Source organism: Arachis hypogaea, chromosome 6, assembly GCF_003086295.3.
Source record: "Arachis hypogaea cultivar Tifrunner chromosome 6, arahy.Tifrunner.gnm2.J5K5, whole genome shotgun sequence".
In the NCBI taxonomy this organism is placed as follows: Eukaryota; Viridiplantae; Streptophyta; class Magnoliopsida; order Fabales; family Fabaceae; genus Arachis; species Arachis hypogaea.
This window is the reverse complement of record NC_092041.1, coordinates 108114756-108258934: the sequence shown is the minus strand read 5'-3', so window position 1 is coordinate 108258934 and position 144179 is coordinate 108114756. Positions and strand designations below refer to the sequence as shown.

The window sequence follows — 144179 nt, the reverse complement described above, 5'->3', positions numbered from 1 at the left end:
AACTAACAATTTTTTTTCATCTTTAATGGGCCTAAGGCCCAAATAAACACAAACTACACCATACACATTCTAAAAGACTTGGTTCCAAAGACATCACTTCTAATGAATCACATTAAAGAAGCAGGAGGATTCTCGAAGCAAGTCACCCCTAAATCCAGATTTTGACCCCTTTTTTTTTAACAAAAGAAAACATCATTTAAAGGAAAGCCAAACAGTACTTATAGGTAAAGAGAAATGAATTAGATCTAAATTTAGAAAAGATGATTAGATAAATTTTATGCTAAACTATAAACTGAAAGTAAGTCTAATGTTCAATTATAAAAAATCTTAACCAATAAAAACATAGATAGATCTAAATCTCTATAATTTCTAACTCAATACTAAAAGTGATGCAACATGTTAAAAAATTTGTTCTTTTACATAAAACGGAATCCTCCTCTAATCTAAAGATATTTTCATAAATAACAAGTAAACTTCAGTGTGTACTTCAAGATCTGATAGATTTGTATTAAAATACTCACATTACCCATAAAAGAAGAATAATAAACTACCACAAAAGGAAAGAAAATACACCACATAAGAATATTAAAAACTGAAACTAAAATAAAATAAAAGATAAACAGAATAGGTGTAGGGGTAGGAAGCAATGGAGGTAAAGAAAGAGGGGTAGAAGATGAAGGAACAGAAAGAAAATGGAAAAGAAAAAAGGTGCGAAGAGAAAACAAAATTACAGAGAAAAAAAATAAAAGAACCAATAGAAGAAAGGAAAGAGAAATGAAAAAGGAGAAGGAGAGGGGAGAGGGGAGAGGGAGGCCACTACCTTACTTGGTTAGCGGCGTGGCAGCCTCCCTCCAAGACAACACAAAGATAAAAGAAGTTCAAATCCTAGTAGAGAGAAGAGAAAGAGTTTACAGCATTGATATGTATGAAGCAACTTAATTACAATATTAAAATGTCAGTTTCATATGGTGATTAAATCCAGATTTTGACTTTGCTTTGCCATCATATTTGCGTACTGGTTGGCTTCTCGAAATACATGGCGAATACTCATCCTTTTTGGTTTTGTCATCAACTCCTTGATGGAACGAATCAAAGAGGACCCAACATGAGAGTTGTTGGAAGCTTGTGCATTGAAGTTCACCGCGCACTTTAAATCGGATTCCACAGCCAAGTAAGGAATTCTCAATTTCACTACCAATTTGATTTCCATATACAACCCCTACAATTTTGCCATTGTTATAGTGTATTTGCCTAAATTTTGACTAAATCCTGCAATGAATCTTCCTCTACAGTCCCTAATCAATCTCCGGCTTGTGCCCTCACTACCCAATTGAAAAATAGACACGTCGACATTCAACTTAGCCCATCCCTCTTTTGGTGGCTCCTAACCAATGGAGTCCTCCCTGGTAAGACTCAAAGCTTTGCTGTTCTATTCAGTTATGCTCAAAATAAAATTGTAATTGTCTGCTAATGCATTTATCATGAATTAAAGTTGACTATTTTGGGGCAATGATTGTCAAAAATAAATGTTGAGTTAGTGAACAATAATAATATTTTTAGTGATAACAAACATAGCTTTGGTTAGGTTGATAATCGAAATGTGTTTTTGATGAATGGTTAAATGTTGCAAGCCCAAGTCAATAATCATTAGTGCAGTCCAATATAAAGAGCAAGGATCTCATTGTATGGAGATTTGGACAAAAGCATTAAATGCAAGCACTAGCCCAATGTCTTTATGGATAGAATAGCTTCTAACTGAAGGTGGTGTTATGATTAGAGTATATGGCACTAAAAAGGATGAGAAAATCACTTTTCTCTTAAGTACCAAAGAGGAAGAAAGAAAAAGCAATTTCTAATGGCTATGTCAAATCAAGATTGAAGTCGATAGCAAATGTTCAAGTCAAGAAGAAAAAGGTAAAATATTTCCATAAACATACAAGTAAATTACTTGTTGATCTCACCTTTTTCTCTTCACAACTATTTCGGGTAACATGAAGAAAGTGGATGTTACTTTAATCTGCTGTGAATCAAAGACTAATATTGAAATTTGGTGCCAAAACACTAGATTAATGGTTCTGATTTACTAAACCTATTGAGGATATGTTACCAATGAATTTGCTAATGTCAATCTACTCGCTACATTACTTAGCTCTGATTTTAAATTCCTGTTTTTGGGTCTAAGTAAAGAAAAAAAAGTGAAGACCTCGACTGGTTCAAGAATCAAGGAACTGACTTTGAAAAGCAAGCCCTAGCTTGGCAACCTCACTCCATACAAAAAGAAAATTCAACTTCAGTTGTGAACAAGGAGAAAAATCCAAAATCAAAATGGAGAGAAACCTCACAAATCAAAGCTTAAAGTCTTGGAAATATTACATTTACATAAAAGAGAGCACTCCACCAAGATGAATAGCAACGTTTGAGAGTTAAAAAACTGGATTAAGCGTATAGAGTTTGAGCTGTTTAACATCATCTTCTTCATAATTTATCATTGATTATTCTGTTTGTATGTTGTATCTTACTTTGTTTTCATTTAGTGGAAAAAAGGCATATAAGAGAGGTATTAAGAAAAAGTTATTGAGAGAAAAGACAAATAAAGGTACTTAGACAGAAAAGTCAAGATTTATGTCTTAATCTCTTTTGCTTGTATCTCTTGTTTTGTATCTTGTATATGAGATATCCCTTGCTAAGTTGAGTGAGCACTTAGTGTGTTGAGAGTTTAGGAGGTAACCTAGCCAAGTCAAGCTTATGTTAAAGATTGGTTTGTCCCTGATGGAATTAGGTTGAATCCTTGAAAATTAGTGTATGTAATACTTGAAAAGATAGTAAAAATTCTACTACTATTGTGGTAGAGACTGGATATAGGTTGCATTGCATAAGGCAGCTGAACCAGGATACATGATTGTATCATCTTCTTCTTTCCTATTTTAATCCTGTTTTTCACGATTTTTGAAACAAAATAAAATTGTCTCCTGCATAATTAATATTGCAAACTAAACAGAAGCAAAGTTTTATTTTTTGGTTTGAGAACTTATTATTCAAGATTAAAAGAAGGCCATAGATTCAATCCTTTTTCTCTAAGCCATCAAAAACCTTCAATTGGTATCAAAGTTTGGTCTTCAAGGATCAAACTTTAGCTTGGAGAAAAAGTTCAATGGCTAATAACTTGGGTGAAAACGCTGTGGCCTACACTCTAACAGAGGGTCAGTCAAATAACAACCATCTTTTCTTTAATGGAAAGAACTATACCTACTAGAAGAAATAGATGTGAATTTTTGTTCAATCCATTGACTACAATATATGAAAGATCATTGTGAATAATTTTCAAATTCCTACCGAGACAAGTGTTGAAGGAGTGGTGACTCTAAAGAAAGAAGTTGAATGAAATAATGAATACAAGAAGAAGGTGGAGTTAAATGCTAAAGCCATAAACTTGATACATTGTGCTATAAGTTTTGAGGAATATCAGAAGGTATCTAGATGCAAAATTGCAAAAAAGATTTGAGATAAACTCCAAGTCACACACGAAGGTATCAAACAAGTAAAAAAAATAAGGATTGATATGTTGCGAAAAGAGTATGAAATATTTTTCATGAAGGATGGAGTAACCATTGATGAGATGATTCTCAACCATCATAAATATCTTGGATGCTATGTGCATGACCCATACTAAATACATTCTTGTGAAGTAAGTCCTTATAATTCTTACAAAAGAGTGAAAAATAAATGCTACTGTTGTGGCCAAGAGTAACAATCTGAGTCTTTTAATTTATGATAAGTTGAGAGAAAAAATTTTTGCATATGAAACCATACACACTAGCCATGATACAAAAAAAAAAAGAGTGGTCCTAAAATCAAAAGTTGAGTCATTAGATGATTGAAAAGGCTAATGAAGAGTAGAGACAAGAGCAAATGCTCGAGTTCAAGGGAGCAAAAAAAGAATCTGAGCAAAGTTATATGTCATCAATGTAAGGAAGCAGGTCACTTCAAGTTCAACTATCCTAAACTCAAGAAAGAGGATAAAGCAAAGAAAGAAAAGAAGAAAGTACTTTTGGTTTCATGAGAGGATTTAGAAAATGATTCTGATGAAGATGGAGACTCCGAATATGAGCACAAATATGTCTAATGGCTGATCATGATCAATTAGATGAAGCAAATTACTTTGACTAGTCCATTGAAGACTTACATGTTACTATTGATGATTTGAGAAAATTACTGAATAAATATAATAAATGCAAGTATGGAAATAAAATTTTAAAAGTAGAAAATGATTTTTTGAAAGAAAAAGTGAAAAAAACTAAATGTGATATTGATTTTGTTGAAGAAAATAGATTTTTAAAATCTGAAATTGAAAAATTTAAAGGAAAGCGCTCATTTGACACTTCACAAGAATTCATTATCGAAAATGAAAGATTAAATGAAATGATTAAAGATTTAAATAATGACTTAGCAAAATTTGTCCATAATTCTAGCAACTTGGACAAATTACTTGTTAATCAAATATCGTTATTTAAAAAATCTGGTTTAGGTTATTTCACTAACAATAATATTGCTTTTGAAAAATTACATTTTGATAAAAGTGTTTCATCTTCAAGAACTAATTCAGTGACAAAAAATTCTGATTTAGGTTATATTGTTAAAGAGGATGCTGTTGCTAAAAATAAATTTATCAAAAGTGTTGTATCTTCCTCAAATACCAAAAAATTCAAAACCTTTAATCACTTTTAGCATTATGCAATCAAAAATCATTGTTCTACTTGTAATAAACATGGTCATTCTTTTTTTTAATGCTTTATTGTCAAAAGAATAGTAAAAAACAAAACATATAAGATTGTTTGTGATTTCAAAGTTTTTGGTCAACCAAAATGGATTAACTTCAAAATATTCAAATTAGTTTGGATACTTATGATTACATGAGAATGTGTGCATATTTGTCTAACATCCAAGAAGAAGAAATACATGTAGTACTTAGATAGCGAATGCTCTAGGCACATGACGGAAAAGTTAACATTCTTTATCAAACTCAATAAGTATGATGGAGGATTTGTGACTTTTAGAGATGATGGTAAAGAAAAAATCATTGCTATTGAAAAGTTGATAATGACTCTTTACTTTCATTGAAAATATTTTTTTGGTTAATGGGTTAAAACACAATCTTTTGAGTATTAGCAAATTATGTGATCTTAGTTATTTGGTGATTATAAAAAGATTAGAATGCATTGTTGTGAATGAAAAATATGATAAAATGTTGTTTGTGGCAAAACAGTGTGTGTTGTGCAATAAGGATATTAAAAATATGCACCACTTAGTTGTTGTTTGTGAGTTTTTCTGGTAAATATGGTGTACTTGGACATTTGATGCTAGATGTCCTTAAACGCTTCTAGAAATAATAAAAAGCATTTTAAAAGTTGGATTGTCGTGTCGTTAAGAGAAGAACATCGAAAAAAAGTGGTTGATTGTATTTTTTTCTACTATTGTATATATAGTTGGAAAAAAAATCAAAGGATATTTTAGAGTGTAAGGCTTTAGATATTGTCGTCTCTTTTGAACATTTTTTAAAGGAAAAGTATAGATAGACAATGAAAATATTAAATAATGTGAACAATGGATATATCGGATGTTCAATTTACTATATGTAGTGACGGATCCAAAAAAATTTTGAGTGGGAACAAAATATACATAATATAATAATAATTTTTATAATTATACTTTATTATTATAAAATATAATTGGTCTTTAAATTATCTAACTAACAAATTAAAATATTAAAATAATAATAAATAAATTAAAATTTTATGTTTTATATTTTATGTTTTAAAAAGATTAAATACAATCAAATCTAAAATTTTATTGTCAATATAATCAAATATATCTCTTTTTATATATGTCATTAATAATCATTTAAAAATTCATCTCTTATACGATTACGAAATCAATTCTTTATAATATTCATATTTAAAAAGATTTTCTCAACTAATGTTGTCCAAAAAAAACTAAAGTTAACTTAAAAAAAACACCGATGAATAGACATACAGTATTATTTTAATTTTGTTATTTTATTATTATTATTATTATTTATTTAACTATTTTTATTTAATAATCAATAATATAATATTAATATTTTTATTATTTATTTTTAATTTAATATTAAAATTAGTTTAATAAGATAATCTATTTAATTTGAAATTAATTTAACAGAATAATTTTATATATTTATAATCAAATCTAATAAAATATTGATTGATTATCAAATATTTTTATTATTGTTTTAAAATTAAGATGCTAACCTAACGGTAATTTATAGAAGAGAGAATAATATTTTAAAACATATTATTTTAAACGAGTAAACAATAAAAATATTATCGAAAAATTTATATCGCTAATAAAAAATAACTCTAAAAGTGTTAACAACAAATAAGTCCCAAAAAATTAGATATATATTAAATATATATTTTAAAAAAGACTTTAGATATCATATTTTGATGTAATTTTTTATAATTAATATTAAAAAATAAGATCTTTTTATTTTAAAAAATTTATAATTTTATGTCAACTGAATTTTTAAAAAAATTTTTAATTGTGAATGATTAAATTTTTTTGAAAAATAAAAAAAATCTAGAGATCAAATTTTACTCTAAATATTTTTGTGTATCTTCTAAGTATTTATTCAAACGATGACAAAATAATTTAGATTAAATGGATATGTCATTTATTAAATACAAAAATTTTTTTGTCACTTCTAAAAAATATAATATTTATTAATTATTTTTATTGTAATTTTTAAATTATTCAATGATTATTTTGTCGGAATCTTTTGGATATCAAATTGGTAGTTACTTCTGTTTTAAACAAATAATCAAATATATATAATATATATACACGGCACAATAATAATATTCACTAAGTATATAAACAGATTTTTTTAAATTTTAGGTTTATTTATTAGTTACAATTATAAAATAATAAATTTATAATTATTTCATTCCTTCTTTTTAAAGGTTATTATAACAAATTCATTTGAATCTTGAATTATATTATTATTTTTTTTTACATAATTAAAGTTAATGATGATTGAAATTCAATTATAATGGAGTTAAATTGAATTATATAATGGGAGCAAATAAATTTTATTATTATATTAGTTAAAAAAATCTTAAATTTTACTGGGGGTACTTACTCCCACTTGCTTGAACATGAATCTGTCCCTTTATGTGGATGATTATTCTAATATTAAGATTTAGATAGATAATTTAGAAGTGTAGTGTGTTTTTATTTTATTTGACCAATTTTAAAATTTATTGTTCATTTACAAAAACTATTGTCTATTTAACAAAGTTTTTATTTTGATTCCTTTTGTTATTGTGACAATGTTGGACAAAAAATTAAAATTGTATAGTTTTCTTTAGATTTTTGTTACTTTTTTAATTCCACCTTGTTGAGCTGAATTCTTTTGTTTAGGAAAAAAATTGATTTAGCAATTGATTTTTATGTAGATATAACATAATTAATTCATAGAAACATAATCTGTATTACTATCATTTAAATTAAAAAAATATTGATATTTTGAATTTAAATAAAAGCAAATACGGTATGTTCAAACGCATAACTTTAATTTTTAGTTGAAAAAGTATAGGGGTCAGCAATTTTATTATATTTTAACCAACATGTAATTAATAAAAAAAAGTAAACCATTAGATAAAATCTCACATCAATCTCACACCATCAAATCATTATTAATGACTAATTAATGGCTACCAATCACAAATATTGTTGGTCTCTAATATTGCTCTTTCTAGTTAGATTCAAATTATATCATCTGATCATCTCCTTGCAATTGCATTCAAGTTTTGAAATAATTTCCGTTGTTATTTTGTTTTCTTGCAGAGCCATCATTAATTTTCGCTTTAATTGTAAATTAACACCGCTTTAAGCCTATCAATTATCATCACAACACACAACGCAGGTTACAGGTTAGTAGCATTTCTTCCTCCCACAGTGCGCTTAAGAAGAAACAAGGGATCTCAAATTCTCATTTCATCACCGTGTAAATTGTCAAGTGACGTTGATTGCCTTTATCCACCGCATTTAGAAAACGAAGAAATGTTCAAAGTGGGGCCCACCACCGAAGGTTATAACGGTCATTCCTTACTGACGTTAAACAAAGAAAAACGCGCATTTCCTCGTGAATAAGAAGCGCCACAGGAGCCTCCACTGCCTAACCCACTTCACACGCTCTCATATTCTTCACCAATTTCTTTCACTCTCAAATACCCAAATTGCCCATAAAATTATACAACATGATAATTGTATCACTTTTTTAATATAACCTTTTGTTTTTTTATAATTAATTTTTAATACTAAAAATAAGAAATTTAAAAACATATGAACACAAATATAACACATATAATATTGCTAAACATATGTCATTTTGATCAAGGTTTCAAGTCGATACTTATTTTGTTTCTTCTCAACACACGCAAAAGTTATTTTATGGTATGTCATATTTTATTGAGTTAAAATAATTTCAAAATTATTTAGTTTTGATGCATATTCCATGTTATTTATATACATTAATTATGTATTACTAAAAATAATTAAATAATAACTATAAGTGTATTTATCCTTAAATTTTTGCTCACAGAAAATGAAATCCAATATTTGATGGATAAATTAGGCATAGAATTTCCTTTCCTATAAAAGTACACATACGACAGAAACACAAAGCAACACAACCAGTTTCACTAGCTCATCAAAAACATGGAGTCACATAACAAAAACAAAAGACTCAATCATGGATCACACACACCACCCAAGCTCTCCCTTGTGGCCACTTCACGGACAACTATGCCCCCAGATGCTCCGACACCGCCGCCACGGACGGTGCCAGTCTCCGTTCCGTTTCAGTGGGAGGAAGCACCGGGGAAGCCCAGACCGTGCCACGCATCATCTGAGTCAAACAACAAAGGTAGTGACGTGGCACGAGCCTTGGAGCTTCCTCCGAGGTTGTCAACAACCAACACAAAGGTTTCCAAGACCATGAGCATGCCTTCCCCAACAACGGTCTTGGAAGGGCCTTATGTTATGCGTGCCACATCTTTTACGACGCCGTTTAGGAACCAAAAGGAAAGTTGGAATGCCAATTTTGTGTCTAGCAGGTGGAGCGGCAATAACAAGAATAACGGTGTGGAGAGTGAGGGTACTTTTGACTTTTCAAGTTGGACTGAAGATGAAAATGGTACGGTCAAGATCACAAGGATTAGGAGAAAGGGGAGCTTCTCTCAGGCAAAATCGCAGTTATGGGTAACTATTATTTTCAACCAACCACCACATGAAAAATTTTCATTTCTTTATGTTATATATGATCTGATTTTTAGTTTTAGTATTCATCAACATTCACACACAATTATCTAATTAATTATGAAAATATATACACAACAATTAGATTATGCAAAATTTTCACAGAGGTGCGTAATCTATTATCTTAATTTGTTCTACTAATGCCAGACCCTGATTTTTTTTTTACCCTTCTTCTGTTTAGTTCAAAATTTTGGGGAAATTTATGCACAAGTGGAAGTGTTTGACAAGAACATTTAATCATTGATAAAATTAACCACAAGATTATTATATTTAATTTGAAAAGAATAACACTCAATTCTGGGGATTTTTGTGGTTCTTAATTTTGCGGATACTTATAAAGTTGAGAAGCTGTGAGATTTTATATGCGTAAATTTGGAAACTATGAACTATCTATTTGGAATAAACATAATCCTTTGAAAAATCAATAACATACTATTTATCAAACAATTTTAATTATTGTACAGTTTGTTACTAATTATGATAAATTTGATAATTGCAGAGTAGCATTTACCAAAGCGTTAAGCAAGTAGTTCCATGGAGACGCAGGCATGAAAGGCAAAGAAAATCAGACAACAAAATTTGAGATTGTTTGATTAACCAATCCAAATTCGAACGTCAGAGTGGTGTGTGCTGTGTATCATGAGTTCGGAGATATGCAAAGAGATAAAGTAAAGAAGGAATTATTATCCAACAATTTGGAAAAATTATAATAAAGGATATTTATCCGAACGTAATTCCTTTTTTCTTTTATGACTTTATATATTGATACATGTACCACCACTTCTATTATGTACAGGAAGATCAACAAACTTATATATATAGCTCTATTGAAATAATAATATATTAAATTTGGTTTCTGTTGGTAAAAAAAATAATTTCGAAGAAGAAAGTTATTCGAAGAGTAGTGAGTGAGTTTTCGTAAGGAAGTTGATATCGAAGAAGATCTTGTGTTTAAGGTTATCGAGTAAGAGCTTAATTAGCTTAACAAGTTAAGGAGCTGTTCGAAAAAGTGAATCAAAGATCTTGAGATTTGAAGGTTGTTTCCGGCCATTACAAGATCAAGCAAAAGGTTGTTTCCCAGCCGTTACAAGATCAAACAAAAGAGTGGATACAGTTATTCACGTTTTCCACACACGTGGAAGTTACACTTCAAATTAATTTGTTAGGAAATGGCTATAATAAGAGAGGGCTCGAAGATACAGGGATTAGAACTTTACTTCAAAAATTACTCACGCACACTCACATTCCAGGGACTTTTTGAGTCTGGTTCGAGTTAATTTTTTATAGGGTTCCTTCCACATGTCTTTATTTTCCATTAATTTTTTTGCAAACTTTATTTTTTCATACAAATTTATCTTTCAAGCAACATTTACTTTATTTGCTCAGTTTTATGTTTCGAAACCCTTTAATTTTCATGTCAAAAGTTCTTTGATTCAATCGAAGGCATTTTACTGCTTTGTTTAAATTCAATGAAAACCATTTTAATTCCAATCAATTTTATCTTCAAAGTCTTTATTTATATCTTTTTGATCTCTTCTTTAAAATTTCGTCTAATTCGAGGGTCTTTGATGCACTAGTAGAAAATTGGTACCCGCAAAAGAGGAGTAGGTTTCGTTCCAGACTATTAGAATTGAATCACCTTCGATTTGCTAAAAACAACTTAACAAATTGGCATGCCCAGTGGGACAGTTTAAAATTAAAGTGTGTCAAATGATTTTGGTGCCACTTAGTGCATGCAATTAAGGAGTGGAAGAATTATTCACATGGCTGACGAAGTTTCGAATGTGAATGGTGGTTCGGCTACAAATGATAGTGCACCAGTAAATGTACAATTTCGGATGTTATTTCACGTTCGGAAGGGGTGGTTGTAAATGAAAGTATGGCGACTACTAATATGCAGGCTGGAAATAATGGGCGTAATACTCCTCCACGTGGTAATCCACCACCGATTCAGTCCCAAGTAACTGCTGGTTGGCCTCCTTATGGCCTTCTTCCTAGTTATACTCCACCAGTAAGTGGTTTTATTCCTCTGATTCGATTTGGGGATACAAGTGGAGTAAACAATGTTCAAAATCCACATCAGCAATCCGAGTATTCTCGTGATTATAATGTGGGTTTTACATCAAATGCTTCTAATTCAATAGCAATATTTTGAGAACATGTAGAAGAAAGCCATCATGATTTAGTCAATTTATTGACTCAAAAAAGACCACAACTCTAAATCCTATGATGGATGATCACGAATCAAAGTTCAATCGTCTTGCAAAGCAAATCGAGCGAATTGCCCGAATCGTTGATTATGATGAAGGAGAAAGGCAAGATGCTAGAGGAAATAATGAGGGTTTTGAAAATTTATTTCAAAACGAAAATGATATTTTTAGAAACAGAGAAAATTCTCAATTAGTTCCTCGTGGTCAAAATGCAGATGATGTCCTGGGCAATTACGCGCTAATCAAGTCGGTGAACCTTATCAGGTTACCAGAATTGTGGAAGATGTTTTAAATAGAGTTGGATTCAATATAGGATTCATGAATTGACCCCACTTTGTGTCAGCTTTTTCTTATAATGTTCAAATGGCTGAAGTGCGAAGAGGAGTGAAAAATCCTAAGATAATCACAAAGTGTGCAGGAGAAGTTGGGGAATCGACTACTGAACATGTTGCTCGATATTTGATTGAGATTGGGAATTTGGCTAATGATAAAATTTTGAAAATGAAATTTTTTCCTTCTTCGTTGGTTTCTTCCTTCCCCTTATTAGGGCTGGGAGCGGTTAATATAAAAAGTTTGATTGCTCGTGAAAATTCCCTCCACTGGGCTGTCATCAATGTTAGCAGATCGGGTTTCTGATCGTACGAGTGGAGTGCGGAAATGGGTCAATTCAAAGGGGAGTGCCTCCCACGCTTTAATTGGAACCCAGTTCGCATTTCTCTGATTCGATAGCGCTTCCCAAAGAGTGTATTTTAGCTAGCTTATACTCTTTCTTTTGCACTTGTTTCCGGGCAATCGTACCTCTCCTTCCTTTAACAAGTAAGCTCTTTTCTCTATCCAGACTCTATCGAGTCAGTACTTCATGCCTTACAGTTCCATTTGAATCGCTGTTAGCTAACTGTTTTGGATAATTTTGTTCTTAGCAGCAAAAATCTTATTTTTCTCTAAAGGTAGTGAGTGGACACTTAGTCTAGTCTGCCAATCGCTGTTCTTCCGTCAGGAACGGTTAATATAGGAGCGAAATCTGAAATAGCTATCTTTCGTTCTCTTGTTCGCTAGAGGCTCTAAAAGGCCAATCTGCAATATGATGCCAGAAAAAGCAGTTTTCAACTATTGAGATCGATGTCCGCTCCTAGAAGTAGAGCTCAAACCTAACTCTATCAAGTCCGCCCCATTCCAAGGGGATGAATGGAATGGATTCCATGAGGATCAGATCAGAGAATGCTCCAAGGCTCGCTTCTTCCCTTCTATACGACAACCCTTGCGCTAAGGCGTAGTAGTTTTCTTGTATTCCATAGCTGTAAAAAAAAACCGGCTGGGAATCTCTGGCCAAGAAGCTGCTCAAGGTTGGAAGAGCTTCAATCTGATATACACGATAAATTGGGAGAGTTGATGACTAACAAGAGTGACCAAGACATTCTGAGTGCGGCCGAAGCTTTACATGGCGAAAGCAACAATATCCCTTTTCTGGAGCACCTGTTAGATGATTTGAACAAAAACGGAATAGAAGGTGAAGCCTATAAGGATGCCCTGGATCTATCGGGTATATTACCCGATAAAGCAGCTTTGTGTGATGCAGCGGAGCCATGGCAATTAGGATTTCAAGACGCAGCAAGTCCTATGATGCAAGGAATAATCGATTTACATCATGATATCTTTTTCTTCCTCATTCTGATTTTGGTTTTCGTATCACGGATCTTGGTTCGCGCTTTATGGCATTTCCACTATCAAAAAAACCCAATCCCGCAAAGGATTGTTCATGGAACTACTATCGAGATTCTTCGGACCATATTTCCTAGTATCATCCCGATGTTCATTGCTATACCATCATTTGCTCTGTTATACTCCATGGACGAGGTAGTAGTAATGTTTACTTGGTTCTCTAATCTTAGACCAAATTCGATAACAACATGGGCTCAGTTAGAAACTGCTTTTCATGCCCAATTTTATCTAGGAGACCTGAATGTGGCAGTTACTGACCTAGTGGTTTTGAAGCTTGGAGATGGTGAAACCATCGATGAAAGTCGTTGTTATCTGTCTCTTCCTGAAAGTGAAGTAGTAAAGATAGCGATTATGAGGTTAGGATTCTATATGCGTCAAAAATTACTCAATGTGCATATTTCTGATTTAGCCCATTTGGCTGAGAGAGTTCGTCAAGTAGAAATCCTGAAGAAAGAAAAAGAGAAATATAAGAACGAAATGAGGTTAAAAAGTATACCTTTCTCTCGTAAGGAGAAAGTTTCTTATGTGGCCATGGAATCTTCTATTAAGGAGTTCGATTTAGATGCAGAAGTTGATTTGGCTGAACTTAGGAAAGACCCTCCTTATGTCTATTCTTTACTTAAGAAAATCCCTAGCAATGATAAGTCGAATTATTCAAAACTAAAAAGTGGGAAAAGATATAGTTTTGATATTTCGAAATCTGAGTAGATTTTCTATGTGTTGCTTAAAGATAAACAATTAATTTTACCTAAAGGCAGAACTTTGCTTTCGATAAAAGATTTAAAAGGAAAACCTTACTATAAGTTTCACCAAGCAACTAGTCATTCGACTAATAATTGTATTAGTTTTAAGGATTTGATACAAGAAGCCATCATGGAAGGACGGTTAAAATTCGATGATGGTAAGAAAAAATGAAGCTTGATTCTGATCCTTTCGATAGTGAAGCCAGTTTTGCTAAACCGTATTTCGGGATGAATATGGTTGGGATGTCTTATGACTTTGACATGGCCCTGAGAAACTTTGAATCAGATGTTTGATATGTATACCCTAGCACAGGGATGGGTTGTTAGATTTCCTGGTGCAACAGAAATTAAAGGATCGGGATGTATCTCTGTGTCTTCGATGCAATACGGTTTTCGATGTTGAAGCTGCGGCAATTTTTGAGAAGGAAATGATGAAGAAGGAATTGGCTCGCAGAGAGGAACAGGCCCGTCAAAAATAGCCTATTCGACGAATAGAAGGGCAAAGTTCTAAATGTCCTCAGAAAGGCATTATTGCACTTATAAATCGTTCTCAAGTTATAGGTGTACAGTGGATTCGAAACTGCCAAGAGTTTCAAAACAGGGACGCTCATTATAAGCGTAACCCACAGTGGAGCATAGAGGTCCTCCTCGAGGTCGATATCCTTACTTCCATGGCTGAGCTAGAGGGTATCCAAGGGGTAGAGGACGGAAAGGACAACAGCCACCCAAGATATCTCCAGTTGATAAAGTCAAGGGGGCAACACCTTCCATGCATTCTCGAATAGTCTTCTCGACTGATGGAGAGACATATCCAAAGGGAGTTTCCTCCCCTATGAAGTTGGATAAAGGAAAAGCAGGGGTTACTATTTCTGATGGTGATAAGGACAAGGTTGTTGGTTTAGATGAAGAGTACTTCGAAGAAGAAGAAGATGAAATAGTCGGTACCATTTCGATTATCCCGACTGAGTATTTGGGAGAATATGACGGTAATCCAGTGGAGTATTATGATGTTGATGATGAGGAAGCCTTTTCATTCATTTGATATGAGGATGAACCTGGTTATTTTCAAAGGCCTTCCGAGAACAAAAAATCTCATTTGCGCCCATTACACATTACCGCAACCATGAGTGGGATCAAAATAAACAAAGTTCTAATTGATGGAGGATGTTGATGAAGGTCGGAAAACATCATGATGATTTAATCCTTACTAATATTTCAGTAACATACTTCAGTTGTACTTCGACCCCTGCTAAAGGTTTGGTTACTTTGGAAGTGAAAGTTGAATCCTCTTATCGAAACACCATTTTTGTAGTGTTGTCTTCAAAGGCTAGCTATAATTCCTTACTAGGACATGATTGGATCCATGGAATTGAGGTTGTGCTATCCACTTTGCATCAAAGCGTCCTCCTTTCGACAGATGATGGAAAACCTAAAGTAGTTAAGGCTAATTCGAATCTGTATGTCGAGCAGTTCACGTCAACTTCAGGGTGTATAATCCTAAACTAAAACCTTTGAATGTTGACAGGGTACTTAATTCTTTCAATTGTGAAGGGTGCTATCTGACTTCAGAGGGTTTAAGTGTGAAGCTTCGTCTTAGTATTTCTCTGACTGGGTGGGATTGTTCAACAAGATGTCTCAGATTATCTGGTAACTTTAAATAAATATTTAAGTAATTTCTTTTCAGTAGAGAATAAAAGTGATTCTTCTGATGAAGTTAAGTCATTTAGGAAAGTAGTTTCACCTTCTTCTTATAGTGTAGGTTCGATCCTTTTGGTCGAATTTAGTCATGGTTTAAATTCTTTCTGTTCCCGTAATTCTAGTAATGTTGTCAATCAAATTACTGCTAATATAGCAGAAGTACATTGTATTGAAAACAAAGTTGTTGTTAATCTAGTGAATGATCAGGTTTGTTTCAATCCTAATGAATTTGTTTATTTATCTTTTGTTTGTATCTATGATTTAGAACCGTTGGATTTTGAAAAGTATTCGGTAAAAGATGATGAAAATATGAGAGGTTTTGTGTCGCAAGATCCTTTAGAAGAGATCAATCTGGGATCTGTTGATGATGTTCAAATTACTTACATATGTAAGGACCTTACAGTCCCATTTCGAACTGAATTATATCATCTTTTGCATGAGTTTAAAGACTGTTTTGCTTGGGATTATCATGAGATGCCTGATCTTGATTGTTTTCTTATGGAACATTGACTAGCGTTAAAGCCGAATGTTCGACCCACAAAGAAAACACCTCGTTGATTTGCTCCTGAAATTAATCAAAAGATTAAAGAAGAGATTGAATGCTTGATTAAGGTAAAATTTATTCGAACCGCACATCATGTTGAATGGTATTCAAAGATTGTCCCTATAATGAAGAAGAATGGGAAATTGAGAGTGTGTATTGATTTTCGATATTTGAATAATGCCACTCGAAGGATGAATATTTTATGCCCAAAGCAGATATGTTAATTGTTTCTGCTACAGGTAATGAGATTTTAAGTTTTATGGATGGTTATTCAGGATATAACCAAATCTTCATTACAGAAGATGATGTGTCCAAAACTGCTTTTTGATGTCCTGGGACATTAGGTACATATGAATGGGTTTGTCATTCAGTTTGAAAAATGCTAGTGCAACGTATCAACGTGCCATGAATACTATTTTTCATGAGTATATTGAAAAATTTATGGAAGTATATATCGATGATGTTATGGTTAAGTCAAATTCTGTGACTCAACACATCGATCATTTGAAAAAAGCATTTATTACTATGGGAAAAATGGGACTAAAAATGAATCCTTTAAAAAGTGCATTCGGTGTATCAGCCCGAAATTATCTGGTGGGCTGTAGCCTGTGGCACGATCCTTATGACCTTACCACTACTACGTGTCAGGCATGCTTTCTCTCTCTTTTTGTCTTTTTCCCTCAACCCTTACACTTTCTTCTTTGACTAGCCCTCTCCACTCCTCTCTCTCTCTCTCTCACTACTTGTTCACATTTCTCAATTTTCCTTTGTCCCCCCATTCTCACTCTACATCAACATGAATGGGCATGGCAACTTTTGTGTTGCCAACGGCCATCCCAACTTTCCCAATGGCCATCCTAATGGGCACGTCGAAAACGGCCATCTCCACTTGCCGGCCGCCAACAGCCATTCCAACAGGCCCGTCAAAAATGGCTATTCTAATGGCAATATCAATGCCAATATTAGCAGCAGTGATAGTGAAGGAGGAAGCAGCAGCAGTGATTGAGGCACTAACGACAGCGACCGCAACGGGGCGATGTCGAGGATGATGACACGGACGTAGACATCGACGGCATTGACGATTCGGACAACAGCGACCGTGGCGGGGGCAACGTCGAGGACGACGACACGGATGTAGAGATCGTCGGCATTGACACCGACAGTGAAGCCGTCAATGGAGACATTGGCTGAGACGGCAACAGCAGCAATGTCAACGAGAAAAGTGAAGAGGCGATAAGGAAGGTTACAGCCAAGATGAAGAAGGCCACGGCGACCATGAGGAAATTGATGACCACGACGATTAACCTTAATCGTATCTATAATGGTCCAATCTTTCTTCTATATTATATGATTATGATTATATTCTGTTATTAGTAGGCATATGATAAACAGATTGATAGGCTAATCTATTGCTTAATTCTGTTGTTTTGGACGGGACATTATTTTATTTTGTTGCCTTTTATGGAATGAGAATATTCTAATTGGCTCTACTAAAAGGGCCTTAAAACTTAAAAGACTATTTTTTATACGGTTCAAGTGTGTTAAAGTTAAAAGTATAGCTTACGCGCAGCCGAAATGTTGATAATGTCAAAATTAATTAGCATGTATCAACATTAAAAGTTGCTATTTGTTATTATAATTATATATAATTGTATACAAGCAAATAACAAAATGTTGTTATAGCAACCTTACCACTCGTAACAAAAAAGAGGCATGTGGGCTATGGCTTGTTGCACGATCTTTACGACCTTACCACGACTACGTGTCAGGCTTGCTTTCTCGCTCTCATTTTGTCTTTCTCCCTCAACCCTCACACTCTCTTCTGCGACTAACCCTCTCCACTCCTCTCTCTCACTACTCGTTCACACTTCTCAATTCTTCTTTCTCCCACATTCTTACTATACATCGACATAAATGGGCACGCCAACTTTCCTGTTGCCAACGGCCATCCCAACTTGTCTAATGGTCATCCCAACGGGCTCGTCGAAAATGGCTATCCCAGCGGCCATCCCAACGGGCCGTCAAAAAAGACTATCCCAACGGCAATGCCAATGCCAATATTAGTAGCAGCGACTTCGATGACGATGACACGGACGTAGATATCAATGGTATTTACGATTCGGACAACAGCGACCACGGCGAGAGCAACGTCGAGGATGATGACACAGACATAGACATCGTCGGCATTGACACCGACAGCGAAGCCGTAAACGGAGACATTATTTGAGACGTAGCAACATGGAAAGTGACGAAGGCGATGAGGAAGGTGACAGCCAAGATGAAGAAAGTCAAGGCGACCATGAGGAAAGTGACGATCATGGCGATAAACATTAATTGTATCTATAATTGTTCACTATTTCTTCTATATTATATGATTATGATTATATTCTGTTATTTGTAGGCATATGATAAACAGATTGATAGGCTAGCCTACTGCTTATTTTTATTGTTTTGGACGGAACATTATTTTGTTTTGTTGCCTTTTGTTGAATGAGAATCTTCTAATTGTCTCTACTAAAGAGATCTTAAAACTTAAAAGACTTTTTTTGTGTGGTTCAAGTGTGTTAAAGTTAAAAGTAAAGCGTACGCGCAGCCCAAATGTTGATAATGTCAAAATTAATTAGCATATTTCGATATTAATAGTTGCTATTTGTTATTATAATTATATATACCTGTATACAAGTAAATAACAAAATGTTGTTATAGCAACCTTACCACTCGTCACAAAAAAGAGGCTTGTGGGCTATGGCCTATGACACGATCCTTACGACCTTACCACGACTACGTGTCAAGCGTGCTCTCTCTCTCTCTCTCATTTTGTCTTTCTCCTTCAACCCTCACACTCTCTTCTTCAACTAGCCATCTCCACTCTTCACTCTCTCCCTCACTACTCGTTCACACTTCTCATATTTTCTTTATCCCACATTCTCACTCTACATCAACATGAACGGGCACGCCAACTTCTCTATTGCCAACGGCCATCCCTACTTGTCCAACGGCCATCCCAACGGGCCCGTTGAAAATGGCTATCCCAACGGCAGCAACGACAACGACCGCAACGGGGAGACGTCGAGGATGATGACATGGACGGCATTTACGATTCAGACAACAGCGACTGCGGCGGGGGTAACGTCGAGGACAATGAGACAAACGTAGACATCGTCGGCATTGACACCGACAGCGAATCCGTAAACGGAAACATTGTTGGAGACGGCGATAGCAACAACATCAATGAGGAAAGTGACGGAGGCGATGAGGAAGGTGCCAGCCAAGATGAAGAATGCCACAGCGACCATAAGGAAAGTGACGACCACGGCAATAAACCTTAATCGTATCTATAATGGTCCACTCTTTCTTCTATATTATATGATTATGATTATATTCCGTTATTTGCAAGCTTATGATAAACAGATTGATAGGCTAATCTATTACTTAATTCTATTGTTTTGGATGGGACATTATTTTATTTTGTTGCCTTTTATTGAATGAGAATCTTCTAAATATCTTTACTAAAGGGATCTTAAAACGTAAAAGACTATTTTTTGTATGATTCAAATGTATTAAAGTTAAAAGGATAATATATGCACAACCCAAATGTTGATAATGTCAAAATTAATTAGCATATATCAATATTAATAGTTGCTATTTATTATTATAATTATATATATCTTTATACAAGTAAATTACAAAATGTTGTTATAGCAACCTTACCACTCGTCACCAAAAAATGATTCCCACTTTGTTGGAAGAGAAAGGCTTGTGGGCTGTGGCCTGTGGCACAATCCTTACGACCTTACCACTACTATGTGTGAGGCGTGCTCTCTCTCTCATTTTGTCTTTTTCTCTCAACCCTCACATTCTCTTCTTCTACTAGCCCTCTCCACTCCTCTCTCTCACTGCTTTATCACACTTCTTATTTTTCCTTTTTCCTCATTCTCACTCTACATCGACATGATCAGACATGCCAACGTCCCTATTGCCAATGACCATCCCCACTTGTCGGCCGCCAACTGCTGTCCCAACGAGCCCGTCGAAGATGGCTATCCCAACGGAAATGACAATGTCAATATTAGAAGGAAGCAGCAGCGATGGAGGCAATAGCGGCGATGATGGCAACAGCGGCGGCAGCGACCGTATCGGGGCAACGTCGAGGACGATGACATGGACATAGACATCGACAGCATTAACAATTCGGAAAATAGCAACCGCGGCAGGGGCGACGTCAAGGACGAGGACACGGACGTAGACATCATTGACATTGACATCGACAGTGAAGCCGTCAACGGAGACATTGTCGGAGACGGCGACAGCAGTAACGTCAACGAGTAAAGTGACAGAGGCGATGAGGAAAGCGACAGCAAAGATGAGGAAAGCTACAGCGATCATGAGGAAAGTGACGACCACGGTGATAAACCTTAATCGTATCTATAATGGTCTACTATTTCTTCTATATTATATGATTATGATTATATTCCCTTATTTGCAGGCATATGATAAAAAGATTGATAGGCTAATCTACTGCTTAATTCTGTTATTTTGGACAGGATATTATTTTATTTTGTTGCCTTTTATTGAATGAGAATCTTCTAATTGTCTCTACTAAAGGGATCTTAAAACTTAAAAGACTATTTTTTGTATGGTTCATGTGTGTTAAAGTTAAAAGTATAGTGTACGCGCAACCCAAATGTTGATAATGTCAAAATTAATTAGCATATATCTATGTTCATAGTTGCTATTTTTATGGGTTAATAGTCAAATTCGTCCTTAAAAGATAATTCATTATTCAAATTTGTCCTCAAATAATTTTTTTAGTCATATTAATTCTTGAAAGATAAAACGTAAGTCAAATTAGTCCTTTCGATAGTTAGATGATTATGTGTCACGTTAAGTGCCACATGTCACCAGATGATTAGTTGACGTGCTAGGTCAGTGACACCTAGCACGCCACGTGTCACTTGACATGTAAAAAAGTTATTTTTGGCGTGCTAGGTGTCACTGACCTGACACGTCAACCAATTATCTGGTGACACGTGGCACTTAACGTGACACGTCATTATCTAAGTAACGGAAGGACTAATTTGATTTATATTTTATCTTTCATGAACTAATATGACTAAAAAAAATTATTTGTGAACTAATTTAAAAAATGGATGATCTTTAGAAACGAATTTGACTATTAATCCTAATTTGGTATAACAATGACAAATATTATCACAAAATCATTTGATGATGTATTATTGATATGAGTATTTTATATATGGTCAAATTAGTCTCTAATTTTAATGTATAAATTATTATAGTATTTGAAAATTTTTTAAATAAATGAGTAAAATATAATTTTGTCTTTGGTAAAATTTAAAAAAATACCACTACTATTAATTTGATTTAATTTTTTTCTCAATGTTTGAAATAAATTTAAATCTTATCTTTATCCTTAATTTTTTTAGATCAATAATTAATCAATTTATTTTTTATAATTTTATTCCTCTATAATTATAAACCCAAATTTGAATTTGTAGTAACTAATCGGCCATATTCTTGTAGTGTTCATTTCGAATTACAACCTCTAACTTTAATTTTAATTTAATTCAACTCAATCTCATTTCTAAACTTAAATTTAAATTCAACCCTAATAAGTAATGTTTCTCGTTGTCATTGCCACCACTTCTATACTACAATTAGCACCACCTTTTTACCCACAAATAAGAGTGTTCAAGACTCACCTCGACTCGAAATTTGGTTCAGACTCAAAATATATTTTATCGGGTTTAAATTTTTATTTTTTGTCCAGTGTTATTTTTGGATCGAATTCAAATTTTATGTCGGGTCACTCGGTCCAGTTTAAAGTTGCTTTTTACAATAAAAAATACATATTTGAGTTAATTAGTAATGTTATATTATACTTTTATAATTTAATTAATATTTTTTATATTATACAGTATTTTTTGTTTTAAAATAATTTATTTTAATATAAATATGATATAATATTTGTTAAATTTATTTTTTAAAAATAAATTTTTATTATTTTAATATATAAAATTTACAAATTTGTATATAATAATGTTTCATCAGGTCGATCCTGATTTTTTTTTAGTCATTTTGGGTCAGGTCAAAATAGACATGCTGTTCTTTTAGGATCAGATCTGGATCTACTTAAACTCAATCCGATTCGACCCATAAACACTCTTACCTACAAATAGAGAGAGACGATGATTGGAACATATATAACAACAAAAAACAAAAGATTTTTTCAATAATATTTTGATTCTTGAGATTAATAAAATTATTTGTTTTGCTCTTTAAAATTTAAAATATTATTTTAATTTTTAATTTTAAAAACTAAAATAATTTATACGTTAAAATTTGAAGATTAATTTAATCAGATATAAAATAGTAACATGATAACATGTCATCAAAATATTTTGTGACATGAACAATTGGACATGGTCAAACAAAATCAGCATGCCACATATCAAACAAAAGGTGTAATAATAAGCACATAATTTACTTATAGTTTTTATATTAATTTACTACACGGAAGATGAAGGAATGACCCACGGAAAACTACTATACGTCTCAAGAGAGGACAAAGGGGAGTCCCTAGCTGCTTCACTATCACTATCACTGTTGCTATCTTTGGTGGATAACAAAATTATAGGGAAGCTTCTTGGCTAGTAGGGTCAAGATTTTGGGTTATGCTATGGTGCTGAAACAAAATTTTTTCAGCACCTACTGAAATGAGGTGGTGATAAAAAAAGTTAGACACGTGTTAATGTTGTTGTTGCAGGAGCAGACATAAACGCAGAATAGCGCAGTGGTACAGGAATTTTGTTAGAAGTATTAAACAGTTGTTAATAGTTTAACGAAGATAACTTTTTTATTAATTTTTATTATCATTAAACATGGACATGCTGTTATTATTATTATTATTATTATTATTATTATTATTATTATTATTATTATTATTAATAGTTGGACCCAGTTATTTGAAAAATGAATTGTTGATAAAAAATTATTTTGGACCAAAATAATAATAATAATAATAATAATAATAATAATAATAATAATAATAATAATAATATTTGGATATGACATGATATTTAGAGCATGTTGTAGTTATTTGTAGTTTTGTACATAAAAATCAAATGGGATCACGATAATGTTATCATAGTAATAATGAATTAAAATTATAAATCCCAGTAAAATAAATAATAATAATAATAATAATAATAATAATAATAATAATAATAATTAAATCTTAAATCCTTCTATTATTTTATCTTTTTTTACAAATTTATTAAACCTTAAAACATAATTTCTTAATTAAAAAATTATTTTTATTGTAAAAAATAAATTACATAATTTAAGCACATGTATGAAAGTATAAAATAAAATAAATAAAATTAATTAAAAAAATAATAAACAAATTGAGAAAAATATGTTCGAAAAATCATAAACCCTAGCTGCTAAATTCTAATCCCTAAATTCTCAACAACAAACTCTAAACCTTAATCCCCCATCCAAAATCCCTAAATTCTAACTCAAATCTTATACCATAAATTTTAAACTACAAATCTAAATAAAAAATACTAAATAAATAACCTTTAACCATAAATTGCTAATTCATAAATTCTAAAGCATAAATCACAAGTTCTATTCTATTAACAATAAATATTAATTTCTTAACTCTAAATCCTAAATAATATCATACATAATAAAATATTAATAAAAATTTTTGTATCACTTTTTTAATTAAAAATACTAAAACTTTAATATTTATTGTATATAATCTTTTAAATTAAAAAATTTCTAGAAATTTAAAAAAAAAAATTATTTTTGCTAGTATTTTGTGATTTGATAATTTTAATATTTTCTTTTTTTATAAAAAAATTGAAGAGCATAATAAATACAAAGTAATTAATGAGTCATTCAAAGTTTAAAAGAATAGTAAATTTTTAAGAAAATAAAACTAAAAGAAGAATATATATAGGATTTAAAAACAATGATAATTTATATTAATAAATTGATTGAAGGTTAAAATTATGTATATGTCCTGAATAAAAATTAGTTATATGTCTATTTTATGTTAATGTATGTTAGTCTATTCACATAATTTAACTTGTATGGCCAAAAAAAAAAAAGAATGCAATTTATGAAAATTATAGGTATACATCTATAAATAATTTTATGACTACTAGCTAAACAATAGAAAAAGATTTTAGATTAACTTTAATATTATTTAATAAATCCTTTGAAACAAAATTATCCTCACATAAAAATTAGAAAATCGTTTACTCATTACAATATTAGATTTGACATTTTGAAATATTAGGTTTTAGTAGAAATTTTTTAATTTAAAAGATTGTATACAATAAATATTAAAATTTTAGTATTTTTAATTAAAAAAGTGATACAAAATATCTTTATTAATATTTTACTATGTATGATATTATTTCGAATTTAGGGTTAAGAAATTAGTGTTTATTGTTGATAAAATAAAAAGTGTGATTTATAATTTTGAATTTATGAGCTAGCATTTATAGTTAAAGGTTATTTATTTAGTATTTTTTATTTAGGTTTGTAGTTTAGTGTTTATGGTATATGATTTAAGTTAGGATTTAGAGATTTTGAATTGAGGGTTAAGGTTTAGAGTTTGTTGTCGAGAATTTAGAGGATTTAGAATTTAGCAGCTAGAGTTTATAATTTTTCGAACACATTTTTTTTAATTTGTTTATTATTTTTTATTAACTTTCTTTATTTTATTTTAGACTTTTATATATATGCTTAAATTATGTGATTTATCTTTTATAATAAAGATAATTTCTTAATTAAAAATTTGTATTTTAAGGTTTAATGAATTTGTAAAAAAAAAAGATAAAATAATAGAAGAATTTAAGATTTTATTATTATTATTATTATTATTATTATTATTATTATTATTAATTTTTTTATTTATTTATTTTACTGGGATTTATAATTTTAATTCATTATTACTATGATAGCATTATCGTGGTCCTATTTAATTTTTATGTACAAAACTATAAATAATTACTACATGCTCTAAATATCATGCCATATCCAAATATTATTATTATTATTATTATTATTATTGATCGATGGTTCACTTTTGGAATAATTTGGTCCAACTACAAAATGAAAATAGCATATCCATGTTCAATGACAACAAAAACCAATAAAAAAGTTATCTTTATTTAATTATTAATAACTACTTAATATTTCCAATACAACTCCTGCTACTACTGCTGTTCTGTAATTTGTGTCTCCTCCTGCAATAATAATAGCAATACGTGTCCAACTCTTTTTGTCACCACCTCATTTCAGTAGGTATTGAAAAAATTTTGTTTAAGCACCGTAGCACTCGCCCAAGATTTTTGGTGCTGGTCTTAAAACTTATAATAATAAGTTAACAACTTCTATGTTTAGTTGAATGTTTTTTTACCAAGTACACTGAATTTTGGTTTGATCCTAAAGTTTTTTCTTTTCTAATTTTAGTCCAAACATTTTGTTTATGTCCCAATAATTATTTTGTTTGGATTTTGCCATAAAAAAATTTATAGAGATCAAAACCTGATACTTCGGAAACTAGGTAGAGGGAAAGTACAAAAATTATAGAAAAGAAAGTAAATATTTATCATATTTACAAGAATAGAAAAACTTACTAATGTCTTATTTCAGTTTTTGACTATTCCCAATAATCTAGAAGACAATCTTGGCATGGACAACGCGTATTGGCCCTATTTTTCCAAATGGTAACTCAAATCCGTGAGTTATTATTTAAGATAAATTTATGAATGTTCGTATGAAATTAACAAACAACAACAGTCCTATTTGATTAGGTGGGATCCACTGTATAAATTAGACAATATTATTGAATTTTATCATACATATTGTCTATAGTGAGATTATTTGCATATAAATTATAAAGATATTTTTTTATCATTTTATCTATGATTTTTTGAATTTTATATTATCTTTTATCTTTTTGTTTTTTTTTTTTTTTATCTTATCTATCATCCTAACTTATTTACAAATCTTCTTTTAACATATTAAATCATCTGAGACAAATTTTTAGGATCTTTCAATAATAGATATTGTTCCAATTTTTTCTTTTACATCTTCATTCTAAAATAAATAAAAAAACTTATTATTTCTTTATAATATTTTATTATCAAAAAGGCTAATTTAGTCATTTTTATTTTTTGAAAATAACTCATTAAAATTAATTTTTTATGTTTGATAAATCTAACTAAAAATAAATTTTAATAAGTATAAATAACAATAATTATATTTAGTAACACGAATTTAAAAATTTAGAAAGACCATAACAAACATAAATATAAAATTCCCTCTTATATTTATTGAGTATCCCACTGAATGAGAAAAGGATCTTTATCATGTTGAATCCGAAATTAAAAGGATATGATTTAGATTTAGGTTTAGTTTGGTAAAATTTTTATTTTTTAAAAATAGTTTATAAAAGTTAATTTTTAAAAAATAATTTTTTAAAAATTGTAACATTTATATTTGGTAAATCAAATTAAAAATAATTTTTAATAAACATAACCAACAACAATTGTGTTTGATAAAATAGCTTTTAAAATTTAAAAATAATATAATAGACATAAATACAAGCATTAAATTTGAAAATTAGTTAACATACGAGGTTATATTAGACTTTTAAATTTTGAAAAGTACAAATCAACTTTGAAAAGTTCTATCTTAAGTTCTTTCAAAAGTATCCCGATCTTTTAAAAGTTGCAAGTACAAGCACATGGTCTTTTTTATTTACCAAGCACAAAATGAGAAGCTTAAACTTTTAAAAGTACAAACACCTCTTCAAAAAGTTTTACCAAACTAAGCGTTAGTATTTTTTTTTGTGTCAAAGGATAAGAAGAAACAAAAGAAAACACACTAAACACTAGGGATGTAGTTCCGTTGCAACAACACTGTTAAATCTTTCTAAGGCTCATCCCATTCCAATTGCTGTGTGCAATTAGATGCTGTATATTTGGCCAAAGCATCAGCAATTTGGTTGGCATCTCTTTGAATTAGATTGATTTCTGCTCTCCAATTCCAACTTAAAACCTCTTTGATTTTAGTCACCAAATCATTATTAGAACTTTGCATTTGGTTGCTTCTATCATTAACTTGGATAAAATCATCCAAACAATCCGTCTCGAAAGTGACCTCTCTAAACCCAGCTTCCCATGCTAGAATTAGCCCTCTCCAAATTGCAAAAACCTCGCTTCAAAGAATAGTAGCAGGTGGTAAAGAACCAGCACAACCATGCAACCAAGAGCTATTATAGCCACGCAATACACACCCAAAACCAACAGATTCACCAAATTTACTAGCATCACAATTTACTTTAGCCAAAAATTAGATAGGAGAAGACCAAGAAAACAGCAAATAAGAAGGAGTAGACACATAATGCATAGATAAGAACTTATGAAGTTCAAATTGAGAAGCATGAATAAAAGCTATAACCTTACTCATTCTCCATGGATTCGACAGATTAAAAACATCATTGTTACGATCCCTTCAAATCCACCAAATAGTCACCGAGAAGAGAAAGGCATTAGAATCCATGTCTCTGCGCAACCAGCAATCTAATTGTTGACCGTGAACTTCCAAATTCAAATTATGCCAGATAGCTTTAGCTTTGGGGCACTCACGAAAACAGTAAAAAAATCGTTTCAGGTTCAGTATTACACCGAGTGCACAAATTAGAGCTGCCCAACCCTCTATGAAATCGAAAACCAGGCCTTAGTATCTTATAGCTCAATGATCCCTCCAAGAAGTGGTGTCGTCTGGACTAATAGGGTACCTCTGAGACCCAAATAGGATGCTAGATCGTAATATGATAAATGTCCAAATTTGTTATACTTAATTATACTTTTATATTTGTATAGATATTCAAATAAATTTAAATTTGTGAAGTCTCGAAGTGCTTTTTAAGATTGGTCGCTTGCACAGAAAAAGTTTACGAGATTTTAATTGCACCACATTAGTTCTTTATTTTTTTCATTGAGTTACTACTCCTCATGCCGTAAGTAAGGTGACACATTCTTTTTACAATGGACTAAATAAAACGATGTCGTTTTAGTTTTAGTGCTAAATTCTTAACGAAACGATATCGCTTAATCTTAATGGTCATATATTTTTTATGAGGATAAGACATTTTGTGGTTCAATAAGATTAAATAATGTCATTTTACCAAATATTTAGTGCGAAAACTAAAGCAACATTATTTCATCTCATCTAGCATGGAAGATTATGTGTCAGGTCACTCTCAACGTGATGAATATCTCGACAGAAAAAGTATGGAGACCAATATGATATAATTTTTTTAATCTCAAAAATTTTTATGGTGCAATTAGAATCTTGATAACATTTTTGATAAAAAAATAGTCAGTTTTAGAGTTTATAATTTATCTCAAATTTAAACTACTTCTACATATTTAAATAATGAAAAATTATATAGCTTTAAGAGTTTTGGATTAAAGTGATCCTGCATTACTATTGATAACTTCAACAACTAGATAATGAGCTCGTTAGATCTCTAACATAATTTTAAAGCCACTTTTTAAGTTTGGTCTCTATTGTATAGTTGTCATTTGCTATAATCCCCTAAATACGTTTGTCGGCGCTTTAAAAGCCAACGATTCACCAGATTTTACTAATTTATTTTTTGCGATAGTCTAAAATCGTCGTAAGTCCGTTTTAAAATTGCTATTATTTTACGTGTTTCTTGTAGTATACAATTATTTTTATTAATAAAACATGTACATTACATGATGGCCCCAAAAAATTAATTACTCAAGGGAAAAAAAACCGCAAACGTAACTCACACACAATATTTTGTGCTTCCAATTTAAGAAAGTTGTTTCTAGGCTTCGATTAGCTGAAATAGATGATTATTCTAGAAGATGGAAGCAAAGGAATGAACAACCCAAGAAAAGAAGGAAATTCGAAAAGGATAAAAAGAAAACGAAGAAAGTGTACAAAGAGAAGATCTGCACATACAAGGTGGCAACGGTGGTGAATGGAGAGTGGAGAGTGAAGAATTCAGATATGGCGATAAGGGAGAGAGGAAGAGGGATGTGAAATGGCTAAAGTGCAACAAGAAAGCGAGTTGAATCTTGCTTTAATGACTTTTTCAAAAGAATTTTTAAAGTTTATCAAGCCTTAAGAATTGTGATAAGCCAAAGAAATTAGTTCAAACATAGGTTGGATTTTAAATCTATTTCTAAGGATTAAGAGAGCATGAAATCTTAAGCTTTACACTACAAGAAAATGGAACATTTGTAACAAAAAATTTGTATCAAATTTAAAATTGTTACAAATTATGATTTTTTGGTAACAATAATTAGTTATTGTTACAAAATAAGAATATTTTGTAACAACAAGAAAATTTGTTACAAAACATTTCAATATTTTCTAACAACGTAATTTCTTTTGTTACAAATTATGTTGGCTTTCGTATCGAATTGTTATTTTGTTGCAAAAATTCAAAATATTTTGTAACAAAATATCTATTTGTTTTAAAAGGTCTAAATATTTTGTAACCAAAAATTAATTTGTCACAAAATACAATATTTTTGTAACAAATTATTAATTTGTCACAAAATTCAAAGATTTTTTTGCAACTAATAAAAAATTTTATTTTAACATATTAAATGTAAGACTTTGAATTTTTGAAAACTAACATAACGAGTTATTTATGATTTATTATATTATTTAAGATTTTATATTCAAAAATTTATTTTACTAAAAATATTTAAGTCAAATTAATGATATTTTGAGTTTAAAATTCTTTTAAAAATTAAATAATAAGTCATTTAAACAAAATATTTTTTTAGTTATAATTTAAAGTTTTAGTAGTTAAAAAATATAAAAAATTTATATGATTTGATTTAAATATTTAAAATTTTTAAATTCAATACTTTAAATTTTATGAAAAAATTAATTTAAGTATCTCTAATTTTATTTTAATTAGTGTTTATTTAAAAATAATGTATAAATTAATAATAAATAATATTATAAAAATAATTAAACTAACCCTAACCCTAATTCCTAATTTGATTTTACCTAAATTCCTAAATCATTTTTAAACAAACAAATCCTAACCCCTTTAACCTAACCCTAACCGCCTTGCAACCTCCCCCCACACCTCAACACTACCCTCACCTTTCCCCTTCAGCAGCACAACACACACACACACACTTTGAAACAGAAAAAAAAGGAGAAATGGAAATAAGCAAAGGGATGAGAGCAGAGGGGGATCCGAGAGAGAGGAAGAGAGCGTTGGGGGAGGAGCTGTCCACACCGCCATCACGCGTCACCGCCGCCGAGCCTCGTCGTCGCCACTGGGGCCACTGAGCCGTCAACGACACTATTGGGTCGCCATCGCCGTCAGTTCCATCGAGACAAGAGTTCGCGTGAGAGGAAGGTGACATCGAGAGAGAGAGAGCTGCGCGAGGAATGGGAGTTATGTCCAACCGTCGCCGCCACTGTCACGAGTTGGGGGTTGTGCCGCCGAAGCTCCGTCGCCATCCATGGAGTCGCAGGTGTGCATCACCATCGAGAGGAAGAGCGCCACGCTGAGAGAGAACCAACTAGAGAGAGGAAGAGGCGTCGCGTCTGCTGCGAGCCTGCCATCGTCACCCTCATCGCCACTTGTCACCGACGCTGTGAGCCTCTTCTCCTGCCATTCAAGGAGCTGTGCTCTGTCGCCGTTTTGCCACCGATGGAGCCGCCATCTCCATGGTAAGCTTTAGCCCTGTTCTTATTTTTTCTCATTGTCGGTCAAAATCCTGGTTACTATAAGAGTTGTTGCTGAGATTGTTTGTGCCAGGGATTGTTTATCGTGAGTTGCTCCGTCGTACGTCACCGTCGGAGCCATCATTCTGCTGCTGCCCCCTTGCTCTGAGCCGTTCCATTGTTGTAGCAAGTGTTGTTATTGTGGTTGCTCGATTTAGTCACACCTCTTTAGTATGGTAAGTTATTCCTTGATTCAGTTTTGAACTTTAGTATGGTAAGCTATTTGATGGATTGCTGCTGGTTGTTGACTTGTTTATTTCATTGTTGCTGCCTTGCTGGTTGTTCTGTTGAATTACTGAAACTGCTTCTGTTTTGTTTTGTTTTGTTTTGTTTTGTTGAATTACTGAAACTACTTCTGCTTGTGCTACTCCTCTGCTCCTCTGGTCCCTGGACCTTTGCCTCTACTGGTCTAGTTCATTTCAGCTGTTCTTCCTCCCCGGTAGTTCTCGGCATTGTCGTTCCCTAGTTGTTGTGCGTCGCTTGGTTGCTGGTTTCTAGTTTCTGGTTCATTTCGTCTGTTCTTCCTTTACAGCTATTCTTTTTTCTTGTTTTAATTCGTCTTATATTTTTCCTATAGCAGCTTTTTCATAGTGTTAGAAATAGTTAGAGCATAGCATCCATTGTTGGAAGCAAACAAAGAATTGGTGGAAGTGCACCCAGCTTAAGAAAAATCTGCGCCTCACTTACCCATGCAAAAAGGAGCCAACGCCAAGTAAGGTTTTCTCTGTCTTTTTGTGAGCCTGTGTTTTATTTTTTCCCACTATTGGTGAACTGATCATTGGAGACCTGATTTACTTAGCTATCTATATATGCTTGACAGTTGAGTAGTTGCTTCCTCATATATATGAAAGATGATAGTATAGAGGGAATATATGATACTTTGAAGGAGTGTGCTATCATTAGCAAATCAGCAGGGAGAATTGGTGTTTCTGTTCACAATATCTGTGCCACTGGTAGCTACATACAAGGAAATATTGCAATACTTATGTTTTATTGGGTAATATTGCAGTACTTATATTTTATTGGGTAAACTTTCAGTTTTTGCATTGTTGACGAGGAAATCTTAGGTTCATTTTAATTGTTCATCGCTTAGTCATGGTGATTCTTTTAATTATTGAATGCCAATGATATTTTTTCTTATAAATGATAATGAGTAATAGTTTAGGGTTTGGCTTGAAGCCTGAAACTTAATTAAACTGATTGTATTTGCCCACCTATCTGCAGTGGCTGAAGATGATGCTTCCTTGGTCAAGCAAATTGGCCAGATTTTCTAGTATTCTAAAATAGAGGTATATTCCTCTTCTTATATTCATGAATAGTCAGTTTTGTTCCTTGTTAACATACATGCATCATCTATGTATGGAAGACTAAACATAGATCGAATCCATTTTCTTATCAAGGCAAGAAGGGAGGAACAAATCCAAGCTGCTCATGACGAAGCTATGTTTGGTGCTTCAGCACTTCCACCTCCTACCAGTACTGACAGTGAGCCTGAAAGGGAGAATGAGAAAGAAGTTGATAAAAAAGCTGTTGATACAAGCCTCTTAAGTGAAACGGTAAGTGGTTTCACTGCAGACTTATGTGGATAAGCATGATGAGTCATTTAATGAGTCATTTAAGTAATCCTTGTATTTGTGTGTGCATTTGTTGTTGAATAATTTCTCACATTAAGTTGTTATTGCTGCTCTATACTTGCTGTTGGTTGCTGCTGATTTTTCCCCCTCATTGCTTGCTTATTGAATGATTGTTAAATTCAATGAGAAAGGAAATGATGCTGAGTTATTATTGTTTGTGTTGGAATAGATGATGGTTGCTGAACTGAGATTGGTTTATTGATAAATCTGTTGCTGAAATCATTTAGTTTGACTTGATTGATTTTCTGTTGAATTAATGGATAAACTGCTATGCCCCTGCTGCTTGCAAGTGTAATGGTTATTGACTTCAATGAATAGAATGCTGCCTAAATCCATTACCTTTGTTCATTTTACTGTTTTTGGGTGCTGTATGATGGGCCATTGATTGCTGTTCTGCTAAGTGCTGCTTTGCTTCTTGCTGGTTGGATTGGTTTTAATTGTTTCCTCATATTTTCTTGCTGGAATTGGCTTATTTACTTCCTTCCTATGAATTCATTATGATTTTTTGTGTTTTTAACTGTCAAAGAATTCATATGGAATTTGAATTGATTGATTGAAATTGTGAAATAGGCAAATTTACTGCAGAAATACGGCCGGAATTTATGTTAAGCTGTTTTCAATATTCATCTTTAATTTAATTAATTGATTGAGTTGGTATTTAATTGCTTTTGGTTTTCAACTATTGCTTAGCTCAATTGATTGATTATCCGGCTAAGTGCTTCACTGTTTTGGTTGTTGGAAGCTGGAAGCTTCGGGTTTTGTTATTCACTATTTGGTTGTTGTCCTATTTGGTTGCTCAATTAAACTGCATTGTGTTGTTTGAAAGGGTGAAAGTTGTGAATTGGTTGTGTTTGTTGGAACTGTAGACAGTGAAAATATCCAAGTTTTAGGGGAGGTTCTGCTGAAATTTTTCTAAACAGTTTGGATAAAACTTAGTGAAAAAATTATAGATATTGTTATATCTTGTTTCTAACTTTTTGGTTTCGGTTTTTCTTATTTACAGGAGTGCTGAAATGGTGACCATATGCTACCTTGAGGGCTCAAGAATGTTTTGATGCATAGAGACACTAATCTATGTTAGAACTTTTATGTTTTGGTTGAACTTTTATATTAGAACTTTTATGTTTTGGTTGAACTAATCAATGTACTCACTAGCTAATGTTATTTTGTTTCAAGACAATTTTTGCTAAAAGGATCTTGTTTGACTTATGTATGTTTTTGCATATTATATACATGTAAACTTGCTTATTAAAAGCGTTAATATATTAGTTAATTTAAAAAATAATTTAGTAAATTATGCATGTAATTTGTAATAAAAAAAAGTTGTTACAAAATAATTTATTTGCTTTCGTAACTGAAGAAAAAAAATGTTACCAAATCATGTTACATTTTGTAACAAATTTTTTTGATAGGAAAAAAATTGACTGTCACGAAAAATACCTTCAAGATCAAAATTTGTTACCACTTTTGTAACGACTTCTGGTTTTTTGTATCAGAAAAAATTGTTACAAAATATGGTATTGAATTGTAACAGTTCCATTTTTCGTTACAAAAACTTTTGTAACGGGACTTACTGCAATTGACCATTTTTTTGTTACAAAAAACTTTTGTGTCAAAATATCGACGTTTTGTAACAATATTTTTTGTTACAAATACGCCTTTTTCTTGTAGTGTTAGTTTTGAAATTAGTTTATGTGATCTTTAAATAGATATAACAATGGTGCTAGAGGAAAGAAGATTTCAAAAGGTGGTACACTAAGAAGTAAGAAATATACTGGTTCGACTAATATTTGCTTATGTTTAGTTATCCTAAAACATATCGAGAAAACTATCAAAAAAATGCTGAGTATTGTCGGATTTAATGTTGGAAAAATGAAAAAAATTGGACGGTAATTAACTTACCGTCGGACGAAATCAGATGGTATAAACTTCGTCAATAAATATTTATCATTAGAATATTTTTGTTCGACAGTAATTTAATGATAAAATATAGTTAGCATGAAAATAGAATATGTGGGGTGTTAACATCAAAAATTTTTCAATAGTAATATTGATGCAACATCACCTGTCTCCCCCGCCATATAATCGGTGGATTAAGTCGACGGAAATATTTTTAAATTTTTCTAAAAAAATTGACTGGGTTGTTTTCGTCGGTAATTCCGATGGTAGCATTTTTATTTTTTTATTTGTCTTTAATTTTCCGTCCATCTCTAATGTACCCTGATAATTAACAATTGAAATAGTGCTTTAAACCAAGGTTTTAAGAACCGGACTAATCATCGAACTGTTCTAGTTACTGGTTTACTGGTCTAATCGATTTAACCGTGGTTCAACCGAAAAAATTATTTTAGAATAAAATAATAAATATATTATAAATAAACATCCTAAAATATAATTATAGTCTAATATAAATCTTAAAATATCTTTTAAATTTAAAATACTACATAAAATGCCATCAACCAAAGTCATATGATTTTATCAAAATATAATCTTTGCCAAATGTTTCTTCATTCTGTGAATTCCTTCTCCATTAATATAAACATTGATATTGTGTTTTTTCATTTACTATTTGTAAAACAACATATTTTCAAACTAAATATGTTTTTCTCCGTAAATTAGAAGAACCTTGTGACTGACTATCATTAGAATTAGGAGGATTAGGATTAAAAAGATTAGGATTAACAGCATCATTCAAAATAGGAGGATTGACAGAAAAATTATTATTCACAGATGCATTATTATTAGCAATTATTGCTTGATTAATATTATCCTCTATAACTGAAATCAATAAATCATCCACAAAGTTAAAAACAGTAGCAGCACAAGCAGAAATCAAATAATCATCCATAACTGAAATTAATATGGCAACACTACAGTAAAAAACAACAGCTCTCATAAACCCAATCAAAAATACCATACCAACAGCATAACAGACTGAACAGAGCCAAAAATCAAGAACAATCAGCAACAAAAATTTAAAAATAACAATAAATAATCACCCTAAACCCTGAAATCAACAAATCTATCAACAAAAATTAAAAAATAGCAGCAACATAACAAATCCTTTTTTAGCAATAATTTTAACAACACAAAATCAATGATTTCACATTCAAAAATCACTAATCAAACATTTAGAATAGAGCATAAAAGAAAAAATTCAAAAACCTCCTGTAAGCAATGCCACTAACCTTCGACAGAGAGTAGGACGACGAAGAGATGACAGCGAGCAGCTCGAAGCCTCAGACAGAGAAGCCACGGGAGGATGGACGACGTGCCGAGTTAGAAGCAGAGGGTCTATGTTTGGGACAGGGGAAGGGGAAAACCACGGAGGTGCCAACAACCATAGACGGTGGCGGTGGCGGAAGTGTTGAAAAAGCTAGGGTTTTAGTTTGGTTCTTTTGAAGAAGGGCTTTGCTTTTCAATTTTCCCTTTCTTTGCTGTTGACACATGCACTCACGAAGGAGGGGGGTTAGGGGAAGCGGGCGTGAATGTTGAGTCACGCGTAGGGGTTCTTTTTTCTAAAAAAAATCTTATTAACCAAAACGGCGTCATTTAGAGTGAACCGACCGGTTTTTGGTCCGGTTCAGCGGTTTTTAGGCGGTTTTTAGCATTAGAACGGACCGTTTTCATCATCGGTTCCCAGTCCGACCGGCCGATCTGATCCGATTTTTAGAACCATGTTTAAACCTTAAGTGAAATACATAATGATGGTAACTAAAATATCTTAAACAATGCTAACTATATTAAATTCACAGAACTATGTTTACATTTACTGAAATATATAGTACAAATATGCAAAGTTTCTTAGACAAATACATATTATAGAACTATGTTTACATTAATTCTAATCAGATTTATCATATTCTTCCTCTAATTCACCATCCTCCTCTTCTGAAGTAGTTTTCTAATTATCTTTGAATTCGTTTTCCTCTTCTTCATCGCCATCGACCCCATTTTTTTTCATGAAGATCGTCGTCCTCTGGTGGAAGTGCGTCGGCATCTAGTTCAAGGTCAATGATGTCATCATCCATAACAGTAGACCTAAGGGTGATTAGCTCACCGGTATCAACCACCGTTTTCAAAGGAGTTTAGTCCTCAATTTGGTAAAGTTCCTGCCCTCTATCCTATCATCAGATTCAATGCAGCCTCTTGGCTTAGCCTTAACCACAACCACCCAACTAGACTTGCATGAACTCGGATAAAGCAATAGTATACTTGTCGTGCATTTTGAGGTAGTATAAAAGGATCGTAGTGCCTATGTTTCTTGGTTACATTAACTTCAGTGATATCGTCGTCCTTGTACTTTCATGTCCCTTGTCATGAACTTGGATTATACCATTCATATTTAGACACGTACACCTTGTACGTAGTGCGACAAAAATACTGTAATTCAATTATGTTGTGCAATACACCAAACCAATAAGAATGACCCCGCCTGAATCCCCACGAACCTAAACTCCAGTATTATCTATTTTCTTTCCAATTGACCACTGTAAGGTATGGAACCGATATTCATTAACATCGTGTATCAGGTAGCTAGTAACCTTATTCATTGGGCCATAACTAAGTGTCAGTTAGCTGGACGCTGACGTATTCTCTGAACCAACGTAAAAAATTATTCAATGGGGTCTCAAGATTTGCCTCTTGGAATAATCTACACGATAGAATAGGATAATGAAGTTTTAATTAGATTAAGAAGCTAGTATCTTACTAATTGTAATATTTACAAAGACTTTAAAAATTTGGTCACAGTTAAGCAACACATGCATATGTGCAATGTCAATTTCCTTCTACTCTAACCAGTAGTCACTGTTCGCACCCATTGGAAATGTTGTTCCACTTGACAAGGATTCTTCCCTCTCACCTTGCAACCCTTGTTCTACGTGACTCAACATGAGACTGAAAATAGAATGAGAAAAATACAGAGGTTTCCTTATCTAGGAATGCTACGCCGATGCTTGTAATACCCGGTCTAACCGAAATTAATTAAATAATGAGTTAAGTAGGAGCGAATATGGTTGGAATATTTGGCAATTGGAATTTGATGATTTAAATATGATTTTTGGATTCAGTGAATTTTTCCGAGTCGGAAGACATAGTTTTCTGCGTAAAAGCGCGCAGTGGAATTTTGACCGGCAGTACCGGCTGAGACCTGTCTGGTACTGCAGCTGAGAAAATTGATTATGAGTAAATAAGATTAAGAAATGAGGGATTATAATTAGGGGAGGTAGAAATATTTGAAGTGCGATTTAGAGCGCTAATCTTAAAGGTTTTGGTCCAAAATTGGGCCAACAGACAAAAATAAGTGAACCGGGCCTAAGTGGGCCCAAGACCCAACATATATAAACATTAGTTATGAGCATTTCAGCTCATTTTTACCCTAAAAGAGAGGTTGGGGCGCTGAAATAGTGAAGAGAGGAGAGAAGAGAGAAAACCTAACTCTCTTTGATCTTCAAATCACCATAACTTGAGCTACGGAGCTCCGATTGACGAGCCGTTTGCGGTCACGCATCGCTCTTCTCATCCTCTACAATTCTATCTAAGTTTGGTGGTGAGTATTCCATTCATCTCTGCCCAGTTTTCGAAATTCCCCACTGTTACACGTTTTTGGGAAGTTAGTGTTGAAATCTTGTGATTTTGGGTGTTTAGGGATACTCCAACATGGATTCTAAGTGGGTTCTATCCCTACTTCATATGGGCTGAGGTAAGAAGTGCTCAAACCCTTGTGATTTATCATCTTTATGAGCCCTAGGTTGATGTATGTATGTAATATTGGTTATGTTAGTGCATTTGATGGTTTTGGTGCACGATTGGGAGATTAGTGTTGCTTGAGGAGCTTTGGTGAGGCTTGGAGCTAAGGTTGGTGGAGACTCCCAAAGAAGAGGCTCAATTGATTTGGCTACAAGAGGTACGGTTTAAGTTTCATTTAAGTACCGTGTGGTGTGATGAGAATTCCTAGGCTAGATGCCCCTAGGATTAAGTTTGGATTGTGTAAATGGTTGGTGCTAATATGCATAGTTGGTATGTAATGTGAATTAATGATTGGGTTGAGAATTGTGTGGCCTTGTATGTTTGGTGTATTGAGAATTGAATGTATGGGGTAATGAGTATTGATTTGTGGTTTATGCTTTTAAATTGTGAAATTGGGCCGGAGGCCGTGAATTTTGGGCCGGAGGCCGAGAAGAGGTAAGGAAGGTAAGTTGATATGTGCATTGTATGATGACACAAGTGATTGGATGAGTTTTAAATAATGAATGTATGAATGATTGGGTTGGTTATTGAATAATAAGGTTTGAGGAGTTGAAGTGTGGAATTTGGTAATTTTGGGTGAAATTATGTAGATGAGGTATGATTGGTTTTGGTTGAGATATATTATGTGGTCATATATGTAATTACGATTATTGATGCCTTGAGGATATGATGATGCATGAGAGATATGTATGTTGTGATATATGATTGAGGAATGATTAAGGTTGATTTGTGGGTGAAACCACGTGATAGTGAGTATGATATTGATTATGTATAATGATGACCGATTGGAAATAGTATTGTTGGAAATTGGGATGGGGAAGGATGTATGACATGTTAATGTGTTGTAATTTCGCCATTTGTTGAAATGGGTAAAAACGGTCATATGGCGGTTCTGTGAATCGTGGTAAAGTATTAATGTATGAGTTGAGGAGGCTTGATGTTGATTTTGGTATATTTTGATTGATTTCAAAAAGGGTTAAAATTGGCATGTTTTGGTTGATTTTGAAAAGAGTTGAAAATGACTTGTTTTGAAAATGGCACTTTGTGGTTTTGTATGAAAAATATGGTTTCTGGGCATACTTTGACGGGACATAACTTGGACTACGGATCTCTGTTTTGTGCCAAATCTGTTTAGAAATGAAATTGGATCCGGGATGTCCATGTCGTTCGAAGAACGGGTGAAAAACAATTTAAAATGAGAGAGTTATGTCCGTCGGAAGATTGGGGGTTGAATTTGTAAATTCTGCAGCTTTTAACTTAGAAAATTTTTAGCAGAATGACCCTCCACGCGTAGGCGCACTTGGCGCGTACGCGTCGTTCTTCGAGAAGGCACCATCCACGCGTGTGCGTGGTGTGCGCGTGCGCGTCGATGCGCTGCACCCATTGCCCAGCCATTTTTCCGAGAGTTGTGCCAGAGTTGTGCCAGTCTTGTGCCTGGGGCGCAAGTGTACCCACGCGTACGCGTGGCTGACGCGTACGCGTCGTTATCTATTTTTCAATCCGCGCGTCCGCGTGAATGGCGCGTATGCGCCGATGAGTTTTGTGGCCATCCACGCGTGCGCATGGAGTACGCGTACGCGTGGCCCTGTTTTCATCCCAAAGTTGATTTTTGAGTATTAAAAGCCAAATCTCATACTTCTAAGCCTCCGATCTCACCCCTTATATATTAAATCATTATGATATGCCTAGCAATGAGAAAGGAGCTAGGGGATGTGGTAACTTGCGAGTGAAGCAAGGGGAAAAGTTATGATCAATGATGATCAACGATGATTATATGAGATATGGAGGATGACGGTGGGAGTACCGTGTATGCCATGAGCCGAAGGGCTATATTTATTGATAAATGGCTAGTTCTTGATTGGACCATGAGCCGGATGGCTGAGTTATTGCCAGGTCACGGCAAAGCCATTATTGATTATGGCTGAGAATAATTGCATATATGATTAATGAATGAATGTGTTAAATGGATAATAATGGAAGATGTTGAAATGTGATGTGTAACCCCGGGTAGTAGGCAGTGGCGTTGTCCACTTGCTCCGGGTGTGAGACGGAAATGGATGTTTATGATAAATGAGTTTAATTATGGAGTTTTGAATGAATGTAACTCTGATACCTGGGCAGTAGTAAGGGTTGGGGTTCGTCCCACTTACTCCAGGTTAATGTTTGAGATTTGATAACGATGAAGATTGATAATATGAATTGAGATTGAATGAATATATGTTTAAGATACCTGGGCAGTAGCAAGGGTTGTGGTTCGTCCCGCTTGCTCCGGGTTAATGCTTAAGATACCTGGGCAGTAGCAAGGGTTGTGGTTCGTCCCGCTTGCTCTGGGTTAATGCTTAAGATACCTGGGCAGTAGCAAGGGTTGTGGTTCGTCCCGCTTGCTCCGGGTTAATGCTTAAGATACCTGGGTAGTAGCAAGGGTTGTGGTTCGTCCCACTTGCTCCAGGTCAGAGATTGTGATGCCTGGGTAGTAGCGGCAGTAGTGGTGAATCCACTCGCTCCAGGTTGAGCTGTTAAACACCCGCCTGGGTAGTAGCCGCAGTAGTGGTTGTTCCATTGGCTCTGGGCTGAGCGGGTAGTAGCAAATGGGTTGTAGCTCAAACCTACTTGCTCCGCAAGGGGTGTTTCTGTCCAATGGTTAGCTACCAGGACATGTCGGGTTGGCTATATAACCGACAGATGATATCATCAGCCATAGGGCAGGCATACATCATTTGCATATGTTTGAATTGTTTGGGTTTGCCTATTTGTTTTGGATTTCTATATCATACATGCTATGTTACCTGATTACGTGCTACTTGTTCTACTTGTACCTTATTTGTGTATTACTTGTCTGTATTGCTTGTGTTTGTACAACTGAGAGATCCCTCATGTTGGTGTCGGTGGATGTTGGTGATTGTTCTTGATGAGATGAATTGATAATGCGATTGCATGATGATGATGACTTTTGAATGAGATAATTTGAGTCCCCTGGGTAGACGCAGTGATGTGATTTCACTAGCTCCAGACGAGGGTATGATGTATTGATATAGAGTTGCTGAGACAGAACAACTGGTGATGGTTTTGCTTATGATTCTGAGTCTGATTCGTGTAAGAATCAGCGAGTTGGGAAACATGTGTAACATGAACTAGATTTAGTATCCCCTTACGACAGATGCCTATTTATGGATTAGTGAGAATCTAGGCTGGATACTTGGTGAAAAGGAGTTTAGGATGCTTAGTGAGTTTTTATTGCAGTGCATTGTATTTATTTGGCACTTTTACCGTACTGGGAACCCATGGGCCCGGGGTTCTCATTCCGTATATATCTCTTATTTTTCAGATACAGGTCCAGGTGCTCAGAAGTGAGCTGTGGTTCGTCTGAGAGCCGGCGAAGATCTTTATTTTCTCTACTTTGTGTTTTGCTTAGAATCTCTCCACCTTTGTTTTGAAGATATTATATTATGTGTTGAACTCTTTTGGAACTTGCCTATAGAGGCTCTTATGTTTCCTTTGGGAGAGATTAGGATGTTCTGTTGTCAACTACTTTCATACTGTACCCTAGCCGGCCTAAACTTCGCAGGTCGCGACTAGTGGCTATTTACTTATGTTATATATATCTATCTGTTATCTATCTCTTAACCTCTTTTATGCCTTGTCCATATATCGCTTTCGGCTTCACATTTTATCTTTTCGTTGTCGAATCGTGAGTGATACATCTTCGCAATTTTATTTCTACTCTTTTCAGGCTTCTCGATTAATACTCCTTTCAAAATTACCTATGTTTATATATTAAAAATCCACCTGAGAGTCGTACCACCGTAATATCATTGACTTATGACTCGAGCATAAGGATTTGAATATTAGGGTGTTACATTATGGTATCAGAGCAGTTCGTCCTCGTGAGCCTGAGGGATGGAACTGCTTATGCTTCAATGCATACTCTGAGTTTGTGCCTGTGCTAGTTAGGGTATCTAACTGATACATCTAGCATGAAGTCCATGAGTGTACCTTTGGTACTTTGAAGCACTATACTTCTGATATTGAGACTGATCAACTTGATATCGATTTTTTGGTGTGTATAGGAACCAGATGGCGCCTCGTGGACCCGGTCGGGGACGTGAGAGAGATCGTACTAGTACACAGGAACCGGAAATCAACTCGAATAACCCGATAAACCTTATGGCGGCGTTGGAGAATATGGCTGCTGCTATGCAGGCCACTGCGGAGGCCCTTGGGCAACAGATAAACAATAATGGCAATGGCGGAAGGGAAGCTCAGTGCCCGATGACACTGGCAACTTTCTTAAAGGTTAACCCACCTAAGTTCAAGGGAACCACCAATCCGACTGAAGCTGATACTTGGTTTCAGGCCATGGAACGAGCACTGCAAGCGCAGTTGGTGCCTGAAGAGCAGCATGTTGAATTTGCTACCTATCTGCTCATGGGGGAAGCATCGCATTGGTGGCAAGGGGCTCGACGTCTCCTGAAACAGGGGAATGATCCTATCACTTGGGATGCCTTCCAGGTGGAATTCTATAAGAAGTACTTTCCAAATTCCGCCAGGACAGCCAAGGAATTGGAGTTACTACAGTTGAAGCAAGGTGCTATGTCCGTATCTGAGTATACAGACAAATTTGAGGAGCTATTCAGGTCTTCCCGCATGTGTCATGGAGCTCCGGAAGACTTCGAGGAATGGAAATGCATTAAGTATGAAGGAGGGCTTCGGAGCGACATCTTAAGTTCAGTGGGACCAATGGAGATCCGAACTTTTTCAGAGTTAGTGAATAAGAGCAGAATTACTGAAGAGTGTGTGAAAAGGAGGGTTGCAGAGGAAGGAAGTCATAGAGAGCACAACCAAGAATTCGCACCAAGGGGTCGAGAGTTTAAGGAGAGAGGATACATACAACACTTTCCCCAAGGACGGAATAACTTTGCGACGAGTGAGGAGTCCCAAAGGAATGGTAAGGGAAAACGGGCAGCGGCTGCTTCTAATGTTTTGAGCTGTCAGAGGTGTAGAAGTCATCACCCAAATAGGCCATGCCGATTGGGGTTAGGCGTATGTTACAAGTGCGGGTTACCAGGGCATGTATCAAGAAATTGCCAACAAGGAGAGAGTCAGGATGCGGGCCGATTGCGGCAGTAAGATTGAGGTAATTTCAATAATCGAGCTTAAATGGTAGTGTGTGATTTTATAATACCGCATGTACAGTAAAAACTCGGAATGCCGAGCTTAATATTAGACTGAGAAGCAAACCAGATGGTCCGAGTAAGGAATTGCCTTAATACAAATGGATAAATGCCTCTGATGTAAATGATTTTCTGTTAAGAATGATGTGTTGTATTTGTTATATAGTTGGTTAATTTTTGGATTTTTGGTGAAACGGATTGAACCCGTGACTTTTAGTTCCTTTAATTTAAATAGATAAGGAATGGTCCTAAATGATGGATTTGGAAACGTTGATTTGAAATACCAGTCATGCTAAGTTGTGGTTGGGTACTTGAGGAAATTATCATTGATGCATAGTCGGATTTAGATGATGATTGAGTGCAAGTTGTCGTGTTCGAGAGATGAGTGCTATGATGTCTGGTCATGGTGACCTTGGATTTAGATCAAGATTTGTAATGATCGGTTTCAGAGGAATCGTTTGGAAACCTTTAAATTGCAATACTGATGCGGTACTGAGATTGGTTTGAGGGAACTCATGACGGGTGGTAAACTCCAATTTTTGGGGAGGTGCTGTTGAATTTTTTTTCAAGAATTTGAAGGAGTGTTGGTTATATTTTTGAAAATGATTTTTGATCTGGGTGACTTCAACAAAAGAGATGTGTCTCGAAAGCTTTTATAGATTAGTAAAAGAAAGTGGATTCTTAAGAGTTTGTCAGCTTGTTAGTCCAAACTCATTGAATTCTAAAAACGAAGAAAGTTTTGATTGATTATAGTGATGTGGGATGATGGCTATGATTAACGAAGATGGCAATATTATTGATGACATGATTTGAGATTTAATAGGGTGTGGGTTGATGAGACGGTAAAAGTAAGGAACGAGGCTGTTAGTCGGCGTTGAATGAACGACCGAGACCCTTGGAGATAGAAAAATCAGAGCGCGGTAGTGGAAGCGCGCAGAGTAAAAGGATATTGGAACTGTTATGTGTTGGATATAAAGGCAGACTACGCGCGCGTACTCGTAATGATGGATGGAATTTTCGAGGGCGAAAATTTCTGTTAGGGGGGTAGAATGTAATACCCGGTCTAACCGAAATTAATTAAATAATGAGTTAAGTAGGAGCGAATATGGTTGGAATATTTGGCAATTGGAATTTGATGATTTAAATATGATTTTTGGATTCAGTGAATTTTTCCGAGTCGGAAGACATAGTTTTCTGCGTAAAAGCGCGCAGTGGAATTTTGACCGGCAGTACCGGCTGAGACCTGTCTAGTACTGCAGCTGAGAAAATTGATTATGAGTAAATAAGATTAAGAAATGAGGGATTATAATTAGGGGAGGTAGAAATATTTGAAGTGCGATTTAGAGCGCTAATCTTAAAGGTTTTGGTCCAAAATTGGGCCAACGGACAAAAATAAGTGAACCGGGCCTAAGTGGGCCCAAGACCCAACATATATAAACATTAGTTATGAGCATTTCAGCTCATTTTTACCCTAAAAGAGAGGTTGGGGTGCTGAAATAGTGAAGAGAGGAGAGAAGAGAGAAAACCTAACTCTCTTTGATCTTCAAATCACCATAACTTGAGCTACGGAGCTCCGATTGACGAGCCGTTTGCGGTCACGCATCGCTCTTCTCATCCTCTACAATTCTATCTAAGTTTGGTGGTGAGTATTCCATTCATCTCTGCCCAGTTTTCGAAATTCCCCACTGTTACACGTTTTTGGGAAGTTAGTGTTGAAATCTTGTGATTTTGGGTGTTTAGGGATACTCCAACATGGATTCTAAGTGGGTTCTATCCCTACTTCATATGGGCTGAGGTAAGAAGTGCTCAAACCCTTGTGATTTATCATCTTTATGAGCCCTAGGTTGATGTATGTATGTAATATTGGTTATGTTAGTGCATTTGATGGTTTTGGTGCACGATTGGGAGATTAGTGTTGCTTGAGGAGCTTTGGTGAGGCTTGGAGCTAAGGTTGGTGGAGACTCCCAAAGAAGAGGCTCAATTGATTTGGCTACAAGAGGTACGGTTTAAGTTTCATTTAAGTACCGTGTGGTGTGATGAGAATTCCTAGGCTAGATGCCCCTAGGATTAAGTTTGGATTGTGTAAATGGTTGGTGCTAATATGCATAGTTGGTATGTAATGTGAATTAATGATTGGGTTGAGAATTGTGTGGCCTTGTATGTTTGGTGTATTGAGAATTGAATGTATGGGGTAATGAGTATTGATTTGTGGTTTATGCTTTTAAATTGTGAAATTGGGCCGGAGGCCGTGAATTTTGGGCATGAGGCCGAGAAGAGATAAGGAAGGTAAGTTGATATGTGCATTGTATGATGACACAAGTGATTGGATGAGTTTTAAATAATGAATGTATGAATGATTGGGTTGGTTATTGAATAATAAGGTTTGAGGAGTTGAAGTGTGGAATTTGGTAATTTTGGGTGAAATTATGTAGATGAGGTATGATTGGTTTTGGTTGAGATATATTATGTGGTCATATATGTAATTACGATTATTGATGCCTTGAGGATATGATGATGCATGAGAGATATGTATGTTGTGATATATGCTTGAGGAATGATTAAGGTTGATTTGTGGGTGAAACCACGTGATAGTGAGTATGATATTGATTATGTATAATGATGACCGATTGGAAATAGTATTGTTGGAAATTGGGATGGGGAAGGATGTATGACATGTTAATGTGTTGTAATTTCGCCATTTGTTGAAATGGGTAAAAACGGTCATATGGCGGTTCTGTGAATCGTGGTAAAGTATTAATGTATGAGTTGAGGAGGCTTGATGTTGATTTTGGTATATTTTGATTGATTTCAAAAAGGGTTAAAATTGGCATGTTTTGGTTGATTTTGAAAAGAGTTGAAAATGACTTGTTTTGAAAATGGCACTGTGGTTTTGTATGAAAAATATGGTTTCTGGGCATACTTTGACGGGACATAACTTGGACTACGGATCTCTGTTTTGTGCCAAATCTGTTTAGAAATGAAATTGGATCCGGGATGTTCATGTCGTTCGAAGAACGGGTGAAAAACGATTTAAAATGAGAGAGTTATGTCCGTCGGAAGATTGGGGGTTGAATTTGTAAATTCTGCAGCTTTTAACTTAGAAAATTTTTAGCAGAATGACCCTCCACACGTAGGCGCACTTGGCGCGTACGCGTCGTTCTTCGAGAAGGCACCATCCACATGTGCGCGTGGTGTGCGCGTGCGCGTCGATGCGCTGCACCCATTGCCCAGCCATTTTTTCGAGAGTTGTGCCAGAGTTGTTCCAGTCTTGTGCCTGGGGCGCAAGTGTACCCACGCGTACGCGTGGCTGACGCGTACGCGTCGTTATCTATTTTTCAATCCGCGCGTCCGCGTGAATGGCGCGTATGCGCCGATGAGTTTTGTGGCCATCCACGCGTGCGCATGGAGTACGCGTACGCGTGGCCCTGTTTTCATGCCAAAGTTGATTTTTGAGTATTAAAAGCCAAATCTCATACTTCTAAGCCTCCGATCTCACCCCTTATGTATTAAATCATTATGATATGCCTAGCAATGAGAAAGGAGCTAGGGGATGTGGTAACTTGCGAGTGAAGCAAGGGGAAAAGTTATGATCAATGATGATCAACGATGATTATATGAGATATGGAGGATGACGGTGGGAGTACCGTGTATGCCATGAGCCGAAGGGCTATATTTATTGATAAATGGCTGGTTCTTGATTGGACCATGAGCCGGATGGCTGAGTTATTGCCAGGTCACGGCAAAGCCATTATTGATTATGGCTGAGAATAATTGCATATATGATTAATGAATGAATGTGTTAAATGGATAATAATGGAAGATGTTGAAATGTGATGTGTAACACCGGGTAGTAGGCAGTGGCGTTGTCCACTTGCTCCGGGTGTGAGACGGAAAAGGATGTTTATGATAAATGAGTTTAATTATGGAGTTTTGAATGAATGTAACTCTGATACCTGGGCAGTAGTAAGGGTTGGGGTTCGTCCCACTTGCTCCAGGTTAATGTTTGAGATTTGATAACGATGAAGATTGAAAATATGAATTGAGATTGAATGAATATATGTTTAAGATACCTGGGCAGTAGCAAGGGTTGTGGTTCGTCCCGCTTGCTCCGGGTTAATGCTTAAGATACCTGGGCAGTAGCAAGGGTTGTGGTTCGTCCCGCTTGCTCCGGGTTAATGCTTAAGATACCTGGGTAGTAGCAAGGGTTGTGGTTCGTCCCACTTGCTCCAGGTCAGAGATTGTGATGCCTGGGTAGTAGCGACAGTAGTGGTGAATCCACTCGCTCCAGGTTGAGCTGTTAAACACCCGCCTGGGTAGTAGCCGCAGTAGTGGTTATTCCACTGGCTCTGGGCTGAGCGGGTAGTAGCAAGGGGGTTGTAGCTCAAACCTACTTGCTCCGCAAGGGGTGTTTCTGTCCAATGGTTAGCTACCAGGACATGTCGGGTTGGCTATATAACCGACAGATGATATCATCAGCCATAGGGCAGGCATACATCATTTGCATATGTTTGAATTGTTTGGGTTTGCCTATTTGTTTTGGATTTCTATATCATACATGCTATGTTACCTGATTACGTGCTACTTGTTCTACTTGTACCTTATTTGTGTATTACTTGTCTGTATTGCTTGTGTTTGTACAACTGAGAGATCCCTCATGTTGGTGTCGGTGGATGTTGGTGGTTGTTCTTGATGAGATGAATTGATAATGCGATTGCATGATGATGATGACTTTTGAATGAGATAATTTGAGACCCCTGGGTAGACGCAGTGATGTGATTTCACTAGCTCCAGGCGAGGGTATGATGTATTGATATAGAGTTGCTGAGACAGAACAACTGGTGATGGTTTTGCTTATGATTCTGAGTCTGATTCGTGTAAGAATCAGCGAGTTGGGAAACATGTGTAACATGAACTAGATTTAGTATCCCCTTACGACAGATGCCTATTTATAGATTAGTGAGAATCTAGGCTGGATACTTGGTGAAAAGGAGTTTAGGATGCTTAGTGAGTTTTTATTGCAGTGCATTGTATTTATTTGGCACTTTTACCGTACTGGGAACCCATGGGCCCGGGGTTCTCATTCCGTATATATCTCTTGTTTTTCAGATACAGGTCCAGGTGCTCAGAAGTGAGCTGTGGTTTGTCTGAGAGCCGGCGAAGATCTTTATTTTCTCTACTTTGTGTTTTGCTTAGAATCTCTCCACCTTTGTTTTGAAGATATTATATTATGTGTTGAACTCTTTTGGAACTTGCCTATAGAGGCTCTTATGTTTCCTTTGGGAGAGATTAGGATGTTCTGTTGTCAACTACTTTCATACTGTACCCTAGCCGGCCTAAACTTCGCGGGTCGCGACTAGTGGCTATTTACTTATGTTATATATATCTATCTGTTATCTATCTCTTAACCTCCTTTATGCCTTGTCCATATATCGCTTTCGGCTTCACGTTTTATCTTTTCGTTGTCGAATCGTGAGTGATACGTCTTCGCAATTTTATTTCTACTCTTTTCAGGCTTCTCGATTAATACTCCTTTCGAAATTACCTATGTTTATATATTAAAAATCCACCTGAGAGTCGTACCACCGTAATATCATTGACTTATGACTCGAGCATAAGGATTTGAATATTCGGGTGTTACAATGCTTCCCTCAATCCAAGCTCTGTTCTTCACGGTGTGCTTGAATGATCCGATCATCCTCTCAAATAGGTACATCCAACAAAATTGGACTGGCCCACATAGTATTGTTTCGTACGGTAGGTGGACTACTATATATTCCATAACATTAAAAAATGATGGAGGAAATATCCTCTCTAGCTTACAAAGTATGATGAAAATGTTCTTTTTCATGAATGTGAGGTCATTAATGCCAAATTTTGTAGCACATAACTCCCTAAAGAACTCACTTATTTCGGTTAAGTGTTTTTAGATATTGGTTGGAAGTTCTTTGAACATGACAGAAAGTAAACGACCCCATGAAGATGTGACAATCATGACTCTTTAACACAGCAAGTCTACCTTGTGTCACGTTTGCACACCTGTCCAAGTTAGAGGTGTAACCACCACGAAATCTTAATCCTCTAATCCACTTACAAATATTTTGTCTCTGCTTCTTCATTAGAGGGAACACTGCCTTTGGTTTAGCCCACCGCCCGTTATCAAGTCTTTTTAAGTTCAAATCTGGCCACTGGTGCACGAAATTGCAATAACACTTTTTGCAATCCGCACAACTAACCAGCAAGTGCACTGGGTTGTCCAAGTAATACCTTACGTGAGTAAGGGTCGAATCCCACGGAGATTGTTGGTTTGAAGCAAGCTATGTTTATCTTATTATTCTTAGTCAGGATGCCAACAACAGTGTTTTTCAAGTTCAGTGAAGAAAGGGAAAAAGGCATAAAATAAATACTTGTTATGCAGTAATGGAGAATATGTTGGAGTTTTGGAGATGCTGTGTCTGATTTATTCCTGTAATGTAATATTCCATCCATGGAAAAGTGCAAAGTTTCCTCCATGGCAAGCTGTATGTAGGGTGTCACCGTTGTCAATGGCTACTTCCATCCTCTCAGTGAAAATGGTCTAAATGCTCTGTCACAGCACGGCTAATCATCTGTCGGTCCTCAATCAGGTTGGAATAGAATCCAATGATTCTTTTGCGTCTGTCACTAACGCCCAGCCTTCAGGAGTTTGAAGCTCGTCACAGTCATTCAATCCCGGAATCCTACTCAGAATACCACGGACAAGGTTTAGACTTTTCGGATTCTCATGAATGCCGCCATCAATCTAGCTTATACCACGAAGATTCTGATTAAAGAATCTAAGAGAAGCTCATTCAATCTGATGTAGAACAGAGGTGGTTGTCAGGCACACGTTCATGGATTGAGGAAGGTGATGAGTGTCACGGATCATCACCTTCTTCATAATTAAGCGCGAATGAACATCTTAGATAGGAACACACACGTTTGAATGGAGAAATAGAAACAATTGCATTAATTCATCGAGACGCTGCAGAGCTCCTCACCCCAACAATGGAGTTTAGAGACTCATGCCGTCAAAGTGTATAAAATTCAGATCTGAAAATGTCATGAGGTACAAGATAAGTCTCTAAAAGTTGTTTAAATAGTAAACTAGTAACCTAGGTTTACAGAATATGAGTAAACTAAGATAATTGGTGCAGAAATCCACTTCTGGGGCCCACATGGTGTGTGCTGGGGCTGAGACTAAAGCTTCTCACGTGCTTGGGCTATTTCTGGAGTTGAACGCCAGGTTGTGACGTGTTTTGGGCGCTGAACTCCAACTTGTAACCTGTTTCTAGCGCTGGATGCCAGACAGCAGCATGAAACTGGCATTGAACGCCAGTTTACGTCGTCTATCTTCGCGCAAAGTATAGACTATTATATATTGCTGGAAAGCCCTATATGTCTACTTTCCAACGCCATTGAGAGCGCGCCAATTGGACTTCTTTAGCTCCAAAAAATCCATTCCGAGTGCAGGGAGGTCAGGATCCAACAGCATCAGCAGTCCTTTTTCAGCCTAACTCAGATTTTTGCTCAGCTCCCTCAATTTCAGCCAGAAATTACCTGAAATCACAGAAAAACACACAAACTCATAGTAAAGTCCTGAAATATGATTTTTGCCTAAAAACTAATAATATTCTACTAAAAACTAATTAAAATATACTAACATCTACATGAAATTACCCCCAAAGCGTATAAAATATCCGCTCATCACAACACCAAACTTAAACTGTTGCTTGTCCTCAAGCAACTAGATAAATAAAATAGGATGAAAAGAAATTAAGAAGTAATAATATCTTAGAATTTTAAATGGAGCTCAGATTCTTATTAGATGAGCGGGGCTAGTAGCTTTTTGTTTCTGAATAGTTTTGGCATCTCACTTTCTCCTTTGAAATTCATAATGATTGGCATCCATAGGAACTCAGAATTCAGACAGTATTATTGATTTTCCTAGTTAAGTATGTTGATTCTTGAACACAACTATTTTTATGAGTCTTGGTCGTGGCCCTAAGCACTTTGTTTTCCAGTATTACCAGCGGATACACAAATGCCACAGACACATGACTGGGTGAACCTTTTCAGATTGTGACTCAGCTTTGCTAGAGTCCCCAGTTAGAGGTGTCCAGAGCTCTTAGGCACACTCTTTTTGCTTTAGATCACGACTTTAACCACTCAGTCTCAAGCTTTTCACTTGGACCTTCATGACACAAGCACATGGTTAGGGACAACTTGGTTTAGCCGCTTAGGCCTGGAACTATTTCCTTGGGCCCTCCTATCCACTGATGCTCAAAGCCTTGGATCCTTTTCTTAATCCAATGATTCCTTGTAAAAAAAATTTTCACTGCTTTTTCTTGCTTCAAGAATCAAATTCATGATTTTTCAGATCATCAATAATATTTCTCGTGTTCCTCATTATTTCAGGAGCCAACATTCTTCAAATTCAAGATAAAATATGCACTATTCAAGCATTCATTCAGAGAACAAAAAGTATTGCCACCACATGTAATGAATTATAATTTTTATTATTAAGAATTCGAAAAATATAAATTACTTCTTTATTCTAAAAATCTACTACTTTATTCATGTTTGATGATGATGAGAAAGATAAATTATAACTCAATTGGAAATAAGATCAAAATAGATATGCTAATTACTACTACTACTACTATATATCTTCTAAGGTAAATTTCTATAATAATACTATCATAGAGTTAAAGCTAAAATTAGAACTCAACAACCTGTGTTTTGGGAAGTAGATGTTCCTCTGATTTGTGGGGTGCTTGGTCCTTCAAGGATTAATTTCTGGCGCTTCAGCTCCCTTAAATCACGCCCTTGCTCTTCTTATTCCTTAAGCAGTTTGCAAAGCATGCTACTTTGATTATTCTGTTCTTCCTTTATTTGGTTCATAGCTTCTTGCAATTTGGAAATAGATGCTTCAAGATGTTCCCAATATTCGAATTAAGGAAGTTCTGGGAGGACTTCCTGTGCTCTCCTCTTGATTGGATCATCCTGTAGCTGTTGTCTTTCCATTGATATTTTAGTGATTGGCCTCTCAACTGAAATATATTCTGTTATTCCCATCTTCACTCCGGCATCTCTACAGAGCATAGAAATTAAGCTTGGATAGGCCAATCTAGCGTCCTTGGAATTCTTGTTTGCTATTTTGTATAATTCACACGAGATCAGTTGATGGACTTCTACTTCTTTTCCCAACATGATGCAGTAAATCATCACTGCTCTTTTAACAGTAACTTCAGAACGGTTGCTGGTGGGCAATACGAAACGCCCAATGAAATCTAGCCAGCCTCTGGCAGCTGGGTTGAGATCTTCTCTTTTGAGTTGATTTGGGATGCCAGTTGTGCTGGTGGTCCACCTGGCTTCAGGGATGCATATATCCTCTAGAATCTTGTCCAGACCTTTGTTTACCCTCATCATTCTCCTATTAAAGGAGTCTAGGTCATCCTTTAGTTGAGGAAGCTTAAAGATCTCCCTGATTTTGTCAGGATGGGTATGAACAATCTTTCCTCTGACTAAGGTCCGATGGTCATAGAGGACAGCTCCAATTATTCTTTGCCTGTCTGTCTGCCATAGATTAGCATAGAACTCCTGAACCATATTCCTTCCCACTTTCGTTTCAGGATTAGCTAGGATTTCCCAGTTCCTGTTTCGAATTTGTTCTTGGATCTCCGGATATTCATCTTCTTTTAGATCGAACTTGACTTCCGGGATCACTGATCTTAGACTCATTATTTTGTAGTAATGGTCTGAATGTTCTTTAGTTAAGAACTTCCCTTGATTCCAAAGTGGCTTTGGAATATTCTCTTTCTTGCCTCTTGGGTTGGGTTGTTTTCCTTTAGGAGCCATGATCAAAGTGAGAATGTTTTTGTGATCACGGATAAGTACACCAAACATAGAGGTTTGCTTGTCCTCAAGCAAAAGAAAAGAGAGAAGAGGGATAGGAGGAGAGCAAGTGTGGAATGGAGGATGAGGAGAGGGACGCCGAAAGGGAATATAAAGGGAGGGGGGTGGGTATTCGGAAATAAGAAAAAGATATAAGATAAGAGATATGATTTATAAAAGATAAATATGATAAGAAAAAGGATATAATTTAAAAAGATATGAATGATATAAATTTGAAATTTATAGTTTGAAAAAGATTTTAAGAGATAATGAAGTTTGAAAAGAAATTGGAAAAAGAGTTGGATTGGATTGAAAAAAGGTTTATGTTTATGTATGAAGCCATATTATAAAAAAGGGTTTTAGAAATTAGGGTTTTTAGAAAACTAATTTGATTTGAAGGATGACATTTTGAAACATGTTTATGCAAGAAATCATGAATTGAAACATAAAAAATTAGAAAATTTATAAAGAAAAACGAATTTTACCTCCTCCCCACCATCCTGGCGTTAAACGCCCAACTGCTGCATGTTTTGGGCGTTTAACGCCCAATTGTTGCTTCTCCTGGGCGTTCAATGCCCAGCTGTTGCTTCTTTCTGGCGTTGAACGCCAGGAAGTCCTTTGTCACTGGGTGTTTTTCTGAACGCCCAAGATGCTATCAATCTGGCGTTAAACGCCCAGAAGATGCTCCTTTCTGGCGTTTAACGCCCAGATGGCTACCCATACTGGCGTTGAACGCCCAGTGGGTGCTTCTTTTGGGCGTTCAACGCCCAAAACGTTTCTTACTGGTTTTTTTCATGCCAGTGAGCTTCCAAATTTCCCTGTAACTCTGTGAATTCAATCAATTGCTATTTTACCTTTTGAAGATACTCTGACATATATCTGTAAAAATCAATTAATTAGCAGAAACAAATAAAATTAAATTTTGTGAATGGCTGGGTTGCCTCCCAGCAAGCGCTTCTTTAATGTCGTTAGCTGGACCATTACTGAGCTTTTAATCAAGTCTCAGTTTTGAGCATTCTTGCTCAAAATTGCTTTCAAGATAATGTTTAACTCTCTGTCCATTTACAATGAACTTTTTGTTAGATTCATTATCCTGAAGCTCTACGTATCCATATGGTGATACACTTGTAATCACATATGGACCTCTCCACCGGGATTTTAATTTCCCGGGGAATAATTTGAGCCTATAATTAAATAGCAGAACTTTCTGCCCGGCTTAAAGACTCTGGATGACAATTTCTTATCATGCCATCTTTTTGCTTTTTCTTTGTAAATTTTTGCATTCTCGAAAGCATTGAGTCTAAATTCCTCTAGCTCATTTAACTGGAGCAATCATTTTTCTCCAGCTAACTTGGCATCAAGGTTTAGGAATCTGGTTGCCCAGTAGGCCTTGTGTTCCAGTTCCACTGGCAAGTGACATGCCTTTCCATACACAAGCTGGTATGGAGAGGTCCCTATAGGGGTTTTGAATGCTGTTCTGTATGCCCACAGAGCATCATCCAAGCTTCTTGCCCAATCCCTTCTACGGTTAATTACAGTCCGTTCCAGGATTCTTTTGACTTCTCTATTTGAGACTTCAGCTTGCCCATTAGTCTGTGGATGGTATGGAGTGGCTACCTTGTGGCTAACTCCATAACGAACCAAAGCAGAGTAAAGCTGTTTATTGCAGAAATGAGTGCCCCCATCACTGATTAATACTCTAAGGGTACCAAATCTGCTGAAGATGTGTTTCTGGAGGAATTTTAACACTGTTTTAGTGTCATTAGTGGGTGTTGCAATAGCCTCCACCCATTTGGATACATAATCCACTGCCACCAGAATATAAGTGTTTGAGTATGATGGTGGGAAAGATCCCATAAAGTCAATTCCCCATACATCAAACAACTCAATCTCCAAGATCCCTTGTTGAGGCATGGCACAACTGTGAGGCAAATTGCCAGATCTTTGGCAACTGTCACAATTAAGTACAAACACTCGGGAATCTTTATAGAGAGTAGGCCAATAGAAGCCACATTGGAGGACTCTTGTGGCTGTTCGCTCACTTCCAAAATGTCCTCCATAATGTGATCCATGGCAGTGCCATAGGATCTTCTGCGCTTCTTCCTTAGGCACACATCTATGGATTATTCCGTCTGCACATCTCTTGAAGAGATATGGTTCATCCCAAAGATAGTACTTTGCATCTGTGATCAATTTCTTTGATTGCTACCTACTGTACTCTTTGGGTATGAACCTCACTGCCTTGTAGTTTGCAATATCTGCAAACCATGGCACTTCCTGGATGGCAAAGAGTTGCTCATCCGAAAAGGTTTCAGAGATCTCAGTAAGAGGGAGGGACGCCCCTTCTACTGGTTCTATTCGGGACAGGTGATCTGCTACCTGATTCTCTGTCCCTTTTCTGTCTCTTATTTCTATCTCAAACTCTTGCAGAAGCAATACCCATCTTATAATTCTGGGTTTTGAATCTTGCTTTGTGAGTAGATATTTAAGAGCAGCATGATCAGTGTACACAATCACTTTTGATCCTACTAAATAGGATCTGAATTTGTCAATGGCATAAACCACTGCAAGTAGCTCTTTTTCTGTGGTTGTGTAGTTCTTCTGTGCGTCATTTAGAACACGGTTGGCATAGTAAATGACGTGCAGAAGCTTGTCATGCCTTTGTCCCAACACTGCACCAATGGCATGGTCACTGGCATCACACATCAGTTCAAATGGCAATGTCCAGTTTGGTGCAGAGATGATTGGTGCTGTGACCAATTTAGCTTTCAGAGTCTCAAATGCCTGCAGACACTCCTTATCAAAGACAAATGGCGTGTCAGCAGCTAGCAGGTTACTTAGAGGTTTGGCGATTTTTGAAAAATCCTTTATAAACCTCCTATAGAATCCTGCATGCCCCAGAAAGCTTCTGATTGCCTTAACATTGGCAGGTGGTGGTAATTTTTCAATTACCTCTACCTTAGATCCACCTCTATTCTTTTGTTCGAAATTTTGTGCCCAAGGACAATTCCTTCAGTTACCATAAAGTGACATTTTTCCCAGTTTAAAACCAGGTTAGTCTCTTGCATCTCTTTAGAACAAGTGCTAGATGGTCAAGACAGGAGCTGAATGAGTCTCCAAATACTGAAAAGTCATCCATGAAGACTTCCAGAAATTTTTCCACCATATCAGAGAAAATTGAGAGCATGCACCTCTGAAAGGTTGCAGGTGCATTGCACAAACCAAATGGCATCCTTCTGTATGCAAATATTCCAGATGGACATGTGAATGTCGTTTTCTCTTGATCCTGGGGATCCACTGCAATTTGATTATAACCTGAATATCCATCCAAGAAGCAGTAGTATTCATGACCTGCTAGTCTTTCTAGCATCTGGTCTATGAATGGTAAAGGAAAATGATCCTTTCTGGTGGCTGTATTGAGCCTTCTATAATCAATACACATACGCCACCCTGTAACTGTTCTTGTAGGAACCAGTTCATTTTTTTATTATGAACCACTGTCATGCCTCCCTTTTTAGGGACGACTTGGACAGGGCTTACCCAGGGGCTGTCAGAAATAGGATAAATAATCTCAGCCTCTAGTAATTTAGTGACTTCCTTCTGCACCACTTCCTTCATGGCTGGATTCAGCCGCCTTTGTGGTTGGACCACTGGCTTGGCGTCACCCTCCAATAGGATCTTGTGCATGCATCTGGCTGGGCTAATGCCCTTAAGATCACTGATGGACCACCCAAGAGCTGTCTTGTGTGTCCTTAGCACTTGAATTAGTGCTTCCTCTTCCTGTGGCTCTAAGGTAGAGCTTATGATTACAGGAAAGGTATCACCTTCTCCCAAAAATACATATTTCAGGGATGGTGGTAATGGTTTGAGCTCGGGTTTGGGAGGTTTCTCCTCTTTCTGAGGGATTTTCAGAGGTTCTATTATTCTCTCTGATTCCTCCAGATCAGGCTGAACATCTTTAAAGATGTTCTCTAGCTCTGATTCGAGACTCTCAGCCATATTGACCTCTCTTACCAGAGAGTCAATAATATCAACACTCATGCAGTCATTTGGGGTGTCTGGATGTTGCATGGCTTTGACAACATTCAACTTGAACTCCTCCTCATTGACTCTCAAGGTTACTTCCCCTTTTTGGACGTCAATGAGGGTTCGGCCAGTTGCTAGGAAAGGTCTTCCTAGAATGAGAGTTGCACTCTTGTGCTCCTCCATTTCCAGCACCACAAAGTTAGTAGGAAAGGCAAATGGCTCAACCTTGACAATCATGTCTTCAATCACGCCTGATGGGTATTTAATAGAGCCATCAGCAAGTTGAAGACATATCCTGGTTGGTTTGATTTCTTCAGTCAAACCAAGCTTTCTGATAGTAGATGTAGGTATTAGGTTGATACTTGCCCCAAGATCACATAAAGCTTGCTTGGTACAAGTACCCTCTAATGTACATGGTATTATAAAGCTCTCGGGATCTTTAAGCTTCTCAGGTAAGCTTTTCAGAATGGCTGCACTGCATTCTTCAGTGAGGTAAACTTTTTCAGTCTCCCTCCAATTCTTCTTATGACTTAAGATCTCTTTCATGAACTTAGCATAAGAGGGTATTTGCTCAAGTGCTTCTGCAAACGGAATCTTTATTTCAAGAGTCCTGAGATAGTCTGCAAAGCGAGCAAATTGCTTATCCTGTTCCGCTTGGCGGAGTTTTTGAGGATAAGGCATTTTGGCTTTATATTCCTCAACCTTAGTTGCTGCAGGTTTATTACCTACAGAAGTGGGTTGGGAAGCCTTTTTAGAAGGGTTGTTATCAGCACTTGTATGTGACTGATCCCCCACTGGCGTTTGAATGCCAGGGGTGGAAGCTGGAGTGGCGTTAGACGCCAACTCCTTATTTGTTACTGGCGTCTGAACGCCAGAACTGTGCTCCCTTTGGGCGTTCAACGCCGGATTCATGCTTATTTCTGGCGTTGAATGCCAGGAATGAGCATAGGCTGGGCGTTCAGCGCCAGCATTATTCCTCTCTGGGCTCTGATTGTACTCAGAGGGATTTTGAGTAGCCATTTGTTCATTTCTTGGCTTCCTGCTGCTTTGAAGTGAGGTATTTAATGTTTTTCCACTTCTTAATTGAACTGCTTGGCATTCTTCTGTTATTTATTTTGATAGTTGCTTTTCTATTTGCTTTAACTGTACTTCCATATTCCTGTTAGCCATTCTTGTTTCCTGTAGTATTTCCTTGAATTCGGCTAGCTGCTTGGTTAGAAAGTCTAATTGCTGATTGAATTCATTAGCCTGATCTACAGGACTGAGTTCAGCAGTTACTGTTTTAGCTTCCTCTTTCATGGAAGATTCACTGCTTAGGTACAGATGCTGATTTCTGGCAACTGTATCAATAAGCTCTTGAGCTTCTTCAATTATTTTTCTCATATGTATAGATCCACCAGCTGAGTGATCTAGAGAAATCTGAGCTTTTTCTGTAAGCCCATAGTAGAAGATGTCTAATTGCACCCACTCTGAAAATATTTCAGAGGGGCATTTTCTTAGCATCTCTCTGTATCTCTCCCAGGCATCATAAAGGGATTCATTATCTCCTTGTTTGAAGCCTTGGATGCTTAGCCTTAGCTGTGTCATCCGCTTTGGAGGAAAGTAGTGATTCAGGAATTTTTCTGACAGCTGTTTCCATGTCTTTATGCTGTTCTTAGGTTGGTTATTTAACCACCTCTTAGCTTGATCTTTTACAGCAAATGGAAACAGTAGTAATCTGTAGACATCCTGATCTACTTCCTTATCATGCACTGTGTCAGCAATTTATAAAAATTGTGCCAGAAACTCTGTAGGTTCTTCATGTGAAAAACCGGAATACTGGCAGCTTTGCTGCACCATGATAATGAGCTGAGGATTCAACTCAAAGCTACTAACTCCAATGGAGGGTATACAGATACTACTCCCATATGAAGCAGTAGTGGGGTTAGCATATGACCCCAGAGTCCTCCTGGACTGTTCATTTCCACTTAGTTCCATGATGGAGCAAGGGAGATGATATGGATGTTGATATTGTCTATTTTATTATAAAAATAATTTTTGAAATAATAAAATAAAACAAAAACCGAAATAAAAATATATATATATAAAAAAAATTTAAACGTAAAAGGATAAGAATTGAAAAATTTTGAAATTGAAATCTGAATTTTTATATAAAAATTTCGAAAATATAGTTTAAAATTAGTTAGAAAAGATATTTTTTTGAATTTTGAATTTTATGATGAAAGAGAAAAACACACAAAAGACACAAGACTTAAAATTTTTAGATCTAATGCTCCTTATTTTCGAAAATTTTGGAGGGAAAATACCAAGGAACACCAAACTTAAAAATTTTAAGATCAAAAAACAAGAAAGACTCAAGAACACCTTGAAGATTCACAAGAACACCAAGAACAAGAGAAAGAACACCAAACTTAAAATTTTTAGAAAACCAAGACAAATTTTCGAAAATTAAAGAAAAATTAACAAGAAAACACCAAACTTAGAGTTTGGCACAAGAGTCAATCAAAGAAAAATTATTTTTGAAAAATATTTTTAAAAGAAGATGCCCAATTGCCAAGAACATAAGCCAACGTTATAACCAACTGAGCTAAAAATGTAATGTATTTTAAAGATGTATTATTTTTGTAGATAAAAGTATAATTTTTTTGAAAGTTAATATTTTGAAAAAGCACAAGAAAAACAAGAAAATACACAAAACAAGAAGAACTCAAGATCAAACAAGAAAAATAAACAAGAACAACTTGAAGATCAATGAAGAACAAAGAACACAAGTTCGAAAATTTAAAGAAAAATATAAAATATGCAATTAACACCAAACTTAGAACAAGACACTAAACTCACGGAAAATTAACAATTAATTAAGAAAAATAATATTTTTGAAAAGAAATTTTTGAAAAGAAACTATCCTATCAGGATTTAATGACTCTATAACAATAAGAATAAATTATTCCTAATCTAAGAAATAAAATAAACCTTTAGTTGTTCAAACTCGAACAATCCCCGGCAACGGCGCCAAAAACTTGGTGCACGAAATTGCAATAACACTTTTTGCAATCCGCACAACTAACCAGCAAGTGCACTGGGTCGTCCAAGTAATACCTTACGTGAGTAAGGGTCGAATCCCACGGAGATTGTTGGTTTGAAGCAAGCTATGTTTATCTTATTATTCTTAGTCAGGATGCCAACAACAGTGTTTTTTAAGTTCAGTGAAGAAAGGGAAAATGGCATAAAATAAATACTTGTTATGCAGTAATGGAGAATATGTTGGAGTTTTGGAGATGATGTGTCTGATTTATTCCTATAATGTAATATTCCATCCATGGAAAAGTGCAAAGTTCCCTCCATGGCAAGCTGTATGTAGGGTGTCACCGTTGTCAATGGCTACTTCCCATCCTCTCAGTGAAAATGGTCCAAATGCTCTGTCACAGCATGGCTAATCATCTGTCGGTCCTCAGTCAGGTTGGAATAGAATCCAATGATTCTTTTGCGTCTGTCACTAACGCCCAGCCTTCAGGAGTTTGAAGCTCGTCACAGTCATTCAATCCCGGAATCCTACTCGGAATACCACGGACAAGATTTAGACTTTCCGGATTCTCATGAATGCCGCCATCAATCTAGCTTATACCACGAAGATTCTGATTAAAGAATCTAAGAGAAGCTCATTCAATCTGATGTAGAACGGAGGTGGTTGTCAGGCACACGTTCATGGATTGAGGAAGGTGATGAGTGTCACGGATCATCACCTTCTTCATAATTAAGCGCGAATGAACATCTTAGATAGGAACACACACGTTTGAATGGAGAAATAGAAACAATTGCATTAATTCATCGAGACGCTGCAGAGCTCCTCACCCCCAACAATGGAGTTTAGAGACTCATGCCGTCAAAGTGTATAAAATTCAGATCTGAAAATGTCATGAGGTACAAGATAAGTCTCTAAAAGTTGTTTAAATAGTAAACTAGTAACCTAGGTTTACAGAATATGAGTAAACTAAGATAATTGGTGCAGAAATCCACTTCTGGGGCCCACTTGGTGTGTGCTGGGGCTGAGACTAAAGCTTCTCACGTGCTTGGGCTGTTTCTGGAATTGAACGCCAGGTTGTGACGTGTTTTGGGCGCTAAACTCCAACTTGTAACCTGTTTCTGGCGCTGGACGCCAGACAGCAGCATGAAGCTAGCGTTGAACGCCAGTTTACGTCATCTATCTTCGCGTAAAATATGGACTATTATATATTGCTGGAAAGCCCTGGATGTCTACTTTCCAACGCCGTTGAGAGCGCTCCAATTGGACTCCTTTAGCTCCAAAAAATCCATTCCGAGTGCAGGGAGGTCAGGATCCAACAGCATCAGCAGTCCTTTTTCAGCCTAACTCAGATTTTTGCTCAGCTCCCTCAATTTCAGCCAGAAATTACCTGAAATCACAGAAAAACACACAAACTCATAGTAAAGTCCAGAAATATAATTTTTGCCTAAAAACTAATAATATTCTACTAAAAACTAATTAAAATATACTAACATCTACATGAAATTACCCCCAAAAAGCGTATAAAATATCCGCTCATCAGCCGCCTACCAATGTCCATCAAGTCAAACCTAACCTTATCATTGTCCTTTGTTCACTCATCGTCCATTATTGTGTGCATGATGTTATCAAACATGTTTTTTCAATATTCATCATATCAAGACAATTTTGAGAAGGCGTCACCACGCGACCTTCTCCTACTTCTGTCCTAAAACTCTATCCTAGGAAAAGTAAGTCCAACATAAAATTTAAACAATTCATTATATTCAAAGAAGGAAACTCCAATTTAGTTTAGATAAAATAGCACCATCCTAATAAAAAGGATTACTTATTAAATTCACAAGTTGAAACTAATTTTGAAAACTAATTTAAAAAAATAGTTAAAGCTCATTATTCCAATTAATTAAAACCTAATTTTTAATTCAACCAAACTAACATGAGGCATGACAAAGTCAATTTTTGCTTACATTAAATTAACACAATTACTCCTAATAATATACTTCATTAAACAAATTTAATCACAGAATTAAAAAATAACCCTAGCAAAATGTTAAACTCACAAAATAATATGAAAAATATAATAACCATACCAACAAATCAATCTGATGATAGTGACTACAGTCTCATATATATTTCGTGGTGATAGAGGCAGCATGGACAGCAATGTGAACAGTGCGACAGGGACAATAACTGGAGCAGATTCGACAAGCACATGCAGCGGCAGTGACAGTGGGTGCTCCATGCACGATGGTGACATCGACGGCAAGCTCCGTCGGTGGCCATGGTGAGCGCTGAACAACGGCAGTGTGTGTGTGTGTGTGTGTGTGTGTGTGTGTGTGTGTGTGAGAGAGAGAGAGAGAGAGAGAGAGAGAGAGAGAGAGAGAGAGAGAGAGAGAGAGCAGCGTCACACAAGTGAGGGGAAAGGGCTTTGCGTTTGAATTTAGCCCCAATTTTACCATCGGATTAATCCAATCCGACGATAACTCACCAAAATGAAGCATTTTATTAAACAAAGATACCGTCGGATTCTGTCGTCGCTAATCCGATGATAGAATTGGCGTGCGTGACTTCCGTCTTCACCCTAACAATCACCGTCGGATTTAGCAACGAAAAATCTGTTCCAAGGGTAATTTTTTATGGCGAAGAATTTTTTCTTTTTGTCAGAAAATCTGACACTAAATCCACCATTATATATTGATATTAATTCCGACGATAAGTCTGATGGTACTCAATATTTTTCTTGTAGTGAAATTCTATTATTTAAATAAATTTTATAAAATATCATTTTTTCGAGTCTTTTTAGACTAAGCTTGACTTAGATCACCATTGAATCTATAAATTTTATATATTATTACCTCAATAGTCTTCTCAAGCTAAGAATGATAACTATTAAATCAAAATACAAAAAATAAAAAAAAATAATGTGTATATGATAGATGTACAAATATTGTGATATCCTTTTATATACATGTCTTTTTCAAGGATTATATATATATTTTTTAGGAGTAAAACCCCTTTCCAGTCCCTAACCATTTATGAAATTGACCTGGCGCTCCCTCACCATTAGAAATTAACAACGCGGTCCTTAACCATTCTCTCTGTATGACCAAAAGGACCCTCTTATCGATACTTCCGGTTACTTTTTACCCGAAAATCGACAAGAGGATCCATTCTGTCACACGAGAGAATGGACAAGGACCGTGTTGTTATTTTCTAATGGTCAGGGGGCGCCAGGTCCTTTTCTAGATGGTTAGGGACAAAACACTATAAGAAAACAGCTCTATTGTCCCGCTTTTAAAGCGTGGCGAAAAGCTGAAAAAAGTGTGACGATAGCTTTTCGCCATGCTTTTTCAGCTATCGCCATGCTTTTGAAAGGGTAGCGTTTGCAAGCGTGGCGGTTGCTCTATCACCACGCTTTTGGTGACCTATCGCCACGCTTTTTACAAATGGCCACCCTTTAAAACGTGGCCGTATGTGGGAGATATGGCCACGCTTTTGAAGCGTGGCCATATGGGATATATGGCCACGCTTTTGAAGCGTGGCGATAGAGAGAGATATGGCCACGCTTTCAAAGCATGGCAATAGAGAGAGATATGGCCACGCTTTTGAAGCATGGCGATAACGAGACAGACCACGATTTTAAAGCGTGGCCATAGCCAGAGATACAACCACGCTTTAAAAATTTGAGGAAAAATATTTACGTTCACAACATACTACCAGAATCAGTGACCTTTCTTTCTTGTTGCATCAAGAAATTAATCTTAATTTCTTGATGCAACAAGAAAGAAATACCTCAATATAATTTGTTCACTGGTTTGGAAATTAAATCGAAGAAACTTACTCAACTTTAGGTTAAATAAAGAAAACTCTAAATTCTCTGACATAAAATTTAAATTAGTAACTAAATAAACAAAATTAAAATATGTAAAATTAAATTAAAATTAATTTGTCATATCACGAACATTTGGATGAAACAAATATCACTTCTAAAAATCTAAAAAGAATATTTACTCTTTACGTGTAACCCTACTTTTAAAATTATGGTTGATGAATTTAATTCTACTAATAAAAAAAGCAGTTTAATTCGTGCTATCTATTAAGTTTAACATTGTTTGCTCCCCGTCCACATGTAAAATATGACAGAATGTATTAGATACAAAACTTAAAACAATACTTTTTTTTATTTAATTTTCAATTTTAAGTAAAATCCCTCCCCGCTCTCCTCACCATTAGAAAATAACAACACGGTCCTTATCCATTCTCTCTGTGTGACCGAAAGGACCCTCTTAACCGGAAGTATCGATAAGAGGGTCCTTTTGGTCACACGGAGAGAATGGTTAAGGACCGCGTTGTTAATTTCCAATGATGAGGGGGCGCCAGGTCAATTTCATAAATGGTTAGGGACCGGAGAGAGGTTTTACTCTATTTTTTAGTTTGTCATAAATGACTTAGAAAAATTCACTAAGCAAACTGTTAAATGTTAATTAAATTTGCCTTGTTAATCATTAAATTCATTGTAAGATATGAAGCGTAGCATGGTGGAAAGGAAAGGGGAGAAGTGCAAACGGAGGGGGAGTGGTCACCCACCAAAGAGGAGAGCATATGGCGGGCCCATGGACAGCTCGATTCTATTTTTGAAGTGTTTTCCTGTATGGGCTTACTATTGCATATTGGGCTAGGCCCATTTTTATAGTACAAGGTCAAGAGCCCAAAAGCTGGTTGCATGGAGCCGCCTCCTGGTATTAACAACAACAACAACGAGTCAACGACTAATAATAATAATAATAATAATAATAATAATAATAATAATAAGGTGCAAATTCATTTACAGTCAATTTCACGTAATAATAATAATATTTGTTCCGAGGATTATTTAAAACTTTTGGACTTGAACGTCAGGTCCAAACTCCTTTTTAGCAAGAGTTCGACTTCTTCTGATATCGAAGTGCCACCGTCCGAGTTTCTCGTGAAGAAGTGGGAGTGGTACCTACAAGGAATTTCGATACTTAAGTTAGCAAGGGTTTAAGTAGATTTTTAGTAGATTGGATTTTGAATATATTTGAGAGTGTCAGTGTATTTATAGTAAAAAAAAATAACTACCTTTTAGAGAGTTCCATCTTTGATAGTGGATGACCATCCCCTTTTTCTAGAGAAATTGTTGAGATCTCCCTTTTAGATGAATGGAAGATATCTTAGGAGTTAGTTACTTGTTCAGATAAGTAGAGTTGAGTTGTTTGTCGTTGCGCGCCGACCTCTATGAGATCGAGTATGTGTAGATGAGGCCAGCTCTCTTAGACAGACTCTTATTCATTTTGGATATGGCTATATTTTTGGACTAGGGTATGAACAGTGCCCCTACTTGAGTCCAAGCTTTACGAGGTCGGACTCGAGCATTTGTAGGTTAGACTGGTTTCTTGTGGATTAGAACATCAGCTTAGGCAAAACGCCTTCCTTAGGGCTAGGTCGGGTACTTGATGTGTTTTAAAATTTGAGACGCTATATCTTTTCGTAGTTCTGCGCACGTTATTCTACGGTTACTTTAGTAATCGTGCTGCGATAAATGAGAGGTATGAAATTACTCTTTTGCCGCTAGTGTCTTATAAATACCCAAATTCTTTCTCTTTCTTCTTTTTTCGCTCTTTCTGAGACATTTTTGTTCATTCCTCTCCCTCTCTTCAGATTTTTCAACTTCTTTACTGTGACCATTCTTTCATTCAAAATTTTCTTATCTTTTGAAGGTTTTTCTTATGCTTTCTTTGAGAGGAACGTTCATGTTTTTACTTACCTGTGTGCGCTTTGTTTCGCTTTTCAATTAAGATTGGTCTTCCTTTTCTATATTTGCATTCTTAGTGATATACTTCTGTCTTGAATTTTCATTTCAGCAAAATTCTTTGTTTGTTTGATGTGTGTTTAAAAATTTGCTTTTCTTAAAATTTAATTGTTGTTGTTGCTATGAATCTGAGTGTGGAATTTTTCTCTGTGTTGTCTCCAAATTGTGCCATTTTATTTATTAAAGATGGCGCCGTTTCTATGTTTGGTAATGTTGTATATTTGTTTTGTGTACAAGAAATTGTAAGAAATATAACGTTATTTGGATTTGTTGAAGACTACCCAACCTCCTGCAGACTTTTCTGAATACTTGTGTTGTTGTATCTGACTTGTTATGATGATCTTCTTTTGTTGTATTGTACGTGTAGCTTTTATGTCTCATTCAGTAATTCTCAACATGTCATCTAAAGTCTCGTCTGACTTAACTTGGGTAGATGTATCTGTTCTTTTTGGCATTTTCATTATTGATAATGAGTATGTTGAGACCCTTCATAGGTATCATAGGTTGTGTAAAAATCAGGAGGATGAGCATAGATATGAGGTCATAGTTGTCGATCCTGAAGAAAGGATTTGTTTTTTTCGACTTGACAAGTCGAAACGTCATTTCATATATGTGTATAAATGTTTTTTTACAAAGTTGGGGGTTATCCTTTTTTTTCACCGACTTTGAATATGAGGTCCTTAGTCTCTGTAAAGTCGCTCCTTCCCAACTGCACCCCAACTCTTGGGTTTTCTAAAAATTTATAAACTTCTCTATCATGAACTCGATGTCCTTCCTTCTATTAAAGTTTTCTTTTACCTTTTTATACTTACTAAACCTTTTAGTTCTAGGAAGCAGGAATGTATCTCCTTCTGAGCTATTCAAGGGAGGAAGGTCTTTGCCATCTTTGATGACTCTTTCTACGACTTTAAAAATTACTTCTTTAAAGTCTGATCTGTTGAGGGTGTCCGACCTTTCTTTCTGGATGAGAGGGATGAGTCCCTTTTTAGCTTGTATTGAGAGAAAAATCCTGTAGTTATTAAGTACAACTTGGATAACTTGGATGAAGTTGAGGAGAGTGTAATCGCCTTATTCCAAGAGTGTTGGGGTCGAGTTCCTTATCTAGACACCAAGAAATATTCAGGAAATCCAAGCCAAATCCAATCCGAGCTAGATAGCATTTTTTCATTTTGTAGTTACAATTTAATTGATTATTTTGTTGGCTAATATGATCCGACTTTGATGTCATGCAGAAAAAATGACTGAAAAATCAGCTATCATAAAAACTCTTCATTCTGCTAGAAAGAATGTTATTGCTCGAACTATTCTAATTAAAAGAAGCTAGCGAGTCATGCAATCTTCTTTCTCCTTCCAAGTCAGAATCGGGTGCCTCTACCTCCCTTAAGGTTACTCCTGATCCAACTCATCCCCCTCTTACTCCTCCTTCTAACTCTGGCAATCAAGCAATTCTCCTTGCGCCTCCTTTTTTCCGAGCCTAAGCCTAAAAAATATAAAACTTCTGAGTTAGGAAGCGTCTATGAACCAGACTTTGATGGTATAGAATTTTGTGAGAAACACATTCTTTCATATAGCTTTGTTAGTATGGATGATATTTCTGTGAAGAACCCTCTTCAAGTACTTGCCCGATGGTGGAATTCAGACGGTCGGGGTGTGCTCTGCTTTGTTGAGAAAATTGGAGAAAACTCCTCTAGGTGCCACTCGACACTCTTTGGCTGACCTGCAAGCTAAAGTGGCATCTTTAGGGGAATCCAAAAACGAGATAGAGGGTAAAAAAAGGCGCTTATTTCTGACCTTGCGAAGGCTCGGGAGAGGGTGAAACAATTTGAAGCCGCTTGTGCCATGGCAGAGGGTTTAAAAAAAAGGATGAGGAGAGCAATACCACGGTCTTCGAGAAGAAGCTAGATTTGGTGGATGAGGTCGCTAAGTCAAGGGAGAGGTAAGCGGACTTGGAGGAGACTATAGCTTAGGAGATGGATGAACTAGTTCAGAACCTGAAGGCCTAATTCCGAGTTATAACTCTCGAGGTAGACCTCTCGGCCTCTCCCTTATCAGTCTTGATATAATCGTGGTTGATAGAAAGATCATCTTCGGTCCTGATGACGAAGAAGACACTTCCGTGCTCGACCCAAAGACTTCGGATGTCCGAGTTGAGGGAGCTTTTCAGAGCTTTCCGACTCGGATTGAATACAAGCTTGTTTCCTATCAGCCTGAAACTCTCCCCATCTTCTATAATACAGGCCAAAGACACCTCCAACTGTAGGATTACCATGTGTTCATAACACGCAGCGGAAGAAAAGAAAGTAATCCTTAAAGATCTATTTTGTGCTTAAACTTTATTCCAATAATAATATATAATAGATCAGATCTAAATACCTTTAGACGCTTTAGTAAAAACTTTATTCTTCGATTGTACGAAGACTCTATGCGTATCCACACCGAGACCAACATTTGCTGTCAAACCCTTGACAAATGGACATCTGATCTAAATTGAGAAACCTCTTGCAACTCTTTGCACACCATAAAATTCTTCTCTAAGAATTAGTCTCACATACATTTATGTGCATAGAGGTAAAAGAATAACAACCCTTGTTATTCTCTCTGTCTTTCTCCTGTTTACCTCTACTCTTGGCATACCTATATATAGTATGAGATTTGTTGTTGATTTTAAATTTGAATCTCAATTCAATTTTAAATCATATCTTACTATTTTAATTTGAATCTTTCAAATTTATGAATCATATCATAACTCAATTTGAAACAGAATCAATTAGGATCTCATCCAACTTTATAATTCAAATTTAGAAATAGAATAACTAATTATTCTCAAATCTCATTTAATATTCTCAATTATCATATTATTATTATATTTTTGGTGCTAGCAAAAAATATAATAATATTTCATTTGAATTAATATAATTATTTATTTGATCAAATCAAAATAATAATTAAATAATTCTATAGCAAATATTAGAACACTCGTTAGTGTGTGACCCCATAGGTTCAATACTAAGCAGGTAGTAAATTAGTCGTACTAAATTTACTAATCAAGGTTGGCGTCTAACAACACTCCTCAACGGCCCGATAGTATGAAGTAATATATTTTTACTAAGAACCTTAGAAGAACAAAGTATATTTCCTTCCATCTTTCCAGCTCTTGGTTAACCCTTAGAGTATGGTTTAATTGTCAAACTCTAACTTGTTACCATTATTATAATGAACTATGAATGACCTAAGAAACTCATTTCTTCATTCATTCAATCTCCTTGGCCAAGGTTTTATTCATCTCAGTCATTATAATCATAGAGTTCAAACTCTTTACCGAGAGTTGACGGATTCCTTATTGACTAATCATTAATTCTACCAGTATTTAAATCATACCCAATATCCATTCAACTAGCACCCTAGGGTATTAGGTGTCCGGAATCAAAGTATAATAAATACATTGTTAATTACTATGACAGTCGCAGGTCAAAGGAAACTCTATTACTATGTTCATCTTGAGAATATCCTATTAACAAATATGCGGTAATTATAACCATTAGGAATTCTCAAAGTGAGTCAATTCAATAGTCATATCTCTATATGCACCATCTATATATATAATTTAATAAATGAGATCTATTAATCTTCATCCAATGAAGACCATTATATATATATTGATCTTTCCGGATTATTAATGTCCTTTTTAATAATCCTATGACCAAGAACAATTTTGATTAAATTATAAAAGATTTATCTCTCAATATTATGATCACTATCACAATGATAAATCTCTAAATTTAATCAAGGACCTTATTATATTAACATTTTAATATAATAATAATAACAAATTATTTGACACATAATTGATTAGATTGTGGTCATACTCCTTATTTCCAACACCAACATGACTTCCAATGAGCAGTTTTCTCTATCTTAGTTTTACTTTGTGATATCTAATGGCTCGACTTGTGGGTCTTTTATGAACAACCTTTTATAATAATTGTAGTTTGGATATTTTATTTCTTTGCTTTAGTATGTTGCTTAAAAAATCTTTCCCAATATTATGTTTTGTGGTGATTTTTTGTATGAATGTCTTTTTTCTTGGATTGCCTTTAGTTGGCGTAGTTGTTTCCATAGTCTTTTGTGATTTAATAAAAATTTTCGTTAAGTCACTTGATAACTTTTGATATTAATGATGTCGGTCAATAATAGGTCGGTCACGATATTGATCTTTTTTGTAAGGTCGGGACTATATGTTTCCCTTAGCTGGTTTCGCTTTGACTTTAAGTAGTTAGTTTTAATAAGTTATTTTTGCGATTCATTTTGGACTCGTCTCTTTTTAAGTTTTAATGAGGTCGGACCACAATCTGTGTGTATAACTCCTTATACTAATTTGGATCTCGTCGCTTTATTTTGTCGACCATCTAAGTCGGACAATAATTTTTGTGATTTTTCGATGTTAAATTAATGCGTTTTTACGAAAACTTAATAGAAAAATGAACTATTATTAATGAAAAAATAATTTACATAAGTTACTTTAATACTAAAAGTTTTTTTTATGTGTAAATGAGGTCAGCTCCCTTAGATAAATTTTTATTCATTTTAGGATTGGGTATATTTTTTTATTTTGATAATAATAATAATAATAATAATAATAATAATAATAATAATAATAATAATAAACTGGAAAGAAACATAGTGGAAGGGGCAATCCAGGGACCCATCCACTTTGCCGCAAACAATGGCACTGATTATTATCAGATTTCATAATGGATACCGAGAACTTGGCAAGTGACATTGTTTAATTAGAAAAGGATTTAAATTTGTCAAGTCCAAAAATAAAGAACTATTTATCATTTGCCTATGCTCGGTATTATTGCATATCAACTGCTTTGCTAACCTTTCTATATCAACTGCATGATTCCTTATCCCCTCACTCACTTTTCAAATATAAAAAAAAACATCCAACGAATACACTAAAAATCATTCTAATCGATTATTCATATAATATATATATTAAAAATAAGTTAAATACAAAATAAATATGGTGAATAATTTGATAGTGACTTTTTGTGTATATGACAATTTTTTATCGAATTAGTATTCTATAATTTTTGTGTTGGACAATTTTATTTTTTATTATTTTTAATTTCGTATGAAAATTTTAAAAATAACATTCATTACTTACCATTAATTGTCCAAAACACAATTTTAAGAACATAATGAGAATTTGCTTTAAAAATAATTTACTTTGAAAAAATAGGGTCAGAAACCCCATAAAGGTAAAAGCAAAACACTAGTGTGTATAGTCATTGCCTTTTCACTTTTCAGATCTAATTACGTAACTCCCGAAATTGATGGAAGGAAAAAAAAAATGGAGCCCATAAGATGGCAATGATGAGAAGTGAGAAGTGGTTAGTGGTTACCACTACTCAGTTTCTGTTTCTCGAAGCAAAGAAATTGAGGGAATGAATGTTCTCTGCTAACCTTTTCTCATCATTAGTATCTATTTATGTCTATCTTCTATCTAATCTATTAGGCTCGGTTTTTTTATATAACACTGAGACATACACACACATATATATATATATATATATATATATATATATATATATATATATATTAGAAATATTAAATTAATATATTTTATATTTATTTTGATAAAAAGAATATATAAATATTAACAAAAAATATAATTTATATTTTATTTTTTAATATTTTTATTATTATATTATTTTCTAAACTTTTTTAATAAAAAAATTAAATTTTCATAATTTATTTTAGTTTATTAGTAAATAAAATACAAAAATATTGATTTTTATATTTCTATTATTTATATCTTATCTTATCTTATTTTTAAAATCAAATACAATTTTATAAAACAATAATTGAAAAAAATTTATTATTAAAATTCATACTTAATGTATAAAAGGATAGATTAATAGTATTTTTTTTATCAAAAATAAAAAGATTAGAATTTATAATCTTTTAGGTGAATATAGAAAGATTATATGATTTGAGTTATAACTTATAGACTAGATTAATAGTATGTTAGTTTTTTATAATGCATTAGTATCATATAAAGTCAATACTCAATACTCAATAGTAACTCTGTTAGTGCTAAGAACTTTAGATATAACTAGTGTGAGATATATAATTATTAAAAGTTCAAAGTGACACATTTGGATATGGTCATGCTAGTCTTTATGTGTTAAGTAAGACTTTATCTTTTCAGTGGTTTTAGTAAAGATTGACTCAAATTTAATCATGTTTATTAGCTGCATCTCTTGCACATTTTCAAAGATATTCTTTTTCTAAGATATTATATATATGTGTGTTATATTTCTAATATTATAATTCAAAATTATTTATTAATAATATATAAAATATTTATTATTTTAATAAATCTCATATTTTTTATTATATATTTAATAAAAATCATATATTAATAGGCGCAACGGTAAACATAATAGCCTTTTTAAATGCTTAAGAACTCCCAAAACATAAACTAACATTTTGGATTAAACTAGATCCACAAAATTAGCAAATTAGCATAGAAGAAGTATTATATATAATATAACAATAGCTAGTCACTATTATAAATATTAAAAATACATTATTTATATATAAATATATAATAACTTAAATAATTAATTTTGTTACGTACAAATAATATTTTTTTATATAATATTCCTGTAAATGAAATGGCTAATGAAAAAACAAAGCAAAGTTCCCATTCCTTGTTATCGAATTCCTCTACCTATGACAATGGCATTATGATTTATGTGCACTATTATATTCCTCCCTATGTTTCTGTCTCGATGACACTACTTTTCTCAATAACTCTCCAACTTTAGTGGTTGGCTTGTTAGAAACCTTGATGCGTCACTTTCTTTTGTTGATGCTTAGTCAAACACATCGAGTACCACCAAACCACTCTCCTTAGTGTTGGAGTGAATGAAGGGTTGGTCCACAACGTGCTCCTTTTGACTTTTCTTTTTTCTTCTTCCCTCTCACCACTTTGGTTCAAATTAATGTGTCGTCCTTGTATTCCATACCACTCATGAGTTGAAACAAACAACATCAAGAATCTCAACTGAAAAGAGATACAACAAAGGTTAGTTATTAGTTTCTGTATTTTGGGTTTGCATATAAACAATTTGATTCTCTAGTAATAAACCAATTAGTTAACATAATGAAGTTACCCTTTTGATTTAACTTTGCCTATGTTTATTGAAAATTTAAAAAGATTTGAAGTTGTTAAGGCTGTGAATTTTGGAAGATTTTTAAATAAAAAAAATTGCATGCATTATACTATAATATTAGTATATGTTAGTTGTTACCACGTTACATTCTGCTGATTTTCTTAAAATTAATGTTTATGCACGTTCACATCTACTATTTCAGAATTCAGATACATATTCCTTGATAATAATGTCTCATTATCTCTTTTAATATGCATTATATAATGATTTTTCTTGTGTCATAACCTTACTTTTTTGCCATTTTTTATAGATATATAAGAATCGGCCAAAACTTTTTCCATTGATTTTCATTCATGGGGAAATTTGCAACTTCTGTGCCGGCGGTGGTACCTCCGCCGCCGGCTCCGGTATATCGGGTGTCCTCTAATTATGATGAGGTTTTCATGCAGCAGAGCTTGCTTTTTGATGATAGTTTACAGGTAAAACTTTGATTATTATGTTCTAGCTTTTTGTAATTTTGTCCTCTACTTGATTCCCTGTTTTTCATTGTCATTAAATTTGTTGAACTATTGATTTTGATTTGAAATATGTAACTCTTAATTAAGTAAGTGGACTCTAGAAAATATTGGAATTTCAAGCGTGAAAATCTTGTTTTAATTTTCTTAGTTAAATTGGTATTAAATAAATAGTACATATTACATAAGTTCATTTTTTCACCTATATATATATTCTCAGGATTTGAAGAATCTGAGAACACAATTATACTCAGCAGCTGAATATTTTGAGCTCTCATACAACAATGATGAGCAGAAACAGACGTGAGTTGAATTAATTAATTAATTGAGTTGGTTGGTGTGTAAGCTAATTAATTATATGGTGATGTTTTCAGAGTGATAGAAACATTGAAGGATTATGCCATCAAAGCTCTTGTGAATACGGTGGACCATTTAGGATCTGTGACATTTAAGGTCAATGATTTGTTGGATGACAAGGTTTCTCAACTTTCTCAAGCAAATCTTCGTCTTTCTTGCATTCAACAGGTATATTTTTCCTCGGAAATTTTTGCTAACTAAAGAGTAAAATTTAATTTTGATGTATTATTAATATAAAATCATTTTATACAGACATTTAATCATATAACGTCATATTTATAAAAATAAATACAGTTTACATTAATTACATGAATAGTCGTCCAAAAAAACATTATGATTGAATGATTGTATTTTATATTATTAGTATATCAAAATTAAATTTTCAAAAATATTTGTTAAAAATAGTCAAATTTAAACTGTTTGTATTGATTATTTTTTATCTCTTTAACATTATGGATTTTTCCCTTAATTAATAATACAGAGAATAAGGACGTGTGAAGCATTTATGGATCACGAGGGACGAACCCAACAATCATTGGTGATTAGTGCTCCAAAATATCATAAGCGTTATATTTTGCCAGGCAAGTTTTTTTATTGGGTAAAGTACTAAATTGATCCTTATGTTTTGGTTTTTAAGATTTAAAGTATTTTATTTAAATCCAAAAAAGTTTTATTTAGCATCAATTTAGTCCTACAGTTAAAGTTAAATAATTAACGAATGTCTTACATAACAACAGTACAAGAACAAAATCGATAATTTGAAAAACAATACAGACTCCAGAGGCACAAAATCAACTATGGATACATCAATACATTTATTTATTATTTTTCTTACAATGTAAATAAAATATTTTCTATAAAACTAAAGAAAAGGATAAATAAATATATTGATGCATCAATGGTTGATTTTGTGTCTCTGGAGCTTGTACTTATTCTCTAAATTATCGATTTTGTTCTTGTACTGTTGTTATGTGGGACATTCCGTTAATTATTTAACTTTGATCTCACTGTGGGACTAAATTGATGCTAAATGAAACTTTTTTGGATTTAAATAAAACATTTTTAACCTTAAGGACTAAAACAGAATTACGCCCAAACATAGGAACCAATTTAGTACTTTACCCTTATTTATTTAAATATTTATATCACATTTTGTTTTCCAAAACCAAAAACTCTTTTATTATTCATCATAATTTCAGTTGGGGAGAGCATGAATGGTGCCAGCTTGAGAAGAATGAAATATTTAGGATGCAGCCTTGATGATGAAGATGATTGGCATCACTTCAGGAATGGTATCTATTTTCATCTTTATTGTTTTCATTCTATTTAAAAGGAGTGTTAGGAGACTAGACAAATTTTATAATTTGTAACCATCAATTAGTAATAGTTAATAAAAATGCTGATTTTCTAGACTTTCTCATTTAATTATGTTTTTAACTTGTTCTAATTTGTTTTGCAATTCAAAGCTGTTCGAGCTACAATAAGAGAAACGCCTTCATCCACAGTCAGGTAATTTGATATTCAACAACATGCCATTGCTAAATTCTGAATTTCTCAAACATTTCTAGTTGCTTTTGAATTTGTTTTCTAGATTCAAATACAAAACTACTAAACATAAAAATTCCTTTGGTTGTAAAAAAAGATTTGTAACAAACATTTATTTTTTTGGATTTCTAAAAAGTAAAGACAAAAAATATACAAATATATCTTATTTTCATTTCTTCTTCATCTTTATATTTTTCTATTAAGACTAATCTATAAACGTTTTTTTATTAAATAAAGAGTATTATACTTTAATTTTTTAAATAAATAAATTTTAATTTTATTTATTATATTTTATATTAACTATTTAGATTTATAATTTAAAATTTAAAATCTAAAATTTAAAATTTAAATTATTTTATTTTTTATAACAAGTTAACTTTTAATTTTTTTAATAGTGAGTCAAAATAAAAAACCAATCATGTTACATGTACATCAAAATGAATTATCAAAATTAATTATTAATATAAAATACATATTATAATATAAAAGACACATTAAAAATAAGTTAAATAGCACATATATTTATATATAAATATATAATGACTGATTTTGATAGATAATTTTAGTATAGAAATAATATTTTTGTAAAAACCAAAATAAGATGGCTAGAATTACGAATAAAATTCTTTCCATTTTTGCTTTTAATTTCTAAATAAAAATAGAAGACATGTTGTGACTCTTGACCATGATGTAGCAATAAAGGGCGTTCCCCTTCACCTTTACAAGTTGAGAGACCCGGAGCTTTTGCATTCACTTCAAGTTCAACCTTGCCTAAAAAAGATTTAGGTACATTCATAATTTCACTAATATTATAATAAATCTTACTCATTGTTCACTAATACGAGCTTTTGCAGAGAAGAACTCGGTTTCACCACACAGATTTCCACTGTTACGTACTGGATCTTTCTCAAGTAGACCTACAACACCAAACAAGACAAGCAGACCAACCACTCCAAATCAAAGGAGCACAGCAACCACACCAAGTCCCTCTAGTAATGCAAAATTAAGGGTAGGTGAACCCTATACAGTGCTAATTTGGATTGGCTTTTTGAGTGAAAAAAATATTTTTTTTAAAAAAAAAAATAAAGTACTTTTATTCCATTTAAAATTTATTTAAATATATTTTTAAAAAAATTATTAATTTTTTTTAAATTAGCAATATTTTGCTTTTATAAAAAAACAAAAACAAAAGATGTTTTTATTTTTTAAAAAGTTTATCTAAATATGAAAAAAAATTTGTCTATTATAAAAATATTTTTTTCAAAAATAAATCCAAACATGCTAGTTTAAATTGGTTTTTTTAGTAAAAAAAATTACTTTTTAAAAAAAATAAAATATTTTTATTCAATTTAAAATATATTTAGATATATTTTTTAAAAAAGTATTTTTATTAAAAAATAAAAAAAAATTTTAATAATTAAAAACTTTTTAAAAAATAAAAAATAAGTATTTTTTTAAAACCAATCTAAACTTACTCCTAATATAATGTATCCCTTTTATTCTTCTTAAAGAATGCACCTAACTAAAAAACTGTTACCAAATTAATTATCATGTATTTATATATAAATATACTATTAATATGTATTCTGTATGATTTATTTGGGAGCTGATTTTTAATGTACACTTATTGTAGTTATTCTTTGTTAATTATTTGACAGTTATTCTTTATTTTTTAATTATGTGTTTACCAGAATCCTTCGGAACCCAGGAAATCAGCTTCAATGAGGTTCACAGGAGAAAGAGAGGAAAACAGAGAAATGGAACCTTCTAGTAAAAGTAAACGCCTCTTGAAGGCATTACTTAGTAGGCGCAAATCTAAGAAGGACGAAATGCTATATACTTATTTGGATGAGTATTGATCTTAGTTTTACATCAGAGTTTATCAAAATTGATTTGGAGTGTGTATTTTAAATTGGCATCTCATCAGTTTTGTATTAGATAAAATAGTTTTTTTTAATTAAAAAAATATGGTTGTTGATGTTTTCATTACAATATATTTTTTTATTTTTTTATTTTACGAATGACTACCTTTTTTTCATTATAGACTAATTTGTCTGTGAAAAAAAATTAGAGATCAATTTAAAAGGTGACATATGGTCTTAAATATAGCTAATGTTAGTTACATCATTTCTAAAATACTCTTTTGTGAATATAGTTAATGTTAGTTACATCATTCAATTTACCTTTATATTACATTTCTAAACATAGCTAACTTAACCAACACAAAAGAGTCTCCAACTAAATATAGTTATTAGTATTACTAATTCTAGCCAAGCTTAACACCTGAATTTACCTAACTAACCTTTACATTTATCACTTTGATTGTTTTGCAATCTGAATTTATGAGGAAAAGAATTGAAAAATAAAAAGTAAAGTAAATGTGTGGGGACCAAAGCCCAATTGGAGCCCAGAATGACGCAGAGGCGGGCTATTTGGGCCCATTTGAGCTTTATTGGAGTTTTAACTTTTAACGTAACTCATGGCAAATAAAAAAGACTTTTTTAACGTGACTTGTGAGCATATAAGTATATTCCATAAGAACATTTCCCAAGTTTTCGTCCAAATCCAAGGCATATTATTGAGCATAACAAATATTCTCTGCATTCTCTTTTTTTTTTTCTTTTTATTTGAGCTGTGTGTTGTGTGTGTTGTGAACTCTCTTCTTCAATGCTTGCAAGCCAACATTGCCAGAATCATCATCTCTGTCTCAGTAACCAAAGTACCTGGTACGTTTTCTCTCTAATTTATGGTTTAGGATAATAGGATGAATAACAAATCATGCCAGTATATATCATATGGATTTACGTACAAAGTTTAGAAAACAAAAATTACTTTGGAGTAGTTACGTGCTAGAATGAGAAATTCATATTATGGATAAAACCTCTTTCGTTTGGCATAGGCTTTGTTTAGCACTTTAACTATTATGTTTTCTCTTCCCATGCATGAATTGTTTTTTTTTTTTTTTTGGTCTTGATGCATGAATTGTTTTAAGTTTGAATGATTATTATAGGCTTATTCTGATTTTGTTTCGTGTCCATGACAACGGCTTTTCGTACTAACATATTTTCACCCCCAAATTTAACATTTCTTACACTAGCTTAAAAGTCTCTTAGATTGATATAGCTATTTATAAGAATATGTTTGGAGTAAGAGACAAGTCTAAGATAGATAGTGTATTTAAAAATACAAATTTGTTGTAGTTTTTGTTCTTGTAAAAGGTGACATATGGTCTTAAATATTCTTAATGTTAGTTACATCATCTACTAAAAGGTATGGTGCTACACAAGTAAAATTATGAAATAGTTCAGCCTTAGAATGAGCTTCATGTTCTTACTCAGAACTTTTGATCTAACTAATTGCTTAATATTAAAATTAGTTTTAATTTATAAGGCTCAAGAATTTTTCAATCACTACTCTGTATCTTCATAAGTACCTCACTAATCTCCTTAAATTAAATGTTTGAGTTAAAACATTGCAAGAAAATATGTTACATAATTACTTAATTATATATCATTATTTATTAATTTATTTGTGACACATTTTGTTTCCAAAATAGCCTTAAGAAACAAACACTCAAATGATTCACAATCAGGTAAATTAAGAATTAAGAATTTATTAAAATTTAATTCTAAAGGTTTTCATTTCAAGGTATCTTAGGTTTGCTTTACGTTATCCAATATACAATTTTCACAGAAGTATTTGGTAATTGGTAGGGAGGAACTATACTTTCTCTCTCTCTCTCTCTCTCTGATTTTTTTTTTTGGGATAATTGTTATTGTTAATATAAAATTATAGTATACAAAATGAATGATAATCATCCATCATCTTCTCTGACTCTGAATTTAGCCAATGAAGGGAAATGTTAGGTCACGCTAGAATCCTCTGAACTTTTCCTAAGAAGAAACCCTTTACTCCTTTAGAAAACACAGAATCTACATTGCCGCAATACATGAGCCTCATCTTGCACAACGAGTGCTGAGATCTCTCACATTGAGGATATAAAAATTAAATATCAACCACCTGCAATGAGAGGGAGTTAAGAATTCTTTAGTCTGAATGCACTTATAATGTGTAAAAAGCTAAAAAAAAAAGTAATCATGTAAGGATTGTTGTGCAGAAAAACTAAATAATTACCAAAAAAGAAGAGGTTATGAACTATTAACATTAACATATGAAGGGGAACATCCAACTCGAACTGGCTTTAAGCTTCTTAGAAGCTTTCTTCCGTTCTCGAATGCTAAAACGAGGATACCAAACAAGTATAGTAGGCAAAGATAGAGTTTTTCTATTAGGGAAAATTTAAAGGAGACACTGCTTCCACCCTGAATTGTTCTGAGAAATAACATTCTGTTCTCTTTCAACCCTGCACAAAACCATTATGTAACATATCAGAATAAATTCGAGTAAATTAACATGTAAGCAAATTAAGAATGACATGTTAGTCTTCCATAATCATTGTAACTTTAGCCACATAAGCCTATAGTTGGATTGATGAAATATCTGAGTAGCCTAAAAATAGATCCTTTAGAGCACATTGCGCTCTTATTGACTAGTAGTTTATTTTTCAAATACGGATGAATGTGATATAAGACAGTATGCTCACTCACTGAAACTCACATGCCCAGAAAAGTTTTAGTGGCCTAGGGAGGGAAAACCTCTTGGTCAACCTTGTTAGTAATAATTTTTTTAATTTAAACATTTGTTTTGTTATTGTTAGTAAACTTCCAAAGGCAGGCAGTGATAATGTCAGTGCAAATATCGTCCTTCCTTCCGTGTGCACAGCAGCCAGTTAGTTCATGTCATAGGAATTCACCCGTGAATCAATCTGGGACAAGGCATGCACTGAAAAATGGCTCTTTGCTGTGTATATGTGGAGGCTCAGGCTGTTAGGTGCTAATTAAGTCATCTAGCCAAGTAGAAAACAATTAATTCAGTGAAATGGGTTTGTGACTGGGAAGAGAAGGATTAGCTATGGTTAGTTAGAATTGGAATTTACTCGATCAACCTTGTTATGGGGAAAAGCTTCTTAGGTCGACTCGGCAAATTAGCAATTGATGCACAAAAATGGGAAAATGTGAATATAGCAATATAGTATTGAGTCGGAAAATGTGCCCCAACACCCACCAATGTGGGTCCATCTCCGCTTGGAGCTTAACGAGCTACAGGAAACATTGATGGCACTTATGTGAGCTCATGCCAAATAGCATAGTGCAAGAGAAAGAATTCCTTTCAATATGGAATACTTACAAGATTGGTTCGTCGACAAATTAGTCCAATCATGTGGGCTCTTATTCTCTCCTGCTGCCTTGATCAAGTCAAACAGTGCTTGATTAACCTGAATTTTAAATTCTTTTAAGTTCATTTCCAGTATCAAACATTGCAAATACTACAAATGCCAATCTGAACAGGCAAAGTACGACATGCTACTTTTACAGAACTCAAGTAATCAGGTATTTATCACATCTTTTACATGCATAATATACCTCTTCAGGCCGCTCATGACTCACTAAATGACCTCCATGAAGATCAACCATTCTGGCTATCGGGTGAAGCCTCTCAGCAAGTCTCTTTGCATGATCAATCTGAGCAATTATGTCATGCCTGAATGTGAAGGAAATGTATAATCAGAATCTATAGGATAAAAACTATGTCAAAGATGAATTCTCCGTGCATGTGTACGCCTATTCATGCCTAATTCTGTGTATGTTTCGTGCATAATTTTAATTTCGCTTCTGTGTAAGGATAATATTGCAGACTAGGTGACAAGCAATATTACATAACAGTGCAGTTATGATCATATGAATCACGGTAAGATTTTCGTGATTCAATCTGGTTCCAGAAGCCAGCAATGTATTAGTGAAATTCTGGGTTTGGAGGTATGTATTGCAATATGCTTCATGATTCTCGTGATTCGATCTGATTACTAAAGCCAGCAGTGTAAATCGCATGAACTCTGTGTGAATGTAGAGCTCATGCATTATTTGGCCTGTCAGAGTAATCTTAACATGACCAAGTGTCAAAACAGTATTACATTACATATTACATAAATGTCTGCAGTTATTCACCTTCCATGAATGACTGAAACAAGAAAACCTCCAGATTTCATTGCATCAATATCTGGTTGAGTCACACTATGTGTCCAACATGCATGCATTTGGCCATCAAAACCACTGCTAGATTGCATTCCAGATGATGATATACATTTGACATATTGCTGAGAGAAACAGTGAAATTGAATTAGGATACCTTAGGAAAACAATTTCTGAATGCTTAAACAGGCATTGCATGATGATTAGTAATATGTGATCCATGTAAGGGGGAAAAAACAGAAAGGAATGTCTACATGATTATTTTTCAATATAGGGCAAGGAAATGGAGGATTGCATAAAAGCTAATGTTTTATTGTAAAATATTTGCAAAGTTAAACTTTTGTTAATTAAATATTTAAATTATGTTTCAAAAGTTGAAGTTAGAAAGAAACTAAATACATAGGTTTCCACAACAACTGCTTAGCTTAAAAGCTTATTTAATATATCATACCTGATATAATATTGCTCTCCTCTTTTCGGTTCCAACATATTCATCAAGATATTCCTGCATTTTTTAAATAAAATGTTCATGAACATAGATCTATAGTTTGTGTACAGCCTAAGTAATTCAATTTATCAATTCTCCTTCCACACTTTCATAAAGATTGGGCCTTTTCAACTATACTTTATGGCGACAGATTATCAAGAGGATATAATCAACTAATACAAGAAATGTTTTACCTGTGAGTAATGGGTGTCCAAGTCAACAGCAGCCCGTTGCTCAGGAGTCTTTGCTTTCAAGAAACGGAAAGCGACAGAGAATGTTCGTCGGTCAAGCTGATGAAAAGAAGGGGAGAAAAAGGAAAGATAATGAGGATTTTAGCTATTCTAACTACATTCGTGGACATAAATTGAAAATCATGGTAAAAGCCTATAAAACTTATATGCCATGGATCAGATTGGATATATCATAACTCAACGTCAAATACAGATTTGTGAACAAATAAACAATTGATGAGTCTACAAATTACCCATTTTCCCCCATAGCTAAGATTTCTGTACTTTTCTTTTCTCTTTCTTCCCTTTGCCCCAGTTGTAAAGAAAATTATTATAGTTCATAAACCTGTTTCTTTCAACCCAGCAAATGGGGAAGTTTATAGAATTTTTAATGCCATAAAAAATTTCTCTGGCAAGTTTGGTCAGTGAATTGTCTACCTACACAGCAGCATGGAGTGTGAGTGCCTGCATAGTTGCATGAGGTTCCAAAATACCCAAAAAACAAAACATAAAAAGGAAGAAGGAAAAAAAGAATCTTTACAATGTGCTATAAGCCTGAAACTGTATCGTGATTGGCATGTGCTATAAGCCTATGGCACACACTCAATGGGGCTTTTTCCTTAGTCAAAATTTTTGTGCCTTGGTGATAGTTAGAAAGGTCTTTTTAATAATAACAATGGAAAGCAAGAATCTAAGGAAGAAGGAATAATACGGATGCACTAGGATCATGTATAAATGCACTTTCTTCTTCCTTTTTTTTTTCCTCATTTAACACCCCTTGTTTTATGGAAAGAGACGTTTTCAACATGTCTCCTAAAAGAATTGCCTTATTGTGCTCAAAATTCGAATTAAAAACAAGAATAGGGTATAAACAAATTTATGGTATGCGAGTTCACACATGCCACATCCTGATCCGAGCTGGTTTGATAGTTAGAAGGGAGTACAAAAATTCATGATATTTGTTCCCTTAAATCACTGACGGGCAGAGAATGAGTGAGAAATTAAACTTTGTAATATAAATTGTACATAACACTGTCTAAAATGTTGACTGGAAAAAAAAAATGAAATCCTTCAGCTAAAAACAAATCAAATTACTTTTTAGATTTGACCAAGTGTTGAAAGATATAGTTATACAAAAATACCTTTGGAAAACATTGAAAACCTCCCCCTGTTGCATTGAGCAATGCCAAGGAGAGAACTCTATCAGGAACCAATGCTGCTACTTTACAAGCTATCATAGCTCCTGTTATGATAGGGAAAAGTAATTAAAATTGTATACATATAAACAAAACCAGAAAGCAGATTTTTCTATAATACAAAATAGAATCACAACCAAATCTAAGGAAAGGATAGTCACTCCTATTTCCATTGACTATTACATGAATATGTTTAAAAAAATCATGTAAAAGTGTCATTAATAAAGAGTGTCATGATCAAAATAAGAGTGGCAATATAAATTCTCCCAAATCTAAATCATAAGCAAAAGATGCTGTTGTCAGCAGCATGTTAATCTTCCAAAGCACCGATTCAATTTTCAAGAAACCATCTCAGGAGTATATATATTAGCTACATTTTGGAATCGTCTTAATCAACATAAAGTTTATATTAGGGATTAATTTATTAATGCAGAAACCTACTCCAAAATTCCCCAAATGAAAATTTCACTATCCAAGACTAGTACTTACCCATTGAGTGACCAAAAACATGGGCTTTCTTCCAACCTAGATGATCTAACAATGCAATTGCATCCTTCGCCATGATCGTGGTTCTGCAGCCAATAATAATCACCAATCAAGACAAGCCAAAATCCATAACCTTCAACAAAACTTCCATTCGACTTTTTTCATTTCAAAATTGACAAAGATGTTGGAGAACATAAATAAAGAAAGAGTTTAGCTAATATGTGTCCTTTGATAAACTTATTATTAGTGGAAGGTTTTAATTTTTTTTTATTTAATAAATGTAAAATAAAAGTATTGAAAACTTAAATTTTTTGTATTTCCAATAAAAATGTTCTCAATTTGTAATCCTAACTTGTGCTGGACACAAGATAGATAAATCTATAAAGAAAACAAAAATTGTTGCATTGTTAAAAACAAAGGATAACTAGAACCTTTCCGAAAGTAGAGAATGGTGGAGACCACTTCTTCATCCAATGGTGGGACTCACAACAATTTCATCTCATTATCACAACAAAATTCTAGCAAAAAATCTAATTGTCTACGATTTTCCCATTTAATGAAACTCAAGCGTGGCTCATAGTACAACCACTCAACAAAAGAACAAAATAAGAAATCGAATCAGTGGAATCACCTTCAAAATTAAAAAGACAAAAAAAAGAGGTGCCAAATTCAATCCAAAATGCGGAATCAAATGAAAATTGTAACGGAATGAAACTCGGAACTCACGAGTATTCGGATTTTTGGACTGGCACGGAGCTCCTACCCACGCCCCGATTATCAAACGCGCAAACCTCGATACCCTCACCGCATTCATTGTCATCTCCGCTCGAAACGTCGTCGTTAGGGATGGTGGTTCCGGTGAAGGCATCTATCTGTGGGCCCCACGCCTCGTGCGTGGCAGCCAATCCTGACCGTTCATCTCCACAAAATCAGTAAAATCCAATAAAAAAAGGAAAAAGTAAATTATAATTGTTAAAAAATAAAATAAAATAGAAGAATGGAAGACCTATGATGAGGAGAACTTTAGTAGGGCCGCGACCGTAGGTTTGATAGAATAGCTTTATCTCATTGTTGATGGGACTATCGACGGGAACGACGGCGGAGGATGCAGCCGCGGAGGGGGCGGATTGGTGGACTCCGACCTCGCAATACGGCATCTTTGCGTCGGCGCGTGAGGGAGCGAGGGGATTGGGAATTGAATAAGAGAGAGAGAGAGGAGCAGGAACAGGAGCAGGAGGAGGAGAATGGAGGGCGCATTTTGGGGGAGGTAATATAGGGTAGCGGTGGAAGTTGGGCGGGGACACGTGGCGGATAATGAATGGGTGGATTCCACGTAGGATGGACGGTTCGGCGCGACGCGGAAATGGGTTTGTTTAAATGTCAAAGACTCAAAGTGGCAACGCCAACATTGAATTGAACCGAGTCAGACAGATCCGGGAAAAGTTTTATAAAACGTGCTTAGTTTAGTTAAGCGATTTGTTAATAAAATAAGAGAGGTTAATTAAGATGTTATAAGTTATAACGGATTATATTAAGTCATTTAATCAAATATATTAGATTACTTAATATTTTTAATTAAAAATATTAGAAAATTATTAAAATGTATTATTTTTAATTATTAGTTAATTATTAATGTTTAAAAATATAAGATAAAATATATTGTTAGATTATTAAACTAAAAGAACTAAATTAAAAGAATTGAATTGATGGTTAAGTAATGGACAAAAGTAATAAATTTTTATGTTCACTTAATATTTTTTAATTATTATATTTTTTATAAAAATATCTTTATGAATAATTATCTAGTAAAAAAGATTAAAAGTATTTAGTTGTATATTTTGTGTTAAATTTTTGTAGTAAAATAATTAATTTTTAATAAACATAACAAATTAATTATTATTTTATTTTATATTTTCAGTTGCATTTTAACTATAAAATAAACACATTCTATATTCTTATAGTAACTAATTTGTAACTATAATTTTTATATCTAGATAGCATATAGTTGTCCGTTAGTAGTTAATATGGAGAGGTAGGAAAAGTTGGCTGAAATAATAGTTTTCTGTTTCAAAAATATATTTGGCATGTATTTAGATAATTTTTTAGTTAATGACTTTAGAAGTTAGTTATTTTTGTTGGCCATTCAATTCTCTTCACAATTGTGTTGACAAACTTTTATTCTTTTAGAAAGTTTTTAAGCATATTGATACATAAGTGTTTTAGTAAATTTTAATAGTTGATTTTAATTATATATATTATATATATTTTTTATAATTAAAATTAACGATTAAAATTATTGAAATATTAATGTATTAATACAGTTAAAAAATTTTCTACTTTTTAAATTAATTCAGTAATAAAACACTTTTTTGTTTCTTTAATAAATATCACTTCACAAAAACGGTAGATCACACTCAAAAAATGTGGTGATTTATACAATGCATGTTAAGTAATATTTTAAAAAATTAAAAAATATTTTATCAACTATACAGGTTGTCCAAAAAATACGGTGATACAGATTTAAAAACAGTATAACTAAGTATTTTTTAAATAAATCTTTAAAAAGATTAATCAAAGACTAAATTTTTTGAAAGACAAATAATATTTTTTGTTTAAAATTTGACCGAACCACTATGGTTATTCAACACTCTTTTTATAACTAATTAACACAGCACTGTCTTTTTTTTTTTTGTGTTACTCATCAAGTACGTACTTTATCAAAAGTTTGAGTTAAAAAATTACTCTCTTTAATTTGAGTTTTTCAAACTACTTTGTAAGAAATGGATTCATTTTTTTAGATATTGGACAAGTTTTGGTATAATATTACAAAATAAATTTTTATCATATACATTGAAGCCAAAAGCAGCTGGTATATTTTTTTGGATGATATTAATTATACCATACCATATGTGTAATGTGTTATTGTACAAAAGTACAAAACATATGAATATGTCAATTTTTTTAAGAGTTTACATAGCACATTTATGATAGAAATGTGTCATATCACTAAATCTCAGTTTTTGAATAATGGTTTTATTAAATTTTTGTGTTATTTTTATTTGTTGTTTTATTTTATTTTTTTTAAAAAAAGAATAATTGACCATTCGTACCCATGATAGTTCAGAACGCTGACAAATGTACCCATCGTAGAAGGAAACTGACTTTGTAACCATGAGAGATGGGTTCCGTGTGACAAAAATAGCCTGGCTTGGGTTGGCACCTGCTTCGGGTTTGTATAGTCCTACATGGCAATCCGAACCTCGCAAAGCCCAATCCACGTGGAATTTAACATTAAACAATTTAACTTTGAAGAGAAATTCGCGGGACGTTGACTATGCCCTAGCAGAGAACAACTTTCTGTTTCCTAGCCGGAGAAGACGCCGGGAACACTCCGAAACCATCACCCTGAAGCTACGGCTTTCAACGTTGTCATTCGCAAGTTGGGAAAGGCATTTGGAGCAGTACAGAGCCATCAAAACGAGAACGTGGTAGAGGAACTTGCAAGGAATAGGCAGCGGAGCTCGAACCCTGGGATTTCGTCGCCGACGGTGTAGAGGTCACCCCCTTTGCTCGGCAGAGAGCTGAGGTATGTCATTGCCTATGTTAATTTATTTCAAATGTCACTGAGACTAGTTGGACAGATTACATTACCATATGAAATTGTGGCTGAGAGTTGGTAAATTAGTTGATTAATTGATTTAGGGTTTCTGTTAGGTGTTGAAGTAGTTGATTTATGGTTTGTGTTAGGGTTAGTAAAATCCACTGTTATCTTAGAATGTGTTGGTTTATTTCAGTTTCAGGAATGGCCACCATCCATATAACACTGTGTATTAATCATAGAGGAAGGTTTGAGAGAGGGCCGTGTAGGAAGCTTACTTATGTTGGTGGTGAAGTCACGGAGATAGAGAGGGTTAATGTTGATACCTTGAATGGTTTTTTCGTATCTGATTTGGTGAAGGATATAGGATATACATCTGTTTCTAAATTGTTCTGGCTGGAACCTGGGAAAGGGCTTGATGATGGGTTGAGGGAGATCAAGGTTGACATGGACATAGTTAGGATGTATGAGGCAGCTGTGAAGAACAGTAAGAGAGTTAATGTTTATACAGAGCATCCGGTGGATGAGCCTGTGTTAGTAGAGGAGAACAACATGACTCCATCAAAGAGGAGAGTAAAGTGGTGTGCTAAAAGGGTTCCAACTCCGAAAAAGAGTCCCAAAAGAAGGTTGATAGTAGTGGAAGATGAGGATGATGCTGATATTGTAAGTAATCTGCAAGTTGGGATGGATGACCGAAAAAGGAGTGAGGCACAGAGCAGGGAAGGGGCCTATGAAGCACATACACAGGCTGGTTTGGATGCCCAAAAAGAGGACAATATCACTATGGAAGAGGAGACAGCAGACCCACAACTCTCAGGATCTGTTGAGGCAGGACAGGTTTCTCAGCCTCCCCCAACACCTGGCATACCAGATAAACCACCATCAAGTCAGTCCCAACCTTCCCAGCTACCTATTGAACAAGATCAGCAACCAACATACCCTGCTTGTTTAGACTCAGTCCCTGCTTCTGAACCCAATGTCTCTGCATCTCTTGAACCAGAACAAATAACCCAATACACCCCTCATCCATATGGGAATCCACTCTCACAATCAACCCCTCAGACAGTCCCACCCTCTGACACCAATAGGACTCCCCAGAATGATCAGAGCAATCCTTCAGAGGAGGTTCAGGGAAGGCCAAAGGTGAATAAGAGGAGATCAACTAGGAGGCCCCCCTACAGGCCAGTCTTTCATTCCAAACCCCGATCCAGACAAGCCTCCAACCTTCTACGTCCCCGTTGATGATGATGATTTCTCTGATGAAAATCCTGGTCATCATTGCTATGAATCAGAGGAATTGCATAGCATAGCAAGTGACGACGATACCGAACAAACTCCAGTTTTTCCTCAGAGCAATCCTGATGCTCCAGTTAACCAGGTTCGGTTGGAGGTTGGGATGGAGTTTGAAACTCTAAGCCACTTCAGGAAGGCTGTCAGAAAGTTTAATATCAATATTGGAAGGAGCATATTCTTTGCTCGATGTGATTCTACAAGATCGAAGGCTATATGCTATGATGAGGAGTGTCCTTGGCAAATATACTGTGCCAAGAGAACATTTTCAGCAAGTTTTCAGGTAAAGACATTCGTAAATGAACATACATGTAGTAGGGACAATCGATGCAAGTCAGCAGATGGAAAGTGGGTCATAGATGAGTTGGAGGAGAGGATTCGAGTGCAGCCAAACTTGACAGTTAGAGAGGCTGACCAGTACTTCAGATCCGAGTATGATGTACTAATCAATGAAAGGAAAATTTATAGATCTATGAAGAAAGCAAAAGAGCGGATTGAAGGTTCTGAGATTGCACAATATGCACGACTTCGTGATTATGGTAACCAGATACTGAAGACTAATCCAGGTTCGACAGTAAGGATCCAAACGAATCCCATGCCTGATTCAAATCCAGTTTTTCTGAGGATCTATGTTTGCTTTGAAGCGTGCAAGAAGGGGTTTGTCGGAGGATGTCGACCTTTTATAGGTTTGGATGGGACCTTCATTAGAGGATACTATGGGGGGCAGTTGCTGACTGCAATAGGACAGGATGCAAATAATCATATCTATCCTATTGCCTACGCAGTTGTTGAATCAGAGAACAAAGAAAGTTGGAAGTGGTTTTTGGAGATACTCCAGGAGGATGTGGGAGATTTTCAAGCTAATGGGTTTAACTTCATGTCAAATATGCAAAAGGTACTTGTGCAAATTTACTTATAAGAATGTATGGCTGATTCAAGTGTTTAGTGACTTTGATGTTTTCTCTTAATGGTAAGGTATGGCTGATTATTTGTTTTATCTCTGGTTTAGGTATGTATTAGAAGTTATTTGTAATCTCATTGCTTACTCATTAGTAGCTTACTGCTGAAAACTTTAGCGGAATGAGACTAATATTGATGTGTTTGGATTGTTGGATTAGCTAAATAGTCACCGAGACATATGATTTATTATTGGAATCTGGTTTACTTTTACTTATGTATGGTTTGTACTGAGACTGTTACTGGGAATTTGGCATCTGGTTTAGGATGATAAACAACTCTGTTTTGCTTTGAGACTGATATTGGAGTGCTGGGAAATTGTCTAGCTAAATACTGAAATCTGTTTCTGGTTTGTTTGAAATCTGAGCACTGTTTACTTAAATGAATTACTGTAGGGACTAATCCCAGCCATACAAGAGACTTACCCAAATGCCAACCATAGATTCTGTGCAATGCATATATGGCAAAACTTTCGCAAGAAATGGAGTGACTTGCAGCTGAAAATGTGCATGTGGTCTTGTGCCAAGGCAACCACAACACAAGACTTCAATGCTGCCATGGAGAGACTGAAAAGCATCAATGTTGGAGCTTGGGAGTACTTGCATAAGATTAGTCCTAAACAATGGAGCAGAGCTCATTTCAGTGAATACCCTAAGTTGGACAACTACACCAACAACAACTGTGAGGTGTTTAATGCCAAGGTTAAGAATATGAGGGGTAAGCCGATAATTACAATGTTGGAGGAAGTCAGGTGCTACGTAATGAGGATTATGGCTAGAAACAAAAAAGCTTTGGTTGGGTACAATGGAAGACTAGCACCAACCCAACAAAGCAGATTAGAGAGGGAAAAGCGAGAGAGCAACAAATGGATGCCTCTGCCTACTGGAGATGACGCAGGTAATGTGTATGAGGTGCATTGTTTGCCAACGAAGGTAAGTGTGGATCTTGGCAAAGGTACATGCAGCTGTCGACTATGGCAAATCACAGGTTTACCATGTAGACATGCATGTGCTGCACTGGCTTACCACAACAGAAGGCCAGAAGAATATGCCCACAACTGGCTCACCATGGGTGCATACAACGCAGCCTATCAGATTACTATGCGTCCAGTTCCAAGCCAGGAGTACTGGGAGCACGATGTTGATACCCTCCCTATTCTGCCACCACGGTATAGAAAACCAATTGGTCGACCTACACTCAAGAGAGACAAGAGAAATGATGGCCCTAAGGAGAAGAGTGACCCTCATAGAACAACTAGGAGGATTGGGACTATTATCTGCAAGTATTGCCTCCAGGTATGGTAAATCAATTAGAGTTGACATTCTGTCCTGTTCTATAGTTAATGATAAATGTGATTACTAGTTCAAATTATGACTAATACGTTTATCATTAGGCTGGTCACAATAAGAGAAGTTGTAAAAAGCGGAAGGAAGCTGCAGGTGTAGGGAGTTCTACCCCACAGCACCAGCGGATGATGAGGATGAGGATTTACTGGCTGAGATGTACTATGAGGAGACCTTGGAAGCTGCACAGGCTGAACAGGAGGCCACTGAAGAAGGAAACAAATCTGCAAGAACCAACACTCAACAAGTAAGTGCATTGTTTTAATCATTTAACTAAGCTGCCTAGCAAACCTTGTGTGATAATAACTGACTTGTTCAATTGTTTGCAGCAGCCTCACGCAATGCCTCCCCCACCAACTGCACAGTCACAGCCACAGCCAACCAATGCAACAACCAGAAAACAAGTTAAAAGGAGAAGTGTTAAATGCCCGCCTCCGACCGGACAAAGACAGCAGCCAAGTACACCACCTGCCAACCAGCCAGCAACAACTCCCTCCACACACAACTCTCAAACTACACCACATCCACTACAAGGTGCTAGTGCAGGAACAAGCAGCCGGTTCATGCAGTTCATGCCCACACCTGGAGTTGTGACTCCAACAGCTACAGGTCCAGGTACATCTGATAGAGGGAGAGGTCAAGGTAGAGGCCGAGGCAGGATACGGGGATCAAGCGGAGGAAGAAATGGTTTATCAAGCGGGAGTAGTAACTCCACCCCAATATCATAGACTAATACTGCAAAATTGGAATCTGGCTTTTTTGTTGTTTTTAGGTTACACTTATGAGATACATAACTCTTGTGCTTTCTGGTGCATATTGTTCCTATTGCTTAGTTCTGACTTAGTAAAGCTTTTTTTGAGGGTGTAAATTCAGTGGCCACTACTTGGCTTTTTTGTCTAATATCAGAATGTTTGGAACCTCCAGCATCCATATATATATAATGAACAATTTACTTGTTAAGGCAGTTATATCCTAGCCATCTTTTGCCTCTTTCTGATATCACTATTGTTATTGTTACAACATTTTTGTCATCCAATTTGTTCCTTACTCATATATTGAAAAGCAAAATTATCAGGTTGGTAATTTTCAGCTTACTGTTTGATCCTTAATGTTATCAGAATCAATTTAGATTGCATCAACAAGTTCAAACATTGTGTATCTACATCAATGTATCAGATGAAAAGCAAACCAGTATAGATTAGGAACAATCCATATTATGCCAATATCATTCAAAAATTTTAACTATGACAGAACAAAGACCTCTCTTTTTACAAGTCTTATGGTTTCATGACCAAATACAACTCACAAAACAGACAAAATGCTACCCCCTAGTGCAACAGTCATAATCATCACTCTAATTCCCCTAATTTCACCCCTAATTTCAGCCCTAAATTTGTCTATCTTCTTAGCCATAACTGAGGATGCTTGTAGATTTTCTCCCCCTGAATTCAGAGTCAATCCATCATCAGGTGTTGCATAACAATGCTCGAACTTCCTCTTGGCTAAACATCTTGCCACGCCCTCCCATCCTTGTTCGAGTTCATCCACCCAAACAAAGTATCTACAATCTCTTGTCTAAGAGAAAAAAAATCCCAAATTTGTCAACTAAAACTCAGAAATCGTTGTCTAACCTCAACAACAACAGCAGCTGTCCCTTACCGCCCATAGAGGACATCTGATGAACCATCTGTTAGGGTTCGTAATCGTTCCAGACTCCATCAACACAACATCTCTCCCACAGAAACATTTGCCGTCGAGCTTCTTCTCCTTCATCTTCTTCGAACTTGAAGAACTGCTGCGAGTTCCAAAATTTCCATTTGAGTTAAATCTGCGTGATGCCATCACTGGGGTTCTGAGATCACTCTGGGGTATGGTTCGAATTGCAACAAATTTTTAGATTTGGGGTTATGGTTCGAGTTGGGGAAGAGAGCTTGCTAGGGTTTTTATTTCAACCATTACCTACGTATACAACGTTCAGCTCCACGTGGATTGGGCTTTGCGAGGTTCGGATTGCCATGTAGGACTATACAAACCCGAAACAGCTGCCAACCCAAGCCAGGCTATTTTTGTCACACGGAGCCCATCTCTCATGGTTACAAAGTCAGTTTCCTTCTACGATGGGTACATTTGTCAGCGTTCTGAACTATCATGGGTACAAATGGTCAATTATTCTTAAAAAAATTTGTCATACTTATCTTTTCCTAATTTAGTTATGCTTATCTTTCTCGAATAGAATCATCTAGAGATTTTCGTTATTTTATCTTATTTTAAAATTCAAAATCAGTTTAGTAATTAGTATAAATAAATAGCATGGTTCTCCCATATACAAAAACAACACAATAAAAAATTCATAATTTTATTATGGTATCAGAGTCATGATATCTTCCTTAAGGAAGATATATAAGTTATCATCTTTTCGGTGAGAAATCACCATGCTTCTTTTTTTTCAATCCCTTCCATAATGAATAATCAATTTTCTAATTTAGTCCAAAATCCAATTTATTCCTATTACATCCATCCAAGTGAAAATCCTATCTCAAATTTAGTTTCTCCTATTCTAATAGAAAACAACTACCATTCATGGAATAGAGCATTCACCATGGCCATAATTTCCAAAAATAAATATGAATTTCGTACCGGCAGTTCCATTTGCGCTTCTTTTCCGTAATTCCGTCTGCGCTTCATTCCCGCAGTTCCGTTTGCGCCTTCTTTCGGAAGTTCCGTCTGCGCCTTCTTCCTGCAATTCTGCCTGCGTCTTCTTCTGGCAGTTCTGTCTGCACTTTCTTCCAATAGTTTCGTCTGCGTTTTTTTCGACAGTTCTATTTGCATTCTGTTTCAACAGTTCCATCTACACTCTTACCGCGCTTTACGCCCCCTCTGAAGATCACTCTTATCACGCTCTACGCGCCCTCTGACGATCAATCTTATCACGCTCTACACGCACTCTGAAGATTGCTGCTTGCTCTTTCTCCCTCAAACACAGCATCTCCTTCAATGTTTCTGCATCACTTTCATCTTTTATTTTCTTACCCTTCTGAGTCCAATAGACCCAAAATTATGGCACTCTACACGCCCTCTATCATCGCGCTCTACGCGCCCTCTCTTATCGCGCACTACACACTTTCTAAAGATCACTGCTTGCTCTCTCTCCCTCAAGCACGACATCTCTTTCTATGTTTCTACATCACTGCGCAACACTCGTCTTCCTCAACTATTTCATCAGAATTTATCCAAGCTGTAGATTATTGACATCTTCCATCCACCAGCTTGTAGGGGCATATTAAATTCTTGTGCTATTTTTATTTGTTATCTTATCTTTCTCTTTCAAAAATAAATTTGTTATGCTTATCTTTTTCTAAATTAGTTATACTTATCTTTTTCTAACAGAATCATTTAGAGATTCAGGTTGTTTTATCTTATTTTAAAATTCAAAATCAGTTTAGTAATTAACATAAATAAGTAGTATTGTTATCCCATGTACAACAACAACACAACAATCAACATACAAAAAAAAATAAATAAATAAAAATAACACAATAATTTAATAAACTTTTTTGTCATTGCTCATGTTGTGAAATTTTCATGAATTGAATCTTATGAAGCATCTCAAATCATGATTTTTCTATGAATAAATGAGAATGTAAATAAATTATATTTATATAAAGAAAATTGAGTTGTTCAAACATATATATGCTTACACTATATTTTGGCACTTCTTTTTTTGTCATTTTTTGTAAGGAAAAAAAAAGGTTAATAGGTAACAAAATCACTAGATACACCTCAATTCACATGAAATACAGAGAAAGACAAACTAAATACACCGCTATTATTTCTCGATTATATTACATAATGTAGATTCAAAAAGATATGCACCTCAATCAAACATTCATAAAATTACACCAAAAGTACTACAATAAGATTCTATGGTTAGTTATAAGAAAAAGAAGACAAAAACACTAAGTGCACCTCAATTCACATGAAATACAACGAAAGACAAATCAAATTTACCGAAATATAAACCAAATACACTGCTATTATTTTTTTATTATATCATGCAATGTGAAGTCAAAAAGACATGCAACTCAATGAAATATGCATAAAATAGTACTAGAAGCATTACAACAAAATTCTATGGGTAGTTATAACAAATTTATAAACAAAATTCCTAAAAAATAGACTAAAACAGATGTAAATTACTCAAATATATACAAAATAACGTCAGAAGCACACAAGAACAATATTCTATTGTCTAGTTACAATATAAAGAGGACAACAGTACCAAGTATACTTCAATTCACATGAAATACACCGAAAAGTAAACCAAATATACTGAAACACAAACCAAATACACTACTATTATTATTTGATTACATCATATAATGTTAAGTCAAAAAGACATGTAACTCAATCAAACATGCATAAAATGATACCAAAAATACTACAACAAAATTCTATGGGTTATTACAACAAATCTATAAACAAAATTCCTAAAAAATGGACAAAACATATGCAAATCACTCAAATATGTACAAAATAACATCATTAGTACAATAACAATATTTTGTTGTCTAGTTACAGCATAAAGAGGACAACAACAACAATACACCTCAATTCACATGAAATATACCAAAAGTTGTTACTCATTGCTATACACAAACTCAGTTCGAAACATGCAAACACTTAAACATGCACAAAAACACATTTAAATCTCTCAATAGCTGTAAATATAGGTTAAACTATACGACAAACACTGCGTAAATATTTTTACATCGACCTAACATAGTTATTACCAAATGAAGCGTATAATGAGGACAATAATACGTACTTCAACGCAATAACAAAAAATGAATCAATTAAATAAACAGAAATATGATTATGTAGTGTTTTGCGATCGAAATGAGAAAGTGAAAATTGAGAAAACTGGATGATTAGTGAACAGTGCCTTCAATAATTTTTTGTGTTCTTTTTCTGTGTTTTTTGGTGAAGATTTTGAATTTAGTTTTGAATTTTTTTTTTATTTTTTGCGATGATTTTAAGAGATTGTGAGCCTAATTTGAATTTTGAACGTTGTGGTTTTGATCGAGAGAAAAAAACTATTTTCATAATGATGTTTACACTATTTAATTATTAACATGCACTCTAATTTAAGGTTAATTTTTGTTGAATCTGAGCCAAATTAATTAGACTTAATTATTAAAATAATTTGTATGTACAGTAGAATTAATTTTTTATTTTAAGATCAGATAGAGTTTTTCAAACTCAGATCCTCTTTCTCCTCTTTATCGGCATTGATGACGAGATTTTCGACAAAATCCTACCATTCTAGTCTGAATATTTGAGGAAGTTAAGGATTCTAAAGTTAGGGTTCAATAAAAATATTGAAAATATACCAACTTCAATTACATTACTTGAGAGTTTGGTGAGATTTAAATTTAATTGTTAAATGCTAATAAGTAATAACTTAAAGATTCTGTACATGGTTTCTTAGAAAAAATTAGAATAAATAGAGAAAAAATATATAAATAATGAAAGTGATAGTGCAAAAAATAAAAATAATTTTAAAATTTAAAATAATTTTTTAATTTTTAAATATTTTTATCATATGTAATTTATTTTTTATAAATAAAAAATTATTTTTTATGAATAATTTTATTAATATTTTAAATATTTATTGAAATAATAGTCTTTTCTTTTTTTCAAAAGCCTTTGAAATATGAAAAAGTTTTTTATTAAATAATAAATAAATAATAAGAGGAAGATTGTACTTTTAGACAGAAACTAAAAAAGGACGACAGACGAGTAGTGATTTTAGCCCTCCAAAATTTTAAAAAATTATGCTTATATATAAAATATGTGTTTAAAAAAATAAAAATATTATATGATTCAATAATTTAATATATATTATTTTTATTGTATAATAGATTTATACTTCAATTATTTAGTACTAATATTTTTTATTTGACAAATTTAATATCATATCTTTAAATCTTTGTATTTTTTAAATTAATTTTTATATAATAATCTTCATATTTCTTTTTAAAAAAATTATTTATCTTTTAATATTAACGTATTTAATATTCATATTATTATATAAAATATTAATAATAACTTACATAATTATGTTTTGGTAATCATACTGTATATTTTAGATGTTTTTTATAAAAATACTCATTTATTTTTAAATTTACATTGTTAAAACAAATTATAAAATTATTCTATAAAATTACTGTGTCTTTTATGTAATTAACAGTTTATAATTTACTTTTAATATTTAAAAAAAATTAATTTTAATTAATAAGATATATAATAACTTTTTAATTAAACACACTATAAATTATTAATATTTTATAATTTCATAATGTGTTATTGATGTTGTTATATTTTTTTATATAGCTATGATGTTAAAAATTAAATTGTGAACAAAAATTTATAATTTTTAATATATATATATAACCTTTTGATAAATCAATTTAATAATTATATGTTACTTAAATTATTTTATAGAATGAAAAAATATAATAAAAAATAATTAAAAAATTTGTCTAAAATTTAACTCTTTCCTATTAAAATGTTTGGATCTCTCTCTATTTCTAGATAACCATGCCAGATTGACATTTTACGTCGTTATCCAAATACCAGAGTCCAAACCCGATGGACGATGGTTTATCCTATTTTAGTATTTTAAATCGAATGACAAGATTTTTTTGGGTTCTTGGACGGCAACCAGAAAAAATAAAGAAATAATAATAAGATAAAAACAAAATATTTTAAAACTAATAGAATAAGATATTAATTTAATATTTATATATTAACTGTAGTTACCATGTTAACATGGTAAATTAGTAAGAATTTCTCATATGTAATAAGCATCTTCGGAAGTACATAACCGACAGAAGAAAGAAAATGGTGTGTTTATTAGTAAGGAAAAAAATTTAATACAGTTGGTTAATTGGTGATATTTAAAAAATTGAGATTATGAGTGATTTACGGAAATGAGTTTAATTTTAATATATACATAATATATAATATTTTATAAAATTATCCAATCTAATTATATTTGTTTTTTAATGACTATTTAAATAGTTAATATAAAAAATAATTATTTTTAATTATATAGCATTACATAATTAAAAGAACCTATAAAATTATTTTATACTAATTTTATAAAATTAAACTTAAAAAAAAGGGGAATAACCGAATAAGAGAAATCATTCGCAACAAATTGCGATGTTTTTCTTATTTTTAAAAAGCAAATTTGTTTAGACGAATTGTCTTTTTTATAATTAAAAGATAAATATATCTCTAATTTTTTTATCTGTAAATATTTAAGTTTGGACACATTGATCATTGGATCTAATTTGTCTCATTTTAAAAATTCTTTCACGTACGTGTGCATTTGTATCAATCAGGTTATGTTTGATTTTTTTATTGGACCTGACAGATCAAGTGAACATGAAGGATCAATATATATAGATTTTGAAAGGAAATAGATCCTCTCTATTTTTTTTAACATTTGAAAAAATAAAGTGTGATCTCTCATCTTTAATTCTATAAGTGAAACCAAAATTAAATAGGAGAGAGAATAATGAAGGGTGATCTTACACTAGACATTATCGAGTTTTTTTTTTTACGGGAGAGAATCCCGATTTTAAAATGGTAAAAGACTTAAATATATTTTTAAATGATTGAAAATTTAAATGTCCACCGATTAAAAGATCAATAACTTATTTGTCTTTTTATCTATTAATTTTTTAAAATACAATAATTCACAAGAACGAATGCGAATGTTCGTTTTTAAATTTTCAATCTTTTGAAATGCATTTTGCTAGAAAACAAATTGCTATTTTCAATTTTTAATTTTTAAAGAAAAACAATTCGCGAGAAACAAATGATAGGATGGAAGTTCTTGTGGAATTCCCATATCAACCATATCTTGATAAATAACAAAATTACACTATTTTTATGTAACTCACCTCACACATTATCATGTTAAAATTATGAAAAATGTGTTCAGTAAGAGGGGTGCATGGTGTGGTCCATTTGCTCAATTTAGCCACTGGCATGTTACATGTGTGTGGTTGAAAATAGGGCTTCCCGTTGTTTGCATTTCAGAATCAGAATTGACTTATATCTATCAACGTGGCACACAATCTCATCACCTACATTGTTTCGGTGCTGATGTTTCATTCTTATGGATTGCTATTGAAAATTACAAAGATATAATATATTGGAAAATGTTTATAATATTAAGGAAAAACAAATGAATTGTTTTTCTGTCCTAATTTGTACAAATTTTCGAAGAAGAAAGCCGTGCAGTGAAATTATCATGTAGTTGTAAAATTCAATTCTCAAAATAGTTTTTCCAATTTTAATTTGCGAGAAATAAAGTAAAACTATATTTATGTAACTTTTAGAAATTGAAACAGTAGTAAACTTTTAATTTTTCTTTTATATTTATAAGATACATTGATTTTATATTATTTATTATTACTTAGAGTTAAGTTTGACGATTTTTTTCTTTTTTTTATTTGAAAATTTAATGTAATAGTTATTATTTTCATATGAAATTAATAATTAAATAACAATTTAATCAAATATGTTAAATTATCTAACAATTCTTAACTAACAATTTTATAAAAAGAGAATTGTAGGGAGCTTTTATTTATTTATTTATTTTTGGTTTACTTTCAATTAAATCTTTGGCTCTATGTAAGACTCCGGAACTTCTACCATTTAACTAGCGAAAACGACTTTACCAATACTGACAAATTAGTGGTTCTAGAAATGTTTTTGTATACTCAAAATAGTTTAGTATGACTGCGACTTTTAGTCTTTATCCTGAGGACTTTTCTAGCTTTTTCTTTTCTATATTTACATACAGTTTATGAATAAATTGCTATTCAAAATAATTGTCTCAGTTGAAAAAGTAACGCTGCATTAAAATACAATTGCGTATTACGCTTGTTTGGAGACACTGATTTTTCAATATATTTAGGTAACTTAGGAACCAAGTCAACTATAGGTTAAATGTTCCACTCGGTAATTAATTCCTGCAGAATCTAAGGGAATTAGTTTCGTTAGATTTATAATTCAATCGGACTTTATTAAGCTCAAGAAGAAGCTCCACAATAGAAATAAGACATGAGTACACACGTTATTCAAGAAAAAGAACTGTAGCAAGTAGCAACATATTACATATCCAATTAAAATCTGAAGCCACATAATATACATTTCTAATAGAATTTTGGTACACTATCCTCTGTATTGTATGCAACTACTAAGTCTGCTTTGATAAAGAATATTTTACATATAATGGAAATCACAGACAGCACCACCATATATACACACACACACACACATAAATACATTTCTTTGGATCTTTATAAGCACAAAAGAACCTATCTAGTATTAGTATGAACTATGAAGCACAGGAGAATGCAATTCATATTAGTGGGAACATCCACCCTAAGGTCCAACCAAGAAAAAAACCAGCACCAACAAGACTTAATCCCAAAGCAAAAGCAAATGCACAATTTCTAACCCCACATCTTCTGATTTTCCTCTTTGCACCTCTGCGATAACTCTTCTTAACATCTGGGAGGAGATTCAACAATGGTTGGTTCTTGTTCCTGAGTTGAAGGCAGAGATTCTCAAGCTGAAGCATATGGAGCCATTGCTTGTAAGCAAAGAGTTGCGAAGCCTGTCTGAAAAAGAGGCTCACGATGTGCTCCTTCTCGATGTAGGCTTGTTGTGCTGCCATTTCGGCCTCTCTTGCGCGCGTTTGAGAATGACACAATGCTTTTAATAGCTCCGCCTTGTGATTGTCCTTGGAAATTGTTCGGTCATCATTGTCACATGAATCAGAATCTTTGCCCTGGCTGGAACTGGAGATATGCAAACTGAATTGATAATGTGATAACAAATATTTGTTTGCTAGAGTATTTAGTGTAAATTGAACATAGCATGATCATGACAGTTCGATTAACCAAAATATATTGTTAAATTTAGGGAGGAAAAGGGGTGCCAACCAAGAGTTTGGCATACAATATCCTGAATTTCTGGTTATTAAAACAGCTATAAGTTAGGAATTCAATGTGCACAATGCTTATATTTTATGGAAAAACATCATGTAAAATGTGCAAAAACAAGAATAAGTAGCATCAATTGTTATCATATATTATTAACTATGCCGCTGTAGAAGTACTCCGATTTATGAGTTCACCATTTATGAGTTCATATGAGATACGACAAAGATCATACCATGTAGATATCAGGAAATTTTAGAAACCATATACTTAGATGCTTGCTTACTAAAATGCTACTTGAAGTAACCTCTATGAGGTTGGAGAGAAGTGTTTAGATTGCTAAAACATTAGTATCCTGCAAAATTCAGCTTTGTTAAAGAGAAATGCAACTTGTTTGATTTACTCAAGTCCTCTATTTTTCATTCAACTCGGTTATTCATCATTTGTTGCTGTAAAAAAAACATTTAATAAACACATCAACTGCTTTCAGCTATAATGATAGTGTTAATCTTATATGTTTCAGCATCATTGAGTTCACTGTTTAGAACATGGATAACCAAACCTAGTTTTAGAATAATCAGCATGGTTCTGAGCCATAACTTGGTAAGATTAAACAAAATGTGATATTATCATATAACCACATTCAGGTACACCTAAAGTGAAGTAGGTGTAGAACCTTCCAAAAGGAAAATACAAAAGAAAAAGAAAAAAAATGCTGCATATCATGGAATTGGGACCCATTAACCAAAGAAGGCAGTCTTGGAACATGGATATTTGTAGAGGTACAAGAGGCAAATAGAATGACCAAGTATTTATTGAATAATATGCAAGAGGTTTTGAAATCCGTCCAAATGCTTAATGGTGAGAAAGAATGTTATTTGATGACAGCTAGTTGACTGAGGTTTAAAATGGATTAATAGATATACTAAAGGCAAAAGAATAATGTATAGAGTAACAATTAGAACATAGAACACAACAATATTTCATGGGACTGATGGGAGCAATGAAAGCTAAACACATGGTAAAATTAGCTTCCATCAAGCCAACAAAGCTGCAGACACAAAACAAACGGCATAGAGACTAACACTAATATGGCATCCATCAGGTGCTGCTCATGAAGCAGGACATGCTTTTCTGAATAAGATGTCTCATGGATGACAACTTGACAAGTAATAATCACTCGCTATATTTTACGCCTATAATCTGATGACTGGTGTTTCAATGATTTTCAACTAATTACTATAAAGATAAATACCTATTTGTACACAAAATAATACAAACATTGAGAGTTCTTATACGCGATGAATTTCATTAATCCAACAGTTGAATTCCAACATTTTACTATATAGATCACTCTACCAAAATTTTATAAAAATTTGGAATTGATTTGATATGCCATGATCATAACACTATATTATAGTTTTAGAAATAAAAGAAAATATGACTATTACTTTCTTAAATGATGATATTATCATAACACTTTATTTGATATGCATTATAATACCTTCTTCTTAAGGCTAATGAGGGTAAATAAAGATTTTATTTCTTAACCTCCTATTGTAGTTCCAAACAATGGATTCAAAAGTTCTTTTAATTCCATTCCACTTCGCACCCATCATGTAATATTCACTCCACAAAGAATTAGGTAAATTCAACATGATAGCCAAAAATACAGAGAATGAGAGAGCAGTAAACACAATTTCTGGCATTCTTCTAAAGCATTTACCTGAGAGCTCTTTCTGAATCCTGAAATGAACAGCCAGAATTCAGCATTCCAGATGTATAATCATTTGCAATAGAAGAATCCATCATGGCTTTCTGATCTAAGGATGATGGAAGACTCTTATGAAAATCAACACGGTGGCTTTTAGGGGATGGTCTATCACTTAAATGCTTAATCTGCGGCTGAGGGAGATCACAGTTCTCAGTTTCCTCTAGTGACTTCTGAGAAATCAATGAACCCAACTCATCTTTTCCAGCATTACACCACCAAGGCCTAGTTTTCTCGGCTCCCATCCATTGCGATTCCAGATCAGACGATGTCCTTTTACATTGTTCAATGACAAAGGAATCAGCACTGCAGTCCACAAAATGATCATCGAAAATCCAGAAGTCCTCCTGCCCCATCATTTTAGGTGTTAAATGCAAGTCATTCTTCCGAGCAGCCTCAATTTTTGGGAGTTTCGTATCATTGCTTTTTGTCATGCATTTATGAGAGACATTCCAAGGCTGCTCTGAACTTGAATTAGCACTTTCAACACATGAAAGAGCATCAAAGCTTTTGACAGATTGATCTCCCCCACTTTTGACATCAGCATCAACAAACCGTGAGCACAAAGCATCAAGCTCAGATTCCCAAGAATTCTGATGTTGGCACCTATAATTCGCTTCTCCCCCCACATTGGTTTTCACATGCAGCCACCATTTCATATCCGGCAACTTATCAGAATTTCGATCATGGAGCACTTGACTTGAATTGGACTCACTCGGAGACCAATCAGATTCCAAACCTTTTGAAATTGAAGATGGATGATGGTCAGCGGAATCAGGAGGCATTCTCAAATCCTGGGTAGTAAACTGACGCTTAACTGAAAAAGCAGCCCGAGCTTCTGCAGATGCCATTACTTCTTATCTTGTTCACTGATTTTGTACTTTCTAATGGATGGACATCTGTTAAATCAGTTAGAAACTTAATAAGTTGCATCATTCTATGCAATAAGAAACTCTAATCTTATGAAAGTGTTATCCTCAAAATACATATATAAATAGACCAAGACCAACAAAGTATCATTCTTCAAGCTAATCCATAAGCAATACAGAAGAAAAAAAGAAATGTAGGTGGCTCCGAATCTAAATTGGTGACCTTGTTTGCCCGCATTTAATAAAGAACAGGCCAAAAGGTTTTATATTAACTAAATACTCTTTTCTTTATTGCCTGTTGTCAAAAATCAACATTTGTTGCTCTGATACCATATGAGGTATCAGATTTCTTACGAAGAAGAAAACGAATCAGGTAAAAGAAGGAGAAGAAAAAGATAGAAGTAGAGAGAAACTGAAAGATAGAAGATGCTAGAAGATTTCGAAAAGAGGTTATGAATGAATTCAACAACTTTTAGTTGTTACGGGGACTGGTATATATACACAGACAAAGGCTTAACTTTCTAACAACTATGGCTTAACTTTCTAACAAACTTTGCTAATTTGGCTTGATAGTTCTAACTAACTGCACGTGTTTCTGTGTGTGCAGGTCATTGCTATTAACATCAACTCTGCTGCTGAACTCTACTCTTTCATTGCTGCTAACATCAACCCTGCTGCTGTTAACATCAACTCTGCTGCTGGACTCTACTCTTTTGTTGCTGCCAACATTCTTCCCCGTTCCCCCTACATTAAACAGCTCTAACCTCTAAGCTATATAACATTCCATACAAGTCATCAAAATGCATGTTAAGTATGACCCTAATCCACAAAGATAATCAAATATCCTAGAAAAAATAACCCATTCTCCAACTAAGTAACACTAAGGATATGTTTGTTAGGGTGGTAAAAATTGAGTGAAGATTTTTTATGGATGAGCTCTCTGAGTAAAAAAAATTAAAAAGAGATGTTATCCAAGCAAGTTTTCTCTCCATTTTTCCCCCAAGCACATTAAGGTTTTTTCCATTCTCTTGGAACATGAAGGAAGAATCCAATAAGAACAATATTCTATGTCATTTTTGCTTTCCAACAAAGGATTAGTTTGTCAGAACGAGGTAACTTCCAATTTGGTCCCTGAGTTTTATATCTACGAATCATGATTCTTCTATCACTAAACTGATTTAAAACTTGATTTACGGTGGTATAGAACTCAGAGTCAAACTCATTATCAATGATGATCAAATTGAGCTTTACCTCTTGTCCATCACAAAAGTAATTAGTTTTATTACAGATCAGGGAGTTGAATTGCGAACATGTCCCATAGCCAGCATCACCATCATGCTAATTTTCTTCGATTTCTAAAATTCAGACTCTTATTTCAAAGAAATCACTGAATCGTAACATACATCCAGGAAAATTTGGCATGCAAAGAAAAATCAAATGATTTCTTGCTAATTAGACAGACAACAATCCACCAAAACTAACTCGCGAACTCAGATAGCGAAATTGCCATGCCGAGAAGAAATAATTCAGTACGTGAAGAGCAAGAAAAAGAAATAACAATCAGATCATAAAAAAAAAGAAAAAGAAAAAGAAAAAAAAACAGTGAGTGAGAGAGAGAGAGGACCTGGTTTCCTTACGAAGAAAGGATCTGCTTTGGATCTGCAAGATTATCCGTACGGTTTCAGTTTTTCAAGAACTAATAACACTGGAACTAGAACTGAGAGAGTGAGAATAATATTTCATAATTTCTTTTTTTTTTCTTTCTTTCACACACTAAGCATTGTCCTTTATTTTGTCCCCTTCGGAGATGCTGAAATAATTATCCCCCAAACTATTTTGAACAACTCGTCAAAAAATAAAAGCAATAAATATCTTGAGCTTCTAATCTTCTATTACATTTTTTGTTTTTATTCCCTTTCGTGTCTCGGTGTGTTTGTAGTGTAATCACCACGACCACAATTATGAGCGAGTTAAGTTATAACTTCATCGAGGCTCTGGAAAATTGGAAACTGGAAAGGGAAAGGTGGTGTGATAGCTAAGTAACGGTGCCACTGCCACATTTCGTGGCGCTATATGCTTTCGACACGACACGCCACCTTCTAATTAATTACACGGCTTTTTCAAGCTTACTACTACTAATCAACTTTATGGTTTGGATAGCCAATTTGGGTTGTCCAACAAGTGAGCTCACTCGAAAATATTAGGAGATTTAAATTTTTGTCTTTATTATGTGATAGATTTTTAAATAGAGTTCATATTTATCTTAAATATCGTAGACTTCGAAAAACTTTAATATTAATGAAGTTCAGCAGATTTAATAAAACAGTTTAACTACACAATATTTTTGATAATTAAATCTAACTAAATTAATTTAAACTCAATAAAAATAATTTTTATTATATTAATGTGATGTAAATTTGTTATTATCCTCAATAAAAATACATAAAATTTATTTTTAGATCCAAATAAATTTTAATTAAATTGAGAAATAAATTAAAATTACTTAAAAAATAAAAAAAATTGGTCAATATTTATTAATAGCATCAAATAAACCTCAATTAATATATAAATAATCTAAAATTAGTTCAGATTTAAACAAATAGTAAAAAATTCAAACAATAATATTATATGATCAATTTTTTTTATAACTAATTTCAATCAAGTTGATCCAATCATTTATTGACACAATAAAAATCAATTAAATAAAAATCAATTAAAAAATACCGTAAGAAGAAAAAAAAAACTTAATTGAATTTAGTTATAAACACGAGACTTGTAAGCGATTAAAAGTCCAATTAAGGGCTTGTTTGGGTGAACTTTTAAGAAAAGATCTTTTTTTGAGTTATCTTTTTTTAAAAGATCTTATAGAGAAGTAAAAGTAATTTTATGTTTGGATATCTCATGTAAAAAGGTCTTTTTATCTATCAATTATGTTTAGATATAACAATATAAAAGTACTTTTTTATTTATTTATTACATGAAAAACATCTTTTTTTAAAGGAAAATAGATCTTTTAAAAAAAGATGTAAATTATAGCTTCTCAAAAAAGATCTTTTTTTTTTATTTTACTAGTACTTTTACTTTTACTACTAGAAATTTGCCAAACACGTTAAAAAATAAAAAAAGATCTTTTTCATTGAAAAAAGATCTTTTTTTAACAAAATAATGGCGCCCAAACATGCACTAAAACTAACGCTCAAAATGTGCTTCGAATCGTTCTTCTTCCTCTTCGTCTTCTTCTTCTTCTTTTCTTTCGTTTCTTGTCTTTTTTTATCTTCTTCCTCTTACTCTTCTTCTTCTCATTTTCTTTCGTTTCTTGCCTTCTCCTTCTTCTTCTTCTTGCTGCACGTTCTTCTTCCTCGTCTTCCTCTTCTTCTTCTTCTTCATTTACGTGCTTTTCTCTCTGTTTTCTTTCTTCGTTATTCTCGATTTCCATTATTTTTTGACATCAAGCTCTGAAATCATTTTTGAAGAAGAAGAAGTAGCAGAAGATGAAGAGGAGAAAGAGAAAGAGTTCTGAATTATGCATAAGGTGTACTTCAACGAATTTTGGGTGTATTTCTTAAATCCTTTGGGTGTAGTTTTGTAATTCTTTGGGTGTATTTCTGTAATCTTTTGGGTGTATTTCTATAATCGTTTGGGTGAATTCCTGTAACTATTTGGGTGTATTTCTGTAATCGTTTGAGTGTATTTCTGAAGTTCCATTATCTTAAAAACGATTTCAAAGCTTGATTTCAAAAACCATGAAAATTGAAAAAAAATGAAGAAGAAGAAGAAGAAGAGGAAGAGGAAGAGGAAGAGGAAGAAGAAGAAGAGTCGTTCATAATACATGGTAAGTGTAGCGCTTTGAAAACAGGAAGAAACGGTTGAATAACACATTAAAAGGCCCGTATGTGTAACAATTTGTAAGACTTATAAGTAAAAAAGACTTGTATGTGTAGCAGGCCTCTATAAACATACCTTGTTTGTCTAGTATTTTTCATATATTTTGTTATACTTTAGGAAAAAACGGTTTTAATAAAATCAATATATCACTTCATGGCGTTACATATAATTAATAATAGAATAAAATATATTTTTATCTTAAAATTTGTCAACAATTTTAAAAATATCTTTAAATTTTATTTTTTATTTTATCTCAAACTTTTTTATTTACATCAAGTATATCCATAATAACTAAATTTTTTAAAAAACTTAAGACCAATCCAACAAATACTAATTGACAACGAGAAATTAGTGATAAAATTTTGCGTTTAATTTAATTATAAATTATTCTTATAAAATTATTACTGAATTAATTTTAAACTTCTTAAAAAATTAGTTGTTAAAAATATATTTAATACAAATAAAACATTCTTAAAACAATATTAAAATAAATTAAAATTTAAGAATAATTTTAAAAATTTTCATAAAATTTTAGGACAACATATATATTTTACTATGTGATTGATAAATCATTACTAATATAATATATAAGACTCTTTTAAATCTTTATACACTTAAGTAATAATCTTTTGCTTGTCTTTTCCAATCATATCAATTATCATCTTCTATAAAAATTAATTGAATAATCTCATAATGTTTTTAAACTTACTAATTTTTAAAATGTAAAACAACACACATAAATCATGGATAATTGAATGAAGATAACTTATGCCAGCAATGGTATTTTAGTCCATTGCACTCTACTCTCCTATATTTGGCACTCTTGGTAATACTATAATTTTTTAGAAATATTATTTATATACTAAAATCAGTCACTAAAATCAATTATCATATATTTATATCAAGGTTGCGAGAACTGGATCGATAATTAAACCAATCGAATAACTAATTTAATAATTCAATGGTTCAATCGTGGTTGAACCGTAATCGAACCGGTTTAGTTAAATATAAAATAAGATTACTAAAAATACAATATACTACAACCATAAATTTAAGAATACATCATATTTAGTTCCACAATGTGAATTCTATATTCTGTAATTTCTTCTAAATTTTTTCAATCATTCATATAATAATAAAATTTAAAATTTCATAACCCACCCACTAACTAAACTATATCTCATCTCATCATTATTCTATATTCAAATTCAAAGATTACAATTTATAACTAAAAGAAATCATGGCATAAAATACTATATCCATATTCAATCAACAATCACCAACAATCAATAATAATATCAATAATTACTTAATTAGACAAAAGTCACTCTATTAATGTCAAATTATTAATTAGAAATAGCTATGGACCAATATCAGCAGCAACATTTTCTCAAGATGTGCAAAACAAACTATCCCCTACCCCCTTAAAACCCAACTTCATGTTTCATCCATTACAGCAAAATAAAAACCTCAGCCATTACAGCAAAATTCAGAATTACAGCAATTCAAAATCCAAAATTATATCAATTATGTTCAGCATTATAAAATTATACCAAAATTCAATTCAGCATTCAAAATCCAGGATCTGAAATTATATCAAAATTAGGAGGATAATTAGAAGAATACATTACAGAATATAGAATTCCACAGTGTGATCACTAGTTTTCAACATTTATTCTCTATACTCTGTTACCACTGTATTCCATTAACAGAAACATGGAGAAGATTACGAATTTTCATAAATAATGTAGTGAAGCAATGCATCATAGCACTATCAACTGATAATTTAAAAAAATTAGCAACAAACAAGTGAAGCAACTCAGAAATCAGAATAAATAAAATTAACAAATAATCAATGACTCGTTCCACACACATCAGAGGAAACAAATAAAAAATTAAAGTGAAAAAGGGAGAAAATCAGTGAAAATAAAGAAGACTACGAAAAAGATGTTGAGGAACAACGATGATTGAAGAACTCACGGCGACGGCGAAGAGTCCAATTTGGCACGGGTACGTTTGCACTTCGCAGAGCGTGGTGCTCGACACACAGAGAGAGAGATGGCTCGAAGACAGAGGCATTTTGACGACGAGAAAGAGGCGGTCGATGACGGCGAGAACAGAGGCGGGCTTCATGACGAGCACAGAGACAGTGAGGAGAAGAGTGGCGGCGGCTGAGACTGAGAGTGAGAGAGACATTGAAACAACGAGAAGAAGCCATGCACATCAACTCAGACACAGCTCCACTGCCTCCTTCCTCTGCTGCTTCCGAGGGCTCCGCTCATTCTTCCGCTCCTTTCCAAAGCTACCACCTTTGAGATTAGGGATTTTGCCAGTTGAGAGTGAGACTGAGAGTGAGCAAGAAGGGAGAGGGACATTTGGGGGGTCTTCATGCGTTTCGTTTTAAAAAAACAAAAAAAACAAAACGGCACCGTTTTGATGTGAATGAGAGAACCGGGCCTTCAAAAAAACTGACCGGTTCAACGGGTTCACCGGTTAACCACCGGTTTGATCGATTTTTCATCGATTTTTTGCAGACAGGTTTTAGACATTAACCGGACTGACTAACTGACCGATTCCCGGTTAATCCGGTCAAACCGACCGGTCTAGTCCGGTTTTCAGAACATTGATTTATATATAAATATATATAATTTAATTTATTTGTAATATGTATTTTGTATTTCAATGTATATTCAACTCTTATAACTGATTTTAATATATGTATAACATGATTAATAATTTTTTAAAGCTAAATGCACAATCCTTTTGCTCTTAAACCTATACCCCACAAGAAACTCTACATCTCTATCTACATTGTAAAAATTTGCGTTGTGATATTCGAAAGCATTATTCTCTTACATTTTATTGAGATCAAAAAAAGAATAGTGACTCAAAATCACTAACAGTTCTGGAATAAAAAATGGTGCTGATAAAATAAATTGGATTGTTCCAATGAGTTATGCTCAAAGAAATCTTAAGTAGAAACTCATTCGACTTGTCATTCTCATCGGAGAACATTGAACTCAACTACATAACTCCTTGTCAGATTTTGAATTGTCCTCATATATTAGAAGAAAACATCACACCGGAGTAAAATCATCATATCCAACTTGACCTTGCATTGTCATTGTTGAAAGGGTTGTCATGAATACCAGCGTACTCAACCTCAACATAGAACTTCATCATTTGTGGCACCATAAATTTTCTATCACACACTACATTACATCTGGCAGTTAGCGGTGGTTATGGAGTCAGATAGCAGCGATTTTCAATTTACTAAAAAATAGAGTGTGGTAAAATTTTTAGCAGCGGTTAATAGTAACCGTTAGAATAACTGGTGTTAGTTAATATTTTGTTGCACATTGTTTTGACAGCGGTTCTAATCGCTATTAAAAACGTAATGAAATCTACTTGACTAACCGCTGCAAAATGTCAATTGTCAAAAAACCTGTATTTTTAATATAATGGCTGATACGTAACCACCGCTAAATGTCATATTATAGGTTTTTTTTAATTTAATTTTTTAAATATATAATTCGAACATATAAATTGTGGTATGAGAAGGTTGGATGTTAAAGGCTATTGCTTATTAGAAATTATTATTATTATTATTATTATTATTATATCGACTACTTTTGTATTTATTAAGATGAGAGATTCTTTAACTCAGTAAAAAATTTAACTCAATAAATGTGCAATAATGTAATTATATAAAATAAACACGTTTAAATAATATTTTATTCTCACTTTTTTTTTTAAATCGCCTTTCGGATAAACACTCACAAAAATATATGGGTTATTAGCTAAGAAAAAAATAGAAAAATATATAATTTCATAAAAAAAAGAAGAACTAACTAAAAATTTGGTATATAGTTATAAACATAGAACTACTTATATATATATATATATATATATATATATATATATATATATATCAAATTCTGATCAAATTTCTAACGAATTAAATCTCTACAAGTTACAGATTTAATTCTCACGATCTCATCCCTAACTTTAAAAAAAAAAATCTGATCAAATGATTTCTTTTGTATAATAATCAAGATGATATTGTACATTGTTCGTTGACAGTACAAACGTGCTGTTATTAGTCATATGTTGTCATTGTTAAGGAGATAATTAACAGTGTAAAGAAATATACATTTTTTAAAATAACACACAAATCCATAAATATTAAATTTATTTTAGAACGAATCCCTTTTGTAAGTCAATATTTTTAGAACAGATAGTAACTAAACTTTACTGAGGTGCAAATATTTCTCCAACAGCAGAGCAGAAACAGCTTTCCCTGCCCTTCCTCCGCTATAAGTGCTTCAGTATCGGAAATCCCTTCCTTCGCAATCTTCCTCGATTTTCTCAATCTAAAACCAAAATGACCATCCTCTACCCCTAGTCTTCATTTTCCGTAACCCTTCCTCCATTTCTAGGGTTTCCGCCATGGCTGAGTGGCAGCCCCTCCTCCAATCCATCTTCGTCGGCCTCATTGTCTCTTTCCTCATCGCCAAGCTCATCTCCTCCGTCCTCGCCACCAAGCACGACATTCGCGCCTCCCCTCCCGAACCTCACACAACAACCGGTGCCGTTCCTGGGCCTGGGCTTAGGCTTGGGCCCGCTTTCGCATGGTCCGATGCTGGCGATGCTAACGAGACCGAGTCCTTATCGGCTGAGCAGGGGAGCCCGACTCACAGTGGAGTGGGCAGCGACAGTGACGACGACGACGACTGGGAAGGCGTGGAGAGCACGGAACTCGATGAGGCGTTCAGTGCTGCGACCGCGTTTGTTGCGGCCGCGGCGGCGGATCATCGATCTCAGAAGGTGTCGACGGATGTGCAGCTGCAGCTCTATGGGCTTTACAAGATTGCCACCGAAGGTCCCTGTAGTGTGCCGCAACCCTCGGCGCTGAAAATGACGGCTCGAGCGAAATGGTAGTGTGCTTTTTTCTTCTTTCTTGCCATTGCCGTTGATTTTTGGTTATTAGCATTTTAGGCTTACTGTTTTCATTGGATGCTAAAAATTAATGGAAGTGTGCTTTTTTAAGTTTCTATTTATATATAGTAGCTCACTTATGGTGTTAGATGTAGAAAATTTGTGCTGGAAAATTAAGAATTCCGAGTTTTCCAAGTATTTATTGTATAAGAAATATATAAAGGTTTAGGGAACTTGTTAGTTAAACTCTTAATTATATGCCTTTTTGGGTTTGTAGCTGATTCAATATGGTTCTTTTCTTTTTTGTTTTGTCATATTCTTCTTTTATTTTATTTGGCAACCATTTTTACAGGCAAGCATGGCAAAAATTGGGTGCTATGACTCCTGAAGATGCAATGCAGAAGTACATTGATATTGTTACAGAGCTATATCCCTCATGGCTTGATGGAGCTTCACTTTCGGTGATCTAATAAGATGTTTATCGTGCTATTTATTAGATGAATTGCTGTATCTTTTGTCAAAATGGAGAATGGTATATTTAAAATGAATGTGATCAGTCTCTAACAATTGTTTCAATGACAGAGGGACAAAGGCAGTGATGGTGACAGTGGCGGCTCTGGTTCAGAGTCTAAGGGACCAATGGGACCAGTATTCAGCAGCTTCGTGTTTGAAGAGGACTCTGGTAGTGACTTGTAAGATTCTTAGAACTTTCAGTTGTATGAAAATTTAATAAATATAGAGGTGGTCATGCTTTGTAAGTAGTTTTATATCCATCCATGAATATTATTTCACATTACAGTTTTCCACTTGATATATCTTTTTTTGATATTAATGGGTTTAATTTCTTCTACTTTTCTGTTGACATTACGGGACCTTTTAGGGATTTGTTTCAAATTACAGTTTTCCATATATCTTTTTATGATATTATTCCTCTTGTATTCCACATCTCTATCTTAATTAACTACTTTGAAATAGGATTGAGACTCAGGCATAGTTATATGTGCTTACCTTGAAAGTGCCCCATGTCAGGTTCTGTTTCGGATCCACTACTCATCTCTTGCAATGTTGAAGATAAGCAGTGTAAAACATTAACAGTTTTATGCACTTTCCAAATTCGTATACTACTTATTTCCACATGGCATGAGGTGATTAGTGGGATTATAGAGAAGGGGACATAATTTGGGGACGAAGAATTTCCATCCTTGTTGACAATACTAGTATTTATCTGTCTACTTTCCCATTTGCCTTTCTTGTATGTCACCTACTCGCATTTTTATTTATGTTTGAAAGCATCAGCGATCCTCTTTATTCTAGTGGAGAAGTTTATGGGCTAATTTAAGTTATACAAATAATTGTTGTTGAATCTTTCTGTGCTTCTATTTTATTGTATTCTAATATACCAAGAACCAATAACCAATGTATCCTGTGAATTTTTTAGCAATTATAGAACTTATAATGGGGAGCTTTATTCAAAAGGTATAGTTTGTATAAAGAACAGAAAATTGACAGATATTGTTTTCCCTATTTTCTTCAGGAAAATGGACGCCATTCATGGATTTGCCAGAGAAGGGGATGCGGTTAATCTACTCAAGTGTGTTGAAAATGGTGTTTCAGTGAATGTCAAGGGTGAGTTATTCATAGCTATTTCCATTCCCCTTTTACTTATCATTCACAACTCACAAGTGTGCTGAAAATTGTGAAATGATGCTTGTCTGGTTGTTAAGTGGAATGAGGTTATCATAATGGCCTGTGCCAAGCATTAAGTACCATTGCTAATTACTTTTGGTAGCATTGCTTGGCAAGCATAACTTGAGCTTGGCAGTTATGAACATTTTGTTGCTACATCTCAATTTTTCATTTTAGTCTTTCGTTTGTCCTTGTCTCACTGTATTTTGCACATTTGAGTAACATAGATGATTCCCAGTTGTCTTTCAAAAATGGGGAGTTTTGATTCGTAATAATTGAAGTAGTTATAGTAAAATTGTATTTTTTTTGTCCTTCATAGTACATTCTCTCAACAAATTATTTTATAAAACAGGTTTTCAATAATTTTTTTTGAAAATGGTAGTTGTGTGCTACAACATTGGTCATCATCACATTATATCGGATATTAGTAGATAAATTGCTCTTCTAGATTGCCATTGATCTCCTGAAAAGATTCCTCTTTGGTATTACCAGGAATATTGTTTATGCTGTTTTATTGCCACAGTGATTTAACCATCAGTTTCCTATAGTCATAAAGGATCTTTTGGACCATTTTTCTGTGCTACAACACAACACTATATCAAATCATTTAGTTTGCTATTATGCTTTCCCTTTCTCAATATTTGATTAATGAGAGTGATTGCAGACAGTGAAGGTCGGACACCATTACACTGGGCCGTGGATCGTGGCCACCTTAATGTCACAGAGCTACTTATTAGCAGGAATGCTGATATTAATGCCAAGGTATTTCATATATTGCAATTCAAGACATTCCAATTTAACTATTTAACATATTTGAGCTAATCTATATGCTTTAGAGTTTTAGAGGTATTGCCACTGTGTTTCTGGAATGGAAACAGGATGGAAGTTAGCTTGAATGTTAAATTAAGTGTTATTCCTTATTGCAATAGTTGCTTAACTCTAACTCTCAAAGTTTAGCAGGTGCAGTAGAAGACCTTTCTATGTATTTTTACTTATTTCCCAATTGCTGAATTTGAAAATTTTCTTATATTGTCGTATGTGTTATACTTTTATAAGGATAATGATGGACAAACACCACTGCATTACGCTGTTGTCTGTGAGCGGGAAGCAATAGCTGAGTATTTAGTGAAGCATAATGCAGACACAGATTTGAAAGACAACGATGGCAGTTCCTCACGTGACATATGTGAGTTTAACTGGCCTTGTATGCAGCGCATCTCGGAAGCAAATTGATTCCCAGCCTGTTTCAGAACTGCTTTTGGCTGTATATCTTGGCAAAACACAACCTTGGGAAAATCTATCCATACACAATGCACATACTATATAACTCAATTTTTCACTCCTTAGTCGTTGGGATAGCTACCATTTTCACTGTACTCCCCGGATATGCACCTACTAGGAAAATGGTTTAAATCAAGCATATTCTGAAGATTTCTAGTTTCCTTTGCTCAGCTCCAAATTTATGGTCCATTACATTTGAAATTTGATCACAAAAGATGTATACAAGAAAGACTAGCATCGGTATACTTTTTTTTAAAGAGAGCATGCTTCAGGAAATAGGTAGTGAGAAGGGAGAGGTTTATGAGATTTGAAGTGGAGGAGGAAATGAAGAGATTTATAGAGTATGGTTAAGGGAAATATGTATAACTCAACTTTTATTCTTTTACCACTTTATAGGAGAGATATGTTTGAGGATTTTATTTATTTTTTATAGATCTATTCTCATTTATGATCCTCTTAAATGGAGTAAGTTTATTTAATTTAGTATATGGGAAATTTTGCAAATATATTTTGAATTCCTCATTTTCTTCCATACTGGTATAATATTATTATACTCACATATGAACTATGAAGTACATTTATAGAAAAGGACACAAATTTTATTCTTCTTTTGCATGTTTTTTATTCACTAAATAGTATTTCTTTTATTTTAAAACTATTGGTTTGAGAAGTTTTCGTATTTATATATATTAGTAACTCAAATATATGTATAAACACAAATACGTGAGCTTCTCAAGCTTGTACAACAAAAGTTGTTAACCTAGCATTAGTGTTTTTCATTTCTGTTCTAGTTACCAAATGCGGCTTAAGAGGCTTCAGGAACATTTTACCACCACCAACAGCTGTGAACACCACCCAAAGCGATGTTGTCATTGTAGACATGGTTGCATACTTGCATCAAAGGTGTGTGGCATACTGTCTGTTTTTTTGGTGCCTCGGCATCCAAAATATCCAATTCTGCTATGGCTTCCATATCAAAGCTGTAGTCTGTAGATAATGCTCTTATTGTTCCTACAAAAGAAAGAGTATATGTCTTTTACAAGTAATAAAAATATGGCTAAAATGTAGTTTTGACGTATGATTTCCACTAAAAATATCTACAATCCAATTTGAGTAGAATACTTGAGTATACGAATAGAATACTTAAGTATTCGATTGAGCATGTCAAAATTAAAGTTCCCATTTACCTTTTTTCTTTGGCTTATATGCGACGATACTGTTCCGAGAGGGAACAGATATTTCTTCTTCCAGCAAAATATAGATCCAATAGTATCAGGAGCAGGTCTATTTATAATGGAGCATTCCAAAAGTCAAACGGTCCCATAGATTGTAGCTTTTACCATTGGTTTCTGAGTTGCATTCTTTTATCTCCCTCATTCCAATGATAAAATTCAAGTGATCACAAATTGAACCTTCTTTAAATACTCCAGTTTGCAAGATATTGAACCTACAAAAATATTGAACCCCGCCAGGAACCAATGAAGCTTAAAATAACCATGATTATTAAAAGTGATTTATGACGATAATGAGCAACCCCAATGGCAGTGTTCCTCATTATCTGAATGTCATAGACAGGAGTCATATTGGGCCAGAAAAGCCCAAAATTCCTTTCGCATGTTGGGCCGGGTTTCAAGTTCTCATCAAACAAAGCAAAAATATAAGTCTCAAAAGTCCGGTTAGGCATGAGTGGAGTTCCAACCCCGGAAGTGACATGACGTATGAGATTCCCATTGTACTCCGAAGCACTCATTGGATCCACACCAATTTGGGCCGGGTCTCCCTTAGTGGGCCAGCCCGTTTCACCGATCACAATCTCAACATCTTCGAATCCCAAAACCTTCATGGCAGAATAAACAGAATCAAGTTGTGCATCCAACATGTTGGTGTAACGTAGCTGAGTGACGTCATCAACCATGCCAGAATTGGGTAAAAAAAGTGCATAATCAAGGGTATCAACGGAAAATCCAAAGAATGGGTAAGGGTTAACCATGAATGGTGAATTCGAATCTCTAAGAAAACTAAGCATTGGTTTAATCACATGAGTATCATAGCCTTGCCTAAATCTCGCACCGGAAGGTGTAGTTGAATTTACCAAAATGCCCAGAGAGTGTGGTGTGGTAACTTTTATGTGGCTTTCTATTGAGAGCTCAACAAGTGCCACGTGGAGTGTTTGCATTGCAGGGACTAAGTTGCTAATTAGAAGTTTGTTGGCAGTGGATAACACTTCGTTGCCAACAAGCATTCTAACTAATTTAGTTGAAGGGATGAACGGTTGGACGTTGGTTTGGACCCATTCACGTGCAACGGTTAAGTTAGTTACACGTGGGATTTGGTTGTTAGGGACGGTTATTGTGACCTCGATTCTTGTGTCCTTAAAAGCGCGTAGGAGTTCGGGGTTGGCATCGAAGAGTCTCACCCGATTAATGATGGTGGATTTTGAAAGGAATTTTGCTACTTCAGCTGGTGGAGGAAGGTTATCTGCTATTGTGCCATAATTAACACCAATTCCTTGCACCTCTGTAATTTATACATAAATTTATTTAGCTTAAATTTATCTATCTTTTGGGATATGTAAAAATAATCAAAACATTAGAGACAAATAAAAACAGTTTTATATCTTGTCTTTATCTTTTATTTCCATATTTTCTCACCTTTACCTAACATATTTCTAAAAAAGAAAACTCGTTTAACCACGCATTAGAATATCAAATACAATGTCACAATTTTTGGATATAAGTATAGTCTCTAGGATGTGGTGCAAAAGGTGTGGTAGAATGGAGAATTTGCAAAGTAGTAAGCATACCTTGGATGAAAACTAATGCAAGGAGTAGCAAAGTTGCGTGTAATATTGAATCCAAGGATATAAGAGGCGTTTTCTTCTCCATAGCTACATACACTGTTTGGATGTTGATAAAAAAAGGGGGTTAGATTGGTGAAATGAGTGAAGTTGTTTATGAAGAAGTAACCTTGATGCTTTGCTTTCTGATAAGGCGAGTTCAATTCCTGCCATGGTTTCTGTGATGCATGACAACTTTTTCTCTTCAGAATTGGGATTGCGTAAGTTACTATTGCATCTTCCCTTTTCTCCTTTGAATCTTCCCCTTTTTGAATTGTAAAATAATAATGTTCCACCCACTAGAATTGATGCCAGCAATTTGATTCTTCTGTCTCATTGTGAAGACTCTTTAGATAAACAATTTATAAACAAAAATACTAACTGCACACTAAAATTCAGTTATCCATCAAATTAATTATTGTTTAACCTATTTTTAATGTATAATTTATATTTTTTAACATGTATTTTATACGAATAACTAATTTGGTAATTGATTTTTGAGTAAAATGACAAATAAATTTCGAAATCTAAAATGACAAATAAACTTCGAAATCTGTCAAGATTTATATTTCGAACAGATTAATTGTTAAAAAAAAAGTAATAATAAAATCATCTAAGATAACAAATATGGACAAATTAATTTAAATTAAGACCTTCTATGTTCTATCTTAATAGGGGCTAATGTGAAAATAATATATCCACACCTGATATTATAAAAAATTTTAGAAAAATGCTATTTGTATAACAAAATCAGCCACTAATATATTTATGTATAAATATATGTGTTGTTTAATTTATTTAATGTGTATTTATATTCCAGTATTTATTTTATACAGGTGGCTGACTTTAATGACTGATTTTGGTGTACACCTAACATAACTCAAAATTTTATAGGTAATTTTTTTTAAGAACTAATATATCTAAAATAGTGTAAATTTTCAGAATTTATTTGTCATTCTATTTTTAATTTTTTATATACATATAGGATAAATAATTTATAAAATTCTTATAAATTGCTTAATTAATCTCTCTCTCTCTCTCTCTATATATATATATATATATATATATATATATATATATTGCTTAATTAATCTCTCTCTCTCTCTATATATATATATATTCGTTTGCCATTATTGAGTATAAAAAAGTATATACAAAATGTGCCATATTGCTGGAAAATTTTAGCTGTGTCATGAAACGACAGTTAGTATTGGGATCTGAAATATATACAACATAAAGTCATATGCTTCATCTGAGTTTTTATTATAATAATAATTAAAAGATGAGTAACCAAAGTACTTAAAGAAGACGTTTGCTTTAGTTGGATAGAGAGGGGAATAATCTTTTCTTACATTGCTGGATGGACAAGGTATTGTCACGTTGTAGAATGACACTCTTAACAAGCAATGCTTCTATCAAATAAATAATAATAAAGAGATAATCATTTTTATTGTGCTTAATTAATAATCTCTTCATAAGAAACTGAACCACTTTTCTTCCTTCTCTTCTCTTCCATCCAAGCAAAAGACAAAATTTTAAATTTGTATTATCATTCAAGAAATTATTCTATATAACATCAGATTAATTAGATCGAATTTTTTGTTCTTTATTATGATGAATCTTCTACTATGTCTATTTCAAAACAATGATACCTCGTACAAAATAAATCAGATTATGCTTTTGGAGAAGAGGTAGAAAAAAGCTGTGTTTTCTAGAAGAATATTATATATATATATATATATATATATATATATATATATATATATATATATATTAAATAAATCTACTTTAATTTAGATAAATCGATGTAGTTAAAAAAATTAATATAACTTAATACAATGTATATCTCTGAATACATTAAATTTTGAATGTATGATCCAAAATTATTATTTAGTCATCAGTGGAAAAAGGTTTAGGAACTTACCGGATATTTAGAAAAAGGAATATATGTAGTACTCTAGGGTTTCATTCCTATGATTGCACATTCTCATCGATCTACAAAGCATTTTTCATTTCTATGTGAAAGGTGAAATTATAAAATTTCTTTCCATGAAAATATTTCCAATAATAAATTTAAAATATCTATTTTGTCCCTCTATATAAAGTAAATATTAATGTGCTAAGTAAAAAATAAAAAGTACAACATTTATTGAAAATAACAAAATATGAAATTTTATGAATTTTAAATCTTAAATTCTGAATTATTAATATAAAATAAAATAAATAAAAAATTAAAATGTATTTAAGTAACAAATAGTATAACGCGAGCATTTAAAAAGAGGCAATAAATAGTGTTTAAAGATGAAATTTTTGTGTATAAACTAAAATTGTTTGGCCCAACCCTTAACCTTATCCCCACTTTTTTAACATTGCTTACTCAAATGAGCATCTCAACGTGCATACATGCGAACTGCAACTATATGGTTGGAATACTCATTTGAGCAAGAAATGTTCAAAACTGGGACTCTCTCTCTCACTTCAACAAACCAAATGAAAAAACAATTGCCCTTACATTGGTTCTAACTTCTAAGTATATGTAGAGACATTAAATAATAACGATGAACAATGTATGATGTATTATTATTATTATTATTATTATTATTATTATTATTATTATCTTATTTGAGGTGGTTGAGAATTGAGCCGATTGCACGGTGGAGTAGTTGACCTTTTGATAGTCAGTTAATGAGTGTAAATGAAAAGGACTTGTAGTTATTACTTTCTTTTTTAGGTTTTCATAGAATGGCAGGTAAATGACAGTTAAGCTCAACAACCACAACATCTAACTAGGCATATTTATTTACTACTGAATATACTAATTAATTAATAAGATGTTACGGTCTAAGTATCTCCAATTGAACATAAAATATAGATATTATCGACCCAAACGCACCTACTTACCCCCTTTGGAGACATAACACCCCGTTTGTTTGATATGTGTATCACCACAAGACATAGACGCAGTAAGATGTATTTATTGTTTAGTTTCTGAGACATAAAAATATTTATATATAAATATAAAATATATGTATTTTATGTCTCAATAAAATAATAAAACACAAATTTTAAATAATGAATACGGATTTATATTATTTTTTTGGATTATTTTAATGTCATATTTATTATATTCAAATACCATACATAAATAATATAAATATTTTATGTTTATGTTTCTATTATTTATGTCTCAATACAAGTACGAATCTAAACTACTATAATAGGGGCACTTGGCCCACTTTCATTTCAATTTTTTTTTCTTAAAAAAACACACATATATAATATGTCTCTATTTTAAATTTTAAATCATCCTATTATAAATAAATTAAGTTTAATTATTTAAAGTTTTAAATTCACTTTATCTTTTTATCATTTTGACTATTAGTTAACCTAATTAAATTTAGTCTTTTTCTATTCTCAAATCTCAGCTGTCACCACTCCTTTATTCTTTTAAATCCTCTTCTTAGTTTCATATGTTTAACCTTCTTTTTTTATTCCTCTTTTAGTAGTCATCTTCTTTTCATCAAAAGGTAAATTTTAAATATTTTATGTTTTTTATATAACTCTCTATAACTCTATGTATCTTTCAATTTTATTATTTTTTTGATATTTTTAATTGCAAATTTTAATTCAAACAATTATAATTTAGGTATTAATCTAATTTTTTATTCTCTTCATAAATTTATATATTTTATTTTATTCTCAATTTAGTGATCTTTATTATTTATTTGTTTATCTTTCGTTTTATTTTATTATATGTAATTATGTTACATATAAATTTCTAAAGTGAATTGATCAATTTACTAATTTAGAATATATATTTTTTATTTTTAAAAATAATAATAATAAATATTTTAAAAAAACATGTTTCGTCTTATTTTATTATATGTAATTTTTGAAAATTTTTTGTATTCGAATAATTAATGTGTATTTTTATTTTTTTTATTTAAATTAATATATTTTTTAATAATAATATATATTATTTTTGTCCTTTAACATAAATCTTCTAGATCCGTCACTGTCTCAATGTATATATCTTAATACATACATGAACCAAACAGAGTCCGAATGAGTCACGAGATATATAAACTAGATATCAAATTCGGCTAGAATTTGGTACAAATTAAATCTCTTTCAAATCTATGAAGGTTACCATATAAATGTTATGTGATATATCCATCTCTAAGATAGGCTATTTTTTCTTCTCTTAATCTTATACCTCTTGAACATTTCGTTAATTTTATTGTTGGTCTTCTGTAGATACCACTCATGAATTGCGACTGATTGGAAGCCTCCATCCCCTTATAGTATAGTAGGTTTTTTGAGAAATTGATGCTAGGAATATAGTTGGAAAAATGGTTCTTTTCAAGATGGAAAGTGAGAAAGTGGTCTAAGTGGTCGATGATAGAGCTAGAATTGAAGATGGATAAAGAAAGATGCTATAAAGGTGGAGGCAGATCCAACGATAACTGAGCTTGAGATTGAAGATAGTTTTAGAATTTATGTATTATTCATGTATAGGAAAATATATTATGAACCAAATACATTAGTAATTTTTTTGGCAATATAAAAGATAATTTTAAAAAAACTTTTAATGTTAAACAAACTAACACTTGTGATACTTGAGAATAATAATCTAGGATATAACTCCCATAGATGTAATTAAAAAAATGTACTTTCAAGTAATAAAATAAATTATCTTATAAGATGTGTGTATATAATATAGATTACGTCTTTTATAAAATATATCTCAAAAAAAATGTTCTTAAACTAGCTATAATCTTAAACCTAATTTAAGAATTAGACCATAATCGATTTAATATTGATATCAATTTTCAAGTTTGGATTTTTGGTACAAGAAGAAGTAATAATTTTTTTTATTTGAGTAAAAAATAAAAAACCAATATCACTCTATCAATATTATAATACCATTGCTCAATCAATTTTTTTTAGGTAAATACCCTATTCGATTCTTGCTTTTTTTTTTTCGTGAGATATAATGTATCTTAATTATTTTTAAACCTCAATCAGACTCATCTATTAAAAAAAATGGATAGATCGATCAATGCTACAAGGATGACAAACGGTTATCCACTAATTTGTTAGGTAACATTGCCAAATATCAACCCCAAATAGTTGCAAGGACTAAAAATTCTCTCCTCTTCTTCTTCTTCTTTCTTCTCTTTCTCTTTATTTTTTTTCTCTTTGTTACATCCATCATCATCATTATCCACCTCCACAGCTAGGGATGTGCAAAAAAACTAGTTTCACTGAACTGAATTTAAACTGATTTGAAACTGTTTTAAATAAATCAATTTTTTTAAATAAAAAACTAAACTGAAATCATATTTTTTTTTATCAAAACCAGTTTATTAAAAACTAATTTTTATGGTTCAGTTTAGTTTTAAACCAAATTAAAACTGGTTTTATTTAAACTCCAAAATTAGTTTTTACATACTCTTTTTCTCTCTCTCACTTCACTCTCTCTCCCCTTTCTCTCTCTCTCTCTTTCTCTCTCTCTCTCTCTCTTCCCCATCCTCTTTGTCTCCCTCCTTCACTCTCTCCTCCTCCCCCTCTCTCCTTCTCCTTCTCTCTCTCTCTCTCTCTCTCTCTCTCTCCTTTTTTCTCTCCCCCATTCTCTCTCTCCCCCTCTCCCTTCTCGTCTCTCTTCCCTCTCTCTCTATCTTTCCCTCCTTTTCCCTTCTCATTCTCTCTCATCTTTCCTTCCTATCTCTCCCCTTTTTTTCTCTCTTTCCCCCTGCCCTCTTTCCTCTCTCTCTCCCCTCCTCTTTCTTCCTCTCCCTCCTTTCCCTCTCTCTCTTCCCCTTTATTTCTCTCTCTCTCTCCTCTCCCTCTTCTCTCTCACCCCTCTCTCTCTCTCTCTCTCTCTCTCTCTCTCTCTCTCTCCTTTTTTCCCCTCTCCCTCTCCATCCCCATTCCTTCCTCCCTCTCTACTCCCCTCTGTCTTCCTCTATCCCTTTTTTTCTCTTTCTCTCCTGTCCCTCATCTCTCCCCCTCCCATCTTTCTTCCCCTCTCTCTCTCCCCCTCTCTTTCCTTTTCTCCCTTCTCCCTCTCTCTCCCCCTCCCATCCCCTTTCTCTCTTTCTCTCCCTCCCGTCCCCCTTCTCTCTCTTCCTCTTTTTCCTCTCTTCCCTTTTGTTTCTCTCCTCTCCCTCTTCCTCCATTCTCTGTTCCTTTTTCTCTTTCTTATTTTTCTCTTTTTTCTTTCTCTCTCCTATTTTTCTCTCACCTTTCCTTCTTTCTCTCTCTTTCTTCTCTTTCATCTCTCTCCTTCTTCTCTTTCTCTCATTTCTTTCTCTATTTTCTCTTTCTCTCTCAGTATTTTCTCACTCTATATCCCTATTCTCTCTCTCCCCTTCTTTTCTCTAAAATAAGAGAGAAAATTAGAAAGAGAGAGAGGAGAGAAAAAAAGAGAAAGAGGAGAGATAGGAAAAAGAAAGAGAGAGAAGAGAAAGAAGAGAGAGAGAAAGAGAGAGAAGAGATGGAGAAAAAGAGCACAAGGAGAGAGAAAAGGAGAGAAAGTGAGAGAGACAAAGAGAAAGAAAGAGGGAGAAAGAGAAAGAAAAGAGGGGAAGAGGGAAGGAGAGAGAGGAAGAAAAGAGAGAGAGAAATAAGAGAAAGGGATAGAAAGGAAGAAAAGAAAGATAGAAAGAAAGGGGAGAGAAAGAGGGGGAGGGGGGAGAGAGAGGAGGGGGAGGGAGAGGGAGATAAGGAGAGAGAGAAAAGGATAAGGGAGAGAGAGAGAGAGAGAGACAAAAAAAGGGGAGGGGGAGAAAGAGGGGGAGAGAGAGAAGAGGATGAGAGAGGAGGGAGAGAGAGAGAGAAAGAAGGAGAGAGAGGAAGCAAAGAAGAGAAAGAGAGGAAGAGGAAAAAGGAAAGAGAAAGGGAAAGAAGGGACAGAGAGAGAATATAAAATCTAATTTTATATATGTTGAGAGAGAGGGAGCGAAAGAGAGAGAGAATGAGAGAGGGAGAGAAAGAGAGAGAGGAGGGGAGAGAAAAGGAGAGAAAGAGAGAGGAGGATGGATAGGGGAGAGAGAGAATGAGAAAAATGGAGAGAGAGAGAGAGAGAGAGAGAGAGAGAGAGAGAGAAAGGGGGAGAGAGAAGAAGACAGAGAGGGAAAGAAAGAGAGAGAGAGAAGGAAAAGAGAGAGAGAGGAAGGAAATAGAGAAAGGATAGGGAGAGGGGAGAGAAGAAGAGAAAAAGAGGAAGAAGGGAAGGAGAGAGATGGAAAGAAGGGAGATAGAGAGAGGAGGAGGAGAGAGAGGGAGAGAAGGAGGGGAGAGAGAGAGAGAGAAAAAGAGAGGAGGGGGAGAGAGAGGGAGAGAAGGAGAGAAAGAGTGGGAGAGAGAAAAAATGTAAAAACTAATTTTATATATGTTAAAATTAGTTTTAGTCCATAAACTAGTTTAAACTGATTTTTTTTAATTAAAACTGATTTTATTTTTATAAATTAGTTTAAACTGGTCCACTGTATTGTAAACTGGTTTAAAATCAATTTTTTATATGACAAAGCAGTTTGATTCAGTTTTTAAACCATTTTAAATGGTTTAGTACAGTTTCAATTTAGTTTATGAAAAAACTGAACCATAAATACTTCTATCCACAGCACTAATATCTGACACCTAATAATAATTATGGTTCGTTAATGCATTATGTCTCACTCATGTGCTTCGTTATTGCTCAATGTGACTTGCTCAAAGTTGGTTACTTCTTTTGTTGGGCTAAATGTGGAGAGCTCTCGACAACTTTGAGAAGGAATCAAGTGAGAGAACATAGAATGAGAAGACACCACATCCAACTCAAAATCTTAAAGTGTCAAGTAAATGGGTTTCTCATCTTATAAACTCCTCACTCTTCCTTACTTTTTTTGATGTGGGACTAACTTCAACATTTCTCACACTTGCAACACTAACACTTTTAAAGTTAACAATTATTTTTTCTCAATCTTTGAAATTGGAAAATGTAAGTCATGTGTGTCCTTCCGTAATTGTTTATTACTATAGCGTCACATTTTCTAAAACATATTTATGATATTATAGCAGAAAAATAATTAATCTTTTAAATTAGTATTCTCAAATATTTGGAGAAACTGTTTTTATAGGAGATTTCTTTTTTACTCTACTGCAATTGAATTATTATATCAATGAAATAATTATTGTAAACTGCTAATAATTTCTACATATAGTGGCCACTATCATTCCCCCGTCTATTTGAAGTATTTGTTAATTGATATAGATTGTTTTAAGTTTGTCTCACTTTATATTTGCTACTTTAAAGATATATGTTTGGAATAAAATATTTTTGAATTTAATTTAATTTAATTTTAAATGAATTAATTGGATATAAATTATTATATTTTGAATTAATTATATAAAATAAAAAATTGATTTAATTTAAAATTAATTATGTGTTCTTATTCGTGATCATAGATATTTATGCATGATGAATTAATCTACTACTGAATATATGTTGGCTGATTGATTGCCATATTCTTAATGAATTTTGAAGGATATTAATCCTTGAATAAGAATTACCTAAAGCAATTGAGTTTGTTGTGTTGGATTGATTATTAGTTTTTAGGAATCAAGATTTTGATTCCTAGTTATTAATTGCTAATTCTAAACTTAACAAAAATCAAGAGAGTATAGTTATAGAAGAGTTGCATTTATCCATACCATGCGTTTGACGAAATAACAAGTTAATTAAGGATATGCTTTCCAATAATCTTAAAGAACACTTGTGCTAGTATTTTCATTTCTTCAATTACTCTTGTTATAACTTAATTTCTATTCAATTTTTGCTTAAAATTGCTTTGATTTATTACTTCTCAAAAAAAAAAAAGAAAACCACAAACCCATAATCAATTATGATATACACTTTTTTTATGGAATAATATACATTTTTTGAGAAATGACTCAAGTTATGCACTCTAACTATATTAATTTTGGTGTAATTTGGTTTATAAATTCTAATTTGGTAACTAGCTATTACTACTTGTTAGTTCTCTACAAAATTACACCAAAATTAATGTAGTTAAAGGATAATTTGAATTGTATCTCAAAGAATGGAATATATTATAGTTGATTAGCAGTTTTAAAAGATTTTATTTAAGAACTAATAAATTAGAGTAATTCAAATAAGATTGAATAGAAAATTATGTTTAAAGAAGAGTAATTATAGAATTGGAAATACTGGCACAAAAGGGTTGAAAAGCATATCCTTAACTTATGATTTATCAAACATATGATATGCATATGCATAAATGCAACTCTCTCTACAATTACACTCTCTTGATTTTCTTTTTCGAGTTTAAAATTACCAATTAATAACTAAGAATCAAAATCTCAATTTTCTAAAAATTAACAACCAATCCAACATAACAAATTCACTTGTATTAGATAATTCTTAATTAAAACCTATTATCTTTCAAAATTCATTAAGTATATGACCAGGACAGAGTTAGAATAAAATTTGAGGAGGGATCAAAATTTAACTTTTTTTAATATAAAAAGACTAAAATTAAAATTAAAAAAAAGATTAAACCAAAATTTACACATAGTTTGTAAAAAAAAATTGAAGTTTAGGAGACACTTCCTTTATCTATGAGAGGCTCCACCCCTATATATGACACTGGAATCATCAATGTTAATGTTAGAGATGGCAGAATTATAAAATGGAAGGTTTCTCTGTGTCTACTGCTTTTTATAGATGAGTATGAAGTAGTTAGAACTTTAATATAATAATTAAGCCTATTTTGTTTCTTTAGTTTTGACCATTTCATAAAAATAAAATTGTACAAGGTTAGTTATGCTTTGGGTGTTGAGAATTCCCATTTCTTTATTATTGTTGACTTTTTATGATCCATCAATTACTGAATTTTTTATTTTATAATTGGAGAGAAGAGTGTGTTTTACTTTAAAATGAAAGAAAATAAAATTTAACAGAATATTGAGGACGTCATCCTAATAAATCTGCATTCTACCGTATACGTAATATACTGAAAATACGTCCTTCTTGTATTATTTACATGTATCACAATTCTTTTAACCACCTTCTTGCAACTCAAAACAACCACTTTTTCAGATCTGTACCTTATCTTCAAACTCATTATTTTTAATTATATCTCTATCAACATCACCAAATAAGTATATTTTTTAGCAATAATATTTTTAGTTAGTTAAATTATTTTAATTACTGTAAATAAAAAAAATAAACTAAATTAGTTTTTAAAAATAAATTTATCTTAATTAATTAATTATTAATAATAAAAGTGTTGAAGCTAGTGTTAGTTAGTTATACAATTTTAATCAGATTAAAATAATACTAAAATACATTTTTAGTTTGTGAAAAAAATTTGTACTAAATATATTATATATCATTGTAAATAAACTTAAATACTTAAATATATGTTTAAATAAGCACGAACATATACTAAAAATCTAGGACAAATCACGATATAAATCATTGGCATGAAAAAATTACGTGTATCACCCAAATAAATTACCTTACGTGCATATTCCTAAAGAATATATCTATATAAATCGAATGAGGTGTATTCGATTTATTAGGAGAACACATGGTATTGAGCTCACATCATAGTAATTCGAAACAAGCCAGTTCAAATTAGCATATGATTTTCGGATTGTTGGTAAATCGTGAAGGTTGTGGTAGGCTTAAAGAATGGGGGTTGAATTTATGCCTTCTTTTTAAGTTGCTGTTATAACCCTTTTAAACAAACTTTCAATTCTGCTTTTGTTTGTTCTTAGCAACGAAAATTTATGAGACAATTTATTTTTGTCTCATGAATATCAAAAAACAGAACACAACAGAGAAGAGAAAAGCTAACATCAACATGTATCCTGGTTCGGCTGCCTTGTGTTATGCAACCTACGTCCAGTCTCCTCCACAACAATGGAGAAATTTTCACTATAGTTAAAAGTATTACATACACCAATTTTACAGGATTGACTCAATCCTTTCACACTCAAGTTCTAACCTAACTTGACATTGGCTATGCTAATACCTAATTCTTCACTCTTAGTGCTAACCCAACTAAGAATGGAATACCTTACAGGTACAAGATACAAGACATAGACATACCTAAAGAAATCAGAAAATAACTCTAGACTTTTCTCTCAAGTGTATCACTCAGCCTTTTTCCACTCATGGCTTTTACTTGAGCTTTCTCACTTATGCCTTTTCTCACAAGAAATTACAAAAAGATAAAAATAGAAAAGTACATCACAATCTATAAAACATGAATGAGATTGACTTCATTAGCAGCCTCTTTGCTATGTGAAAAACCAGATTTGCAAATCTCAGAAACAGTTCTTCAGTATTGGCCGAATGCTTCTTTGAAAGAAAGCATTATCCAAGTAGAGGAACTTCTTTGCAGAACACAACTCTCAAACTCTGGTTTTCTCTCCTTGGTTCTGAATGAGCAGAAAGTCTTCTTTTATCTCCTTACATGTTGCTAGGTTTTTCTTCCTAGGTCAACTCCTAGAGCCTTGAGCTTCACCAACTCACTGTCTTACTTTTTCTCATTAAACCTCAGAGTAGAAACTTTGCTTCTAACTTCTCCATCTTGACCGAAAGCCATAAAATAGCAACCACCAAAGTCTTCCAATGGTAAACTGAATCTGAACTACCCTTGAAAACCAACTTGGTCCCCAAGACATGTTTGAGACCGTGAATTTACAGCAGAGAAAAACAGAGATCTTCTTTTCCATATAGCTCAAAACGGAGTGGTAGAGAGTTGAAGATGAAGAGAAGAAAATGTGTTGCATGTAAAAGGAAATGGGTTACCTTTAACCTAAACTTGATTTGGTTTTAAATGGTTGATTAGACTTCTGAGTTTCAAGCTTGGACTTTCTCTTTTTTGCTTCTTTGATAATCACGTTAGGGAAGAAACTTTCTCTTTCTCTTTCTTACTTTTTTGAGTTTTGTGATTTGACATGGTCAGAGAAAAAAGGAACGTTGAGTCGGTGAAAGTAATTGAGAGGGAATTTGCTTGCTGAATATCAACTCGGGCTTGGGTTAGATCACTTCTCTTGGCCCGTTTTGATTTCTCATATTTGTTTCTTTTTGTGCTTTGTTTATGTCATTAACCCATCAGCCTTGTTTTATTTTTCATTCCATTTTGGGCTATAATTCAAATTTTGGCCTGCAACATTTTATAAATTATTAGTAATATACAATTAAAATTAATCAACACTAATTATTTATTTTGTCCAAAAATAATATTTGTCATCACTAATTAATTTATTTAATTTCTTGACTCAACAAATCGAATCAAGGATGTTCAAATTAGCACATGGTTTTTGAACTGAAGGTAAATCGAATCAGGGCAGTTCGATTTACATGGAAGGTGGCTCAAAGGTAAATCTATAACACCTAATTCGATTTACTCTTATTCCTGCTATATATAGAGTTCGAATTTAGTTCATTCAAATTACATTTCACCTCCATACCTCACCATATCCAAAAATCCAAAGAAAGTGACGCTATTCTACATGTTTGATACCGTACAAATGGAGGACGACCCAAATCAAATCTATTGGTTGGATGGAGTCGCACATATATATTGCTGGTAGCGTGCATGATGAGGTTAGTAAATTTTTAATTTTTTTTAAATTTAAGAAATAAATTGTTGTTATTGATATTGAGTCACTTAGAACTTAATTATTAAAATTATTAGAATGTCTAAACTTAAAGTAGTAGCTGGAATATTGATTTAGGAGTGATAGTGTATTAGAAGATTGTTAGTGATAGTAAAAACTTGAAATTTATAATTAATAAGCTCTGTAAACCTCAAATAGTAGTTAGAGTATTCATAAATAGATAAGAATCTTTAAGGTAATTTCGATTTCAAGCTTTGGATTATGTAGGCAGCAGAAGATTGGTTTAGAGTATAGAATAATTTAATTTATTTTAAAAATTAAATTATAAATTATTAGACTAACGAGGCATGATAATTGTTGAAATACACTAAAGGTTTTAGCTTTATGCCGTAAAAAGTAGGTAAACTATGTTTTGTTAAATTTTAATGTAAATCTAGTTGAAGTATTTTTCGATTAATATTAGCCGTTTTAATTGAATATTGTTTTGTAAAGTTTTATGATTCTAAGAGAATTTTTTCGATGTCATGCAGCCCCACCGCTGTATCTTGAACATGAGGAGGCAACATGGTATGCCGTTACACAAGAGGATCATGTCGTACGTCCAGATGGCTGGCTTGGCCTATCTCGTAAGGCTTAACTACCACTGGTTTAAGTTGGGTGAGTCGTTAGTCAGTGCATTTGTGGAGAGATGGCGTCCAGAGACTCATACATTTCATATGCTATTTGGTGAGTGCACAATTACGCTATAGGCTGTAGCCTACCATTTCGGATTCGCGATCGACGAACAATACGTCAGTCAGCAGATGTCTGATGGACTTCGAGCAGTACATCGAGGGAGGCCGTCCGGCATGGACTTAGTTTGAGGAGTTGTTGGGTGTGTCAAATTACCCTAAACTGAAATACCTAGCATCCATTTATGTATGATGCTAAAACTATAGTAAATCGACATGTCTTGTGTCGATTTATTCATGGTGATTTCGATGGAGGTAAGTCGAATTGAGCTACTTCGATTTACTTGGAAACGTACCGTGCATAAATCGAATGGGGCTAATTCGCTTTACTTGGAACATAACCATGCATGCATAAATTGAATGAGGCTAACTCGATTTTACATGAATAGCTACTAAATTGAATTTCACTGTTTCGATTTACATAGAATTATGCTAAATCGAATTTGACTGCTTCGATTTACATAAAAATATTCTCTAAAAAAATACACGTAACGTTTTTTTTAAGTAATTTGCGTAATATGAAATTGACATTGGTTTATCTAAGTGATTTGCCCAAAGATTTAAATATATATAATTATATCTTCAAATTTGAACATACGTACATATTTTTTGTTTAAATTGAAATATGATATATTTTATATAATGTATGTTGACGAAACATATTGAATTTATTTCATTTAAATATATTTTTTATATATTATTTAAATATATATTTTATATATTTAAAAATAAATTTAACATATTTAACATAATATGTTAATATATATTGTTTACATATATTATTTATATGAATATAAAATATAAGATTTGATGCTATATATTGTTTAAATATATGAAATATATTTTAGTTTTTAATATTTATTAAACTTATATTGAATAAATGTCAAAAAGTAGGGTATGTTATTTATTTTAAACAGAATCGAAAATTTTTATATATTTAAATATATATTTTAATATATTTAAGCATATATAATATATATATAATATTTAAAATATTTAAAATATTTTAATTTTGAACATATATTTAAATGTATTTAAATTTTAGTATTTAAATGTAAATGTCTTTAAATGTATTTTAATTTTAAACATATATTTTTAATATTTAAATAATATTATATGTAATATTATTTAAATATATTTTTATTTATTTATTTAATGTTGGTTAAATATTGGATATATGCTAAATATAGTTTATATAATGTAACAATTCTTTTGTTTCAGAAAGAATAAAAACAAAAGATGGTTCATTGATACGCAGATCATGTTAGTGGTTTAAATCTTTCTTTATACACTTTTAATTTCATCCATTCTGTATATCTCATGAACATATTGTTGCCAATCAAGTCGTTAGTTCGCATAACACGCAAAGATATGACAATAAAGAATTCAATCTGTTTGAAACTCATCACAATCACAATGCCGTCGACAGATATTCACTGTATACTTCATATCGCTGGACATATCGCGCATCTTAAAGATCTCATTCTGCCTGTCAAACAAGTTAACTTGGATGTCCCCCGCTGCCTGCTGATTTAATTGAAGTCAGTTGATCGTATATTCAGAGAATATATGTCGTGCATTCTTTCGAGCCTCAGCCTCATCCCTTTTCCTAGTGAACAACTCATTTAGTCTGTAAAAAGTTGTCTTGACAAGTGATGAGATAGGAAGATTTCGCGTCCCCTTCAATACTCCATTGATGTACTCTACTAGGTTTATGGTCATATAACCCTAGTGAAATCCATTATCAAACGCGAAAGTATACTGTTGTCGAAGGATCCGATCAAGCCACTGAGTGTAAGTCTCGGCATGCTCACGTAATTTTACATACTATACATTAAATTCACGCACAGTCCTACAATAACCTATAAAAAAACAAGAAAATAAAAATAATAAGTATCACCACATAACCCCAATATCAGTATTTCACTATAATTTACTACCCATATTTACAATCAACTTCTATAAATACGGTGTCTTGAAATTTTTCAAGAAGTTAGATGCTATGTGTCTAACACAAAATATGCAGATAACTTTCGGAAGCTCCCATAATTCATTACTAGCTACATGCTATTGCTGAGGTAATAGAGTCTTGTCATCAAAGATAAGTCTAATACCATCTCGAGCCACCACATGTGTACACAAATGAGTAAGAAAGAAGTGTCATGCATCAGAATTCTCACCCTCAACAATGACATATGCAAGAGGCACAATATTGTCATTGTCACTCTGAGAAACTGCAACTAAGAGAGCTCCTTTGTATTTGCCATACAGATGTGTGTCATCTATTTGAACGATTGGTTTGCAGCTCCTAAATGCAAAACATCCGTGTTAGTATCCTAATATCTTGGACCACCTCATTCCCTTGGTATGCTGGTGCAGTTTTGATTTCGACTACTGCTGATAGATCTTTTTGTACCATTGCTTCAAACCACGACGGCAAAACTTCATAAGAAGCTTTCCAACCACAAAAAGTTTTTGCAATTTTATTTTACTTAGCCAATCATGCTTTGTGGTAACTTATTGTATAATTAAATTTTGATTGCACTTTAGCAATCACAGATTTTACCTTTTAAAGATGGATCAACTTCAACCAATGCTTTTATCATCTCTGTAATATGTCTGAATTTAGCTTGGCATGATCTTGAAAAATTGTCGTTTGGTGCATGTGTGACTACTATTATACTGCTTTATAACCCAACAAAACTTTCTCTTGATAAGACTAACTCTGATAAGCCAATCACAACTTGATCCATATTATATACACTTAGCATAAAATGTAGTTCGCTCAGATTCACACATTCAATAATTCGTACCCCTATGAATGGTATAATCTTTAATTGCTACAATCACAGTTTCTCTAAAACTAAACTTCATACCGATGACAAATTCACCGTCTGTAAGAACAACGTGGTCTATACCAATAATAACAAGAAATAATTCTGACTATTACTAATAATAATAATAATAATAATAATAATAATAATAATAAAATACACAAAAAATATGAAGACACAAAAAAAATAACAATAAAAAAAGATGACTACTTACCTACATTGACAAACTCAGGAAATTTTGGTTCATTCATAGTGCCTAGATCCAAAGCGTGCATAAAAGAAAGCTTTCTGAATGGATATTGGTTTCCAAATGCATTTGCCACATCTGCAACGTAAGGCTCAACTATGATATCATCTTCGTCTACATCTTCAGTTGTACGAACAATATGATAAGTGCCATCAAATTCCTCTTTGCTTTTAGTGTTATAAATCGTCTAATCGATGTTAGTCTCACTCGGATAAATCAACCTCAACTAATTCTTCGAACTCAACATATAATTCGATAACTGACACTTGTGCCCATGTTTGCTAGTAGATTAAAAACATCCCTTGCATACTTGCATCGTCAACCACATACATTATTTGAAATTAAATAAAATCACCAAAATATTAACATAGGTTGTCTATAAAAAATATTTATGACTCTCTTTAATATTTGATTATCAACACATTGACAAAATATACTATGAAATTTCTTATATGTTATTTTAACAGGAATAACAACATCATATGAATTTTCACATACAAAACTCACACTTTCAGACATTTGAAAAAAAATTTGACCATTATAATATATTCTCAAACTAACACCTCTCTCCATTTTTATTCTTACTCTTTCAACGAAATAAAACACTATCATTCTCACATTTAACAAATTCATTCTTCCTTTTTTAATATTCGAAGTGTATTTTTTAAATTGAAAATTACAATATGCCCTTGTGTAATGTCAATTCGTCCACTGCATTCTGACAATATATCTCCCTTTATTGTCAATACATCTCCTTATATTATCTTTTTTAATTTTTAAAAATGCAATTCGCCCTTTTGTATTGTGTTTTTGTATATTTTAAAAAAAATTTAACTAAAGCAATTTGCCTCCTATGAATTGTTAGCTCCAGGTACTTTGTAAAACACCACAACATCCAATAATAAAATATTACACCAAAACTAACTGAATATCCAAAAATATAAGTCTCAAGTACTCTCTTTTTATAGATAATTTTTCTTTATCTTTGAAAAAAATAATAAAATAATATCTTACATGATATAAAAAATAAATTAATAAAGAATATAACTGCATTATTTATATTAAAAATCAATTATTAAATTAATTATTAATATAAAATATATATTAAAAATAAATTAAATAATATATATAAGTATATAATAATTAATTCAGTATATAAATAATATTTTAAAAATTTTTGGCTATGAATATTGCAACGTGGTTCCTGATATTCGTGTGACCAAAAGTGGGTGACAACTACCTGCCTACAAATCTTGTGTGTTTGAGTGGAAGAAACTACCTAATTAAAATATCAAGAAAAATAACAAACAAAGATCACGATCAATGGCAGTCCATGAATGGGGTATTTTTAGCTTCCTGGAAAGGTAGGTATTCACAAAGCAGAAACGTTTTGACTGGACCCTACCCGGTTTTAGTTGAGTGAGAAATTCCATTTAATAATTAAAATTTAATTTTCAGGTAGGTTCACACTCATGTTTACGAGACTCTTCTTTGATTTCGCATGTTCAATTCTATCAACTATACTATTGTCTATTTCTATTTTGCGATAATTGACCGGTCAAGTCATGCTTTTTCAACCTTACTGGAAGCTTTTTAGTTTACTTTTTTATTTTTGGGTTTTTTTCGGGGTTCATATAAGCTTCCTGGAAGTTAGTGAGCCCACTTTAGTAGTTTAAGCCTTTAAGGGCCATGAACACAAATAACCAATTTGGACTAGTCTATTTAATTAAGTATCAACTATTTGAATTACATTTTATATTTATATATACACTAATTTATTAGTCAATTATAAATTTTTAAATAAAATTTAAATTTATAACAAAAATTATTGGTCAATTGAATTATAAAATACCATGGATATATAAAACAATAATAAAAAAGCACAATGAATAGAAAATTTTGAGTTTTAAAAATCAAAATTTGATCGAACAAATAAAATTAATAGTACAAAAATTTAGCCAAAATTTAATAGAATTAAATTAAATATAATAAAATAATATTTTATATTTTATTATCTTTAATCAATTAACTACTAAAAATGAATCCATTCAATAAATTTATCTATTTTTTTTAGTTTTAATCAATTTGTTAATAATTATATCAAATTATTTAATAATTTTACTTACCAACTTTAGGTAACAACTTCGAATGAGTTTCGACCTTACCTTTATACCTCAGAAGTTGGTAACATTTGGGGCCGCATGCTTATTTGGTATAAACGATGTCCCAAAAATTAGATAGCTCTTTTATTTGCTGTCTCATCAAGGCCATGATACAATAGAGAGAATCATGGTGTGTCTAATTCACCTGAAAGTAATACTCGATCGAGATCTCTAAAAGATAAATAAATTAAAAGCAGAAAAAAAAAGACAAGCAAATGTATAATAAAAAATGTATTATAAATAAAATAACATAAAATAAAACACACATGTAGAAAGAAATAAGAATATGCATGAAATGAGCAAATATAAAAAATTATAGCAATAAATACAAATGTAACGATCTTTCTAAGTAAATAAAAAAAAGTATTTACATTTTAAAAAGAATTAAAATTTTCTCTTAATAATTACTTATTTATTTCGTTTAAAAATTAAAAAAATTTCAAACCAATAAATTAAAAATAAAGGTCATTATTTAAAAAAAGAAAATCAATATATCCTTTGCCCAAACGTATAACAATTGATTTAATTCCATTTAAACAAGACGTCAACTTCAAACAACAAATTAGTCATTATGCCTAACTTTATCACTTAAATCTAATTTCATTCAATACAAATAAATATTCGCAACTAATCCCAAACATAATCTATACTAAATATAAATGTTTTTAATTAATCATAATAAAATAAATTTTGATCATGTAAAATATTTTATATTCATTATTTTTTAAATTAAAAGTGAACTTCAAACTTGAGATTTTTAAGTAAAAATAAAAAGATTACGTCATTTAAATTATAGTTCGTTACCAAAAAAATTTTATATACTTTCTTTTATAAAAAATAGGAAAACTCGAAATCTGTGATCTCTTAAATGAATATGGGAAGATTATATTATTTGAGTTATAATTTATTGGCAAAAATATCTTATAAATGTACAAGATGTTTCTGGTACGGGTTGAGAGATGGATCGAAAACTTGCGGGTCGAGTCAGATGCCGGATTATCTGACTAGAGCAATGGGAGGTGGTAGCTGCAAAGACACTCCGACGTCCAAATTAGAATGGATCTAAGAGGTATAGGATATGTGGAGTGAATGACGTACCTGGCCCTGCCCTTTATATAGGTGACGGTAATTATCTTATCTTATCTTATTTGGTTAAGATAAATGATGTATTTGAATTTAATTGTTAGTTAGAAGCTCTAGTAGGTCAGTTCCAGATCTTCTAGAAGGACAAATCGAGTCGGACCCCGGATAACTAGGTTCGGCGGCCATTTCGGATATGAAATCCGTAGGTCAGATCCGTAACAATACACTTGTTTGATCACAATCGTTCTTTTAAATAGTCAATCTTACTATCAATGTAAAAGATAATTATTTTTCTTGATATATCATCTAATTGAATACCATGTAAAATATATCATAATTAGTCAAAAAATTACATTTTAAATGATATAATCTCTCCATACTCATTTATAAATCGTGAATTCGAGTCTCACTCTTAACTTAAAAAAATATATATCACAATTAAATTCATTTTAGAGATTTCCGCAAACTTCTGGAAAAAAATAGTTTACCGATTTTTTATTATTACTTATGTCAACGTCAAGAAAATAATGAATTTATTTTATTACAGATTCCAGCGTTGGATTGGATGGAAGTTGGTTTAAAAAACATATATGATTGGGTTAATAAATCGATATTAGGTTCGTCAACTTCCGCAATGATTTTAAAACCAGGGAAAGGGGTTGATGGGGACAGCAGGCGCAGATTCTGTTTCCGAAATATAAAAATGAGCACTTGACGTACCATGAGCCCTTAGACCTGAAATTAAGAAAAGAATGGCAAACTCTTCAAACAAGCGAGTCCTTCTCACTTCCAACGGCGACGTCGTTTCGAGCGGCATTGCTTTTCACTTAGCCAAACAAGGATGCAGGTTGCTCTTGCTGGGGAACGAGCCCATCCTTCGAACCCTCGCTAACCAAATCAACGCTTCCCTTTCCTTGGGGGATTCTCATCCCAAGGTTGATGTGGTTGGATTGGACTTGGAGGATGATAGGGAATCGCTTTTTCATGATGCTGTTGATAAGGCATGCCATATTTTGGGAACCTTGGACGCTTTTGTAAACTCTTACACTTATGAAGGTACGCAAACTCTTCAATTCTCTTTTCAATCATGTAATTTAATCGCAGAAAGTAGCGAATTGCGTTCGGAAACATGGTTTCGTTTGATTTGATTTGATGTTTAGTGTAAGGTGTATGATGAGTTGTTACATTAGTGGATAAACTGAAATTGGATTGTAATGATTTGAGAACAGGGAAGATGCAAGATCCTCTAGAATTATCTGAGAGCGAGTTTAAGAGAATAGCAAAGGTGAATTTCATGGCTGCTTGGTTTCTGTTGAAGGCTGTTGGTCAACGGATGCGGGCCTCCAAGACAGGGGGCTCTATTGTGTTCTTGACATCGATAAATGGCTCTGAAAGAGGGCTTTACCCCGGTGCTGCTGCGGGTGCTGCCACCATGGCTGGAGTACAGCAATTAGTAAGGGTAAGAAAATTATCTGTGGCACCTTTTTGTTCTGATACTAAACATAACTATCTTAGTGGTTGTATATTGCGGTTTGCATTGATGATTTAGCCGTGAAATTGCAGTTTATGTGGCCTTCATTTTTGCAATTGTATGGTTAAATACATGGCTGGAAATGATTTATGTGCAAATTGGCTTGTTTGGTGCATTTAAATTTAGTATAAGAAATGGAACTCTGGAGTATGGGAAGTTTTTCATGACTTTCTGATTCCAATATTCCATTTTCATGTTATTGCTTTACATAGCTGATAAACAATGGGAAAAAAACCAGATTGAATCGGTTGAATTAGATTCAAGACACGAGATAACCAGATTGTTTGTTCTATTTTTCTGACCCCATCCAATGGGAAAACACCTAGGTTGTTTTAGGGTCAAGTATGGAGTTTCTAGGTTGAGAGTTTGATACTGCTAACTTCTGTTGACTTCAGTGGAAGATAAGCTTTTTGCCTATCTTCTTGTGGAGAAAACTTGTTTTGTCTTTGCGGCTGATTAGAAATACACATGAATATTATATCTATTGTATAATCTCTTTCTGCTTAGTTAGTCAACTTCTGTACTTCTACCCCTGGTTTTGATCGAAGTATTTGCATTTTAGCAGTTTAGCTGTCCTTGTTTTATTTCAACGAAGTAAAGGAATTGCTCAGGAGATAAGAGGAAAATGGATCATATGCATCTGTAGCAAGTTAGAAAATGACTAATTAAAATGGGAATTTTGAGAAGGATGATGAAATTAAAGGGGGCATCCAAGGGAAAATGGAGGGGCATGAAATCCCCCTCGTTGAAGGGGCAAACTACATCAAACACTTCTTTTTCTTTAGGCCACTAGGAGTAAACTTTCAGGTATTAGTTGGCCAGGAGCTAACGACTAATCCTTAGCCCCTATCTGAGTTCACCTTTCAGTAGGGAGAGGGTTGACCGAGAAACCTACTACATACACGCCACCCCTAAGGAAAATCTTCTTCCTTGTTAAAGGGGCAAATTACATCAAATACTTATTTTTAACTACTTTAGTGTGTTTCCATTTTTTTCATTTTCCTCATTAAAATTTTTGTTTATCTATCAAAAGCTTTATTTCTCCTTTTAATCCGTTTGAATAGTTGTGAACTACTTTTACTCTGAACTTACCTAGAAATGATACCCTAGTTGGTAAGTGGATTGGAAAATTATTGGTTGTTGAGATCAATTGAAGACTGAACGCATGTGATTGAAAATGGAAAAGCAAGCAGGATAGTGGCAAGAAAAGGTCAATTTTGATTTGACTGAGGTCATGATATTCACAAAAGATTTTCTTTATTTATTTTAAAAGAGAGTGATTGTGTGAATACAATTAGTTCTCAAGAAACAAAAAAGAGGAATATTATTGTTTGACTTGACCGGTTGATTTCATTCAACCTAGGAATGCTTTCAGCTGACTAACAAATTTCAGTTAGTTGAATAACAAAGTGGACCTTCCCTGCTGTTTCTTTGTAATTGCTATGAGTTTTCCATGCTGGACTATAACTAGAAGTAAGCGTACTTCTAGAACACATACTAGTTGTATTCTGTGCTTGATTTGTTTAACTGTTTAAGCCTTTAAGGATGTTTTATAGTGCTTTTTCCACTTATATCGTTATTATTAATTATGGTAGCTTCAAAATTAAAGTAGTCTAACTACTTTAAATACTTTACAAGTTAATGATTTCTTAATGAATGTGATTTTGTGAAAAGTGATCTATAATTGTAGATGGAGAGACCGAGAGAGTAACCGCCAGATTATTTTTCATATTAAACCATGCTCTGTGTAGTTGTTCCAATATATACTTTTTTCTGAATCGTAATTGAAGAGAACATTTAGTTTCATATCATCTAATGAACAACATCATTATCATTTTAAGTTGAACTTTTGTGAAATAAATTTCCTTTAGGCTTCAGCTATGGAGATAGGCAAGTACAATATCAGGGTTAATGGCATTGTCCGCGGCTTGCACTTGCAAGATGAATTCCCATTATCAGTTGGTAGGGAAAGGGCGGAGAAGTTTGTGAAGGAGGCAGCGCCACTCGAGAGATGGCTCGATGCTAAGAACGATCTCGCCTCAACAGTGATATACCTGATAAGTGATGGTTCCCGCTACATGACAGGAACAACCATATATGTGGATGGGGCACAGTCTATAACCAGACCTCGAATGCGTTCCTTTATGTGATTCTTTTCCCCTATGTATGTTATGGTTGTGTTTCGATTCTGTCTCTAAAACAAAAATACATGATAGTAAACACAAAACTCATTTGGTTCCAAAGATAGAGCAGGGAGAAAGTTTTCTGCCCTAGAAACAAAAAAAGAAAAATCTTCTATTTTCTGTGTTTTCGAAAAATGAGAAAAAAATATTCATCTATCTATTTGTGTTTTTTTGTCTGTTTTTGTTTTAGAGACAAAAATCTAAACACGAGCTGCAAGAGATGTTAATCATGCATGGATTTTCTCTTGTTTTTTTCTTTGCTTTTTTTCTTTTTGTTTTATTTTATTTTATATTATTTTAAAAAACAATATCTAGATGGACATGGTGCACATCAAAGTTACCCCCGGCACAAGGTGGAACATTATTTGGACAAAAAATAAGAACTCAGCATTATTTGGATGCATACGTTTATTTGGTTTTGTTGCATTTTACCTTGGTATAAAACTTCAATACCTTAACTCCTAAAAAATACCTTCGATTTCCTCCTCTTAAAGATTTAGTGGCATATGGCCAAAAATAAAATAGAAAAGTTCAATAGCAGACATCATTGTTGAACTACAATTATGTCGTTTTCCCAATAAGAAAAAAAAAACAACAATTATGTCATAAACTCATTACTTTAGTCAATAAATAGAATAAAGCAATGATTGAGAGTTCTAATTCATCTTCTAATTATCTTTTTAATGCTTAAATGAATAAAAATTCAAATATATTTTTTATTTTTTTGAAAGTATCAACTATGAAACTCAGGATCACAATTTCACATATATGTCAAGGAATTCCTAAATGTAGTAAAACAAATGTACTACACTCAATGAAATGACATCTCTGAAAAATTGAACAGCCTTAATTAATATGAATACAATGGAATTTTTATCAGTACATAACCTATAGATAACTGGCACACTACAAGACTAACAGAAGTGTCCTTGCATTATGCAACAAAATAACACAGGTAAAAGATCTAAAGTATATTAAAAACAATAAAATTCTTCCTTTCTATTTTTAATACCACTATGTCAATATTTAGAATGTTGAAGACATCTTTCATGGTACAAAGAACTTCATAACTTGCAATTGAAATGCGCTCTCTCACAAAAAAAAAAAAGATGCATGCAATACATAAATACATTATGCCCACCTAGTTCTCTTGAAACTGAAAGCCGCAACCGAGACATGTGTAGAAAGTGGTTTGCCCTTCATCTGCTGATCTCATCTGAAGATTACCAGAATTTCACATAAATAAACTAGGAATACAAATATATAATATAGCCTTCAAAATTAAACTGGCAAATCTTTCATTATACAGCATAACTAAAAATTTACCTGTCTGGTATAGAAGGTAGCTTCATCATGACCACATTTATCACATTTCTTGTTGACCTGTCAATAGAATAGATCATTAATACAAAGCAAATACCTGCTTGATGATGATGACCTTAGACTTATTGTAGGATGCATTACCTTAGACAATTGCACCTTCTGTTCCTCGATTATATTGATTCCAAGTTCTCTTCTTATATCCTGTCAAAGACCAATACCAGATAAGAAACACGTGCCAAAAAGTTCACACTTATTCAAACTCCTACAATGGTGATCTTTCATCAATTCCCACCCAGGAAGAAACAAAAAGAAAAAGCTATACAACCCTTCATTTACTAGCATATACTTAAAAGATAAGCATCACCATATCATGGATTTATGGTTCATATCTGTCAAGTGATGGTTTTAGGTGGA

The 144179-nt window shown here is 33.3% G+C and overlaps 9 protein-coding genes across 15 annotated transcripts in view; 5 read left to right on the top strand and 4 right to left on the bottom strand.

The window, feature by feature from the left end:
• The first annotated feature begins 8214 nt into the window (after positions 1-8214).
• Positions 8215-10226, top strand: LOC112755535 (uncharacterized). The gene is made up of 2 exons (XM_025803689.3): positions 8215-9297; positions 9854-10226. Exons 1-2 carry the CDS (start codon positions 8755-8757, stop codon positions 9935-9937), a joined length of 627 nt encoding a protein of 208 aa, XP_025659474.1. The 5' UTR covers positions 8215-8754; the 3' UTR covers positions 9938-10226.
• A 62935-nt stretch (positions 10227-73161) lies between these two features.
• Positions 73162-78048, top strand: LOC112755534 (protein ABIL2). Its single transcript, XM_025803688.3, has 10 exons — positions 73162-73557; positions 73956-74124; positions 74381-74463; positions 74535-74685; positions 74999-75098; positions 75717-75809; positions 75984-76026; positions 76757-76848; positions 76917-77071; positions 77754-78048. Exons 2-10 carry the CDS (start codon positions 73999-74001, stop codon positions 77919-77921), a joined length of 1011 nt encoding a protein of 336 aa, XP_025659473.1. The 5' UTR covers positions 73162-73557; positions 73956-73998; the 3' UTR covers positions 77922-78048.
• A 1607-nt stretch (positions 78049-79655) lies between these two features.
• LOC112755533 (uncharacterized) lies at positions 79656-86002 on the bottom strand. 3 transcript variants are annotated; one of them, XR_011862654.1, is made up of 12 exons: positions 85557-85970; positions 85277-85457; positions 84554-84636; positions 84011-84111; positions 82833-82928; positions 82603-82656; positions 82128-82276; positions 81546-81663; positions 81310-81397; positions 81187-81221; positions 80197-80425; positions 79656-80082 (listed from the first exon to the last, which is right to left on the bottom strand). XR_011862654.1 is itself a non-coding variant. In XM_025803687.3 (11 exons), exons 1-10 carry the CDS (start codon positions 85705-85707, stop codon positions 80211-80213), a joined length of 1236 nt encoding a protein of 411 aa, XP_025659472.1. In that variant the 5' UTR covers positions 85708-86002; the 3' UTR covers positions 79656-80082; positions 80197-80210. The 3 variants fall into 3 exon arrangements, 1 of the variants encoding a protein (XP_025659472.1); XM_025803687.3 differs by lacking the exon at positions 81187-81221 and having other exon boundaries at positions 85557-86002; XR_011862655.1 differs by lacking the exons at positions 79656-80082; positions 80197-80425 and adding an exon at positions 80830-80968 and having other exon boundaries at positions 81068-81221.
• A 5792-nt stretch (positions 86003-91794) lies between these two features.
• Positions 91795-92655, top strand: LOC140173381 (uncharacterized). 2 transcript variants are annotated; one of them, XM_072196475.1, is made up of 2 exons: positions 91795-91985; positions 92071-92655. In XM_072196475.1, the coding sequence occupies exons 1-2, from the start codon at positions 91896-91898 to the stop codon at positions 92464-92466; spliced, it is 486 nt and encodes a 161-aa protein (XP_072052576.1). In that variant the 5' UTR covers positions 91795-91895; the 3' UTR covers positions 92467-92655. The 2 variants fall into 2 exon arrangements, with proteins under 2 accessions (XP_072052576.1, XP_072052575.1); XM_072196474.1 differs by having other exon boundaries at positions 92068-92655.
• Positions 92656-100895: 8240 nt separating this feature from the next.
• LOC112755532 (uncharacterized) lies at positions 100896-106587 on the bottom strand. Of its 4 annotated transcripts, XM_072197567.1 has the most exons (4): positions 106028-106407; positions 104944-105147; positions 103490-104433; positions 100896-101622 (listed from the first exon to the last, which is right to left on the bottom strand). In XM_072197567.1, exons 3-4 carry the CDS (start codon positions 104383-104385, stop codon positions 101181-101183), a joined length of 1338 nt encoding a protein of 445 aa, XP_072053668.1. In that variant the 5' UTR covers positions 104386-104433; positions 104944-105147; positions 106028-106407; the 3' UTR covers positions 100896-101180. The 4 variants fall into 4 exon arrangements, with proteins under 4 accessions (XP_072053668.1, XP_025659466.1, XP_025659468.1 ...); XM_025803681.3 differs by lacking the exon at positions 104944-105147 and having other exon boundaries at positions 100896-101637; positions 106028-106587; XM_025803683.3 differs by lacking the exon at positions 104944-105147 and having other exon boundaries at positions 106028-106587.
• Positions 106588-112363: 5776 nt separating this feature from the next.
• Positions 112364-116647, top strand: LOC112755531 (acyl-CoA-binding domain-containing protein 1). The gene is made up of 6 exons (XM_025803680.3): positions 112364-113225; positions 113579-113687; positions 113809-113918; positions 114761-114852; positions 115577-115674; positions 115969-116647. Exons 1-6 carry the CDS (start codon positions 112738-112740, stop codon positions 116143-116145), a joined length of 1074 nt encoding a protein of 357 aa, XP_025659465.1. The 5' UTR covers positions 112364-112737; the 3' UTR covers positions 116146-116647.
• Positions 116648-116810: 163 nt separating this feature from the next.
• LOC112755530 (glucan endo-1,3-beta-glucosidase) lies at positions 116811-119364 on the bottom strand. The gene is made up of 3 exons (XM_025803679.3): positions 118997-119364; positions 117381-118710; positions 116811-117204 (listed from the first exon to the last, which is right to left on the bottom strand). Exons 1-2 carry the CDS (start codon positions 119076-119078, stop codon positions 117641-117643), a joined length of 1152 nt encoding a protein of 383 aa, XP_025659464.1. The 5' UTR covers positions 119079-119364; the 3' UTR covers positions 116811-117204; positions 117381-117640.
• A 19759-nt stretch (positions 119365-139123) lies between these two features.
• LOC112755528 (uncharacterized) lies at positions 139124-142845 on the top strand. Its single transcript, XM_025803677.3, has 3 exons — positions 139124-139784; positions 139958-140187; positions 142131-142845. Exons 1-3 carry the CDS (start codon positions 139481-139483, stop codon positions 142407-142409), a joined length of 813 nt encoding a protein of 270 aa, XP_025659462.1. The 5' UTR covers positions 139124-139480; the 3' UTR covers positions 142410-142845.
• A 417-nt stretch (positions 142846-143262) lies between these two features.
• The window catches only part of LOC112755529 (uncharacterized), a 5764-nt gene continuing 4847 nt past the window's right edge, over positions 143263-144179 (bottom strand). Inside the window, exons 3-5 of the mRNA XM_025803678.3 lie at positions 143907-143966; positions 143769-143825; positions 143263-143658 (exon numbers count right to left, since the gene is read on the bottom strand). Coding sequence (XP_025659463.1) covers positions 143584-143658; positions 143769-143825; positions 143907-143966 — 192 coding nt within the window. The 3' untranslated portion in view covers positions 143263-143583. The remainder of the gene's footprint in view (positions 143659-143768; positions 143826-143906; positions 143967-144179) is intronic.

Excerpts from the sequence above, each read along its gene's own strand:
- LOC140173381 (XM_072196474.1), top strand. The coding sequence starts at position 91,896 with ATGTACTATGAGGAGACCTTGGAAGCTGCACAGGCTGAACAGGAGGCC. Across the intron at positions 91,986-92,067 it reads CAAGAACCAACACTCAACAA|CAGCCTCACGCAATGCCTCC; the intron begins GTAAGTGCATTG and ends AATTGTTTGCAG.
- LOC112755534 (XM_025803688.3), top strand. The coding sequence starts at position 73,999 with ATGGGGAAATTTGCAACTTCTGTGCCGGCGGTGGTACCTCCGCCGCCG. Across the intron at positions 75,810-75,983 it reads TTGGCATCACTTCAGGAATG|CTGTTCGAGCTACAATAAGA; the intron begins GTATCTATTTTC and ends TGCAATTCAAAG. Across the intron at positions 77,072-77,753 it reads CTAGTAATGCAAAATTAAGG|AATCCTTCGGAACCCAGGAA; the intron begins GTAGGTGAACCC and ends TGTGTTTACCAG.
- LOC112755532 (XM_025803681.3), bottom strand. The coding sequence starts at position 104,385 with ATGGCATCTGCAGAAGCTCGGGCTGCTTTTTCAGTTAAGCGTCAGTTT. Across the intron at positions 101,638-103,489 it reads GATTCAGAAAGAGCTCTCAG|TTTGCATATCTCCAGTTCCA; the intron begins GTAAATGCTTTA and ends TTATCAATTCAG.
- LOC112755528 (XM_025803677.3), top strand. The coding sequence starts at position 139,481 with ATGGCAAACTCTTCAAACAAGCGAGTCCTTCTCACTTCCAACGGCGAC. Across the intron at positions 139,785-139,957 it reads AAACTCTTACACTTATGAAG|GGAAGATGCAAGATCCTCTA; the intron begins GTACGCAAACTC and ends ATTTGAGAACAG. Across the intron at positions 140,188-142,130 it reads GAGTACAGCAATTAGTAAGG|GCTTCAGCTATGGAGATAGG; the intron begins GTAAGAAAATTA and ends AATTTCCTTTAG.
- LOC112755533 (XM_025803687.3), bottom strand. The coding sequence starts at position 85,707 with ATGCCGTATTGCGAGGTCGGAGTCCACCAATCCGCCCCCTCCGCGGCT. Across the intron at positions 85,458-85,556 it reads TAAAGTTCTCCTCATCATAG|GATTGGCTGCCACGCACGAG; the intron begins GTCTTCCATTCT and ends ATGAACGGTCAG. Across the intron at positions 82,277-82,602 it reads GGAGAGCAATATTATATCAG|CAATATGTCAAATGTATATC; the intron begins GTATGATATATT and ends TGTTTCTCTCAG.
- LOC112755530 (XM_025803679.3), bottom strand. The coding sequence starts at position 119,078 with ATGGAGAAGAAAACGCCTCTTATATCCTTGGATTCAATATTACACGCA. Across the intron at positions 118,711-118,996 it reads TGCATTAGTTTTCATCCAAG|AGGTGCAAGGAATTGGTGTT; the intron begins GTATGCTTACTA and ends TATAAATTACAG.
- LOC112755531 (XM_025803680.3), top strand. The coding sequence starts at position 112,738 with ATGGCTGAGTGGCAGCCCCTCCTCCAATCCATCTTCGTCGGCCTCATT. Across the intron at positions 113,919-114,760 it reads GAGGACTCTGGTAGTGACTT|GAAAATGGACGCCATTCATG; the intron begins GTAAGATTCTTA and ends TATTTTCTTCAG. Across the intron at positions 115,675-115,968 it reads ATGCTGATATTAATGCCAAG|GATAATGATGGACAAACACC; the intron begins GTATTTCATATA and ends TACTTTTATAAG.
- LOC112755535 (XM_025803689.3), top strand. The coding sequence starts at position 8,755 with ATGGAGTCACATAACAAAAACAAAAGACTCAATCATGGATCACACACA. Across the intron at positions 9,298-9,853 it reads AGGCAAAATCGCAGTTATGG|AGTAGCATTTACCAAAGCGT; the intron begins GTAACTATTATT and ends TGATAATTGCAG.